At 42.0% G+C, this 105,142-nt stretch overlaps 1 protein-coding gene across 1 annotated transcript; it reads left to right on the top strand.

The window, feature by feature from the left end:
• The first annotated feature begins 43,051 nt into the window (after nucleotides 1-43,051).
• LOC148509093 (sialic acid-binding Ig-like lectin 13) lies at nucleotides 43,052-103,595 on the top strand. Its single transcript, XM_088443626.1, has 10 exons — nucleotides 43,052-43,106; nucleotides 54,779-55,141; nucleotides 69,170-69,526; nucleotides 71,021-71,314; nucleotides 86,064-86,327; nucleotides 86,661-86,766; nucleotides 91,129-91,162; nucleotides 95,667-95,741; nucleotides 98,672-98,746; nucleotides 103,524-103,595. The coding sequence occupies exons 1-10, from the start codon at nucleotides 43,052-43,054 to the stop codon at nucleotides 103,584-103,586; spliced, it is 1,686 nt and encodes a 561-aa protein (XP_088299752.1). The 3' UTR covers nucleotides 103,587-103,595.
• The last annotated feature ends 1,547 nt before the right edge of the window (nucleotides 103,596-105,142 follow it).

Consider the following 105,142-nt stretch of genomic DNA (forward strand, 5'->3'; position numbering starts at 1 on the left):
TCCTAGATTGTCAGATCTGCCCTACTGCACGGCAGATCTGAAGATGCGATGTGCGACCAGCGGGGACGCGCATCGCATCGTGATCGTGAGTGGGGACTCACGATTTCCTCACGATTTGGCCATAATTTACATGATCTGTCTTTCCAATGCGTCGGAATTGGCCAGATCGTGTAAAATATCGCTATGTGTGTGGGCACCTTAAGACACTGAAGCATCATAAGTTGAAAATGCCTCCATCTAGTGGCACAATTTAGGAACTACTGGACTCCTCTTCAGTGTGTGAAGCACCTCAGCTTTCACATCTACAGCAGAACAGACGTAAAAAAATATAAAATTAATGAGACCTAGGAATTAATGTAGACCATGAGGAGCTAAAGAATCCACACGGAAAATCCATCTGGAATCCAGTTGCAACAGTTTCCTTGCCATGTTGCCACCTTGTGTAGATAATGGTACATGGTCTACAATTTAATATTTTAAAGTGGCCATATTGTGTTGGAATTGGGCAAAATGTTGAGATATTGGCTGCTCGCTTGTGTCAGACTGTAATGCCACATGTTGTGTCATCCTGATTTTAAATTGCCATTCTGTTTTCCCTATTTAATATAAGCCACAAGGGAAAAGAATAACATAAATTACATAACTCAAACTGCATGTTAGAGGCCATCTTATCTGAAATCTTTTACCAGAATGTGGGTGCTAGATAGTATCCCCAATGCTCATATAAGAGCATGTAGTGCACCCTAAACACTTGAATCAACCATTTTTACAGCTCGGTGATATCTGTTTTTACTACCAGATCCTTAATGATTTTGGCCCTCATTCAGAGCCGTACGCTCTGAGCAGAGCGCACGCTCTGAATGAGGGCCGGGCTCCATTTTCATGGAGCGTCCTCCTGGACGCTCGTATAGCTGTGGGTCACCACCCACAGGCTATACGAGCGTGCATTGTGATGGTCGCGATGGTCGAGACCATCGCGACCATCGAATTTGCGAGCCGGAGCCTGCGGTTGAGGTTTTCAACCGCAAGCTCCGGAGTGATTTTGGCTCTATCAGAGCCAAAATCACTCCCACTGACATCACTAGTGATGTCAGTGGGCCGGCTTCTGACGGGAGGCGTTCCCTTAGGAACGCCCCCGTCAGGGAGGCACGCCCCCGGCACGCCCACCAAAGGGGGCGTGCTGTCAATCAACATTGACAGCACGCCCCCTTTGATCGGACACAACGAGCGATGGACTTTCCTTCGCTCGTCGCGTCTGGCGCATGCGCACGACGGAGCTCCCTCCGTCGTGCGCATGCTCAGTCCATAACATCGACCCACTTGCGAGCGGACAGCCGCTCGCGAGTGGGTCTGAATCAGGCCCTTTGTCTCTTGTATAAATGGGCATAAGTCTGGTATCATGAAATTATTTTAAATCTGGATCAGACGAGATAATTTGCCAACGGATTTTATTTTTTTTCTTACCATATTTACTCTTTGAGTTATATTCATTAACCCAAGGCAACATTTTTTTCAGGTTCACAGACTGTTTACTAACCAGCAAACTTGCCATGTCCATTGAAAGTGCCTTTTTTAGGTTACACAGATGATAACATCATTGAACAAATTTATAGAAATGTATAATTGCATATAACAGCATAAATCCAGCACTTACCATTCAGATGCAGCAGAACAGGGTGCATAATCAGGCATATCAACATAAATAGTTAGAGAGAGGGGGCACTCCTGGATTTGTATAATCATTTTAAAGCACTTGATTCCTTCAATGGTAATGAATATCCCCCAGTGCAGAAAAGGAGTTTTTTAGGGGGAAGTTACAAGCCCAGTCTTTTGAAAATACTTTTTGCCCTGTAGTTTTCAGAAAAAGAGGAAAGAGAGGGAGAAAAGTTTATTACAAAAACAGAGCACTGTTTTAGGGCCAGAGTAAATGGATAATAGAAAATGAATAATGGATAAAAAAGGAATTTTCAACTTTTCTAAAATCCCTCTATCAGCTTGGCTAACAAAAAGGGAGGAAATAGAGAAAATGTATTGGTCAAATGGGAAACTTTTTGGATTATCACTTTAACACGTTGCACTCCAATGGGTTAAATGAGGGATTTGATAATACCCCTTGATTAAAGTATTAAAAAATATATTTTTTACATTGCAACAGATTGTTTATTGTGTGGTACAATATATATTCAAATCTATTTTTATCCAATTTGGATAAAGTTTTTAATACAAGATAATGTGAGTATGATAAATGGAATTACTGCTCTTTTAGCAAAAGCAAATGGAACCAACTACCAGCAACGGAGTATGGGATGCTTCGTATTTGATTAACTGTAAATGTTCATCTTTTTTATGTATATCTAGTTTTCATTATATAGTTGTGATAGAGGAATTTATACAGTAGCATGGCTAAACTGAGATTTGATGTGTTAAAAGTTTTGAAGTGTTATTATATGTATAACTATATCTATTTATGCAGGATGTATAAACACCATTCATGCATGATTTATACATACTGTTATGGTTTAATGATAAAATTGCAGCTATATTACTGTAGTTTGCAACAATATTTTTCATTTAATTTTTCATAAAGTAGTCATGTGTGTGAACGACGCTGTTGAATGATTTACTGACTGATTAGTCATAAGATGCAGCAGTTGTTATAACTTAGGAACTAATGCCACGTATCCACTAAACGATTCACTCCATGAGCGATATCGTTTAGTGTGTCCCCGGCAGTGGTGTGTTCAATGTTGTTAATGACATTGAGCACATACACTGAATGATATAGTTGACAATAGTGTTCAGTGATAGCACCCTCCCTCATTCCTGTACCTGCACAACCTGATGATATCGTCAGGTTGGATAGCAGGTTCCGGCGATGAATGATGTTGTCAACGACCAGCAGGAGCACGCTTCGCAGGTTGTAGACCGCATATCCACTGGATGATAGAGTGAACGACTGAATGATAATGATATCGTTATCGTTCAATCTTTCATTATATCGGTTAGTGGATATGCGACATTAGTACCAGGTTGGTTCATTGTGACTATTTAAAAGCCTCCAGATGAAGTCCGATGATGAAACGCATTATGGCGTGGCTTGGCGTTACAACCATTTGATGATCCAGCTACCGAGAAGAAACCTGAAGATGTTTGGGTGATTAACGGGTTGATGTGTTCATACCTGTAGTGGTCTTAACTGTTTGTCTTAGTATGCACATTGATCCAGAGTGTTTTTAAGTTTGCAATACATTTTTATATTTTGATGCATGACTGGCGCCCCCTTTCTATGTTTTCATTTTATTATAAGTGTACAGTCCTGCCCTTATATTATGGCTGAATTGAAAAAATTGGAATTCTCCATAGAGAATTCTGGAGGGGGGGCATGGTGTTCAAGGGGCTACATCTCAAAAGTTATAGAAAGTACCAAGCTGAAATTTGGCACGGACAGGTAGAACTGTCGCTCGGTGCTGCATACCAATTTTCAGGGCAAAAAAAATTAGGATTTGGAAACAATCTAAAATTCCAACTGTCAGTTTTTTCTGACACTCTCAGGACCACTTTTCTGCTGTTCTCTATGGGGGATTTTTGAGAAACCATAACTCAGGGTAAGGGGTGAATTTAGACTTGGGGTTTGTTTTATAAGTTAACTCTTGTTCCAGGGTAGGTGCTTTTGGGGTTCAGGTAATTGAGAAAGTTACAGTTTTTAAACTATTACCTCAGAATTGCACCATTATAGAGATAGGAAGCTTCAATTCGTTGCGCAGCCTCAGTAGGAGCCTCCAGCAGGTGTACTTATTGTGGTGGCAGTGGCAGTGGAGCGGGTGGCGGCATCGATGTGGGCTACAGCAATGGTTGTGTTAAATACAGGGGACCTGCACGACCTGGCAGTGGCGATGGCGGGACCCGGTGCCTGTGTATGTGTTGGTGGTGGGCCTGGATCTGAGAGGATCCAGACCCTGCCAGCAATTCTGCCGCATTTGGCAGTGGAGCCCATTTCAAAAACGGTACTTCAGCACCATTTTGGAAATTCAAAGATGACCACCGTGAGCCAATCATGGCTCTCGATGTCATTGCCATGCCCCCTCGGCTATAAGCCAGTGCAAGGTGGCAACATGGCAGTCCAAAGTAGGAGAGTGAGCTGTCAAGATCTCCCAAAGAAAGAGAATGCCGGAAGTCCTAGTGGGCTGTGGCCATGCAAAAAAGTAGACACAGGCTGCCACCCTATAGGTGAAGACAACGTAAGTCCTAGTGGGTGGTGGCCATGCAAGAAAGCTTACAAAGGCTGCCACTCACTAGGTGAAGAGGACACCAGAAGCCCTAGTGAGGTGGCAGCTACACAAAAGAGCTAATTGGCTGCCATCCCCTAGGCGAAGACACCAAAGCCCTGGTGGGTTGGAGGCCGCCAGGCAAAGACGCCGAAGCCCTGGTGGATTTGCACCCACCAGGTGAAGACACCAAAGCCCTGTCAAGTAGGCACATGCCAGGCGAAGACACTGGAATACCTGGTGGGTTGGTGCCCACCAGGCAAAGGTGCGAAATCCCTGGCAGGTTGGTGCCTGCCTGGCGAAGACAGCAAAGTCTCGGGGTGGCAGCAGCCATGAAAAAGAGCTTAAAGGCCGCCGCCCCCCAGGTGAATGTGCAGACTAAATAGATTATTAAAAAGAAATTGATGTAGTCTGTTCACTTTAATATTTATTTTACAAGTGTACTACAGGTACCAGTGGGCTATAAATGCCCTGCTTGCTGGTACTTGTGGTTCACCAAATATCAGCATGAGGAGGAAGCTTGTTGGGACCTATAGTTTACCCGTAAAAGACAATATTCTTTCAAATGCACCACACTACACAATCAACCTGGCACCCACTGACCAGGGGTGCCGGGAATAGCCCTGGGCTGGAGTGCCTTGGAGAGGGGAACCCCTTTATTGTGGGGAGTCCACAGCTCTTCAGGGATCCCTGGCCTGGCTAACAAATGGTCAGGGTTGATACTTTGTCTGGGGGACCCGAAGAAAGGGATCTTCTGGCTTTGGCATTAGCCCCCACTAGAAAAAGTCTGGTGCTGGTTCTGGAAAATACAAGGGGACCCTATGCATTTTTCCCCCTGTATTTTTAGAACCAGGACTGTTTCAGAGCCCAGTGCTGGTTGTGCAGAATACGGGGGACCCCTCATTATTATTTGCCCCCTGTATTTTGGCAACCAGTTCTGGTTCTAATTAGTTTGGTGCTGGTTGTGTTAAATACAGGGGACCCCTATGTCATTTTTCCTCTGTATTTTCAAATCCAGGACCAGCAGTGAAGAGCCTAGAGCTGGTTGGGCTTTATAGTGAGGGGGCCACTATACACAATCAACCTGGCACCCACCACCCAGGGGTGCCAGGAAAGGCCCTGGCTATCAGCCCAGGCCTGGGGTACCATGGATGGGGGAACCCTTTTATTAGGGGGTCCCCAGCTCCCTTGGGAACCCCACCTGCTCTGACTAGCTGTCAAGGTTGATGCTTTGTCTGGGAGACCTGGTGAAATGGTTCCCCTGGCTGTGGTATTAGCCCCCAGCTATAAAAAGTTGAGCTCTGAGCCGGTCCTGGTTCTGGAAATTATGGGGGGAAAAATGTGTATGGTCCCCCTGTATTATACAGAATCAGCACCATCTCAAAGCCCAGTGCTGGTTGTGGAGAATACGGGGACCCTTACATTGTTTGTCCCCTGTATTTTGGCAACTAGGACTGGTTCTGATTAGCCTGGTGCTGGGTGTGTTAAATACAGGGGACCCCTATGTCATTTTCCCCAGTATTTTTGTAACCAGGACCAGCAGTGAAGAGCTCAGGGCTTGTTGTGCTTTAGGGAGAGGAGCAACTTTACACACACTGGCACCTACCACCCAGGGGTGTCGGGGATAGCCCCGGGCTATCAGTCCAGGCCTGGGGGGATGAGGATAGGGGGACCCATTTTTGGGGGGTCCTCTGCTTCTGCCAGGGGAACCAGTGGACTTGTTAACCTGGCTGTGGCATTATCCCCCTGCTAAACAGAGCTTGGTGCTAGTTATGGATAATAGAGGGGACCCCCTATGCTTTTTGTCCCCTGTTTTTCCAAAACCGAGACTGGCTCAGGTAAGCCCAGTGCTGGTTGTGCTAAACAAAGGAGGCCCCTATGTCTTTTTTCTCTTATATTTTGACAACCAGGACTGGCAGTGAAAAGCCTGGGCCTGGTTGGCTTTTTTTCATGCTCTTTTTATTTTGATTTTACACATATTAAATTTTTAACATAGACACGTAGATAGATCTCACTGATACATCCATGCATCTGTGTCTTAGTAATTTTATTTTCCCAGATGCATGCCCAGCGCCAGTGAGCCCATCTGTCACCCGCTGATGCCCCTGTGCATTTCCCCCGCTGCTACCACTGCCTCACACTTCTGCAGCCCACCCTCACAGCCATCTTTCTCTGTGAACCCCTAAAACACCTCCTGTGTGCCGGCCTTCCTCCACCTGTGCTAATGTACCATTTTGTTGCCCTTCTCCTCTTCATGTGGCCTGGTTTGCTCCTCCAGTCCCTGATAGTTAATACATTTTAAAAAAGCAACGAAATTCCATAGGCAAAAACCTTACAGTTTCACATGTCCTATTAATGCTTCTCAGACATGATCTGAAATTTCACTAAACCTACTGAATTTGTGCCACTCAAACTCAAAAAGCAATGAAATTCCGATCATTAATTCTTCAACAATAATGGAAGTGTTCCTTGCACAATACAGATATGGTATGCCATCACCCAGTGAGTTAACAGCAGATTCAGCACTCACACAGAGTGAGATTGCTGTCACTTTCAAAATGTTGGAGCTGCTAATTCACAGAATTGTGTGCTCATTGGAATTCACACATGCACTCTATGCAACTGAGGTCTGAGCAGAAGATAGAGCTGCACAGATGGGATAAGAGTGGTGTGGATGGGGGGAGGAGACAGAGTAGCATGGATGGGTGAGACAGAAAGGCACAGGGTCGGACTGGCCCACAGGGGTACAGGGAAAACCCCCGGTGGGCCCACCTCGTCCTCTAGGGATCAAGTTCCAGACTGTGCACTTGCATTATATTGCACAGGACTTTGGAGTATTTTCTACAATGTATTGATGTTATTAATCTGGTACATTATTATGCATTCACTATCAATATTTACCATATCTATATATTTTAATGGGCCCAGACCCAATTTGGAGGCTGGCCACACCCCTAAGTATGGGCCCCAATCATGGCATTCCCCTTGTGGGCCCTTCACGCCCCAGTCCGACACTGGAAAGTCATGTAGTGGGAGGGAAGATTAAGCAGTACAGAGGGGGTGGACCAAAATGATGCAGATGGGTGAAAAACAGTGATGTGGATAGGGGGGAAAAGAGTGGCATAGTTTGGGGGGACAGAGCAATGTGGATGGGGGGTACAGAGTGGCATGAACATGGGAAGACAGAGCAGTGAAGATGGGTAAAGACAGATTGGTGCGGATGAAAGAATACACACTAGCACAAATGGGAGAACTCACAACAGTAGAGATTAGGGGAGACAGATTGGTGCGGATGGGGCGGAGGACAGAGTGGGGGGACAGAGTTGCACAGTTGGGAGAACAGAGTGATGCAGATGAAGGAAGAAATAGTGCCACAGATGAGAGGAAGACAGAGCAGCATGGCTGTGGGGAATGCAGTGGTGTAGAAGGAAACAGTGGCACGGATGCAAGGCAGTACGGCTGGGAAAGACAGATTGGTGCGGATGAGGGAACACAGACTAGCAGAGTTGGGAGACCACACAGCAGTATAGATTGCGCAAGATATAGCAACATGGAGGTGTATAGGGGAAGAAAGTGTACATGCATAGACAGAGTATGACAGTTTTAGCAGTTAGGGAGCTGAATGTGTATTCTGAATAAGATGGATGTATGGAGTGAGAATGATGCTGGAACCAGGGCTAGATTAACAATGGGGCGGATGGAGCTGCAGCTGCAGGCCTCCCCATTAAAATAGTCTTCCCCCCCCAATTGCCAGCCACAACCACCCCAGGGATGAAATACTGGCATAAATTGAACACATAGCGGTGCAGAGGAAGGCTTCACTATCTCTCCCTGCACTGCATACTCATAAAGTCCCAGCACCATGTGACGTCGACACATGCAATGTCACATAATTACCACTCTGTCTCCGGTCCGTGTCCATAACCAGAATGAAGCAGTCCAGCTGAGTACTATTGATTATCTCCATGATGACTGCTCAGCCAGGAACTGTAACCATGAAGTGTCAGACTTTGTCAGTCCAGGGCAGGCTCCTGTCACATTCTGTCAGAGCAGCCGCACAAGTGCGCCGTGTCCAGCTGAAGAAAATCCCCCACCTCCACCCACCTTCAGCAGGTATTATTTTATGGTCAGAGGGAGGATGCAGGGAAGGAGTGGGTGGAGAGGAATCACAGAATGGCGCTGGATGCAGAGACACCTAGCACCGGCCCTGCATCAGTCAGTCCTGCTGGCAATTGGGGACACAGAACAGAAGCCTCATAAGTCTTGCTGGCTCCAGAACATAGAGAATCACCGGAGAGCAGTCCTGCCATGAACAGCGCTAATGGGTCCTTGCAGATCAGCAAATGCACCAGGCTTGTCCCATGCTGTTTGTTTAAAACTTTGAATGTACATAACTGATTGGTTTTATATAATAAAGGTTTTATACACTTTACATTTGAAAAAAATAATTAAATATATATTTATATATTAGCAATGGTACAAGCAACAGGAGGGTGAGAATGGCACTCTGAACACATCCAAAATGAATCAAACACTAGCCTAACAAGTTGAACTTTTCAGAGAACTTTTACTTCTCTTTCGTCTGGATAATTTTTGAACATCCTTTATGTATCCAGAGTGCCGCTTTCACCCCACATCATTAGTCATAATCCTGTGGAGCTAGTCACAACCCCATGTGGCCACACATAGTAGGACCATCATATCTTTCATCTCCAGGCCCATGTGGACCTTAGACTGGCACTGGTTGGAACCCAGTGAGATTGTTGTTGTGATCCAATGGGAAGATTGTGGGCAATGAGTGGGATGTGAGAGCCACATAACTGCTCAGACCTCAGTTGCATAGACTGCATGTGTGTATTCCAATGAGCATACAATTCTGTGAATTAGCAGCTCCACCATTTTGTCAGTGAAAGCAATCTCACTCTGTAAGAGTGCTGAATCTGCAGTTAACAACAAGATGTGATAGCATATAATATCTGTATTGTGCAAAAAACACGTCCATTAAGGCATCAGTGCCATATTCACTATCCCCAATGTCCTCCTAATGTTGCAGCATAACTCTCACAACCAACGCATTTCGAGACCTTGACAAAGATTTTATATAGAAATGCGTTGGTTATGAGAGGCATGCTGCACCATTAGGAGGACATTAGTGATAGTGAATATCGCACTTCCAGTAAGGTACTTGGGTATAATTTTTGGAGGCTGATCCGGATGGTCTTTTTGGGATTATATCCTTTATAACAACTGTACCTGGAAATTGTGATTTTCTCCCCACTCTGGACTGTGGACCTCATTCAGACCCGGACGCAAGTGGCCGTTCGTTCGGCGTACGACCGAAAAAATGTAAATTCAAGCGCTCGCTCGTATGTTCGCTCGCAGCTAATCTTCTGCCCCATAGTCTCCCAACCCCTCCTCTAGCTAGCGAACGTTCAAAATAGCGACCGTCTCCTCTTTGGTTGCAGGGAACGCTCGCACAAGTCAAATCCGGAAGTGTGTCTGTCAGTTTTCGATTGCCTGCTATTTCATTCTGCAAACATACTTGAATCGATTAATAGCAATCAGTATATTCATTAGCTTAATTGGTATTCACATCTTTGCAATCCATTTTTTTTTTCAATGTCAATAAACTTTATTATTGTTCGTGTGTGTCATTCCTTCCGCAGAATACGTACGTTTGTACCAATGGGATGGTTTTTCAAATTTTAAAGTTTGTTTGAATGCTACTATTGTTTTGCGTTTGTTTATATGCAAATTTTTCATCTTTATTAATAATATTTAAATTAGCTTACGCATGTCACTGCATCAAGTTTATCATAACTCACATTATATTTGTGAGGGTGTAGGTCACATGACTCATACAATAACCAATAGAATGCTTTCTGTTAATTTTCAAAGTACATTAGCCAATCAAATTTTTTCTGGGACCTTTATTAAAACTGTTTTGTGTTGAAAAAATCATTGCCATCATGAGAGCCGCAGCATTTTGTCGCTGCGAACTCCTGGTCCTCACAGATGTGATGGACCGGAGAATAACTGAGCATCCAGCCCCCATCACTAACCTCCGCAAGTGGCAAGCCTATGCGGAGGTGCGGCGCCAGCTGTATACGTTGGGCTACTGCCGCAATATCGGCCAGCTCGAAAGACGATGGTCAGATCTATGCCGCAGATCCCCACGCCTTTTGGCCAATTTGCGTCAGCAAATTCTGGAAAGTAAGTGTATTTTTTTTTGACATTTTAAATGTAAGCATACCTGCGTGTGCATGTTTTCCGTCTAGCCCTGTTTCTTTATTTAGGACATACCTGCGTATGCATATTTTCCGTCTAGACCTGTTTCTTTATTTTGGACATACCTGCGTGTGCATGTTTTCCGTCTAGCCCTGTTTCTTTATTTAGGACATACCTGCATGTGCATGTTTTCCGTCTAGCCCTATTTCTTTATTTTGGACATACCTGCATGTGCATGTTTCCCGTATAGTGTTTTTGTTTTTTTGGTGTGTACATTTTTTAATAAAAAGATTAAATATTTAATAATATACATTGTTATCCATCATTTAGGGGCTGAGCGCAGACTACGATGTCAACGACGTTGGGCTCGTCCCCTATCCCCCACTCCCACGCAAACCTCCTCTCCCCAACCTTCCCCAAATTCCCCTTCCACCCCAGACCTGGCAGACCGTGATGCCCCTCCCTCTCATCACATTCCCATCCCTCAAAATTCACCCTCCCCTCCACCCCCCCTCTCTTTTCATCTCCCTCCCCTCCACCCACCCCTCTCTTTTCCTCACCCTCAACTTCCAGCCAAATCACCCCTCCTCCATCCGACCAGCACTGGCCCACCTCTGAGGAGGACGATGTCGGGGCTCCAGGCCCAGTCATCATTATGACCGGTATGTTTCCCTTTTGAACTATGGTTGCTTTTGCATTATTTTGTTTTTGGTTGATGTTGTTCTTTTGCCTGTGCATTTCAAATTTGTTAAGTATTTTTAATGTTTTGGATATATATCTTTGTTAAACAATGTCTAGGATGTTATCCCCTTACACATATGACACATGTCCAAACACTCATACTTGTGTCTTTTTTGTTTACGGTACCAACAAATGTAGTATTTTTGCGTAGTTCTCCCTATTTTCTGTGGTATTTTTATGTTATTTTTTTTTATACAATCTTTGCGTTTGGCATTACTTTGGTGTTGTTGTTTTTTTTCTCTTTTTTTTTAAGTATAGTCTGATTTTTAAGTTGTTTGGTAACATATAAATTAAGGTGTCATTTTAGTAATCCACACATTTTTTTAAGCCACAGAGGACCAGAGGCGGAACCATGAACTGTTTTCCGGCTTTCAGAGCTTGAGGGGCCATGTAGTAGGCATGCTAGTGGTCCTGGATCATTTGTTGGTGCACCAGCGCCACTATTTTTTTTTTTTGCCAAAAATTAAAAAAATATATATATATATATTTTGATTTATTAAAGTCTCAATCCTTGTCTGTAAATATTAGATTGTTGAACCTTATATAAGTCGACTATTGTAGCATTATTTTTTAAGTAATGTAAATTAGATTGTAGAAAGCTCAAGTAAGTATGTAAGCTGGAACATTAAACACCTAACAATACCAATAGGTTTGTAGAATTAACAGCAATTTTTTTTTTATAATTTTTGTGGGTAATGTAAAAATTAAATCAAACCTGCTTAGGCCTAGATTAGAAAACATACTGATTTACCATAATACCTTTGGTGTTTGTTTTTAGCCACAAAGCAGGGTAAAATACTTTACAATTTAACACATTACAGGATTAGCCATTAAGCAAGTTTTCCTTTTTTGGACCAGGTTACACTTGTTTGTAATTTACCAAGGAAATGTTTGTTTAACGTTAAACAAAAAATTAATGCACACCAATAATAAACACAAAGTGAATTGTCACAATCAATTCACACAGTGAAACACACACTCAAAAATACAACCAATACCAAAAAGAACAAAATAACAACAACAATCAAGAACTGTTTGAAGAAGTAGCATGCCAACATGAATCCACAAATGAGGTGAAGAAATCATTGTTCCAGAAGTTATGTCCAATGTGGCCACATGAAGTAAATTTTTTGGTTCAGGTAGTAGGCATCGTTTTTTAGGTTAATTTTATGGAATAAAAGACAAAAAAATATAAAACACAAATTAAAATTGGACATTAAAATCTTACATGTCTACATTGTGTCAATTAACTTAATTTTTGAAAATAATTACCTAAAAAATCTGGCCACCACTTCATCACGTATGGCCCCCCCACATACTGACCTCCGACCAACCTCGGGGAGGCCATCCTCAGGCAAGGCATCCTCTGGCTGCATTGGGACACCACTCCTTATGGCGATGTTGTGAAATATCCCACACAGGACCACAATTTTTGAAACCATAGCTGGAAAATACATGAGCTCGCCACCAGAGCAGTGGAGGCATCTGAATCGGCCTTTTAAAAGGCTGATACAGCACTCCACCACCTGCCTGGTGGCTGTAAGTGCGGAATCGTACTCACTTTGTGGCCCTGGTGTGGGAACCAAATATGGAGTGAGCAGCCAGGGCGTGCAAGGGTAACCACTGTCTCCTGTGAATATAAACACAAACATCAGAACCATTGTGTAACAAGCTTTGCATTGGTTTCAAAAGAAGGTTTCAACTTACCCAGAAGCCACGCATCACCAGCTTGTAGGTTGTTTAATTTGTGCCAAATCCCTTATTGCGGATGATGAAGGAATGTGCACTGCCGGGGAATTTGGCATTCAGGGACAGGATCTCGAGGGAGGCATCACATACCACCATTACATTCAGTGAATTAAAGTGCTTTCGGTTCCTAAAAATAGCCTCCATCCTTGCTGGAGGCTAAAGAGGTATGTGAGTGCCATCCACAACCCCTATGATGTGTGGGAAGCCAGCTATTTGGTAAAAATTCGCCTTTGCCACATTAAGGGTACCCATATCCAATGGTATTTTAATAAAATGATGGAGGTGTTTAAAAAGGACCTCCATCACTGCCCTCAGGATCCTTGAAAAGGAGTATTGGGATATTCCCGCAACTATTCCCACAGTGGTTTGAGAGGATCCTGAGGCACAAAAATGTAACACTGACATTAATTGAGTAAGTGGTGGTATTGCTGTAGGACTGTCAATTTGCCGTTCAAGATCACTCTCTATTAATGAGAGAGTGTCTATGATGATTTGTGGCGGCAGACGGTATCACCTTAACACCTCATCATCTGGCATTCCAAAAAGGGTGACACATGTTCTATATATCTGGGGCCTTGCACGCCTACGAGGCCTACGCCTGGGACAAAGTTGAGGTTGGTTGGGTTCTGGAACCATGGCCAATATTATACGACCAACATCAACCTGAAATGGTAAGCCAGGTAGTTATTGTTTTTGAAAAATGTGTAAAGAGAAATATACTTATCTTTTCTAAGAAATCCAAAGATCCTTACAGGCCTGGGACGTGTCATGTGCTGAACTACCTACATTTCAAAATTAGAAAATATATTTAAGATTAATTTAAAAAACTATGATTGCATACAAATTTTTTGGTGGAAAAATAGAGAAGGGAGGACACATTAGTTTTGAAAACATTATGCAACATGTACAGACAAAAAGTAGGCACTGGACTAAATCCACCTCAGTGGACCAGGATATATATATGGAGTGTGTTGAGGACCAGGGGATTAATTAGTATAAAGCAGCCGTCATAGAGGTGGAGGAATCTGGACCCTCCCAACAATTGCCAAGAAATCGAAAATACAAATAGACAGGCGCTAAAAATACTAATATTTAATGATATAAGAAGACCACAGTAAAATAGTTAAATTAAACACACAGAAAGGATAAAAATAAAATTTGGGCAGGAGATGCTAAAATGACATTATAAATGGATAATGGAAATAAAAAAATAAAAAAATATATAAATTAGAGAAATAATTCAACTAAGACAATAAAAAAATCAATAGGAAAATATGAGCAATACTTGATATAATTGCATACAATCTGCACCAAGCAGAGAATAACAGACCTGCAAGATAAATTGTAAAAATGTAGCAACAGTGTCAGTGTATAGTGGCTTGCATATATACAATCACAAATCACATTAAAGGTATTGATGTTTACGTAGCTCTTAGATGGTCCGTGTAGACATAGATATATATTAATGTCTCTCACACATATGAGACTGTAGGAGAATGTTAATTAGTACACCATAATAAAGGTGTTCCAGCTTATGTGGCACAATGGATTTTAGGGGGACTGTTGATGTCCAGTGATATTCTGTAAAAAGTTAGAATATATAATATAGATTGAGCCCTTAGGAGCTGGGCTTATAGATTGTTCATCTTGGAGCGTATGGCTGTTTCTAACATTTGAAGCCACTCCTAATACGTGTAGACCGCACAGCCGCAGACAGCTCTGTTTATTATATCAGAGAATAAAATGTAAAAAAAGTTAAAAATTGTGCACATTCAAGCATGCATGCTTTATAGAGTTTGTCACTCACGATCCAGTTGTGACCATAGATCACGCCGTAATCCCCACTTAGCTCTCACATGCAGTGGCCTCACAGCAATCCACGGAGGAGAGGGATCGGCTCCGATGCAATCACCCGTCGGTGAGCAGCGTGCAGCGTTATTGTTCGTCCTCCGTGTAAAGTGGTCAGTGACTCACTTGCCCGGCTTGCGGTCTCAAGTCCCGTCCTTCTCTCTACGTGTTTCTCTGCCTTAGAAACATCGGCGGCTTCTTCAGGAGACAGAATACTATGGTACTGATGTAGTTCTGTTTATATCAGCATAGCTCTAATTTGCTCAGCTGATTGTTAATTAGAGACATTATTCAGATGCCAGGTGTGTAAGCTACTGCTGCATTGCAAGCCAGATTTTTCTGACATAGATTTCAATCTTTTCTATGTCTGACATTTTTAGCAGAGATATATTCGGAACAAATAGCCATTAGCCATTTTCATACATTGTATTAAATATATAGTTACAACAGTTTGACACTTTTTACATGTATCTTTTGGAACACAAGATATCAGGTGGTTTAGATTCTATATATACTGGATATTTGTAACGATGATTATCAACATACTTAATTCATCGTATCCAGCCCATATATATTTCTATTTAAAGACCAATTCACAACCTGATATCAATATATATCCCACTAATATTTACAATCATCAACCCATTTTAGATATATATATATAATTCAAATAACAGGTATTTAACACTCCTTAAAATATCAATCAAAAATATATCACACAGTTATTTTACTATTCCTTACTATTTTCCCCTCTTCCCCTACTATAATAATTTTAGATCATTATTTTCCCTATAACTAATACATAGAGCTTGAGTTACTACGAAATGACCGCCTATCTAGTCTGCTTTATCTAGATCCTCTGCAGACTTCAACCACAATATATAGTGCTCCACCTAACAGAACAGCATAATAGAAATCTGTTCTATTTCAACATATGTAATATAACGATGACACTAACAATACTAAATGATAAATATACATGAATTACAATAACAAAAAAAGAAGAGATGAAGCAGAGAAAAGAAGATGCCCATATCAAAATATACGTTTCAGAGACACGAAGAGGGACATCATTCTAACCCTAGTCATATAACTCATTAATACAGCCTAAAATCCAAAATGCTGTTGGATATACAATCTGACCATACAGCAAGCATAACACCACAGACTGTAAGTAACTTGACCAGCCTGACCTATATAGATTCCCAACCAGTGGGGACAAATAGCCTCTTCTACCTCACTAGGAGAGGGGGCTATTGAAAATACTCATTCTAGAGTTGATCTATCTATATTCTACTATTATACATCACTCGGACATTTATTGGATATTATTTAGTTCAACTGTATCGTTTAGTCCCTGAGGGTATAGAGTTTGTAATCGGAAAATCCAATATGCTTCCCGTTTACATAAAACATTAAATCTATCTCCTCCTCTTTTGGTCGGTTTTATAAAATCTATAGCTATCACTGTAATCCCCTGCATACCCCCCGTTGGCAGTGTCCCACGTGTCTAGATAGAGTGTGTATTTTTAATTGGTTACTTATGTTCCTTTTATGCTCCATAAAACGAACATGCAGGGTTCTTGTGGTGCGGCCCACATATTGCAAGCCGCATCTACACTCAATCACATAGATCAAAAATGTCGATCTACAATTAAAAAAATCTCTAATTTGAAATGTTTCCCCTGAGGTGATGGACTTGAATTCTACTGTTTTCCTCTCTGTATATTTACATGTGATACATGCATCTTTGCCACATCTGTGGAAACCCAATGGTTTGGGGGGGAGCCAGGTATTACATATTTCTGTATATTTTTTGTCCCTTTTAAAATGACTAGGTGCTAAATTTAATTTTAAATTGGCTGCTTTTCTAAAAACTATTGATTTGTGAGGTACAATGAGTGGACCGATATGATTATCTAATTTAAGAATAGGTAAGTTCTTTTTAAGTACTTTTTTTATTTCATATGAATATGAATTAAACTGTGTGACAAAAACACAGGATCTATCCTCATTTTCTTTTTCTCTCTTTTTACCATGCATCAATTGCTTCCTATCTAAATTAGCTACTCCATTATAGGCATCATCTAATACCTGTTGGGGATATCCCTGTTCCAAGAAAGAGCCAAAAAGGGCCAATGCTTGTTTCTCATAGGTCTTACCCTCTGAGCAATTCCTTTTTAACCTAAGTAGCTGCCCTTTTGGAATATTTTCTTTCCATCTACGTAGATGGCTACTTCCATAGTTTAGATATCTATTTTGGTCAACCTCTTTCATATAGGTTTGTGTGTGAATCTTAAGGTCATCACCTATTGTTAACGCAATGTCTAAGAAATTTATCGAGAGCGGATTGGTGATACTAGTGAACTTTAACCCAAAATTATTGTGATTAAAACTCTCCAAAAAAGTGTTAAGTGATAGTACGTCCCCATCCCAAAATCTGTTAAATTTATTCTTGAACACAATTATTTCACTTTTGAGTCAAATTTTTTTTTACAGACACTTGGTACTGCCATGGGAACCAGGTTCGCCAAAAGCTTTGCCAACCTCTACATGGGTAGGTTCGAGGAGGAGTATGTGTGGGGTCGGGGGCTTGGGGCGGACCTGGTTCTCTATTACAGATACATAGATGACTTGTTTTTTATTTGGGATGGGGACGTACTATCACTTAACACTTTTTTGGAGAGTTTTAATCACAATAATTTTGGGTTAAAGTTAAAATTACCTTCAGGTTGTGTGTATAAGGTGTATATGAAACTTACATGAATTTCATGTATGTACACAGACTTTGTTTGAGCCACAAAATTATTGAAAATATTGTATAAAATGACCTGCAGGCTGTGTGTATAAGGTGTATATAACACATAAATGCTTTCTGTGTTTAGATTTGGGTCCCATTCCCAAGTTATTTCATTATGGCGTGCAAATATTCCAAAATACGGAATATTCTGACATCCAAAACACCCCTGGTCCCAAGCATTTTGGATATGGGAGATTCAACCTGTATAATATATATATATCCATCCATTTGATCAATACAGCCTATTTAATATGAAATATTAAAGACTATGAAGATGTGCTGATATTTTTGTTCACTTCTGCTTAACTTTGTTTATTTCTATTACTTTATGTGATATTATATTTTTATACAAGAGATGTGTGCTGACCCCCGTGTTTTGGTTTTGGTTTTAATTCATCATTGTGTTTTGGTAAAACCAACCTTCAATAATTTTGGTTCAGATTCTGTTTTGGTTTGGTTTTGGATCCCTTAAAAATCTATAAAAAATCTATAAAAAATCTATAAAAACAGCTAAAATCATGTAATTTGGACCTGACAGTAGATACGAGCCAGGATGCGGTTCTTCTCACAACCTCAAAGTACAGGTGTATTCATATTTCAGGAAAACCAAACCGCACATCTCTATTTTATATTATAACTTGAAACCTTCCAATTTTGGGAGAACAATTAAATTGCCAGAATGAACTAAAGAATTGAAAAATGCTAAGTTTCTTTGACAAATGTTGAAGTAGGAAATGTGGAACCATATGTTGGTAACTTCCTGTACATGCTTATAACTTCTAACCTATGAAAAATTTTAAAAAAAAAGTTAAATGGTGTTCATTTGGCTATTTTAGCATTATATCAGATGACTTGAAATAAATAAATCTAAAATGGGAGAGAAAGTACGTGTCTAATAACGTTATATTTAAGAGTGTAAAAGTGATAACAGTAAGTATATGATATTACTCCTACCAAAATGTAAAAAAAATAGTGATGTTTGTCTATCAAGGGATTCCTGGGTTAGTAAATACCCATCAATGGTCTGTCTGGCATGTGTCTCATTTGGACATTGATGATGTTACCACGGATCTGTTATAGCAATACATGTGAAAGAAAAAACTCACAATAGTGTAATAAGATCAAATATAGTGGGACAAGAGTGGGATAAAGTGACAAAAATAAAGTACTTGGTGTAATTATGGAAGACAAGTCTGGTAATTCTTTAAGGCTTTTCTGTGTAGTCTTTCATATACATTATAGCTGTCACCTCACTGTCAACACTTTCAAACCCATGTAGATGATATCATCACAATCTCAGGACCCCGATATTGCAGCATACAAGAAAAAAAACAAAAAAAATAATGTGATATTGCACAGCAATGGGTTAAGGGGTGGGGATAGAGTGCCACAGTAATACATAAAGTGCTGGGGGCCTGATTCAGAGCCGGACGCTCTGAATCAGGGCGGCTTTTTTTTTTTTTGAGCCGGCCTCCTGGTTGCTCACTAAGCTGTGGGTGACCACCCACAGCTTTTGCGAGCGGCCAGGTGATGGTTGCAATGGTCGCGACCATTGCGTCCATCGGGCTTGCGACGAGACCCTGGTGGTAGGGTCTTGTCCGTGGCAAGCCCCAGTGAGCTTCCGGCTCTAATAGAGCTGGAAGTTCACTACCGACATCACTTGTGATGTCAGTAGGGCCGCCCCCAAATGGCAGGCATTCCTACGTTTGGCCAGCCACCCCCCGACCCACCTACTAAATGGGGCAAGCTGTTGATCAACATCAACAGCCACCCCTTTTGGATGCGAGCGCTGGAGTGAGTGATTTCTTGCTCGCTCCGGGGCTCATGCATGTGCAGTGCGCAGTGCCCGGCCATCAACCCACTTGCGAGCGCTAAGTGCTCACGAGCGGGTCTGAATCAGGCCCACTGTTAGCAGTAAAATCTGTGTACCAGATAGTAAAACATTAAGGCTTACCTGTGTTATGCTTTGTAAATGACTTCTATCTTTACAGGGACATGTATAGGCTTTCAAATGGCAAGCAAAGATAAATGAAATTCTCCATATTGCAATTTATTTTTTATAAAAATATATTTATTGTAATAACACAGCAAATACAAAATACATTAAAATGTACATAGAATAAAAGACACTGTACGTACCTATAAGTCTCAGTGAAGTCCTTGCAGTGTAGTGTCCTTTAGTCAGGAATCACATGACCGCACTGTTAGCAATGTAAATAGTCCAAGCTAACAAATGTGGCTGTACATGAGAAGGTAGGTATGTAGGGAAGTCTGAATCTACGCGTTTCACTTTTTGTGTTTACTGATTATAAAAGCAGCTCTATTTTGGGGACAGAACAGAAAACATTTGACAAATTAGCCAATTAAATCTCTGCATATGTTGAAAGATTTAGACTACAAATTTGACATTAAGAAGACAGAAAGTTCATTGACAGATGTTACTTATGGAACAAGTTTAATGTTAGCCTGCCTGTCTAACTAAATACATGCTCAGTTTGTTATATATACAACGTGGGCACATAAGGCAACCTAAGCACCCCCCTAGGGCCTGTCAGGTTCCAAGGAGCCTGTTGCCGGGCACCTTCATCCACCCCTCAAAATCCAGCCCTGGAGTGATCCTGTTGTGTTGTGTTTGAAATTGAACTGCTGCTGGTGCTGGCAATAAGCATAAGAGGGGACACACAAAGCAGCAGCAGGAGCATGGTCTGGGGCCCAGGTCCGACTATGTGTGGGGAGGAAGAGGTAGAGTTGCAGTGCATCAGCTTGGAGCCTGAAGAGCTTCTCATCTCCAATAAGCTCCAAAAGTCAGTCAGTGTGAACTGCTGCATTCACACCTCTCCTCTGTGGTCTCCTCCATGCCTCCCACCCCCCATGGAATAGTGTAGCCAGCACCCCCTTCTCACAGCATCTAGCCAGCACCTTCCAATCCAATCCCCAAGAAGCTAGAAAAACAGCTACAATCACAAAATGTGGGCCTATATTTGTTCCTACAGTACTATTAAGCTCAACAACATTCATTTCCACTCGTTAGCAAACAATTTTGACCACCTCACAGCTCACAATATTGTTATCATCCAGTTTAGGCCCATAATTAGAACCAAGCTACAATAGCTGGCTGACTAAGCTAGGTGACAGCAGTGGGCGGCACAAACACATGGCAGTTCAACTTCAAACATGGCACATAAGGAAACATATGTTTTCTTTAATCAAGATGTCTAAGGGAGATGGAGTATGTATGTAGTTAAAGGCAACGAAATGAAGGGTTGATTCATAGTAAATTTAATTTAAGTTTTTGATTCCAATGCAAATTAATGGGGAGTAATTTTCAAAGAATATTTGACTCATTCACATCAGTCCTTGCCCCAATTGGGCTCTTGTGGTAGTCCAGTATTTTTTGTAAAAAATGAAAGGGGCATGCAGGAGATGCTTTCTGTGGCAGCACACAAAACGAAAGCTCTGAACAGGAAGGGGGCAGAGGGATTTTAAAGTCTGGTACTAAACATCTGTTCTGGGATTATGGATGGGAAGGCTGAGGAGAGAGAACATCTCCAGATATCATCACAAAATAGCCTTTCCATTTGGTGTTTGAATTGCATCTGACCAAAATTGGCTGTTATGATCAAAAAATACCAATCCCACCAGGTTGGTATCTACAAATCAAGGTTGGAAAATGGCATAAAAGTATTTTGCAAGTATACCTATTTGTGATTTTAGTTGAAATACAGTACAAAACTTTTAAGAAAAAGTAAATGTCAGAGCAACAGCACAAAAGCATGGCAGTCTAACAAAATATAGGAATCTATTAAACCTTTACAACACAGCAGTGGCAGACAGTATGGCAGTTTCATAAACTATAAAATTAAAAATGTCAGGCAGCAATGCCCCAAACAGCACATAATGCACAGAAATGAGGTGCAAGATGGAATTGTCCATGGGCCCTTCCACCAACCCTTATGTTGTATATAGGACATGCACAGTTTAACAAACCTATCACTTCAACAACAGGGACTGCCAATTGTGGCTGAAGCGATTGGTTTGTTTTAGCCCCCACCTGCCATCTCACAGGCTGTGTTTGAAAAATGACAGTTGAGAGCTGATTGGCTGGCACCTTATCACTTCCTTATCACTTTTTACTCTGTCTCCTAACACTGCTTAGTAAATAGACCCCTTAATCTCTCAAAAGAACATCTGCATCAGAAAAATTTTAACACAGAGAACTCATCATGTTTCTAAAAAACCCAACCTAGGTAGAAGTAGAGATGAGCAAAATTGTTGAGACTTTTAGCAACCTGTTAATCAATTAATATTTGTGGGATACAACAGTTTTTGAGTGGTACCTGCAAATATTAAGTATCACCCTAAAGGGGCTGCTTATTTGCTGAAATTACCATGGTATCTGATCAGATACAGGAATTTTTTTTAAATTATAAATAGTTTTTAAAATAGCTAAAATCATGTAATTTTTGCAATCCAAAACTCGTAATTAGTTGATTTTCGATTTCTGAACCATGTGAACATTAGAACCATGACTCTGATCTGTCCGGATCTCCTCAGAAGAATGGAACCACGACTCAGATCTGTATTGATTCGCAAAATTTTTGTGAATACAGATTTCAAGAGAAACAAACCACAAATCTCTAATCATAATGACAATCCAGCTCCTACAGTACTTCAGCTACAGTATTATCGCTGTGAACAACAATTTTATACCGTAGTGGGTGAGACAGTGGCTAGAAAAGTGGAAACACTTAGCTCTACAGGTATCTCCACAGACAGACAAAATAATGCATTTTTACAAGCAACATTTGTAGCATACTGTTCCAAGTTTCACTCAATTCCCACACATGGAATAAAGCTTTCAAGACTGGTGATAATGAAACTGACAGCCAGGAGAAAAGTTATCTTAGATTGCTGTTTTTTTTATAATAGCTGACACTCACATCACTACAATATTAGCCTATGTCAGTCCTGATATTATACTGTTATAGTCACCTGTGCTTAGAGTAGTAGGCTTTTCCCACTGTTGTCCTGTTTCATACATATTGTGAAATGATATATACGGTACTCATACCTCCCATCTGTCCTGCTTCTGACAGGACAGTCCCACTATTCAGGCACTGTTCCACCACTCCACCCCCTGGCCGCAGTGTACCACAGTGGGGGGAAGTTGGGAGGAATCAATTTCACTGCTGCTCTCCATGGCAGTGGATGAATAGATTGCCATGCACATCTCTGTGCAGGGAGGGCCAGGGGGCAAGCCCAACATCTCTGGGGTTGCTTGGCATGCCCCAGAGTGATGTAACGGGGGCGTGCTATTAAACCATGCCCCCTTTACTGATAGGTCACCCCTTTTTGGATACACCTTTGGCGCGCAGATGTCCCGACCACTGAATCACTAATATTCAGAGGTATGTGTATGTTTATTAACACTGTCTTTATCATTTCTGGTACATATCTCTACTAAATACATCTGCCACTACATATCTTTCAGATACCAAAAGAGGTAGTAGTGATAGTCTAAAGTATGTCTTAAGGTGCTCTTCCCACCAATATACAGGTTAGGCTGATTTTACCTTGCTTGGGACTGCAGCACTGATCGTACAGGTGGACTTCTTGTGTGTCATTGGAAGGTGAGTTTGGATAAATTAAGTTGTTGGTGTTGGACTAGCAGTTGGCCCCCATTTGAGCATTAAGTTGATTGGTGATGGGATGGCAGTTGGCCCCATCTAGATATTGATTTGATGATGATGGGATAGCAATTGGCTCCCATAAAAGTTTTGAGTTGAGAGTGATGGGATGGCAGTTGGCCCCATCTAGGTTTTGATTTGATGATGATGGGATAGCAATTGGTCCCTATCTAGGTATTGATTATCAATGTCATAGGCTGACCGTTGACTCCCATCATGTTAGAGTGAGTGTAATCATTTATACTGCAATGGCCATACTTTCTTCACCACCATACATTCGCTCTTTTTTTATATAAATAAATTACTCAAAGATGCCAATACATCTTTGAGCCATTAGTCTTAAATAATTTATTGCTTATTTGTCTATACATGTGTGCTGACATAAGCCAATAGATAATTTTAGATTTGCAGAATGCATTTTTAAAGAGATTTTTGTCTTTAGTTTTGTGTTTTGGTCCTCGCCTATCAGGACCTTGCGGGTGTGTTGTGGGCATGTTAGTGTTTTATATTACTGTTCCTGTTGGTTGGAGGTCTCCTGCATCTGTAATAGTTCCCACCTTCCCGTCCTGGTATTTTTTAGTTGTCAGCTTTCTTGTGGGAAAGAATAATAGTAGTGGCAGTCTTAGGGGCATATTCAATTGTGTGCGAGAATAGCAAAAAACCCGCACCTGCGAGTTTTTTCCTGCAGGTGCGGGTTTTTTGCTATTCTATTAGGTGCGTGATTTTTTTAAAAACATGCGCCGGGAGGCTTTTTTTCACGCACCTCCTGAGCAAGTGTGATTTTTCCTAAAATCTGTGATTTTAGGAACAATCACCGAGACTTTCTCTGACACCCCCGTGGCGCCCCCCCCCCCACCCCCCGAGGACTGATTAAGCAATTGGATGTATCCAATTAGCTTAATTAGTCCTTAATTACTTACCTCCTGCAGCACTGTCTTCTGCATCTTCTTCTGCATCCAGTGTCAGGAGCCGGCTCTTCTGCAGCAGGGTGAGCATGTCAGTGTGTGTGGTGTGTGTATGAGTGACTTTGTGCATGTGTGTGTGCATGAGTGTGTGTGTGATCCCGGGTGCGGTGTGGCCCCCCCGGAATGGGCGCTGGGAGAACTACATCTCCCAGCAGCCCTTGCTCCTCCCATCAGACCCTGGGACTCCCAGCAGCCCCCTCTCCAGTAAGAAGAGAGAGGGGAGGCCACTGGGAGCCGCAGAGACCCCCTGCCAGGTAGGTTTTTCTTTTCTTTTTTTACAGTTTATGCAGCGCAGGGTTTTCATAGCTGAAAACCCGCAACCACTATTTCTTAAATTGAATACTGCAGGTAATGGGAGTGCGCATGCCCGTGGTAATCCAGAATTGGGTGTGAGGTGCGCAAGGTTTTTAACTCGCTAAACCTCATGCTCAATTGTATAAGCCCCTTAATGTATGTCTTGGGGTGCTCTCCCTGCCAATACACTGGTTAGGCTGATTCTACCCTACTGGGGTCAGTGGCACCACCAGTCCAGGTGGGTTTCTTGTTTGTCATTTGGAGATGAGTTTGGATACCTTAAGTTGCTGGTGATGGGCTAGCAGTTGGACCCCATCTGAGCATTAAGTTGTTTGGTGATGAGATGGCAGTGGGCTCCCATTTAGGTTTTCAGTTGATGGCAATGGGATAGCAGCTGGCCACCATCTAGGTTTTGATTTGATGGGGATGGGATAGCAGTTGGCCCCATCTAGGTATTGATTATTGATATCATGGGATGGCAGTTAGCCCTCATCTAGATTTTGAGTTGATGCAATGGTATGACCATTGGCCCCATCTAGGTATTATTATTGATGTGATGGGATGGCAGTTGGCCCCCATGTAGGGTTTGAGTTAATTTAATTAGACAAGAGTTGGCCCCCAACTAGGTATTGATTATTGGTGTCATGGGATGGGAGTTTGCCCCATGTACATTTTGAGCTGAGTTGATGTGATGGAATGGCAGCTGGCCTTCATCTAGGTATTGAATTGATGGTGTGAGCTGGCAGTTGGCCCCCAATCTAGGTTTTGAGATGATGGTGATGGGCTGGCATTTGAGCCATGTTAATTAGACAATAAATAAAGCAGAGGCCAGATTTCTCTGTCATGTATTATGTCTCATATTCTCTTCATCGTCAGGTAAACATCTACGTTTGTCATTACTCATGAATTCCCTATTACTGTATCACTCTGCATTGCTGCATTGTACAGAAAATACTGCAGAAGGTTGCTTGTATAAAAAGAAGTATATTTTACACATTATTTCCTCATTCTATAATCTTTCTCCAGAAATAGTACATGATGCAACTTTACTTTTCTTTTCAATCTACTTACACTTCCCCTGTATGCAGATAACAAGTTACTGTATCCCCGGTGCTGCCTAAACCCCTAATAAACTGCAACTCTTGAACCAACTCTAGAAAATCATTTTATTCACATAAAGTCCTGAGCTATGGCAAACCTAATTGGTCAATATTGCATGTAAGGGTCAAAGTGCTCTTTATTAAATGATTACTATTTAATATAATTGTCCTGAAGTGTTAATACTACAGTACAATATAATGGTCCGACAGTATTAGTAACAACTGATGTGTGTGAGAGAACATAGGGACTGATCTTATTACATGTGTAACTTTTGTGTGAAACTTGTTGTTACATTTTGTAATATATTCCGACCCCTATATCTTGGTTTTGGTTTCTGTTTTGGTCTTAAAACTTTGTGTTTTGGCTTTGTTTTAATATTTCAATAAAAATAGTCAAAACTTAGAATTATGTAATTTGGAGCTGTTTTTGTTCCTTTAATTCATTAACATTAATTACATTTATTTACAGTCGCTTTGCTAATGATCACCTCACAACTGTCAATATTTTCACCAACATTGGGCAAAGGCGACTGCAAGCAGACCAGCTAAAAATAGTGATAGGCACAACGGTACAAACACATGGAACTTCAATAAAAGATAATGCATGTAGGAGATGCAGAGGCACATCAGTGACATAGTGACATACAGAATGGTCATTTATATATATATATATATATATATATATAAATATATAATGTATGTATATATATTTATTTTATTTATTTATAAAGTTTCTTATATAGCGCAGCATATTCCATTGTGCTTTACAATTGGTAACATTTATAGAACAACACAGGGTAATAACAGACAGACATAGAGGTAAGAGGGCCCTGCTTGCAAGCTTACAATCTATAGGGAAATAGGCATTGATACACAAGGATAGGTGCTATACATTGCAATTTGGTCCGACCAGAATGCAGAGTTTCTTGCTGGGCTGCATGATCCAGTCACACAGGAATGTCGGCCACATGTCAGGATTATGTGAAAGAAGGACACTATGTGAGGTTATGTGTGGACTGTGAGAGGGGATGTAATAAGACATGGAAGCTATAAAGGTTATGTGATCAGTTCTGGAATCTGATAAGCTTGTCTGAAGAGGTGAGTTTTCAGGGAATGCTTGAAGGATTGAAGACTAGAGGTAAGTCTTATTGTGCATGGTATGCATTCCATAGAGTGGGTGCAGCCCAAAGAAAGTCCTGCAATCGTAAATGGGAGCAAGTAATGCGTGGGGATGAGAGATGCAGATCTTGTGCTGAGTGGAGAGGTCAGCTTGGGTGATATTTTGAGATGAGTGAAGAGATGTATGTTGGTGTAATTTGGTTAATGGCCTTATGTGTAAGTAACAGTATTTTTATTGAATACGGTAGAAAACTGGCAACCAATGGAGGGACTGACAGAGCGGGGCAGCAGACGATGAACGTTTGGCAAGGAAAATAAGCCTCGCAGCTGCATTCATAATGGACTGTAATGGCGATAGCCTGTTTTTGGGAAGACCAGTAAGGAGACTATTGCAATAGTCAATGCGGGAAATAATGAGTGCATGGATTAGAGTTTTTGCAGTATCTTGTGTGAGATATGGTTGAATTTTGTATGTGTTTTTTAGATGTATGTAACATGATTTTGAGACAGACTGAATGTGGGGAACAAAGGACAGTTCATAATTAAGGATGACACCAAGGCAGCGAGCTTGTGGGGCGGAGTGGATTGTTGAGTTATCAACAGTGATAAGAGATCAGATTGGTAACTGTTAATTGGCCGGTGGAAACATAAATAATTCTGTTTAGAAATATTAAGTTTCAGGTGGCGAGATGACATCCAAGATGAAATGGCAGAAATACATTCAGTGACACGGACCAATACAGATGGTGATAAATCTGGATAGGATAGGTAAATTTGAGTATCATCCGTATACAGATGGTACTGAAATCCAATAGAGCGGATTTGTTCGCCAAGAGAGGTGGTATAGATTGAGAATAGTAGAGGACCTAAGACAGAGCCTTGTGATACTCCAACAAATAGAGGTAGCGAGGAGGAGGCAGAATCAGAAAAACAAACAGAAAAAGAGTGATCAGATAGGTAGGAAGAGAACCAAGAAAGAGCTGTGTCCTTGAGATCTAGGTATTGTAATGTTTGTACGAGAAGAGAGTGGTCAACAGTGTAAAAAGTAGCAGAGAGATCTAGAAGTATTAGGAGTGAGTAATGGCCTTTAGCAGTGACCAGATCATTTACTACATTAGTCAGTGCTGTCTCTGTGGAGTGCTGGGAATCAAAGCCAGACTGAAGTGGGTCCAAAAAGTTGTGGGTGTTAAGAAAGTGTGTGAGGTGGGTGTAGACAAGTCTCTCCAGTAGCTTGGAGGGGCAAGGGAGGTGGGAGATAGGACGGTAATTTGAGAGAGTGTTAGGGTCAGAATTTTGTTTTTTCAGAATGGGAGTAATCACTGCATGCTTGAACAGTGATGGAAAGATGCCAGTAGAGAGAGATTGATTACAGATTTTAGTTAGGGTTGGGATAAACACAGGAGACAGAGCTTTACTGATTTGTGAGGGTATAGGATCTAGAGGAGAGCTAATTGAGTAGGAGGATGAGAAGAGTGAAGATACTTCATCTTCATTTGTGGGGTCAAATGAAGAGGATATATATATATATATATATATATATATATAGATATATATATATAGATATATATATATATATAGAGAGAGAGAGAGAGAGAGAGAGAGAGAGAGAGAGAAAGTGAGCGAGTTCAAGTCCCAGTTGCACACTAACAAATACAAAAAACAACTTTGTGAGAAAAGCAGCAACATTATGCAGTGCACATGAGTGATGTGTGCACCATGTCGCTATTAGAAGGCATGAAAATCAGAAAATTATACTTAGCAAAAGCCAGGGCGGTCATGTAAAAAATCAAACTGCCATCCTCAGTGCAACCACTCAGCCTCAGGTCCAACAGCTGTTTCGGCATAGCATACGCCTTCCTCATGGACACACTGGCTCAAACAATGGACACACATTTATACCCAGACCAATCAAGTACAATGTAGCTCACCTGTACTGGCTCATGTCCCCGCCACCAGCCACGGCAAAACCGGAAGTGACAGAGCGCATCTACATAGTGCAGTGTGAAACTCCTGAGAAGAAACCAGAAGTAACACAGCGGTCATCAAGCCAACCAGGACAACAGTCATGTAGGTAATGAGTCATGAGACTGGTAGTGACGCAACAGTCGTCAAGGCAACCATGACAATAATGCGTGTAATGCCAAAATCTATGTATATAAAGCGGAATAAGCAGTAAACATAATGAGTTATACTAATAGCACTGGTAGTGCATACATACGGTTCCAACATAGGCACAGAATAGGAGAGTAAGCATCACTTACCAACGTGACCAACATTGTCCCCTTTGCATAGGTATAAATGGTGACAGTGCACTACATAACAAAAGGTTATACAAACTTTAGAGAAAAAGAAGGTATGGAACCACTATACATGAGTATATCAAAAACTAATGAAGCACTGGTATAAAAAGTAGAAGTACTAAATGAAAAAATGAATCAAATAAGTAAAGTATGATGGGGATCTGTTTCACAAAAAGCAGCCAAAAAATTGTCCCTCATTAAGCCCGTTGGGCACAACAGTGTTTAACCGGTCAATCCAAAAACTTTCTTTTTGCAACAATAATCTTTTCCTATCCCCACCACGTCTCAGTGGTGAAATGTGATCTATCGGCATACATTTAAAGTCCCTCATAGGATGTTTCGCGGACGCAAAATGTCTCGCCACAGGTGGCGCATTGGCATCAACCATATTGAGGACTTTTTTAATGGAGGATTGATGGAGGGCAATTCTCTCCTTAAAGGTACGAATTGTTTTACCTACATAGAGTAGCTTGCAAGGGCATTTGATCAAATAAATGACAAAATGACTGGTGCAGTCCAAATGATGTCTTATTTCATATCTGATGTCAGTTTTGGGGTTCACAAAATAATTTCCAAGCAGTAGAAAATTACAATCGACACACCAATGGCATTTATATACTCCATTTCTGTATTTTAACCAGCTCTTGTTGTTTATCGGGCCTAAATCTGATTTTGAAATTAGATCTTTGATGTTGCTGCTCCTCTTGTAACAGGAGAAAGGTCTTTCTTTACAGAAATGCCCAATGTTCTCATCAGACTGCAAAATGTGCCAATGATGTAGTACAGTCTCACAAATGTATTTAGAGGCATTCGAATATGTTGAAGTAAAGACCTTCTTGGCCCCTTCTATTTTGGGATTTTCCACATCAAGAACACCATCACTTTCATGCCTTTGATAGCCCCTGTCAATAAATCTCTGGCCCATCTCATGTAGAGCCAAAGGTAAATCCTCCAGATTTGATGTGATGCTCACTACTCGCAATAATTGCAAAAATGGAAGCCCTTGCTTCAACCTATCCAGATGAAAACTATCGGCTAGGAGTAAGGTGTTTTTGTCAGTATCTTTTTGATTGATCTTAGTAGACAAATTGCAAGCATTGTTAATCACACTAACATCAAGATAATTGATAGTAACACTACTGTTGCCAGTGTAAATCTAATATTGGTGTCCAATAAATTGAGAGCATCAATGAACTGTGTGAGGAGTTCAGCTCCCCCAGTCCACACTACAAAGAGGTCGTCAATATAGCGGACAAAAAAGAAAATATAATTGGAAAAAAATGGATGTGACATTGGGCCTCGTTCAGAGGCGGTCGGAGGATGCAAGCGGTCGCTCCGAAACTGGGCGGCCACTTGCATCCTGACCGCCCGCCTCTGTTGCGGTCGTTAGGCTGTGGGTTAACACCCACAGCTCTAACGACCGCTCGGGTGATGGTCGCGATGGTCAGAGACCATCGCGACCATCGGGGCTTACGACGAGACCCTAGAGTAGGGTCTCTCTTGTTGTAAGCCCCAGAGAGCTTCTGGCTCTGTCTGAGCCGGAAGCTCTCCACTGACATCCATGGTGTATGCTGGACAGACATTTGACCCAGGAAGCCTGTTCTGAACCTTCCACTCGATGAATTTGGACAAAAATTACCCAGAGTGGTAACATTGGATTCCAGAAGACATACTAGGGGGTTAAGGCCCGGTTGGATGTATGCTGGGCAGAACTTTGACCGGGAACACTGGCAGAAATTTGACTGGGAAATTGAATGAAAACTTAACAGAAGGGTGGCAATTAGTCTGTGATACCTAATGGAATAGTTGGGGTCCCAGTTGGACTTCACACTGGAGTCTGGTGGACAGGAATTTGACCTAGGGAGCCTGCTTTGGATGACATCACATAATTTGGACAAAAACTTCACAGAGTGGTAACATTGGATCCCAACAGACATACTATGGGGTTGAGGCCCCAGTCGGACCTCCCGTTGGTGTACACTGGGCAGAACTTTGACCCAGGGAGCCTGTTCTAAGACTTCCACTGGATGGATTTGGATTAAAACTTCACATATTGATGGCATTGATCTGGAATGTCTAATTGAGTTGTTCTGGTCCCGGTCAGACCTTACGGTGGAGTGTGCTGAGCAGAATTTTTAGGGAGCCTGTTCTGGGCCTTTCTATGGATGGATTTTGATGACATCACATAATTTGGATGAAAATGTCACAGAGTGGTAACATTGGATCCCAGAAAACATAGGGGATTGAGGTCCCAGTTGGACCTCCCGTTGGTGTACACTGGGCAGAACTGTGAACCAGGGAGCCTATCCTGGGCCTTCCACTGGATGGATTTGGATGTAAACTTCACAATGGGTGGCAATTGGTCTAGGATGTCTAATTGAGTGGTTCGGGTTCCAATTGGACCTCGTGGCAGCATGCGCCGGGAAGAAATTTGACCTAGGGAGCCTGTTCTGGGCCTTCCACTGGATGGATTTGGGCAAAATTACATAATAAAACTTAATAACTTGAAGATTTAAATCCAGGCAATGACGGTTTATCATAATTGTGCTTTTTACAGCAATGCACTCTAATATCTTGATGGCTGCAGTTTAAATATTAAGAAAGGTCAGGAATTTAATTTGCTAACAACGTTTAAGGTCTACAAACAGCATATACATAAGGTATCCAGCAAGGGCAGATCTAGACTTATCTTTTAGGGGGGCAGTTTAAGAATTAATACTGACCCTGTTCCTCTCTCCTACATTCTCCTCCCACTTCCAGTCTTGGCTCCTCCCATTTTCAGACAGTGACCTCACCATAGCTTTTTGTCCATTAATTATTTCTTTTTACTTCTTCTATCTCTTTTATTTCCCATTTTTTTACAATTTTCCCTCTCTTCTCCCTTGTTTTTATGACCCAACCTAAGCACTCTGCCATCTGTCTCCAGCGGCTCCATGAGGCAGCTCGCCCCCTTATCTCTCCCTTGTATTTACAATGTAGAAACTATATATAGTGACTATATGACCAAATATGTATTTTATGCCCAGCACCTCCTCCCCTCATCCCCTATATGTTAAGCCCATCACCCACTCCCCTCCCCCTTTACATATTGTATTCCCATCATTCCCTCTCCCCACCCCTGTATATTTTATGCCCATCGCTCTCTCCCCTTTTATATGTTTTATGCCCATCACCCCCTCCCCTCACCCCCTATATAGGTTATGCGCATTGATCCCTCCCCACCTATATATGTTATGCCCATCACCCCCTCCCCTCATCCCTCTATATTTTATGCCCCTTGCTCCCTCCCCTCACCACTATATATGTTATGCCCATCACCCCATTTTTGGTCAGTATAGGTTTATATCATGCTTGATGAAACTCAGGCATGGTTTTCTAAAAGGGTGACTATGTACAAACATGCTACTCTAGATACTTGTAGCAGTCTTTAAATTCTGAAACTGGGACCTGATCATGTGGGAAATAACTGTGTCCTGCACTTAAAATGGCTTTTTGGAAGCCTGCCCTGCATCTGTTGATATTTTACCTCAAACAGGAGACATCCCCCACTGCTGTAATGATAGCTGGCTTATTAGCCATGCGTTTGCTCAGTCTGACTGTGTCCATCCTGCCACAATGCCTCATGGGATTTGTAGTTTCTCTTTTACTGCTCAGAGTCTGATCAGTAATAGATAAACTACAACTCCCATTCCTCTCCTCCTCCTCTGGCCAGTCGGGTGCCTCAGGCTGACAGCTGACTGAGCTGAGTGCCTGTCTGTATGTGGCTGCCGCGGTCGATTTCCAACTGGCGCCCACAGCTCATCCATTTCCCAGCCTCTACTCTGTCCACCCCAGAAAGCTGCATTGCCCCAGCTCCTGCCATCTCCCTGCTGAATCAGTAGGTGGGCAGGGCTGGGGCTGTGTGTTACGGGGGTGAATGCCCTGATTGCCCCCCCCCGGATCCGCCACTGGTATCCATTCAACTTGTTGACATTCTGAAGGTTGACACCAGAATTTTGACTGGTTTTGAAGGCCGACAGTCAAAATGTGTACATGGTCATTAGGGCGTCAATAAGTATGCAGGCATGCATTTAGTTGAATATAGTTAAAATGTCAACACATTCAAAAAGTCACATCACAAACTTACATAAATAGAGGACTTTTTATTAGCTTTTTATCGATTAATGATTCTGCCGTCAATATGTTTTGTTACACAAAGTTTTAGTAGGGCCATCTGCATCTGATTATCAATCACATAATCAGTGTCATTATGTTGAGTTACATAGAAGCCAGTTTAGTCAAAATGTCACACTTTGGTGATCAATATGCAAAACAAAATGGCTGCCGGGAAACTCAAAAGTAATAAAAAATGCATGAAAAATTGTTTCTTATAAATAAAGTTTATCAAATTGAAATAAAGATTAATCTTAATATACATAGCACATTACATTTGTACTAGAACAGGTCAGCTCATATGGTAAACCAGCACTTAATGCTTAATACAGGTCTAACTTTATTATCATTTTAAGATAAGAAGAAGGAAATGAACCAATGTGAGGAAATTGTAACCACTTCTCTAAAGTTACTAGAGATGATTCATAGGGATATTACAGTCTCTCATTTCTTTCTTCAGTCCATCACAGAAAGGTTTGACTCTTGTAGGATCTGTAAGTACATATTGGCTCTGTTATTCTGGGTTTACATATTTATGGCAGAAGCTTTGTGAATATGTATATCAGCATGGCATATTATTCTGTGTTTTCAATTTACTGAGTCAGAAAATTGTATCATTATATAATAATACAGGCAGTAAAAACTTTTTATAGCAGAAAATATCAAAAGTGTTTAGCAATGAAATCTGCAGCTTTTATGTTGAATACAATCATCACCAGTGCTCTGGAGCGCAATATCATCCATATCTACCTCAGTCCTATAATGAGCAACCCAGTTCTTCAGCCCTTTAACTCAGTCCTTAGACAATAACTCAGTCCTTTGACAATAACTCAGTCCTTAGACAATAACTCAGTCCTTTGACAATAACTCAGGACCTCATTCAGAGTCGGTCTTTGCAGCCGAACGGTCATACGGGAAAAGGAGCCGGATATGCAAATGATGCACTCACAAGTTGCGTCCCTAAGATCGGATCGGTAGCTGGCCGACCAAGGGGAGGAAGCGTCCGGAAGACAAAAAAATACGCCCCCTTCTCGTACGCATTACACGTCATCTCCGGGCATATAAGGATTAATCGAGACCATCGAGAACCATCGGAACTGGTCGTAGAGCTTAAGGTTGACCATACCCTCTCTTAAGCTCTACGATCATGTCAGTGTAAAAACCTCCCCTGTCACATGTGCCATGACGCAACTTTGTTAATTACGCACTCCCATAAAACGCCGTTCGCATAATTAGGCACGCCTGCGTTCGGATCTCCACTCCCCCGTTTTCAAGCACCTTCCCCTGTTACCACCCACAAACGCCTCATTCTGTCACTCAAACTACTGACCTGGCTGTGTTCAAGGAGAGATAAATTTCTGATCATAGCAGCTAGTTTGCGCACGCGCATTGCGAACTTTATGCATGCGCAGTATAGCGAACATCGGTGGCGTACGACCGTGCGGCCGCTACGACCTACTCTGAATGAGGTCCTCAGTCTTTATCTTTATACAATAACTCAGTCCTTTGACAATAACTCAGTCCTTTGACAATATTTCAAGCTACAAATGCTTTGTTGGTATGAAAGGGCTAAACACTCTACCTATAAAAATATATAATACAGACATAAACTCCTTATGCTGGCCATACTCTAGTGCGATTTTGGGCCTTTTGCCTGATTTTCGATGCATCGTACAATGAATTGTGTGGAAATCATGTTGTTTTTAGGTAGGATATGATCCGATGCGCGCTCCCGCTGCTCCTAAAACGTATCATATGATCAGATGTGCAGCCCATATTATCTATCGTATTGTGTGCGGATTATCCGTTTATTTGCGCATGTGATGCATCGTGTGTGCCGACTGTTGTCATTTCAATTACATTTTTCTGATGATCAGTGAGGCACACGATCGATTGTATTGTGAGATCGTATGTACATCGTGTATCAATCATGTGGCCGGGACTGCCAGGGAGCTTCCGAGGAGTTCAAAGGAAATCGTAAGATGAATCTTATCTAATGCTGGTCGTACTAGTGTATGGCCAGCATTTCACTGGTAAAACAAACAAGAATGTACACGCCTACAGGGTGAGATGTATCAGTCCTTGGCAATAGATAAAATGGAAAAGTTGCACAAAGCAACCAATCAGCATCTGCCATGTACCTAGCACAGTCTATGAAATGACAGTTAGAAGCAAATACTCCACTTTATCTCTCTCCGAGGATTGATACATCTCCCCTATGGTGAGAGGAGAGATATCAGCAAAATAATAGAAAATATTGACATTAGAGTAGTTATTCGTTGATGATAGAAGAGGGATCATGTATGTATATATATATATATATATATATATATATATATATATATATATATTGAGGGTTAAATGTAATAGAAGAGGATTTTGCAGCAGCTTATAATTTGCCACAAATTTAAGTGATTTTCTATCAATTTTGCCACCCATATCACTGGATGTAAAACCCGGAGATTTAAAGGATGAACCCAAACTGTGGGAAATGTTTATCAAGTTTAAAAGCCGCAAATCACCGGCAGTGGCTTGTTGAGGAAAAAATAATAATAATTTAAAATTAAATATTGGTTCTCCACCTCCACCTCCAGTAACCAGCAGCACTACACACAGCCTAGTAGCAGTCAAATCATGGGGACTAATAACATGGTTCCTTCTCCACCCCAAAAAAGCTGGTACTAGAATTAGGGTTGACAGGCTGCGCAGGGGAAACTACATGGGGAACATGAAGCATGTAAAACAGTCCCAGCTATACATGCCAATATTTTGGATGCCCCTTCCGTGACAGGACAGCCAGCTGGGAGGTACTGGGGCGTAGAGCCGTCAGGTGGATACTGAGAGGTATGGCACCATTATTGCATCATCACAGTCCCACCCTCCTCTCTACAGTGGCACTATTCTGGGTATTTTTAGACAGGGGGCGGGTCCATGATGACATGCTTCAGCGTGAATTGTGTCATCAAGACATCTGGATCTACCTTTTCCCAAGTGAAGTTGGCATCAATGGGCAGACTCCGGGAGACGTGCTTACTTTCCCAGGCATTCAGGAGAGCCACCTGAGATTTCAAGGTCTCCCAAACTATCCAGGAGAGTAGGTAAGTATGGTCCCAGCCTGGTCAAACAAAACAAATATGGGCCCCCAAAACAATACTCTGTGCTACAGCACTAAGGCTCTACCTACACCCATGTAGTGGTGGATGTGGGGTCACAGAAAGTATATGTTTTGTTGCAAATACAGTTCACAGCAAGTCCAGTCATGCCTAAAATGTATGGGATTGTTAACTCTAGAACTACAGATGCTAACATACACATGACAGCCATTCTGGCAAGTAAAGAACTGCAAGTACCAGCATGCCCTGGCATCCAGGACCTGCGGAGACGTCTGTTCAACCTGTAAAAATACACAATTAAAAAATCACACACCTACACCAGTGGTTACAGGCAAATATACCCATGTGGGTCCTAACCAATCAATTTTTCTACACTTTCACCAATCAGTGCGAAGCCACTCTGTTTAGATTAAAGGCTTAGAGAATGCCGTACCGTGATTGGGCTTCTTCACAGAGCAATTCAGCATCATTTATGTGTAAGCATCTTGTACAGAATGTGATTTTTTATTTGCCAAGTGGGTCTTGACCAGGAATAAAGCAGTGGAACCTCTTTCCACCCCGTTCCCACACACAGACACACACACACAGACACACACATACACACATACACACCTGGAGGGATAAAGTGGGTAGTGGTGTAAGTGTGTAGGGGTGTAAGTGGGGTAGAGGTGTAAGTGGATAAGGGTGTTTTTTTTTTTAAATGTTTATTTTTCAGTGTGATTTTTTTTTTTTTTAGACTACAGATCCCAGTTTGTCCTGCAATTGCAACCATGCTCTGTCAGTTATTGGTATGCTGGTACTTGTATTTATATAAGCTCCAACTCACCAAAAAACACTTTAAGCATTTGAGGTCTTTCTGGGACCTGTATTTCTCCAGCAAAAAAACTCCCTTTTCTCTTTATTACACTTCTTTTTTAACCCACACCCATCACTGTAGCAAGAACCACAGTACTGACAGGGGATGTAGTTATGAGACGGCTGGAGGATATTATAAATAGAGTCACCACACGCTGCAAGTTCCCCTGCTATGGCTTCAGCAGCCTGACCTGTGAAAGCCTAGGGCTGCTATTGGCTTTTCAAAGGATCTCTAGACTAGTTGTCTCCCAATTATGCAGCTACCATCCTAGGATGTGAGTGCTAATGCTGTGTACACTTCAGAGGGGGGGGGGGGACCCAATCCTCCATTTTTTTTCATCATCAGCAAAAATGAATGTCTTATCAAAGCATGATGCGACCACATCTGCATCAGCCTCGTATATCTCACTGGCAAGAGACATCTAGTACATTTTGTTCTGCCATGTTCTTGACAATCTTGCTTCTCTCAGCCCACAATATCAGGGAAGCTGTTTTGTGAATATGTGAAAAATCGGTAGAGTCGTTTGATTTTCTTTCCCATTTCAAGGAAGTCTACGCTATTACATATGGCAATTTGCAAAATTTTTACAAAATTGGAGAATTTTACATTCTTGCCGAGGAGTTAAATATTTTGGTGCATTGGTTATTAATTTAAAGACATTAATTAGAGAATATAACACATTGTTACCCACAATGGTCTCCTTCCAAAATTTTGCCACAGGCCACATTAGAGGCCACCATTGAAACTTGCAACAGTCCCATGCTAGTTACAGATTCTCCTCCAGAGTACAATATGACCTCCATTGTAAGCAATGAAATGAGTTTGCAAACAGTTATAGAATGTACACGTGACACTCCCATACCATGCCATAGGGCAGTGCATCTCCAGGCGTCTAAGCAGCCAGCTCACAGTCCCCTCAATCCCCTCACAGTCACCTCCCAGCCACCTAACAGTCCCCTCACAGTCACCTCCAAGGAATGTCCAATGCATTTATAATAGATTATACAGACCATGCTGCTCACTCGCTACTGTGATTTTCTCCATTCACACAGTGTAACAAATGCACCTTATGAGTGCTAAGGGATTTTCGCAGACACCGGCATTGCATGCGACTTAGAATCAGGCCATAGTGTTATGCCAGGTACACACTTGGAGAAGCCGGCAGCGACGAAGCGATGGCGGCGGCCATGCTGCTAATGATGACACCCATCAGACCTGTATGCAGGTCCAAAGGAGGATGTCGCTGACGCCGCATGGGAGCACTCATCGTCGTTGACATTATGTTGATGTGCCTGATATGGTGTTCCTATACGCCAGATCGGACGACATATCCACCATTATGTACCCAGCCTTACTCTGTAATTGTAATCATTTCAGTCATTTCTAGTTTTATACCTGGAGTATATGGCATATATTTACTGAATTACATATTTAGATTTTAAGTATTTCTATCGCTTGTTTTTGTGTTTTGAGTGTAATATGGCATCTCCGGGTTTATAGTTGTAATTTTATACACCTATGTTTTGCTACTAATGTTACCAGTTGGCTAATATGAAGCATTTTGAATGTTACATGATCGTTGTTCATTATACTGATTGTTGTTTCCAATATTGATTACTCTGCTTGTGCTTTATCACATCTGTATCTATTTTCTAATTGTTTATTGTTGTTTTATGCATTTCTGGATTCTGCATTTCAACCTACAATTTGCGTCCCCTCTGGGATGGTGCTGTTTATCTTCCTTTCATTTATTAGTTTGGTTTTCTGGCTATAACATTACGATTTCAATTATATTGCTGGATGCTTTTCCATTTTTTATTGGTGTATTTTTCAAAATAGTTTATTCTATTTGGCTACATTTCCAGTTTCTGTGATGCAACTTAAAATACATTGGATGTTGATCAGAGGTGCGCCCAATCCACGCGCAATCCTGTTGTTCACGTAGCTGAGTAACTATTTGAACTGCACATGCACGAAAAGTTTTTGAGACCCTTATGATGTTGCGTTACGCAGAGTGTACACACTAAGGTGCTGTTGCAATTGGGACAGGTGGTCTCAGAGATGGGGTAAAAAAGTGATGGGCGTTCCTGGCTTGTGAGGGTGAGTGCTGTTGGTCTCTCCATCTTCCTATTCCTTTGTGTGTAGCAGACCACACACAGGCATGGTAACGCGGTGACCTCCTTACTGTAATAGACTTCCGGGTATTCCTGCCGAGCAGGCTGTTTCCCGGTTTTCTTATATATATATTTTCTCCATTTTTTATATATTTTTTTCTCATCTGCATCTTTATTAATTCTTTATTTATGATACCCCCTTACATTATTATATCGTTGTATTATCTATATATGTTTATTTGTCTAGATATGTATATAATTTTTGATATGATTAGTGTTTAGAATAATTATTTTTACTTCAGTGATTTTTTGCTGGTCAATATATTTAAATATATATATATACTTTCTTATTATAATAATAGTTTATGAGTGCTTAACATGCAATTATCACCTCATGTCCCTTTAAAAAGAACGATTACTTTGATTTGATTAATTCCCACACCTGCTACTATTCAGTGGAATCTATATATAGGAAGCATCTAAGGTTTGAAGCCACACCTTTTGAGAAAGTCACGTGAGCGTGACGAAATGCGTTAAGGGCTTCTTGGACTTATGACCTTTAGAGACACCGGAGTGTCTGGCCGCTCCAGCTACCTCTGCCGGCTTTTATTCATTGCACCTGTACAGTGGAGAAAAGCGGATAACCTTGGTCCCTTATCGGAGACCAATTTGTCTACATTCAGGGAGACCGGAGTGTCCGGCTATTCCAGCTACTATTGCCGGCTTTCCTGTCCTACACCTGTGCTGTGGAGATTAGCGGGAGACCTCTGGTCCCGCGAGCGGAGACCGCATCTGTTCACTTGGAACAACGTCATCTATCTGTCCCTTCTGGACCTACACCGGACTCCAGCACGGTTGATCCAACCTTCACTGATCTCCGAGGACGCTCGGATAGATCTAGTGCATCATTCTACAGTCGTTTGCAACTACACGCGCTTCATCTACAGTGCAGAATTTACAAGTCCGTGCTGTATACCGGGGATACACAGCTATACCTACACTCCAGGACTTATTCATCTAATTGTGAGTTGTTTCCTGTCCATTATCTACGGGACCATATACATTGAAGTTTGTGCCTGATGTAGGTACTATTTAAGTTCCATCTTTCTCACTGTGAGTATATACTCACCATTTTTACATTAAGGTGAACATTCTGTGTACCAATTGAGGAACTGTGCCCAATTAAAGGGAATATATTCTAACTTTCAACTGACTATGTTGTGCTATTGGGCCTATTACCTTCTAAAATATCCTCCATTATTTGCTTTTTTGTACTCATATACAGAGGTAAACTTACAGTGTGCATATTGAGGATTTGCACCCTTATTTAGGGATTATCTTCATATCCTAATAGACTCTGTTGTGCCAAGGAGGCCCACTTCTTAATTATAAGGAACTTCCATCATTTTTTTTTATTTTTTTTTTATTTTTTAGTCACCAGCTGGTTTTTTCTTTTTTAAAGAAACAATACATTGTTTCATGTCATGGTTTCATTTTGAATCTGTATATCTGTTTATTTGGATTCATTCTCAGTACGTGTTCCTACTTATTTATTTTTATAGATCTTCTCTTACTTTATAACTAATTTTGACCACATATAATTTATTGTGCATTTTATACTTTGATATTCCACTTTGGAATCTATTAATAAACAGTGATCTATTATACATCAGCAGCGCAAGTCTTCTTTGTATTAATTTTTTGTTTCACGGTGTAGTGAAGCAGATGGCTGTCTGTATTGGCAGTGCAGCGTGCTACTGCTCAGTGTTCAAATAAAGTAGTTGATCTGTCTCCAACGCGTATCGGCGATTAGCCTTCTTCAGGGATTATAGTTGAATATTCTGGACCTCTGGCCTTTATTGCTGTGTTCTGGTGACATCACTGCGATTGAGAACCCAGTTCCCATGGATTTGTGATGCTGACTGAATGCTTCTTCCATTCAGATACAAAGTAGCAGTCATTAACTCTCTCTCTGCTGGTGCCATTTTACTAAATATATCAAACTAATCAAAAATATGCCTGGGAATTTTTTTCTTTATTTTTATTATTATATGTTTTATTTTTTCTTTCTTATGGTAACAAGACCATCTGCAATTCAATACCAGGCTTGATATAGCAAGAGACTATAACTATTTACATTAGGTACGATGGGCATGTGCATAATATATAAAAAAAAAATTGAATAAAATTCATAACTATTAACTAGAGTAAAGTAATTAATTATTGAATATAAACAACCTGTGTCCTTCATCTTTCTCTTATTATGCATGCATGACATATTTGGGCTAAGCACAGTAACTATCCTCTTCTATATGTAAGTACCTCGAGATAGGATCTTCTCGGTTGTTACCGCAGCTAGCCACTATATTTCGGAATTTCGACGCCTGTCATTAGTACCTTGACGGAATTAGACAGTTGGGAAGCCGGCGGTCGGGATTTTGTCCGTCGACTTCCCAACTGCTTCCCCATTGTGTCCATTCCAGTTCCTGGATTGAATTGTTCTATACCAGTCCAGTCATTTACTAGGGGCAGTTTTCTACTACAACATTATGATTTTAATTATATTAATTATATAATTACTGTATAAAATGTATCATTGTTGTTCTAACATTGTTGTTTAGTTTGTTTTCACAATTTTTTTTTTATATTGTATGTCCAGTTTGCGTTCCATAATGGAACAGGAAAGTCCTTTTTTCATCTGTTGGCAGGATTTTTGGCATTTTTAAAAAATTATTTTCTCCTTTGTCTACTGCATCTGCTGATAAACCTGCTATTACTGTTATACAGTACAAGTCTGGAATAGGTACAATGACTATATACAGTAGAGTGACAGTCATTATGTCAGCACCACAATGTGTAATGGCACCATGAAGAGATGGTTAAAGTTTCTGCATGTTACATGTCGACACCTTCACCATATCGACATACTTAAAATGTCGATATATGACAGGTCTACATAGTCACTATGATGACAATGGAAATGTTAGGGTTAGCATTAGGGATAGGGTGAGTTGTCAACATTTCAACATGTTGACCTTATGGCAAGGTCAACATGTTCCAAGTCAACACTGTGCATGTTGCTATTATGAACATGTCGACAGGTACTATGAGGAATATTATATTTTTATTAAAAGTAAATTCTGACTTCCAGTACTTATATTTTATTTTTCATATGTCATATTAAGTGACTTTATTATATAATTTGACATGTGATTTTAATAATGATGTCACCAGAAAATCTTTTATGAATTAGGAAGTTAAACAGAACAGCAAATTTGCCAGTATTTTATTTATTGTAATTTTCCACTTAAATAATAACTGCATTTCACCAACATTTTGTTTAATTATAGCAAATTATACAAAGTATAATGCAAATATAAAATTGTCCAAAAAGTTTCCTTTTGTAACCATCTATGAGCTGAGCTCATCAAGGAAGACAATCTATTGTACATACCAAATCTATCAAACACAAATTAGATCACAACTGGCTATTAGGTGTCCTCCCTTCTACAAGGTTCAACAAATCTGTCAGTATGTAAAAATGTCCACAATGTGTTGTTTAGAGTCGGACTGGCTCACCGGGGATCCGCTGCCATGTGGGAACAATGTTGCGGGGTCTGTAACTTTTTGTGTTCTTCTATAGGAACTCTTAAAAACCTCATCATAAAAAAATACAGCAATAAAAGAAAAAAAGAAAGGACCTGACCACTACTTGGGATAATGAGCCAGTGCTCTTTCTGCCTGAAAGAGGCTTTTTTCCTTTTTGCTCTTCAAGGTAAGATGACCAAATTAGCAATCTTCGATATATTTAGGGGTCAAAGCTTGGAGAGAGATAAAGTACCAAACAACCAGCTCCTAACTGTCATTTTACAGGCCGTTTGGTTGGTACTTTATCCTTCTCCCTTCTATCTCACTCTAAGCTTTGATAAATCTACCCCTATGTTTATTATTAAAAAAATATTTTTTCCGCCACAATTCAGACTATGCCTAATATCTATCTATCTATTATTATTATTATCGTTTATTTATATGGCGCCACAAGTGTTCCGCAGCCCCTTACAAGGTACATAACCAAAAAGTGACTTACAGCAAAATACAAAACAATGAAGGACAAGGACATGGATAATATACATTGATACATAGGTGGTAGGTGGCCATAACACCCACATAAGCAACAAAGCATAGGCACCAAGTGTTAGGTGTCCTAGTGGTGAGTAAGAAGTAGATGAACATAAAGTAAGGAGAAGCACAAGAGGGTAGAGGGCCCTGCTCGCAAGAGCTTACATTCTGAAGGGGAGGGGCAGACAGATGGGCATGATACAGATGGGGAAGACAGGGAGGAGGGAGCATGTAGGAGCACGTTAGGATGAGAGCTGGAAAGCATTGATGAAGTAGTGGGTCTTGAGAGCCCGTTTGAAGGATTGAAGAGAGGTGGAGAGTCTGATGGGGAGAGGGAGAGAGTTCCAGAGGTGGGGAGCAGCACGGGCAAAGTCTTGGAGGCGGGAATGGGAGGAAGTAATGAATTGGCATGAGAGGCGGTGTGCATTTGTTGAATGAAGACGGCGGACAGGAAAGTGAAGGGAGATGAGGTCAGAGATGTAAATGGGAGAGGAGTGTGTGAGGGCTTTGTAAGCGAGTGTAAGAACCTTGAATTGGGTTCTGAAGGGGAAGGGGAGCCAGTGGAGGGCTTGTAGGAGAGGGGAGGCAGATGTAGAGCGTTTGGAGAGGAAGATAAGCCGTGCAGCAGCATTAAGGATAGACTGGAGAGGAGAGAGATGGGATTTGGGGAGGCCAGATAGGAGGAGGTTACAGTAATCCAATCTTGAGATGACCAGTGAGTGTATTAGGGTCTTAGTAGCATCCTGGGTGAGAAAGGGTCTGATCCTGGAAATATTTTTAAGATGGAAATGACAGGACTGTGAGAGGTTCTGGATATGTGGTTTAAAGGAGAGGGAGTAGTCCAGGATAACTCCAAGACAGAGCACTTTGAGGCTAGAGGAGATAGTTGTGCCATCAATTGATAAAGAAATAGTGGGAGGTGAGGTTATGTGGGAGGGTGGGAAGATGATCATCTCAGTCTTAGACATACTAAGTTTAAGAAATCGCTGGGACATCCAGTTAGATATGGCAGAGAGACAGTTGGAGATACGAGTGAGGAGAGAGGGAGAGAGGTCAGGGGAGGAAAGGTAGATCTGAGTGTCATCAGCATAGAGATGATAATGGAGGTCAAAAGAGCTGATGAGTTCAGCTAGAGAGGATGTATAGAGGGAGAAAAGAAGTGGACCAAGAACAGAACCTTGGGGAACACCTACTGTGAGAGGATGTGGGGGGGAAGATATGCCATGAGAGGAGACAGAGAAGGATCGATCAGAGAGGTAGAAGGATAGCCAGGAGAGGGCAGTGTCACGTAGACCAAGGGTGTGAAGGATTTGCAGCAGGAGGGGGTGGTCCACAGTGTCAAAAGCGGCAGAAAGGTCAAGGAGAATGAGTAGAGAGTAGTGGCCTTTGGATTTGGCAGCAAGAAGGTCGTGGCTGACTTTAGTGAGGGCAGTTTCTGTGGAGTGGAGAGAACGGAAGCCAGACTGAAAAGGGTCAAGGAGGGAGTGGGAGGAAAGAAAGCTGGTAAGGCGGTTGTAAACAATACGCTCAAGGAGTTTGGCTGCAAAAGGGAGGAGAGAGATGGGTCAGTAGTTGGCGAGAGTGTTAGGATCAAGAGTAGGTTTTTTAAGAATGGGGGAGACAAGGGCATGTTTGAATGCAGAAGGGACAGTGCCAGATGAGAGGGAGAGATTGAGGAGGTGGGCAAGATGGGAACAGGCACAGGGAGAGAGGTAGCGGAGGAGACGTGAAGGGATAGGGTCAAGGGGGGAGGTGGAAGGGGGGGAGGACTGGATAAGGGCCATGACTTCCTCTCCAGATACAGGGGAGAAGGATGTTAGTGTAGGTAAAATGGAAGGGGAGGGATGACCCAGTAAAGGAGGAGGTGTAGTGATGGGGGACTGGTGGGATATGATATCCTGACGTATGGAGTCAATTTTAGATGTGAAGTAGGAAGCAAAGTCAAGGGCAGAGAGCAGGGAGGGAAGGCGAGGAGGGGGTGGGCAGAGGAGGGAGTTCAGGGTGGTGAAGAGACGCTGCGGATTTGAGGACTGGGAGGAGATGAGGTGCTTGAAGTATGACTGTTTAGAGAGGGAAAGGGCAGCACTGTAGGATGAGAGCATAAATTTGAAATGGAGAAAATCTGCCTTAGAGCGTGATCTTCTCCACTGTCGCCCGGCGGTTCGGGAACACTTTTGCAGATATCTGGTGCATTTGGAATGCCAGGGTTGAAGTGTGGATCTGCGAGGGTAGTGATCGCCAGAGCAACAGAGTCCAGAGCAGAAGTATGGGAGGTATTGTATAGGGAAGCAGCTTGTTCAGGGCATGAGAGAGAGAGCAAAGGAGACAGAAGCGAGTCAAGTAGGGAAGAAAAAGATACGGTGTCGATAGTCTCAATGTTACGCCTAGTGATAGTGGCCTTGGGAGGTAGAGGGGGGGAAGGGGAGAGGGATAAGTTAAAAGAGAGAAGGTGATGGTCAGAGAGGGGGAATGGGGAATTGGAATAATCAGAAATATCACAACGGTGAGTAAAGACCAGATCAAGTGAATGCCCACTTACATGGGAGGGTGAGGAGGTCCATTGGGAGAGACCAGATGAGGATGTGAGGGTAAGGAGTTTGGAAGCAGAGAGTTCAGTGGGGACATCAATTGGAATATTGAAGTCACCTAAGATAATGGAGGGAAGGTCTGAGAAGTGAGGAAGCCAGGAAGCAAAGTTGTCAAGGAATTTGGAGGGAGGGCCAAGGGGACGGTAAATGATAGCTACTCGCAGGTGAACTGGTTGGAAAAGACGTATAGTATGAACCTCAACTGTAGAGAATGTAAGGGATGGTTCAGGGGGTATAATTTGGTAAGTGTAACCAGGGGATAGAAGGACGCCAACACCACCACCATGGCGACCCCCAGGCCGAGGGGTGTGAGAGAAGGTGAGCCCCCAGAGGAGAGGGCTGCAGCCGAAGTGGTGTCAGAAGGAGAAATCCAGGTTTCAGTAATGGCTAGGAGATGCAGGTTGTTGGAGATGAAAAGGTCATGGGTGGGAACCAGTTTATTACAGATTGATCTGGCATTCCAGAGTGCACAGGATAAAGGGACAGAGTTTGTGGGAGAGATGTGAATGAGATTTTCAGGATTACTGTACCGAGTATGTGAGATTGATTTTGGGGACCGAGATGGATAGAGTGGAGAGATTGTGCGGTCACCAAAGCTGGGAAGGGAACCTTTAGGTGGTGAGTAGGGAAGGGGCTTAACGAGATGTGTATGGAGGTGGGATGAGGTGGCATGGAGAGGAGGGTTGGAGGAGGGATTAGCAGTGGGGTAGTAGGACCATGGTGGGCTAGAAGAGAATGCAAGTGTAGTAGTGGGAGAGGAGAGGGAGGAAGGCAGACAGAGGAGGGGAGATAAGGGAAGGAGAAGGTGAAGGAGGCAAGGGGAAAAGGATAAAGGTGGAGGAAAGGGGCAGAGCAGAGGATTAGGAAGACACTGAGTGAGGGTGGAAGAAAACATGGTCATGGTGTAGCAGAGGTGGTTAGGGGGAGGAAAACTGGAAGAAGGAATAAAGTATGAATGTGAGTGACAGTGCAGGAGATTTGCAGAAAATCACGTGAGAATACAGTGGAGAAAAGGAGTCTGCACAATAACAAAAGTTTATTATTGAGGGGAGTAAAAGAGGAGATTTAATAGGTGGAGAAAATGAATGTGAAAGACTGTTAGAAGCTAGATTACATGTGGCAGGGCATAGGACTTAGGTAACAAGACATTATTTCTAAGAAGAAAACAGAAATTGGTGCAGAATACGGTGGGCTTTGAGGTACGTGTAATCACAGAGCTAGGACAAAGTTTAGCAAGTATAATGTTAAGTTCTTACAATGAGCAAGCAGAATCCAGTGAATAATGTCCTGGCAATGCTGACATCCGGTGTTTGTATTGAATAAGTAATATTTTGAGATCTCATTTCATGATGTTACTTTGTCCAAATGTTGTTCAGATTTCTGGTGAAGTTTGCATGTTATCCATCCGTTTTACTTCGGTTTAACAGCGGTATAACGGCACAATTATGTTTAAATTGCACTTTTAATTTCGCACTTCTATATTGAGCTACTACAGCCAGGTTTCTACAGCCATGTAAAGGCTCTTAAGTAATGAGACCTAGCATGTGTATGCAATCACTAAAACAACCCCCAATCCCCACCCACTGGATGGGTAGCAATAAATTTAATTAATCAAACAAACAAGAAATGCCACAGAGCTAAAAACTGGATCGATACAGCTACAACCTAAGACACACACACAAAAAAAAAACACATATGCTTGATAAAGTTGCAGCAATGCCTGGTATGGAATTACCCAGTAATCAATCGATTTTTGCAGACAGGAAGATAAAGTTGCAGCAATGCCTGGTATGGAATTACCCAGTAATCAATAGATTTTTGCAGACAGGAAGATAAAGTTGCAGCAATGCCTGGTATGGAATTACCCAGTAATCAATAGATTTTTGCAGACAGGAAGATAAAGTTGCAGCAATGCCTGGTATGGAATTACCTGCAGGATGGAAAAAAAACGAGGTCACTTCACAATCGATGTCAGCAGAAGAGAAAAACTAATAACGGCGGTATAACGGCACAATTATGTTTAAATTGCACTTTTAATTTCGCACTTCTATATTGAGCTACTACAGCCAGGCTTCTACAGCCATGCAAAGGCTCTTAAGTATCTATCTATCTATCTATCTATCTATCTATCTATCTATCTATCTATCTATCTATCTATCTATCTATCTATCTATCTATCTATCTATCTCTCTATCTGTGTGTGTGTATGTGTGTGGTATTATTTTTATTATTATTATTAGTACATTATTATTATTTATTTTTTCTTGTCAAAACAAACTAAATTGTCACCATTAGGGATATACTAGAATGGGTAACATTCTTGCCATGATAAAAATAATAGGGCACCTGGGGTGTTGGGTATTAATACCCCTAAATCTTTATACCCAAAATGTTGCTGTTTAAAGCTACAAGTCGCATAAGAAATAATTGCTTTCCAATCCAATTGTGGTTTCGAAGCACAAAAGTATTATTCAATGAAAAGTATAACACGCTGTGATCTATACAATTAGCGCAAAAAGCAAGTAAATACAAAATGGTACAAGCTTATAAATACTTGTGCGCACTGCTCTCTCCAGAAGCCTGTGGTCATCCAAGAAGATTGGCTGCATACCATAACCAGTGCCCAGGCTATATACCTTACAGAACAAAGAGACTAGTTAACAGATTTCCATTGGGTCTTGCTCCTGGACATTCTGGTACGATGCAGGTAATTGGACAGTTCATACACCGTCACTAGGGGTATGTCCCAGTTCCTCAGATGTTGCTTTGTGTAGTTTTCCCACCTAAGAACTGGTTTAAACTAATAAAAAACACTTCATACAGCTCTACATTCAAACCACTAATTTCCTATCATTCATATCTTGCAGACGCATGATGCGATCTCTTTGCCGATAGAACCGGAGATCTGCAAATAAACAGTGATTTAGAATGGTACCAAACATGACTTGTCTCCTAGTCTCTATAGCTTAAATATCATATACTTTACATTTCATAACATAAGTATTAGCTAATAAAATCTCTAATATTAAGCTTAATGCTTGGGAACCTTTTTATAAGAGATTGCATGTGTGAGTGTGAGAATATTGTGTATAGTCGCTAGTATGCGCTGTGCGTCTATGTGTTTTGTGCTTATCTGTGCTTTGATAAACAGCGCAACTGTGCGTTGTGCGTCTTGTATATTTTATATGTATTATTAATGTGCATATAGGTTTTGATAGGACTTTCAACAATAAGCAGTAGCTAAGCAGACGCACGACGCTAATAGTCAAATATAGCATCGTACACAATGGTTTCGTGCTGACGACACAAGATGATGTCATCAGGGGCGACACAAAATGGCGTCGCCAGATATTAATTTAAGATTTGGTCTCAGCCAATCACCCGGCTTCGACATGGGTGTGCACCTATTTCTTTAGTTTAAAATAGAATGATAATTTCCATGTCAAATTATTAATTTCCTTAAGAACTGGTGTTTTTTTAAGTAAAACTGAAGACTAACCACCGAACTGTATATATCAAAAACCAAAACCTAAACATGACAAAGAATTCCGTATACAAAACCTAAACCAAATATGAAACAAAACACTATAGGGTGAGTTTGCCAAAATGGGGTTCAGCTCACATCTCTTACATACAGTATATATATTAAAAGTGTGTGCAGAACCCCATTTTGGCAAAACCACCCTATAGCGTTTTGCTTCATATTCAGTTTTGGATTTGGATTCCATTAAAATTAGAGATGTACGCGGACCCCCGTGTTTTTGCTTTGTACCCGGAATTTTTTTTTTGTTTGTTTTGGATATATATAGTTCTGTGGTTAATATTCAGTTTTACTTAAAAAACCACCAGTCTCAAGAAATGAGATGTGCGCGGATCCCAGTTTTTTGGTTTTGTATCTGGAATTCATCTTTGTTTTTTTTTGTTTTGGTTTTGCAAAACCACCCTCATTTGGTTTTGTATCTGTATAAAAAAAGTAACAATAATTAAATAAAACAGCTAAAATCATGTAAATTGGACATGTTTGGACATGTTTGGACATGTTTGGACATGTTTACATGCAATCCAAAACCCGAGTTCTGTTCTTAAATACGAGTTCCGAACTAACTGCAGAACAGAACTGGGACTCAGTTCGACTCAGAACCCCAAAGTGATTTCGGACTCGGGGTCTCATTCAGACCCACTCGCGAGCGCAGGACGCTCGCAAGCGGGTCGATGGTACCCAAATGCGCATGCGAACGATGGAGGCTGCTCCGTAGTGCGCATGCGCGAGACCTGGCGAGCGACGAGGAAGCCGTCGCTCTGGGTCTTGCACCAAAGGAGGTGTGCTGTCGATGGTGAGTGACAGCACGCCCCCTTTGGTAGGTGTGCCGGGGGCGTGGCTGCCAGATGGAGGCGTTCCCATGGGAACGCCTTCCGTCTGAGTCCGGCCCCACTGACATCACTAGTGATGTCAGTGGGAGTAATTTTGGCTCTGACAGAGCCAAAAGCACTCCAGGGCAGCAAGACCCTACCGCAGGGTCTCGTCGCAAGCCCGATGGTCCTGATGGTCTTGACCATTTCGACCATCATCATGGACGCTCGCATAAGCTGTGGGTGGTAACCCACAGCTATGCGAGCGTCCAAGGGGCCGCTCCAACTTTAGGTAGCCCGGCCCTGATTCAGAGCGAGCGCTCTGGTCAGAGCGTCCGGCTCTGAATCAGGCCCTCGGTTCGATTCGGAACCCCTAAATTTGGCTAAAATCATGTAATTTAGATCTGTTTACATACAATCCAAAACCCAAGAATCAGTTTTTAAATCCAAGTACTAAACTACAGCAGACCCAAGTCAGGACTCAGGCCCTCATTCAGAGGCGATCGAAAGAAGCGATCGCTCTCTATGAATGAGTGCGTGTGCTGGCTTTTTCTAAGTGCAGCCTCCTGGTCGCAAGCTAAGCTGTGGGTTACCACCCACAGCTTAGCTTGCAACCAGGGTGATGGTCGCGATGGTCATCACCATCGCGATCATCGGGGCTTACGACGAGTCCCTTAGCTTGGGTCCCAGCAGTCGTAAGCCCCAGGGAGCTTCCGGCTCTGTTTGAGCAGGAAGCTCCCCACTGACATCATTGATGATGTCAGTGCGGCCATCCACAAAACGGCAGGTGTTCACATGGGAACGCCTCCGTTTTGGAAACCACCCCCCCGCCCCGCCTACAAAACGGGGGCAGCTATCGATCAACATCAACAGCCGCCCCTTTTGTAGAGAGCTCCGGAGCGAGAGATTTTCTCTCTCGCTCCGGGGCTTGCGCAGACGTTAACATTGAGTCGGTTGCAAGCGCATTGGTGCTCGCGACCGACTCTGAATGAGGTCCTCAGTTCTACTTGGAACCCCAAAGCTCGGGTATGATCAGTTTTCAAGAAATCCAAACCGCGCATCTCTAATATAAATATCCATGAATTCCAAGATATAGGATGTAAATTACGCAGTTCCTGCAATTTTCGGCCTGTCTGGCAGATTATTTCAAGATTTATGAACCTTAGGTTAATGATAGTATATAGGTTTCTGTGATTTACATTGCCATATATAATCATAATCATCTTTATTAATTATATCCTTTTGTTGTCTTAATTTAATACTAATATGAATTTATCAGCTAAACTTTCAGTAGGGATTTCAACAAGTTTAATGTAAGAAGCTCATTCGCTTATTAACCAATTGGCTTCTTTAATATAATAAGAGCAGTTCACATCCATTACCTCTCCTACTTTATCCGATGACAAAATTATTATTATTATTATTATTATTATTACTATTATTATTACTATTATTATTAGCATTTAATGTTTTAAACTCCTGGTTTGAGACATTTTTTAATAGCTTTATTATACTCAATTACACAAATGTTGGAAAAACAATGACATAAGGGTTTTTTGTAAATTGTGAGTAATTTTAATTTGTAAATATGCTATACAATATGCAATACATTTGCAAACAAGCATTCTTTTCTGTAGTCGCTCCTTTAGGTTGATTTGTACGTAAGTAGATATGATGTACGCCTGACATAAACTTACTGCATTATTACTGGTGAGAAACTAGACACATCTTACAGTGTGCCCAGCTCAATGCATGTGCATATTGTGCCTTTTTTACATGCGCTCTTTCTAAGTGTATTTTTTGCTGCACGTGCTTCCAACTCTGAATGAGCCCCGATTTATTAGTTTGGTATCATTACGAATCACCACACTGGGGAAGGTTTTAGTGTTACAAAACAAATGTTATATAAGGAGTGCATGGATCGGTACACAGGAGAAGCCACACAATCTCTCACAGTGAATGATGAATCCTCATCAGGGACCTTCACAAGGACGAGCAAGGTTTAGCTGTAAGCCACCCATAGGTTGCAGCTATCACAATATCACCACAAGTTCATACAGTAGCTGATAATGATAGTCAGAGAAACAATGGGGTGGAGACATGATCATAATTAGTGGACATAGTTGTATTAGAAAGGATGGTAGGCGCTCTCAGAGTTATAATAAGGGGGAGTGCTTATGACGTGTTTGTACGAACATATGATACACAAGAAATATATGTGTGTATATATATATATATGTATATATATATATATATATATATATATATATATATATATATGAGTATCTATACACAATTGTACACGTGTTGTGTATACCATTAGCTGCTGACCCTTAGAGGTGTCCCAACCTCCCAAAATTGAATAAGTAAACAGAATAAACGGGTAGTAAGCGCTCTATGGTGTGGGAATATTCTCTATTGTTCTGTACTGTACATATGTTTAATCATAGGTTTGTGGTTAACAAAACTATTTAGGTGTTTGTCGGTTGTATTAGTCTTCCTCTATACCATCTCACGATTACCTCGGAAGTAAATGGGTGCAGAATCAGGGTCTTGCGGACACTATGAGTGCAGATATTGGGTAGGTATAAATAACTCACCAGGCATCCTCTGCTGGTCCTCTAGCTGATCTCTGTCTGCACTCCGTCGTTGTGTATGCAGGTATGAGGGCTGATGTATTAAGTAATAGGTGTAGATGGAAATTACAACCAAAATATAATGAAAAAACTGTCTCCTTTATTAATAAGTAAAAAATGTAAACAAATGGTTCAGCGCTGCAGTTTGCGCATACCAGAGGATCAATTCTATATGATCAATAAAAGAACTCAGTCCTGTGTGAAATGACAAGTGTTCCCAACACGTTTCATCCCCAAAAAACGGGACTTTTTCAAGGGCAGGACAATAGAGTATATTCCCACACCATAGAGCGCTTACTACCCATTTTTATTCTGTTTATTTATGACCATAATTAGGAACACACCAGCGGTCAGTATATGATGTGCAGATTCACAGTCAGTGAATAAATAGAAAATCAGGGTAGCAGTAAAACAGTCAGAAATTAGGCCAGAGTTGGTGTCAGATACTCAGAAATGTACTTTGTGATATAGAGTATACTACTACAGACATAAATACTGTGTGATCTCAGCATAACCTGAAATTTATGGACAGACCAATAGGCACAAGAACTTCCTATAGCCAATGATTGGGACATTGTCACATGCGCACCTGAATGTGTGCCTATATCACAAAATGTGGCAGATTGGTGTCAGTATAATGTACATATGGAGATGATTACACTAACCAGTGAGCATGGATAGAGAGTTGACAACATTACAGCACTGTGATAGAAACTAATTGAAACCATTTGTTACCACAAGTCTGGGGAGCGAGGATAAGCTGGACACACACTGGCAGATATATTGGCCAATCAATTGATCTACTAATATATTGTGTGTCTGTCAGCCAGTGTGTACCAGTGATATGTCTGTGAATGACGTCATTCACAGACTATCGCGTCGGCTGTGCAGCAATTGTCTGCTCATCATGCTATTTGTACGGATGACCAGCCGACCACCCATACACTTGCAGCAGAGGCTGCGGGGAGGGGGGCACGACACGACCCCCGGCAAATGAGACCAGCCGCCAGATTATGTTTGTCCTGTGTATATGAACAACCATCATCTGCAGATAAGTCAGTCTGCAGATATATCTTTTAGGTGTGTACCCAGCTTTAGGGAAGGGTATTGGGTGAGCAATGGGATGCGGGTGGGCCATAAATGTAGTAAGGATTATTTAACGACTTGCCTGGAATGGTGGCATCATTTGTGACCACACCAGGCAGTGCCTTATCTGATTTGGTAGCAAATGATGAGACCTGTCAGTAATGCACAGTAGGTGGCTATAAGAAGATAATCTTCCTGCAGCCGCCACTAACAGAGGAACCTCCCAACCTCTCTGCAACCCTGCACCCTCCCCCAGTGACTGTGCTGCCAATCACTGCTGATCGGTCAACAGGACCCCCCCACCCGGCGGCTGCATAGAGGAGCACCCATTGGGAAAATGTAAATTAACCCCCCACAGCCACTAGTGCCTGGTAGCTGGATAAGTATTAAATACTGTAGATGTAATTGAGCTAATTCAATCATAAAAAAAGGGTTAGAGGTAGGGAGAGGGGGAGGGTTAGGATACATACCGACAGGTGTCGTTATTCTAACCATGTCAGCATCAGGAATTTGACCGCCGGGATCCCGAGTGCCGGCATCCCGTACCCAACCCCATTATTATTGTTATCTTATTTAAATATTAAAAAATTACTTTATACATAACTGCTGCTGACATTTTAGCGTATTGTGCATTTTTCCTTTTTTAATTTACTTGGTTTTTTTTTCAGTGTGCTTTTCAGGCTCGGAGAGAGTTAAATGGACATTCGAGTTCCCAGAAACCATTGAAGCAGTGAAGCATTCTGATGTGGTGATTCCCTGCACATACACTGCCCCGTCTGACCATGGAGCCGTCCATCTGATATGGTTTAAGTACAAACTGATTGGATACCCACAGATTTACAATGGTGAAAACCCATCTGAAGTAATACCAGAGTACAGAGGCCGCACATCACTTGTACATCGTGGCACAAACAGCTGCTCACTGAAAATCACTGATGTGAGAGAGACAGAATGGTATTATCCAGGAATAGATAATCATACAAATTCCTATGACCTGAATAATTCACAATGTGTCAAAGTGAAAGTATCAGGTAAATGTGCGTCATATATAAGAACCAGTAAAATAATGAGAAATACAGTACAATTTAGTTATAGCCAGATATTAGCGTAGTTATGGTTACCACCTTTCATTTGTAAATTTCTCATGAAGTTTTCATAATTTATAGGATTATGTGTAGAGATATGTGGCGCAGAGCCTGGCACGGCCGCTCGTATAGGAACTCTGGGCTTAATTCAGAGGCGGCCGTACAGTCTACGACCGCATGGCCGCCTCGATGTTTGTCCAGTGCACATGTGCACGAGGGAGCCGGCTCCCTCGTGCGCATGCGTGAGATCAACTACGACCGACAGCGCCGGTCGTAGCGGGTCTCTTTCCAAAGGGGGCGAGCTGTCAATGTTGATTGACAGCTCGCCCCATTTGGAAGGCGGGCCGTGGGGTGGCAGCCCAAACGGAGGCGTTCCCATGGGAACACCTGCCATTTGGGGGAGGCCCCACTGACATCACTAGTGATGTCAGTGGAGAGCTTCCGGCTCTGACAGAGCCAGAAGCTCTCCGGGGCTTACGACAAGTGAGACCCTACCCTAGGGTCTCATCGTAAGCCCCAATGGTCGCGATGGTCTACGACCATCGCGACCATCACCCGAGCGGTCGTTAGAGCTGTGGTTGTTAACCCATAGCCTAACGACCGAAACACAGGCGGGCGGTCAGGATGCAAGCGGCCGCCCAGTTTCTGAGCGACCACTTGCATCCTCCGACCACCTCTGAATGAGGCCCTCTGTCTTTTGCATTTTCTACACATAAGAGTGAGTTACATCACCCGAGCGGTCGTTAGAGCTGTGGGTGTTAACTAGGGGTGTGCACCGGCCACTTTTCGTGTTTTGTGTTTTGGTTTTGGATCTGGATCTTTCTTCGTGTTTTGGATCTGGATTGGTTTTGCCAAAACCACCCTTCCGTGTTTTGGGTTCTGGGTTTTGTGTTTTGGATCTGTATTTTTTTTTTAAAAAGCATAAAAACAGCTAAAATCACAGAATTTGTTGGTTTCTCTGCTCCTATGCTATTATTAACCTCAATAACCTTAATTTCCACTCATTTCCAGTCTATTCTGAACACCTCACAATAGTGTTTTCATGTCCAAAAGGTTGCACCGAGGTAGCTGGATGACTATGCTAAGCGACACGAGTGGGCGGCACAAACACGTGACCCATCTAGGAGTGACACTGCAGTGGCAGACAGGATGGCAGTTAGAAAAACTAGGCCCCAAACTGTACATAATGCAAAGAAAAAAAAGAAGTGCAAGATGGAATTGTCCTTGGGCCCTCCCACCCACCCTTATGTTGTATAAACAGGACATGCACACTTTAACAAATCAATCATTTCAGCGCCAGGGTCTGCCACACAACTGTGGCTGAAATGATTGGTTCGTTTGGGCCCCCACAAAACAAGCTGGCAATTAATGTGTCCCTGCACAAACTGGCTCTACGGAGGCAAGATGTCATCCTCATCCTCCTCATCCACCGATTCCTCACCCTCTTCAGTGTGTACATCCTCATCCTCACAAAGTATTAACTCGTCCCCACTTGAATCCACCACCACAGGTCCCTCTGTACCTTCTGGAGGCTGGTCTCCCTGGAAGAGCTGATAATTCATTTTGATGAACATCATCTTCTCCACATTCTGTGGAAGCAACCTCCTACGCCTTTCGCTGACAAGGTTCCCGGCTGCACTAAACACTCTTTCGGAGTACACACTGGAGGGGGGGCAACTCAGGTAAAATAGAGCCAGCTTGTACAGGGGCCTCCAAATTGCCTCTTTTTCCTGCCAGTACAGGTATGGACTGTCTGACATGCCTACTTGGATGCTGTCACCGATGTAATCCTCCACCATTCTGTCAATGGTGACAGTATCATATGCAGTGACAGTAGACATGTCAGAAATTGTTGCCAGGTCCTTCAGTCCGGACCAGATGTCCAAACTTGGTCCTGCCTGCCCTGCATCACCGCCAGCGGGTTGCTTAGGATACCTAAGTTTTTTCCTGGCAGCCCCAGTTGCGGGAGAAAATGAAGAAGGAGCCGTTGACGTGTCACGTTCCGCTTCAGCTGACAGTGTGTTCACCAGCAGGTCTTTGCACCTCTGCAGGCTTGTGTCGGCCGGAAAGAGAGACACCACATAGGCTTTAAACCTAGGATCAAGCACGGTGGCCAAAATGTAGTGGTCTGATTTCAACAGATTGACCACCCTGGAATCCTGGCAAAGCGAATGAAGGGCTTCATCCACAAGTCCCACATGCCGAGCGGAATCGCTCCGTCTTAGCTCCTCCTTCACTTTCTACAGCTGCTTCTGCAAAAGCCTGATGAGGGGAATGACCTGACTCAAGCTGGCTGTGTCTGAACTGACTTCACGTGTGGCAAGTTCGAAGGGCTGGAGAACCTTGCACAACACGGAAATCATTCTCCACTGCGCTTGAGTCAGGTGCATACCCCCTCCTTTGCCTATGTCATAGGTGGATGTATAGGCTTGTATGGCCTTTTGCTGCTCCTCCATCCTCTGAAGCATATAGAGGGTTGAGTTCCACCGCGTCACAACCTCTTGCTTCAGGTGATGGCGGGGCAGGTTCAAGAGTGTTTGCTGGCGCTCCAGTCTTCGGCACGCAGACGCTGAATGGCGAAAGTGGCCAGAAATTTTTCGGGCCACCCAAAGCGTCTCCAGCACGCCCCTGTCGCTGTTCAGAAAATTCTGCACCACCAAGTTTATTGTGTGAGCAAAACATGGGACGTGCTGGAATTTGCCCAGATGTAATGCCCGCACAATATTGGTGGCGTTGTCAGATATCACAAATCCCCAGGAGAGTCTAAGTGGGGTAAGCCACTGGGCGATGATTTCCCTCAGTTTCTCTAAGAGGTTGTCGGCGGTGTGCCTCTTACTGAAACCGGTGATACACAGCGTAGCCTGCCTTGTAACGAGCTGGCGTTTCTGAGATGCTGCTACTGGTGACGCTGCTGCTGTTGCTGCGTAAGGTGATACATCTACCCAGTGGGCTGTCACAGTCATATAGTCCTTAGTCTGCCCTGTTCCACTTGTCCACATGTCCGTGGTTAAGTGGACATTGTGTACAACGGCATTTTTCAGGACACTGAGGACACTTTTTCTGACGTTTCTGTACAGTCTCGGTATCGCCTGCCTAGTGAAGTGGAATCTAGACGGGATTTGGAACCGGGGACACACTACCTCCATCAATTGTCTAAATCCCACTGCACTAATGGCGGATACCGGACGCACGTCTAACACCAACATAGCAGTCAAGGCCTCAGTTATACGTTTTGCTTCAGGATGACTGCTGTCGTACTTCATCCTCCTCGCTAAGGACTGTTGGAGGGTCAATTGTTTAGTAAAAGTAGTGGTGTTCCTACTTCCTCTCTGGGATGATGAACGACTCCCAGCAGCAGCAACAGCAGCAGCGGCAGCAGTAGGCGTAGCAATGCAGGATCCTCCAGAGGAATCCCGGATAGGAGAGTCAGTCATGCCAGTGACATGGCCTGCAGGACTACTTCCGATCCTGACTAAGGAGGAAATTGACGAGGAGGGAGTTGACGGTGTGGTTTGCAGGCACTTGGATACAACAGGACAACGGGATTTAGGTGTCCCTGGACTGGTTACGGTCTTAGCCAAAGTTTCTGAACTTGACAGTAACTTTTTATGAACGCGCTGCAGGTGCCGTATAAGGGAGGATGTTTCTAGGTGGTTGACATCCCTACCCCTACTTATTTCACCTTTACATATGGTACATATGGCAAGACAGTTGTTGTCCGGATTTGGATAGAAATATTGCCAGACCAAAGAGGTGGAATGTTTGGTCTTCTGCCCAGGCATGACCGTGATGGGCTTTTTCATCCCACGGACAACAACTGTCTCCCCCGGAGCCTGATTTAAACAAACCACATCACCATCAGAATCCTCCTCGCCAACTTCCTCCTCAGCGCCAGCTACACCAGTATCCTCATCCTGTTGTACTTCAACAGTGACATCTTCAATTTGCATATCAGCAAGTGGACTGTGGGTGCTCCTTTCAGCACTTGCAGGGGGCGTGCAAATGGTGGAAAGAGCCACCTCTTCCCGTCCAGTGCTGGGAAGGTCAGGCATCGCAACCACCATCACACTTGGACTCTCCTTGGGGATTTGTGATATCTTCTTAGAAAGCACAGTTCTTCGCTGTGCTTTTGCCAGCTTAACTCTTTTGATTTTTTTAGTGGGAGGAGGGCTTCCATCGTCATGTGAAGCTGATCCACTAGTCATGAACATACTAGGGATCGACCTTAGCCGTTCCTTGCCACTCCGTGTCGTAAATGGCATATTGGCAAGTTTACGTTTCTCTTCAGCTGATTTAAATGTCTTTTTCAAGGTCATTTTCCTGAACTTTGCCATTTGGGATTGTATGTGCCCTCTACTATGACATTGGGCATCGGCCTTGGCAGACGACGTTGATGGCATGTTATCGTCTATGTCATGACTAGTGGCAGCAGCTTCAGCACTAGGAGGAAGTGGTTCTTGATCTTTCTCTATTTTATTTTTATCGGAGAAAGTTTGGTCCTCCATTTATGTTATATCGATTTGATATATACGTGCGGCTAAACACAGAAAATAATTTTTTTTTTGGTTTGGACTGGAGTGTACTTTGTGGGTTACAGCACCCTTTAACGGTCAAGCCAGCCGGCCCTTTACTTATGACACAGGCGCACTCTTGGCACTACTTTGTTGATGCACGTGCGGCTACTGCGCACACAATTCACAAACACAGAAAATAATTTTTTTTTGATTTGGACTGGAGTGTACTTTCGGGGGTTACAGCACCCTTAACGGTCAAGCCAGCCGGCCCTTTACTTATGACACAGGCGCACGCTTGGCACTACTTTGTTGATGCACGTGCGGCTACTGCGCACACAATTCACAAACACAGAAAATATTTTTTTTTTGGTTTGGACTGGAGTGTACTTTCGGGGGTTACAGCACCCTTTAACAGTCAAGCCAGCCGGCCCTTTACTTATGACACAGGCGCACGCTTGGCACTACTTTGTTGATGCACGTGCGGCTACTGCGCACACAATTCACAAACAGGAAAATAATTTTTTTTTGGTTTGGACTGGAGTGTACTTTCGGGGGTTACAGCACCCTTTAACGGTCAAGCCAGCCGGCCCTTTACTTATGACACAGGCGCACGCTTGGCACTACTTTGTTGATGCACGTGCGGCTACTGCGCACACAATTCACAAACACAGAAAATAATTTTTTTTTTGGTTTGGACTGGAGTGTACTTTGGGGGTTACAGCACCCTTTAACGGTCAAGCCAGCCGGCCCTTTACTTATGACACAGGCGCACGCTTGGCACTACTTTGTTGATGCACGTGCGGCTACTGCGCACACAATTCACAAACACAGAAAATAATTTTTTTTTTGGTTTGGACTGGAGTGTACTTTGGGGGTTACAGCACCCTTTAACGGTCAAGCCAGCCGGCCCTTTACTTATGACACAGGCGCACGCTTGGCACTACTTTGTTGATGCACGTGCGGCAACTGCGCACACAATTCACAAACACAGAAAATAATTTTTTTTTGGTTTGGACTGGAGTGTACTTTCGGGGGTTACAGCACCCTTTAACGGTCAAGCCAGCCGGCCCTTTACTTATGACACAGGCGCACGCTTGGTACTACTTTGTTGATGCACGTGCGGCTACTGCGCACACAATTCACAAACACAGAAAATAATTTTTTTTTTGGTTTGGACTGGAGTGTACTTTCGGGGGTTACAGCACCCTTAACGGTCAAGCCAGCCGGCCCTTTACTTATGACACAGGTGCACGCTTGGCACTACTTTGTTGATGCACGTGCGGCTACTGCGCACACAATTCACAAACACAGAAAATAATTTTTTTTTTGGTTTGGACTGGAGTGTACTTTCGGGGGTTACAGCACCCTTAACGGTCAAGCCAGCCGGCCCTTTACTTATGACACAGGCGCACGCTTGGCACTACTTTGTTGATGCACGTGCGGCTACTGCGCACACAATTCACAAACACAGAAAATAATTTTTTTTTTGGTTTGGACTGGAGTGTACTTTCAGGGGTTACAGCACCCTTAACGGTCAAGCCAGCCGGCCCTTTACTTATGACACAGGCGCACGCTTGGCACTACTTTGTTGATGCACGTGCGGCTACTGCGCACACAATTCACAAACACAGAAAATAATTTTTTTTTGGTTTGGACTGGAGTGTACTTTCGGGGGTTACAGCACCCTTTAACGGTCAAGCCAGCCGGCCCTTTACTTATGACACAGGCGCACGCTTGGCACTACTTTGTTGATGCACGTGCGGCTACTGCGCACACAATTCACAAACACAGAAAATATATTATTTTTTTAGCACTTGGGGGGAGCACCCCTGATGGACAGAGCACCCCCTGGACAACACTACAGCACTCCTTTAGGACTGGGACACTGCACAGGACTTTGGAGTGGACACAGCCCCTATGGAGAACTGACTGCACAACACAGTCCAGCCAGCCCCTATGGACTTTGAAGTAGTGGACACAGCCCCTATTAACAACAGCAGCACAGCACAACACAGCCAGCCCCTATGGACTTTGAAGTAGTGGACAACAGCAGCACTACACTACACTACACTACACAGCCCTAACTCCCACCCTCCCTCTTCACTGTCCACAGCCGAGTGAGAAAATGGCGCCGACGCGGGTACCTTATATAGGATCCAAAACCCGCGAGACTCGGAAGGCGGGATGATGACATTTTGCCTCAATTTCAGATCCGAGTCAGGCGGGAAAAGTCGAGCCTGACTCGGATCGGACTCGGATCGGGGGGGCTCGGGGGGGTTCGGATTTCAGAAATCCGAACCCGCTCACCCCTAGTGTTAACCCATAGCCTAACGACCGAAACACAGGCGGGCGGTCAGGATGCAAGCGGCCGCCCAGTTTCTGAGCGACCACTTGCATCCTCCGACCACCTCTGAATGAGGCCCTCTGTCTTTTGCATTTTCTACACAGAAGAGTGAGTTATATGCCACAACTAGTAGTCAGTGTACCCTTCCACTTTACTTATGTCACATTAGAGATACAGAATAAAATGCATATGTTTGGAAAACAGTCTCTGGCAGGACAATTAGGGGTATATTTATTACAGTGCAGTTTCTAGCTATTATCTTCTAGAAGGTGCTAGATCAATGATAAGTAGAATCTGATTGGTTGCTATGGGCAACATCTCCACTTCTAAAAACCTGCACAACACTGTGTTTTGATGTATGATATCCATCTTGTCTCCTTTTTATGCTTACTCTGTCTTCAATACACTCAATTTTTTCTAGGCCATCAGTGTCAATCTTAGTTATTTTTATGCCACTGAGCTTTCTATTTTTTGTGTGTGATCCAACCAAATATAGCCTTCTGCGACAAACATTGCCTTGAAAGGTATTTACTATTGTTATAGCAGATCATATGGTATAGAGGTTTCTGATTTGCATAGAAATATAACCAATGCAATCATAATGTAACAGAGTTCCAATTGGATAATACATAGTATCTTCATCCATCACTGATGTGTTTTTCTGGCCTAATCACCCTGTGTCAAACAAGCATCTTCCCCCATGTGTGTGTTTCTTGAGCACCATCCTCCCTGTGTCCCTCCAGCACCAACCTTGTTGATCTTCAGCTCTGACTTAACTTCCCTGGCTGCCCGCTCCTCTTTGTTGCTATACTTCCTTCAGAGGTGTGACCTCATGTGTGTGGGTGCTGCACCAGAAAGATAAATGTAGGGAGCCTGGAGCTGAAAGTACTGTATTGTACTGTGCCCCCTTCATGCCTGCATCCCTCTAATAGAGTAGATGCACAGGTAGTGTTCCAACCAAGACTGGTCCAAGGTGGCCCAAAATGATTAGGTAGTATGATGGTGCAATGATTAGCTTGCTGCCTCACAGAATGAGGTCTTGAGTTTAATTCCCACTGAAGCCCTAACTGTGTCGTGTTTGTGTCTGCTTCCACTGGCTACTACTGTGCTCTCCCACACCACCCAAAAACATACATATACAGAAGGTTAATTTTCTTATGACAGAAATATTTAGCGTACAGTATATGTGTGTAAGCAAATTTGATAGGTAATACAGATTGTAAACTTTACTAAGGCAGGGACTAATGTGAATGACTGAAAAATTATCTGTGAAGCTCTGTGGAATATGTGGGTGCTATATAAATTAGAGATGTGCACTGACGCCCGTGTTTTGGTTATGGATCTGGATCTCTCCTGGTTTTGGATCTGAATCTGGTTTGGGATTTTTTTCCTTGGTGTTTTGTTTTTCGGTTTTGGGTTTGGATCTGGATTTTTTTTAAAAAAATGATAAAAACAGCTAAAATCACATAATTTGGGCCTTTTTTTGTCCCTACAGTATTATTAACCTCAATAACATTTATTTATAGTCAATTTTGACCACCTCACACAATATTGTTCACCAACATAGGCATAGGCCAAACCAACTGACAAGTACGTTCAATAGAAAGTAATAATGCAACACAGAAATTTACTAAAAATCAACATCGTGCATGGAATATCCTTGCTCAAAACAATTAGTCACCACCAGCACATGCCTATTCTCACTGCTCAATCTGTATTTCCCTCATGGGGGGTGTCGGCCCACCAATGACTGACCCTTGTAAAGCCCCGATCAATCAGACTTTTTCTTGAACATTACCCCAGAATCTCTCTGACCATTAAAAATAGTGCTTCGTACCTTCCGTACCTGTGAGTCAGAAACAGTGCAGGTCGGGTACAGTGTGGGTTACAGTGCGGGTCTAATATATTGCGGGATATGGTGTGGGTTGGATACAGTGCGGGTCTGATATAGTGCGGGATACAGTGTGGGTTGGATACAGTGGAAGCCAGTTGCAGTGTGGGTTGAATACAGTGTGGGATACATAGTGGGTTGGATGCAGTGCAGGTTGGATTCACCAAAAGTACACTTACTGTGACCGCAGTGTTGGCAGTGCGGAGTTGCTGATGGTGTCCTCAGTAATTGGGATGGCAGTGCTGCAGTGCTGGCAGTTTCCTCATTGAAGGGTACCGGTGGTGTAGGCAATGCGGGGGTGCCAGCGGTGTCTTCAGTACAGGTTTGCTGGCTGTGTTGGCAGTGTGGGAGTTGCTGACGGTGTCCTCAGTACATGGAATGGCAGTGCTGTGGTGCTGTCAGTGTCCTCAGTGAAGGGTACCGGCGGTGTTAGCAGAGCGGGGGTGCCAGTAGTGTCTTCAGTGCAGGTTTGCTGACTGTGTCAGCAGTGTGGGGGATGCTGATGGTGTCCTCAGTAAATGGAATTGCAGTGCTGCGGTGCTGGCAGTGTCCTCAGTGAAGGGTACTGTGGTGGGGGTTGCCAGCGGTGTCTTCAGTGCAGGTTTGCTGGCTGTGTCGGCAGTGCGTGGATTGCTGATGGTGTCCTCAGTACATGGAATGGAAGTGTAGGAGTGCTGGCAGTGTCCTCAGTGCAGGGTACCAGTGGTGTCGGCAGCGCAGGGGTGCCAGCGATGTCCCCAGTGCAGGTTTGCTGACTGTGTCAGCAGTTCGGTTGTGTTCTCAATGCAGGGTGCCGGCGTTGTCAGCAATATGTGGAAGCCAGTGGTGTCAGCAGCGGGGCTGCCGGTGGTGTCAGCAGTGGGGGTGCAGACAGCTGGTGTGTTGGCAGTGGGGGTGTCGGCAGCAGGTGTGTCGGTAGCGGGGGGGTGCCAGCCGCAGGAACCAGCGCCATCTTCTTTTAGTTGTTTTTTCTCTGCATTCAATGGCCTTAATGCTGATTGGCTGAGAGCCGTGACAGACGGCTCTGTCAGCCAATCAGCACTTTGCCCATTGAAGGCAAATGGATTTTAAAAAATGGCCGCTCCAGGCAAAACCTCGAGATCCAATAGCAGATCGCGAGGTTTTGCCTTGGGAGAGGGATCCGGGGTAGGCAGGGAGGTCCAAGCTTTGCTCGGATTGCCTCGGATCCCCTAAATAATTGATAAATATTAGACAGGCCCAGCCCACCCTGGTGGCCATGCCCTCCCACACACTTTGCCACACTCCTCTTCTGCCAGAACATGGCCTCAGACACATTTCTGTGCATCGTACCTGGAGGAGCTATCAGCCCATAAATCTAGTTCACAAGGCCCTGATTAAGATCCCATGAGGCCCTAGACAAGACACAGGAGCATACTATAGGTTGCATAATAGATAAACCAGTTTTGAGTCCCTTTTAGTTAAGTGAATACAGAATAGAATAATTAAAAAGCATTTAATTGTAAAAGGGCAATGTGTAGGAAACACTTAGGGGTATATTTACTAACGTGCAGGTTTTTAGAAGTGGAGATGTTGTCCATAGTAACCAATCAGATTCTAGATTTAATCTTCTAAAAGGTGATAGATAAATGTTAAGTAGAATTAGAGATGAGCGGTTCGGATTCTGTGGAATCCGAACCGCTCCGAACATTGGGGATCCGAGTCCACCCGAACCCTGTTCGGGTGTTCACCGCCTGACTCGGATCCCCGTTCGGGGCCGAACGGCGGCCGCCTGATGTCGGATTCTCACTAGAGAATCTGACATCAGGTCTCCTCGCGTGTAGGGAAGAGCGCAGTGATAGCGCTCTGCCCTACACAGACACAGACACACAGCCGCCAGCGGCAGCTGTGTGTTTGTTACAGCAGCCAATGAGAGTCACACAGACTCTCATTGGCTGCTGCACAGAGGGAGCCGGCTGGAGCTCACACATGAGCTCCGTCTTCCGGCTCCCTCCTCAGCGTGTGACAGAGCGGACGGCGCGGGAGCGGATACAGGTAAGTTTTTATTTTTTATTTTTTTATTTGTGCAAGGGCCGGGGGCGCTACTGGGGGTGCGGGGGGGCCATACTACTGGGGGGGTCTGCACTACTGGGGGGGTCTGCTACTGGGGGGGGCTATACTACTGGGGGGGCCATACTACAGAGGGGCCTGCTACTGGGGGGGACTATACTACTGGGGGGGGTCTGCTACTGGGGGGGCCATACTACTGAGGGGCCTGCTACTGGGGGGCCATACTACTGGGGGGGCTTACTACTACTGGGGGGGGCTGCTACTGGGGCAGCCTACTACAGGGGGGGGCCATACTACTGGGGGTGCTACTACTGGGGCAGCCTACTACTGGGGGGGGCCTGCTACTGGGGCAGCCTACTACTGGGGGGGCCATACTACTGGGGGGGGCCATACTACTGGGGGGGCATACTACTGGGTGGCATGCTAATGGTGGGCATACTACTGGGGGGGCCTGCTAATGGGGGGCATACTACTGGGTGGCATGCTAATGGGGGGCATACTACTGGGGGGGCCTGCTAATGGGGGGCATACTACTGGGGGGCATTCTACTGGGGGCACTGCATAGTGGACCCTACTACTAAGGGGACTGCGTAGGGGGCACCACTGCTGGGGGACATTGTGTAAGGGACACCGCTACTGTGGGCATTGTGTAAAAGGGTCACTACTGTGGGCATTGTGTAAAAGGGGCACTACTGTGTGTCGTAACATAAATAAGAGACACTACTTTATGGTGTAATGTGAATCAGGCCCTATGTGCGGTGTAATGTGAATAAGATTGTGCACTGTGACTCCGAGGGCCGTAGCCCACTTTGTAAACAAGTACTGTGACTCTGCTGGCCGTACCCCACTGGGTGGGTGCACTACTTTTCATTTCTGCCACTGCTGTGTGGCAATGTGTCATAGATGTGCTTTATACTGTGGTGTATGTGTCGTTGTGCCGCTGCTTTGTCGCTTAGTAACCAGTCAGCTCACTGCAACCTTTGGCCAATAATGTTGAAAACAATATTATAAGCTGTGATATGGTCTAAATTGACTGGAAATTAATGTTATTGAGGTTAATAATACTCTTGGAAGAAAAAAAAGACCAATTTATGTGATTTTAGCTTTTTTTGTCAATTTTTGTAAAAAAATCCAAATCCAAATCCAAATCCAAAGCCAGTCACCGCAGTTTGGCAAATCCAAATCCAAAGCCGGACGACAAATTAGAACCAAATCCAAATCCGGCAAAAATGGTCCGGCGCACATCCCTAAGTAGAATATGATTGGTTGCTATGGCCAACATCTCCACTTCTAAAAACTCTCACTTTAGTAAATATACCCCCTTTTATTTCCAATTTACTGATCATGCAGAATGTTTTACATTTAGTGCAGAATTATCCATTGAATTACATTTTTCTTTTGCACAACCATTGTATTATCGTATCTTATTTGGGGAGCAGCATAATTCCACCTGTCTGATGCCTACTGACATCATGATCATCATCATCTCAATTTGAGAAGGAAGAACATTTCATCTCAGGCAACTAATTTCATATTCATATAGTGTCACAACTCCAGCTGCAGCTCCGTTTTCAGCGCTTTCAGCTGGTCCCTGGTGTTTACCTTTCTGCTGCATGCGACGGCTCTGGCAGAGTTCCCAGGTCCTTGTCTCCTTTCCTGCTGGTGCTTGCTGGTCCTCTTGCTGCTCCTCCTGCAGTACTGGTGACTCTGGCGTCTCCTCGTGCTTGGTTTCTGCCGGTTCTGTTTCATTGGCGCTACCATCTTCTTCCTGACCACATGATTCACTGTCCACGAATGGTGTCCCAGCTTTAGCTCACAACTCTAGGCACTAATATGGAGATACCAAGCCCTATAAAAGTGACTCAGGGTTGCACTGACTGATTGCCAGTGCAATGACTTGGATACCCAGCATTCCTTAACTCCTGTAAATCGGGATGTAGTTATGAGAGGGGCGGCCGCATGGCAGTAGAATCCCGGCAAAGGAGTTAACATAGGCATTGAAATACCAACGCTTATGTTAATACCGATGCCGGAATGCAGAAGATGTCAGCTCAACTAAGGTAAATCCAGGGCACCATTAGCGTTAGCTGCAGGGGGAGGGTTAGGATTAGGGCCCTTAGCGGGGTTAGGGTTAGGTTTGTACGGGAAAGATTAGGGATAGGCAACCCTAGGAGGGAGGGTTAGGGTTAGGCACCACCGGGGCGGGAGGTTAGGGTTAGGCATCCCACTGGGAGGGTTAGGTCTAGGGTGCGGGGAGGGGGGTTAGGTTTAGGCACCCCCCAGGGGAGGATATGGTTAGGCACTAGAGGGGGAGGTTAGGGTTAGGCACCACTAAGGGAGGATAGGGGGGGACAGAGGAGGGCTAGGATACTTCACTGCCAGATCTCCTCCTGTCAGGCATTTCAATCCCATTCCCTGTAAATCAGTCCCAGCTTTCTGTGCCTACAGTATTGCTGCCTATATCCAGTTCTTCTGCAGAATCCTGCAATCTGGAATCCTGCTTAACTGGTCCTAATCTGGTAATTTGTCCAGCCTGTCCTAATCCTGAATCCTGCTCAGTCGGTCACAATCCAGTAATTTCTCCAGATAGTTCCAATCTGGAATCCTGCTCAGCCATCCTGATTTGATCTTTTGCCAAATCGGTCCCAATCTGGAATACTAAACAGCCAGTCCCAGTCCTGTGACTTTCTCCAGCCGATAACAGTCTGTAATTTTATCCAGCTGTTTCCAGTCCCAACCCGATAATTTACCAGCCGGTCTCAACTTGCAACACTCTTCAATTATCTTAAATCCTGTTCAAAGAGCATCTAGCTCAGCTTCAAGTTACTAAAGACCTTATCCAGTTCCTATCTAGCTGCTTTTGTCCTCACCTTATCGTGCACCTCATCCCACATGCCGGTATTATAACTATATCCCCTGAACCCTACCTATCTGTGCCTGGTCCTGACTTTACGCAATTCATAGTTACTTCATCAGACCACCCAATTTCTTGCACTCAGCGACCTCACTGACTCTTCAACAAAGATCCAATCCAGGAACACAAATCCCTGTTAACCTGACAGCTAGCTTGTAAATTTGCTTTTGAAAAATAATATAATTACATTTAACACATGTAACTATGGTTCAAGTAGGTCCTGGATAACATACTGTATATACTGCATGTATTGATCCATATCTACCTTTTTATCATATTTCAGGTTGCAATGAAGACTCATCGTGCAAGGATTGGAGTTTTACCATCCTTTACTCTATAGATGCAGTGATAGGTTCCTGTGTGGAGATCCCCTGCACATTCACCCATCCCACACATGTTAAGGATTATAACTTCTTTTGGTACATGAGAAGACGCCCAGGCCAAATCTTTAATAACAGAACCCCTGATGATATTATACAGGAGTACAAAGGACGGACATTTCTTGTAGGAAACACAAACCAGAGCTGCTCACTGATGATCAATAATGTGCAGACACAAGAAGAATATTTTCCTGGTATAAATAAAGATATAAACTCCTATGAACTCAATAATGGAATGGTCACCAGAGTGTTCATCACAGGTGAGATACCCAATCTCTGTAATGTGTAGAACATGGGATAAATCTCAAACATTTATTATAGAAAGTATAGAATTTAATTTTGCAAACAAGTTACAATTAATACTGTATTTAATAATAATAAATAAACCCTCACCTGCTTCATGACATTACATTGCCTTACTGCTTATGTGTATATGTCCATGTTACAATTATGTAACACCCAGGTGTGATGGACATTGCTGAGGTAAAATCACAACATATCTGAAGAATTAAACCCATTATCTGCTACATTAGGTGGAGAGTTAAATTCCTATAGGACCTGATCTTGCTGGAATATCAGGAATTGCGCACTTCGAGGAAATATTAAGGACAGATATATACATTTATGAATAAATTAATATACTGTACATTGTGTTGTCAATTCAATGCCACCTCCCAGATACTGAACATCTGGCTTCCCTGATAGATGATAAGTCATGAATGGAAGAAATCTGCAGAGAAAAGCTCAGACTCAGAGGGGGAGATGTGTACAGTCTTGGAGAGTGATAAGTGGAGACGTTGTTCAGTTGGCTTCTAACTGTCATTTCAAAGACTAATGGGGAGATGTATCAAACCTTGGACAGAGATAAGGTGGAAAGAGATAATGTACCAACCAATCAGCTTCTAACGGTCTTTTTCAAACACTGTAAAAATGACAGTTAGAAGCTGATTAGTTGGTACTTTATCTCTCTCCACTGTATCATATGTGCTAGATAAATGTCAGTTAGAAGCTGGTTAGTTGCTTTGGATAACTTCTACACTCTATTACTCTGAAGGTGTACATCGACTGGACGATTAAATTGAGCGATTGAACGATAACGATATCATTATCGTTCAATCGTTCAATAACTGTTAGCAAATCGTTTGCACATAGTCTAAAACATCATGAAAACATGCTGGACAACCTGATGATAATATCAGGTCAGCATGTTTGCAGATGATTGATGAGCCTGCACTGAACGACTGCTCGTTCAGTGCAGACTCATCACAGACTGACAAATGCTTGAACGATATCAATGTCGTAATCCTACAGTCATTTTCATGTCTTTAATTGGTGGGCACCTTAAGTCTTGATACATCTCCCCCAGAGAGGGACAAGTAATATAATTCTGAGATTTTGTATTTACATATTTGCAAGACTCCCAAAACGGGAAGCCCTTGTTGTCTACACCAACAGACAACAAGAAAGAGGTGTGCACATCCCCAAAAGATAGTAACAGCAGAATTATGGTTATGTGGCACTAGGTTGGGTTAATAGTAATAAAATGTATATTAATAACCAATATTCTTAATTTAGTTATAGTATTAATATAATTTATTTAATAAATTAAGACTATTAGATACACCGGTCATTAATATACATTATGTTAAAATTCATGTACAGTATACACATTGGCACAGTATTATATCTGAAATATTTTTAATACCAAATCATAATACGCTGAATTATTGAAATATTTAATACTCTGCTTTCAGATCACCCACCCAAACCATTAATAACAGGGACTGATGATATGGAGGACAAGAAGATAGTTAAAGTTGTCTGTTCTGTAAATCACACCTGTGCCTCCAGACCCCCCACTCTTACATGGAATAAGGTTGGACATGAGATAACAATGAGGCATAGAGATCTATCTTGGGGAAATTGGAGGATGGAAACTGAAATGAGTTATATCCCTTCCTATACAGAAGATAAATCTATGTTGGAATGTACGGCTACATTTCCCAATAATATAATATCAACCCAATCAATATCTCTGAATATTAAATGTAAGTAACGTAACCTGCTACTTATATTATACTTTAAATTTTATTGTAGGAGATGGATATCAGTAATACTTTGTGCAAGAAATAACCTAGATAAATGGATTGCAGTAAATTTTTCTATAACTTAAGCAAATTATTAGAGGATAATTACATGTTTTTATGATGTATGTGCATATACCGTGCAATTCTGGATAGGTGTGTGTGGGTGGTGGTGATGGGGTGTTTAGGAGCCATGAATATGCAAAGACATAGGGATACAAAAATTAAATCTGTTTTGGGGGAGAAAATTGGATGTTAGTGGTACTTCATTAGCCATAAGTTATTTTAACCATGTAAATACGATCAGACAGTTAAGGAGGGAAATAGGGCACTGTCAAAATTTGTCTTAGCAACCAGAAAATGACCCCTGGCATGTATAATCCCATTCTCATTCCTCCACACTATGTGCACCATCAGTACATTAATTAGAGATGAGCAGGTTTGATTCTAGCTCAAATCTTCCCGCCAATTTGGGATCTCAGAACGAGGCAAAGTGTCATCTTTCATGGACATCTTGACAAAGATATCCATCTAAGAATACGTTTTGCCAGATTCTGAGATCCCAAATTGGTGGGGAAGATTCGAGCCAAAATCAAACCACTCATCTCTTATATTATAAAGGAACAGTCGTGCCCTTATATTAAGGCTGAATCGAAAAAAAAAAAATTCTCCTATAGAGAAGAATTTAATTTTTTTCGATTCAGCCTTAACATAAGGGGCATAGGGCCTGATTCAGACCCGCTTGTGAGCGCATAGTGCTCGCAAGCGGGTCGATGGCCGGGCAGTGCGCATGCGCGGCGTGCGCGAGCCCCGCAGCGAGTGACAATTTCACTCGCCCCAGGGCTCACTACAAACGGGGCGGCTGTCGATGTTGATCGACAGCTCGCCCCATTTTGTAGGCAGGGTGTGGGGGGTGGCTGGACAAACGGAGGTGTTCCTGAAGGAATGCCTGCCATTTTTGGGCGGCCCTACTGACATAACTCATGATGTCAGTAGTGAGCTTCCAGCTCTATTAGAGCCAGAAGCTCACTGGGGCTTGCGGAAGACGAGACCCTACCACAAGGGTCTCATCGCAAGCCCGATGGTCACGACCATTGCGACCATCACCTGGCCGCTCGCAAAACCTGTGGGTGGTCACCCACAGCTTAGCAAGCGGCCAGAAGGCAGGACCCCCCCCCAAAAAAACACCCTTCAGTCCTGCAAGCTGCCTCAGGCAGCGAGCAGGTCTGAATCAGGGCCAGACAGTTTAAGGTGCTACACCTCAAAAGCTTTTGGAGATACCGAGCTGAAATTTGGCATGGTTGGGTAGAACTGTCACTCGGTGCTGCATGCTTTCAGGGCAAGAAAATTAAAAATGAGGATTTGGGAGTAATCTAAATTTCCAACTGTTTTTTTCTGACACTCTCAGTTTTATATTTGCCTGCTGTTCTCTATGGGGGATTTTGGGAAGGCATAAGTCAGGGTTCAGGGCAAATATAGACTTGGGGTTTGTTTTATTAGGTAGCTCTTTTTCCAGGGTAGGGCCTTTTTGTAATTCAGGTAATTGGGAAAGTTACAGTTTTTAAACTATTACCTCACAAATGACCCTTTATATAGATAGGGAGCTTCAACTTGTTGCACAGCCTCAGTAGGTGCCTCCAGCAGTGGGGTGTACTCACTGTGGTCATTGTTGTCTTAACAGCAGTGTGGGCCCTGGGCAATGCAATGCACTGGGGCCCCTACCCACCCATTCACGGGGAAAAAAAAATTAAAAGGTCAATAAAATTAAACCCTCCTGCATGCCCATCAGACCTCCCACACATGCAGAGAGACTCTGTCTGACTACAGATCAGAATACAGTGCACCGGCGGCCGGCTTATAATAATATCACAAATTTACCAACTGGCCATGGCTGCAGGGGGGCGGGTTGGAGGGCCCCTACATGCTTCGGGCCCTTGGACAACTGCCCAACAAGCCCAATGGTAGACTGTGGTTTTACCTGGTTGCAACAAGATGGCTGTCCTTTGTCGGCATTAGCGACACTGGGACCTGGCAATGCTAGCGGGCGGTACCAGCGGGTCCCGGCGATGGTGTGTGTTAGCCAGACGAGGACCCAGCTGCAGTGTGGGCATCAGCGGCGGTGGTGGTGCGGGCATTAGTGATGACACCAGTGCAGGCTTTAGCGGTGGCAGGAACCGGCAGCGGTTCAGGCGTTGCCAGCGAGCCTGGATCCGGGAGGATCCAGGGCCTCATTCAGAGGCAGTCGGAGGATGCAAGCGGTCGCTCAGAAACTGGGCGGCCACTTGCATCCTGACCGGCCGCCTCTGTTGCGGTCATTAGGCTGTGGGTTAACACCCACAGCTCTAATGACCACTCGGGTGATGGTTGCGATGGTCAGAGACCATCGCGACCATCGGGGCTTACGACGAGACCCTAGGGTAGGGTCTCACTTGTCGTAAAGCCCCGGAGATCTTCTGGCTCTGTCAGAGCCGGAAGCTCTCCACTGACATCAATAGTGATGTCAGTGGGGCCTCCCCCAAACGGTAAGCGTTCCCATGGGAATGCCTCCGTTTGGGCTGCCACCCCCCCCGGCCCGCCTTCCAAACGGGGCGAGCTGTCAATCAACATCGACAGCTCACCCCCTTTGGAAAGAGACCCGCTATGACCAGCGCTGTTGGTCGTAGCGGGTCTCACGCATGCGCACGAGGGAGCCAGCTCCCTCGTGCGCATGCGCACTGGCAAAATATCGAGATGGCCGTGCATTCCTAGACCGTACGGCCGCCTCTGAATAAGGTCCCCAGTCCCTACCAGCCATTTTGCAGAGTTCGGCAGTGGAGCCCTGGTGGGTTGGTGCTAGCCAGGTGAAGATTCCGAAGCCCTGGGGTGGTGGCGGCCACGCAAAAGAGGTTAAAGCCCACCGCCCCCATGGTGAGGATGCAGTAAAATTAAATATTACAATATTAAAGTGTATTGTGTATATTTTAATATTTTCTTTACAGGTGGACTACAAGTGCCAGTGGGCCCTAATGCCCTGTATGCTGGTATTTGTGGTTCTCCAAGTACCAGCATGTAGGGAAGGCTTGCTGGGACCTGTGGTTCAACTGCAAATAAAAATATATAACATCACACTTACACAATCAACCCAGCACCCACCGCTCCAGGGGTGCCGGGGATAGCCTGCATGTGTGTATTCCAATGAGCACACAATTCTGTGAATTAGCAGCTCCGCCATTTTGTGAGTGACAGCAATCTCACTCTGTGAGAGTGCTGGATCTGCAGTAAACCACATGGTGTGATGGCATTTCATATCAGTATTATGCAAGGAACACGTCCATTAAGGCGTCAGCCTTAATGATTGGAATTTCATTGCTTTTTTGAGTTTGAGTGGCAAAAATTCAGTAGGTTTTGTGTCTAAGAAGCCTTAGTGGGACATGTGAAACTGTAACGGTTTTTGTCTATTGAATCAATTCTATATTTGTAAACAATGAGCTAATTTTTGTATTTTTCATAAGGTAGTTAATATCAGAACATATGAAATGCACAGTGAATGTATAAAAAAATATAAAAACTGCATTTGTAAATGTCAATTAACTAGGACATAATTAAAATAATTAGCTGTGTGTTACAATTATTATAATTAATAATGTAATTCTAGGAAAATAACAAAAAAGCTATACTGTATTCAAAATGCAAGACAAAATATATTCTGCAAACAATAATATTTCACGATGCATAAGAATGCCCAAGATGGTGCAAGGTGTTTAAAAGGATATATTAATAAATCCAGAATCATCATTTAAATAAATGTGTGCAGAAGGGACTTATGTTCATATCACACTGCATGTACACTGGGTAGTAAAGCGAATGGTGCATAGAAGGAGTGAAACTCTGTTGTCACCTTTCCATGTGAGTGTTCATAAGGAATTGACGATGTGCTGGAATCAATGTGTTACTAGCAATATATTTATGTCACTTCAGTTTTAAATTAGTATCGTGTAGAGGTTGATATTATAACAGCAGGAGCAGGTATGAGACAACATATTACAAAAGAAGTAAAATACAAATAAAATAAACTCTGCGGCATAATGTCATACCGTAACAGAAATGTACAACACAGACAGCCTAAATGGGGGAAATAGTAAAGCTGGGAATGAGAGGGGATGGTAGGCGGTCTTATGGATAGGAAAATGGGTATAGCATGGACTCAATGCCCTATTGATGTGCCATGAAGTATTTGTTAGGCACTGGCTTGTATTTCTGCAGTTCTGTGGGTCCCCACCAGGAGCTGCTGTGTGACTCAGCTGTCTGGACTATTGGGAATTTGCCTGTAAGAAATTAACTCTGCCTAACTAGCTGCATCTGTGCTTCAGGTATTTAACGCCTCTTTCTGACACAGTGGGGGCAATTCAATTCAACGCAAATTGAGTAGCGCAGGGAGCGATAACCAGCATTCTCTGACCAAAGTGCCGGGCGCGCGGCTGTTAGCGCTGCGCTATGCAGAAAAACAGCTGTGCACCCGGCACTTTGGTCGGAATTCTCTTCTCATCCCCAGAGGGGTGCGAGAAAAAATCCTTGGCGAGCCCAAATAGTGCAGTGTATTAAATAGCTTCGGGAGCTCCCTCCCGTCTCTATTCAACATCGCGTTGAATTGAATCGACCCCCAGTGAGTTGCTGGCCATTGATGTTTCTGTGTCTGTTTCTGCCTGTGTTAGACACTTTGGGGCATATTCAATTAGGTGTGAGAATAGAAAAAAAAACTGTGGGGTTTTTCCCTGCAGGTGTGAATTTCTGCTATTCAAATAGGAGCTGGATTTTCATTTTTTGAGCTCCAGGAGTTTTTTCTTGAGCACCTCCAGAGCAGAACCAATTTTCCCTAAAGTCCATATTTTTAGGAAAAATAGTTGGGAAATGCTCTAGGATCCCAGTGGCTAACTAATTAAGCATTTGGAAGTTTTCAATTAGCTTAATTATAACCCTTTCAGACATACGACCCGGGAAATTTCCTGCTCAGACCCGGGAATTTCTCCTGTACAATATCCTGGGTATTTGGTCAAGACCCCCCTTTCACACTACAGCTTCTACCAGTGAAATTCCCGGGTAGACCCCTTTCAGATATAAGCCGGGGGTTTTCTGTTTTCTACACAGAAAATCACAGTTTTCTCATTTAAAGTGGATGCTTTCTGGCACACATTAATGAGGTCATGCAACATTAATTCAATGGTGTAACTTAAAAAAAATTATGGCACAGCATTTGTGTTTTCAAAACAAATTTTTATTTAATAAAGGCCTTTATTGCCACTCCTCTCCTGTCCCCTCTCCTCACCAATTCCAGATCGCGGTTCTGTTGCAAAATGTGCAATATGTCCAGCGTCTCTCCTGTCTCTCTCCGGCTGCTGCTGATGATGTCATCACCATGCAGCAGGTAGCCGTGGGTGGCCAATCAGGAGCTGTTTGGTGAAGCCTGGGAGTAAATTCCTGGGTAGCACCATTCAGACATGAGCAGGGTAATTTCCTGGGACTTAAGTCCTGGGAAGTTCCCTGGTCGATTGGAGGGTCGGCTACCCGGAAACATGTTCCTGGGTAGGTACCTTGCAGACATAATTTGCAACATGTATATAAGGCGCAAAACAGAGATACCAACGGTGTGTCTTATCAATCACTTAAAAAACGTAATTGCCAATAAATATATAAAGAATTTATTTATAGTTCAAAATCAATAATATCACACTTTATACTTGCTGCCGTAAACCAGAGTAGTCTCTCTGGGAAAGAACCACAAACCAATATATAGAGATACTACGGCGCACGTGTGATCAATGTTTACAATATAAATTAAAATTAATAAATAGCTGAATATAATAATTTATAAACATAGAGTCGTGTGAGAATCCTCATAAATAGCACAATTTAATAGGCATATGCAAAAATAAACATTAAAATATTACAATATAAAATAATGGTATATATGCAGATATATAACAATATAATTGTTTGTCTGGAGTGTAGTATAAAATCCTTAATCAGAGGTGTATCTCCCACATAGGTAAATCAAACATGTGCTGATGGTGTAAAGTCCCATATAGTTACCAGTACCACTCTCTAGTGCAAATCCTGCGGGTTAGGTCCAAGCGGATCAGTATTTCTGCAACCTATGCAGTCCTGATGTCCAGTGGCCCGATGTATAAAGTGGATAGGGATAACACAGTGTCACTTTTAAGTGCAGACAGCGTGGATGTATCCAAGGAGGGTGTTAATATCCTGCAGCCTGTGCAGTCCCTTTTATCTCAGTCTAGAGTATCCCATAAGGAAAAGAGATGTCTATAGCACTGACCGTGATCTGTGATGATTCGTATCCCGTAGTCGTAAATGGCACAAATAATGAGTGTGGTTTTCCTTTATAGTCCAATATGGTACCGGATAATCAGCAAAAAACGAAATCCAATGGATCCAATGTGGGGCAACCTCTGCTCTCAGTCTGACGCGTTTCTCTGTACCAGACAGCTTTATCAAAGGCAATGAATGGTCTACACTCAGCTTGTGCCTATTGTATTGAGGCAACATCACGTGAGGGAGTGACGATTGGGATCTCCGCTCACGTGACCTCTGGTAGGAAAATAGTTATATTTGAAAATAAATTTAAATAAATGGAATAACATCGTGAGAGTTTAATACTGGTGCATGTACGTTTGTCTCCGTTTAAGGTAGGATACATTAGAGTCGTGTGGATCTTCTTTTATGTTACCCTCTTGGTTTGTACATTTTCGTATTGAATTACATCTTCAGGTGGACAGAATTCCATCTAATTGAAAAGGGTATTTATAGGCACAAGCTGAGTGTAGACCATTCATTGCCTTTGATAAAGCTGTCTGGTACAGAGAAAAGCGTCAGGCTGAGAGCAGAGGTTGCCCTACATTGGATCCATTGGATTTCTTTTTTTACTGATTATCCGGTACCATATTGGACTATAAAGGAAAACCACACTCATTATTTGTGCCATTTACGACTACGGGATACGAATCTACACAGATCAAGGTCAGTGCTATAGACATCTCTTTTCCTTATGGGATACTGGAGACCGCGATAAAAGGGACTGCACAGGCTGCAGGATATTAACACCCTCCTTGGATACATCCATGCTGTCTGCACTTAAAAGTGACACTGTGTTATCCCTATCCACTTTATACATCGGGCCACTGGACATCAGGACTGCATAGGTTGCAGAAATACTGATCCACTTGGACCTAACCCGCAGGATTTGCACTAGAGAGTGGTACTGGTAACTATATGGGACTTTACACCATCAGCACATGTTTGATTTACCTATGTGGGAGATACACCTCTGATTAAGGATTTTATACTACACTCCAGACATACAATTATAGTGTTATATATCTGCATATATACCATTATTTTATATTGTAATATTTTAATGTTTATTTTTGCATATGCCTATTAAATTGTGCTATTTATGAGGATTCTCACACGACTCTATGTTTATAAATTTTTATATTCAGCTATTTCTTAATTTTAATTTATATTTTAAACATTGATCACACGTGCGCCGTAGTATCTCTATATATTGGTTTGTGGACCTTTCAGACATACGCAACATCCCGGGAATTTGGCCGAGGCAGGCCAAATTCCCGGGAATCTCGGTATGTCTGAAAGGGGTATTAGTCATTATATACTCACTTTCCGAAGCAGGGTCTTCTCTCTCCAGCATTGGGATCTGGTCTCCTGCAACAGCAATGTGTGTAAGTATGTTGTGTGAGTGTGTGTAAGTATGTTGTGTGAGTGTGCGTAGTAATGTGTGAGTGTGTGTAATAATGTCTGAGTATAAGTATGTGTGAGTGTGTGTAGGTATGTTGTGTGAGTGTGTGTAGTAATGTGTGAGTGTGTGTATGTATGTGTGAGTGTGTGTAAGTATGTGTGAATGTGTGTAGTAATGTGTGAGTGTTTGTAAGTATGTATGAGTGTGTGTAAGTGACTGTGTGCGCATGTGAGTGTCTGTATGACCCCCAAGTGTGTGTTAGCCCTCACTGGAGGCAGCTGCAGTGATAACTACATCTCCCAACAGCCACCTCCGCTCCAAGCAGCCCCCTGGCCTCCCAGCAGCCCCCTCATCTCCCAGCAGCCCCCTCCCTAGTGCAAAGATGGAGGGGAGATGACCGGGTTCCGCAGAGACCACCAGAGACCCACAGACAGGTAAGTAGGTTTTTTCTCACAGAGTGACTCAGACACATGCGCCAAACTTCCAACATCGGCCACTGCGTGAATATGGGCATTACGTGCAGTTAGTGCGCATCTCTTAATCAGGCCCATAACAATAACTTCATATTGTCACATATCTAAATTCATCCAATTCTCACTGACACAAATGAATCCCAAGGAGCAGAGGAAATTATATTACTGTGTACTATATGCTCATTTCATATCATATGCATTAATGTATAATAATCACACTCTCTTATTACTAGGTGAGATTGAAACCTGTCTGGTGTCTGATAAGCTTCCCCATATAATAAAAAAATGAAAAAGTCATAAGGCGACATGTACCCTCATGGGATAAAGATGATGTCAGTTGATGATGATGACCGTCATTTTAATGTACTGTAGGAGAAAAATAAAATAATTTAGAAAAGAATTTGGTTCAATGTAGTAGATTAATTTATTGTATAAATATACTACATTGTATGAGCCAAAACAAACAATTGAGAAGTAATGTGCTTCAAACTGGTGCAGCAATAAACCTGGTCACCTTAAACAGCATAACCAATGCAACATATAAAAGGCAATGGTTTAGTGCAACCACTATAAGGGTATTTCAACACACCAAAGTAGTGTACAGAGTAAGTTTTAGATAGTAGTAGTAAACTATTACATCTTGCAAAAGGCTCTATTGAGCTGAAACGCATTGGTGGAGAGCAGGAGAAGGACAGCTGATCCATATCTGGACATATTTTGCACATCCATTCCCAGGAGGTACCTGGTTATTGTCTTGAGCTGTTGTTGGTGTGCTATATAGACCTTATAATCTGGTACGCTGCCTTACAGTACCTTCTGGTGGTTTTTTAGATGTTTTATTGACTTTTTTATAATAAAATGGTGTTTCACTATTGAGATTTCTTGTTTTCCCTCCATATATATTTTTTGGTGGAAAACCAATCACTATGAAGAAATAAGAGAAAACTAGAAACAAAGTGTCTGTAAGGTGAAGTGAGGAGGAATTTGTTGATACTTTGGGAGACTGACATTACATTAACTTACTATTTTATGAAGGATCCAAGAAATTTACATTCTGTCATCTTCTATACCAGAAGAAAGACCAATATGTGATAATATGATACTGCTGTGAGTAAACTGGATGCACAAGAGACTTAGGGGTAAATTTACTAAGATTTGAGTTTGGTCGAGTTAGCAATCTCTAGAGAATTTAGGCTTTTTTTTCACTTGAAAATTCACTAATGTCAAATTCGGGAGAGAAATCTCCTTTCCAACAGGAAAAGTCTGGAGAGTTTTCAAACTCTCTTCACTTCACCATCGGCAAGTCTCGAGTAACTTTTCACTAGTGAAGATAGGATTCGGGAAATTACCAAGATGAGGGTTTGAAAAACTCTCATGAGACCGAAACAAAACTCCTGTCCAAATTCGTGAAATCAATTCACCTGCCTGTGAGCTGCAAGTTCAGCAGAAACATACACAGATCAGTGTGATCCATGTATGTTTCTGCCTGTAAATAGTCAAAAATTAGTGAAATATTAAAAAAAAAATGACGTAGGGTCCCCCCAAAAAGCATAACCAGCCTCAGGCTGCTCAACCAGTCCTGGTTCCTAAAAATATGGGGGGGAATGAATAGGTTCCCCCCATATTTAGGAGCCAGCACCTGGCTGCTGAGCCTGTACTGGTTTTAAAAATAGCAAGGGGATTGCGTAGGGGTCCCCCTATATTTAAAACCAGCACCAGGCTCAAATGCGGCTGGGGTGTAATGCCACAGCCAGGGGACCCTATCACCGGACCAACCCAGCCAAAGCATTCGCACCCTAAGCCGGTAAGCACAAGCCAGGGATCTCAGGGGAGGTGGGGACCCCCAATAAAAGGGGCTTCCATCTCCCGACACCCCATGCTTAGTCTGAAGCCCGGGGCTCTTCCCCGTTCCCCTGGGCTGTGGGTCTGGTTTAATAGTGATGAAAATAGTGATAAACTATTGTATTTTACAGTGGAACTACAGGTGCCAGCATGCCTGTCCTTTGACATTTGTGGAACTACAAGTGCCAGCAGGCGGCCATCACCCGTACCCCCACTGTAAAATAAATAGTTACATAACAACAACACCCACTTTACTGTGTAAAGTATAACTTTATTACATACCCCTACCTACCCTATTCACACATACTTACATGCTGCCGGCTGTTCTGTCCCCTTCTCCAGTAAAATCCAATGGGGTTACCTGAAAAAAAGATGCTTTACTCACCTCTGTCCTTGCGCTGGTCTCCATAGAATCCTCAGACTTGGCAAAACAAAAAAGCGAGTGACCCGATCCATGCTGGACAAGTACTGGCATATGTGTTGTCACGCATACCAATACTTCGCGAATGACAGGAGACGGGCCTCTTCAGGATATCCCACAGCCCGGCAGCCAGTCAGAGGCCGCTTGACATATAGTGGCCGATCATTGGCTGGTTACACGTCGGTCACAGCCAATGAGCGGCTCGGGGAGAAATCTCGATCTGCTTTACCATCAGCCAACTCACTCTCAGCTAAACTCACTTCTTTGTAAATTTGCGAGTTTCAGAAGCCTGAAATCACCCGAGTTTCGGCGATGCTAATCGAGTTGAAAAAAATAAAACTCGATCAGGCTTGAATCTTAGTAAATGTACCCCTTACTCTGTACTCTAATGTACATTGGTGTGCTGAAACACCGTTACAGTGGTTGCGCTAAACCATTGCCTTTTATATGTTATGTTGTATGATATCTGACATGCCGCCCCTCATATCATTCACATCTCGGCCCTGTATGGGGCAAGTGTCTATTTTCCAAGCAGATTTTTGCAGTAAATATACAACACATTATACATCTTATTATTAGGCAGCTGCGATTGTTTCTGCGTCTATTGGCGGTTACTCTTCTGTGACTTTATGCAAATGCTGCTACAAATTCCTTCCCTATTGAACATCCATGTGTCCACATGTGCAAGGACTGAGACTCCCACTGTCAGTGTCCATAGATGCTGAAATACCAAAAGGCGCCTCTTTAGACGCCACCATAGGTTACACTATCAAAACTTGTCTGGTCCTATGGCAGGTGCAGTTTCTCTGCCGACATTAAGGAATGAATATATGTAAGGGAGAGGGGATGGTGGAAAAAGGGGCGCAGCACAGGTAAATTAAAGAGATATTCTCAAATGTAAAAATATGAGATATAGATAGATTAATAAAAATCTATTGATAGGTATACCATAGTGAAAAAGGTGCTCCCAAGGAGTAAATTAATTAGTTTTAAGAGAAAGAGAAAAAAGAGAAAACTCCTATGTTTGAGGCACACTTATATCACATATGGTTTAAAAATGAACTTTTAATAATATATTGAATAAAATGAAGCAAATACTTATCAAAGAAATATACTATGATTATGTAATCCTTAGAAAAAGAAGCATATAACACAATGAAACATGCTTTATATAGCCCTCATTGAATATAATGACCAAGAAGGGAAAGAAGATCTCTTCATAAGAAATAATGGCAAGGAATATTGCCCACTAGTTGCACCAAGTGAAATTGAAAAGATAATAATTTAATAAATAATACCATGTCATAAAAAATGATAATATAATAATGCAGAAAGTGCTAGTGCAATTGAAAAAATATCCATGGAATATACTATAATATAATATACCTCTTGAAAAAGCCTCCAGGGGAAACGCACGACGGGCCACGGGAGTCCTGTGTGCACAGGAACTCCACATACACGGACTGCAGTTCCAGGCATATTCAATCTCTCCCTGCTGTAATGCTGACAGGTATCTTTCCTATATCTCTTCACGAGACTCTCATCAGCTGCCGCCTATGTATTTCTCACCCTGCAATGCCGAGGTAACAGGGAGAATACACTGCCCGCACTGACAGCAGAGAAAGTACCTTTTGTTTCTTCACTGTGTCTTTGGTCAGGGACTCTCATTTCCAGTCCAATACTTATGTAAGACTGGCAACAGCAGATCCCTGGTCCATATAAGTACACAGGCACTATCTTTCAATGTCAGCAATCTCTAATGGGAAATCAACACTTGTAATCATTGCATACGGAGGGATGCCTCTAATACCATTTATATTTTATAATTATATTTATAATTGTTGAACTGTGAGGTCCGTGTAATCACTTCATTTATGGGTTTTACATGCAGTGATTTATGTAATTATCAATTGATGACATTCTTTTGTCCATATTTATTAAAATTTTTGCCTTATCACTTTTTCATGTTTTTCAAACTTATATTATGATCTAGTTTAGTATTTTAACTAACCTTGTTGCTCATCCTTGTGAACTTGTTAGCCGATAGAGGGCTTTATAGTGATCCATGTATGTTTGCATACTGCACTTTTTCCTTTCACTCTTTATTTGAGTGACACAATTGTATATATATATATATATAATTAATTAGTACAAACAATAGCACTAGCACTTTGATTTATATTGGTTGCTGTGTAGAGGGCTTGATATATTTTTTCTTATATTTAAGTGACCCATGTATGTTTGCATATTGCACTTTTTCCTCTCACTCTTTGAGTGACACGATTGTATATATAGAATTAATTAGTACAAACAATAGCATTAGCGCTTTGATTAATATTGGTCACTGCTTCATATCCATTTAATATTAGTATATTCCATGGATATTTTTCCAATTGCACTAGCACTTTCTGCATTATTATATTATCAATTTTTATGACATGGTATTATTTATTAAATTATTATCTTTTCAATTTCACTTGGTGCAACTAGTGGGCAATATTCCTTGCCATTATTTCTTATGAAGAGATCTTCTTTCCCTACTTGGTCATTATATTCAATGAGGGTTATATCTTTCCCTTCTTGGTCATTATATTCAATGAGGGCTATATAAAGCATGTTTCATTGTGTTATATGCTTCTTCTTCTAAGGATTATATAATCATTGTATTTTTCTTTCATAAGTTTTGCTTCATTTTATTCAATATATTATTAAAAGTTAATTTTTAAACCATATGTGATATAAGTGTGCCTCAAACATAGGAGTTTTCTCTTTTTTCTCTTTCTCTTAAGACATTAAGGAATGCACAGAAGAAAAAAAAAAAAAACCCACTGCGACTGTCACTGGCAATACTCATAATTGGGCCTTATAAATGTAGAACGTGTCAATACTAGTTTTATTACCGATTGCAGACTTTGTACCCTAAAGCTGGCCACACATCTAAAGATTATCTGTCCAACCAGCCAAATAGTTGATTGGTTAGAATGAAAATCTTGTAAGGTATGGGAGTAACTGATGAGTAAATGATGATCAGCAATTTGCTCCTAAATGCCAGAAAACAGATAAAAATGGTCGTTCAGTCAAGTTTGTTAAATGTTTGATCTAAACAATTTGTTGAATCAACAGTTTTTGTCCATTTTACGGTGTTTGGGAGCAAATTGCTGATTGTTATTTGCTTTCATACCTAACCAGATTTTCATTCCAACCAATCAAATAGTTGGCTGGTTGGACAGATAATCTGTAGATGTGTGGCCAGCTTTACTCTAGAACAGCTCATATGCCCATCCCAAAAAAATTGCAGAAAACTCTTTTAACTATTTATTACCCCAACACCTACCAAACCCAAGTTGAGAAGAGCTTTAGGGCTCTATGTACTAAACCTTGTAGAGAAATAAAGTGAATGGAAAAAAGTACCAACCAATCAGCTCCTAATCATCACTTTACAGGCTGTGTTTGAAAAATGGCAGGAGTTGATTGTTTAGTACTTTTTGGTTATCTTCATCCATTTTATCTCTCTCCAAGGCTTAGTCCATAGACTGTTTAGTGCCTAACTCCATACGGAACTGGTTTTCCCTGCTATAGTGTCATCAGTCCAACCTGTTATAGCTTCCCCAATTTAAGGTGCCACAAATACATTTCCAATGCTACACAAGGTCCCTAGTGCACAACATATATTTTTGTTTCTTTCTTATATTCTTACAATAATAAGAATTTTCAGTTCACTGTAGTTCACAAATGTAGAAGATTTCCATACAATGAAATTGGAATGAGCTTATCTCATACACTTTATACATATAGTTAGCAAATGTCCCAATAATTTAGAGTCATATTTAATATAATGTGCACTAGGACTTTTTTTTAATTTACATGGTCCCAAATTGAGGAGTCTTAAAAGACTCAAAAGAATACTCTCCGAAAGGTTTCAAAGTCACCTAATAAGAGGTGAGTGTCAATTGTAGAACATGGTCCATAAAATTTCCAATTAATATACAGCACACATACATTTAATCAAGTGTCTCCTGCTTGGGCATCTGCACCAGTGAATACAGCTGGAATGGATATCTTGGGAAAGAAATCAGAGACTTTCAGTTCTTCTGCATGTCAACTGAGAGCCTCTAATTGTGGTAAGTGTTCCCCAATTTAGGGCACTAATATAAAAGTTTGCTCCTTTGTGTGATGCTTGTTGTTCTAACTCATCCCAAATTTCTAACAAGGTATATCCTTTAACAGATGGTCCAAAGAACACAACTATTTCAGTAGCTATGGAGAAGGAGACAGAGGAAGGAGATAATGTGACCTTATGGTGCACCTGCCATGCTAATCCTCCTGTAACACATTACTCATGGTACAAGATTGGAAAATCCAAGATGTTATTATTACCAGAACATAATAATACAATAATTGTGCAGATCGTGACCTCTGAGACATATATCTGCTCTGCAAGCAATGCAATGGGCACAGCAGAGTCACAGGTGTTTAATTTTATTGAACAACGTGAGTACTCACAAAGCTATGTACTGAATGGCTCAATCATCTATTTTTTCTAATATTTTCAATGGTCGAAGTGAGCCATTATATAATGGAAGACTGCACCCTAGCAGCACTGTCTCTCATTCACTCACTGTAACTCACCACTTAGCAGGGACAGCCATCGAAGATCATTCTATATGGAAAACCAATATTTAGGGTCAGATCCTAGCATCATTTTTGGATCATTATCATTAACAAAATCACAACCTCATTAAAAATACAGGATGTGATGAGTATGCCCCCAAATATAATATTGTATTTATTAATGATATTTATTGTTATCTATTTTTCCCAAAGGTGCCTACGAGTTATCATCACAAATTCATCCTGCTGTTTATCTCACAATATCTGGAATTTTAAGTCATTTGATTTTACTCATCATCATCATCATCGTTTGCTGGAGGTACAGATTGTATTATATTATATTTGTACAGCTCATAGAAGTAGAGATGTGAGCGGTTCCCCGTGTTTTGGTTTTAAATTATCATAGTGTTTTGGTTTTAGCAAAACTACCATCAAGTGTTTTGGTTTGAATCTAGTTGTCCCTCAGGAGTGAAGACACCATTTTTGGGGGGCTCCTGACTTTTTGGGGGATTCCAGCCCTGGGCTTACCATTTTGGGGCTGGCTGCCTTTATGGCAGGGGGACTTCATGCTTTGTGTCTTCCTGTATATGATTAGCCCCCCGGCTGATTCTGATACTGATCTGTGCAATGCTGTCAGCCTACCCACAAAGGCGGAGTTACTTATGTACATGGAAGTATAATATATATGGGAAATTCGCATTGCAATATCTAAAATTAATGTGTCATCTGGAATTTTAAATAACAGGCTGAGGGTGGCATTATACCCAAGGGGTGGAAACGCTTATCAAACCTAATCTTTACATACCATATGTTTAAGGCATAGATTGACAATGAAAAGGTCAACAGTGTCTAGAGAGACTTCAACTGGTAGACAGGCAATAGGTCGATGAGTACAAAAGGCTAACAGGCACAAAAGATCAGCACACAAAAGGTAGTCATGGATGAAGGTTGACATGTGCAAAAGTTCTATATGGTTAAAAGGTCAACATTTGTATGATCAACAGTAGAATGGTTGACTTTTTTTTAAGGTTAAGCACTTACCGGAGGGCTAGACACTAGGAGGGAGGGTTACTACAGTTAGAGCTCTCAATTCACTTTTCCTGATGGTCATGATTAGGCACCAGGAGGGAGGGTTAGGGTTAGGCACCAAGAGGAGGGTTAGTGTTAAGGTTAAGATTAGTGTTAGAAGACAAAAAAAAATGTGTAAATTATTTTTTGTGCCAACCAATCCAATATGGAACATTTATCATGTCGACCTTCTGTACCTGTCGATCTTCATCAATGTTGACCTTTTGTGTGTGAACCTGTTGTACCTGTTGAACTATTGCCTGTCTACCAGTTGGTGTCAATCTTTTGACTGTCTTTCTAATTACTGTAAATCTTTAAATCCACACGCATATTTACATGGCATATGTTTGAGGTCATGTATGCTTTCCTGCCCTGTACAACTGACTACTGAGGTTATAATGTCATTTTCTATTAAATTATTAAGTCCTTAACTAACCTCACAATACATGTTTCTCAGAATTTCATCTTTGACCCGTTTTGTATTATTTCAATATTTATTCCTAAATCCTTTTATGTGACCTCAAATGTTAATTTTTTTTCTGGAAATTTTGAAAGTGGGAAGGCCAAGGAATTATGATCCTGTCTTCACCAAACCTAAAGGAGGTTTCCACTTTATTTAAAAAAGTTTAGTAAGCATTTTTTTCCCCAATGTTATGCCCATTTAGCTGAAAATTATATAGTGTGTTGTGCCCTTTTATTTTAGATAAATTGTGAATTCCATGAGCCTTAACAATGTAGCCTGTAACCTGTAAGCTGTTTGTGACACCCAGAGCTAGTATTACAGACAGGGAAAGAAAACCAGAGAGAGTAACCAGATGTGAAGAGATCAGTCGTACTACTGGTATAAATAGTTTGGCAGTCATGAGGCAGAGTATAAAACTCCAAGACAATTTAATGCATAATCTGTAAATCAATGTCAAATTTATATTCCATAATATAAACAAAGAGGAGAACCTCACTAGATCATAGCTCAAGTTAGGTTAAATTAAAGGTTTGCAAATAAAACAAGTGTATATCTACAGGCAGGTTACTATATATAGCCCGCTGTCAGTGACCTTATTGCAAACAAGTGTGATCAGCAAATAACTGGTCAAAATGGTAAGGGGAGCAGGCAGGAAAATAGGGTAGTATACTCTGTAGATCTAAATATACCTATAATGGCAAATTATGAGACAGTATGGAGAAAATAAGCATCACCACTCTGCAGATATTTTGACGGAACACCAACTTGGATTTGTGGGAGGCCACCATTCAGTAAAAGGCATACGAACAGCCATGTCAGCCTTCTTAGTATCTCAAAGAAATCAAACCAGTCAATTTATGCTTCTTAGCTTGGATGCACATAAGGCCTTCAACATGGTATTGTGGCCACTCATATTTGCGATATTGGATTATAGAGCCTTCCACCTAAAATGTATTCATTTAGTGAAATTTGTACACATCCCCTAAGTCCTCTTTCTTAATAAATGGATTAAAAGATGACACTATAGAGTTGGAGAGGAACACAACAAGGTTGTCCCCTCTCCCCAACACTATTTAAAATATGCCTTGGACCCCCTTTTGAGAATATTATAAAATTGGAAAATGTTTAAGGGGAATAGGTATAGGTAGGAAGGAAAAAAAATTGCCAATTTAATACATTATTTGAGTTTATAGAGAGGACTTTCTTTCCTCTTTTCCTATATAATTTTTTAGATTGTAATTTATTTATTGTGGTATTGTGATTAAAATAGGATATTTTATTATCTGAATGTGTTGAGTCGTTTAGCGCCACCTTATACATTTTGGTTGTATCTTTCTTCGTGAGAAGCTTGGCGAAGCCTCTCGTATTGGTGTGCAGCAAATTTTGACCTTTTATCCATATACACCACTGTTAGCGCCAGGCACCATTTCTCTTTAAATGTCATTGGATATTTAATTTTCCATCCTTATCGATAGAACAAATAGTCAGTCATTTCAAAACTCATGTAAACATTTACCAGCAAGTATATTTGTAGAATTATTATATATCTGTCACCAAGGAAAAGATTTGCAATGAGATTATCAGAAATCATAATTGCCCTAAATGCCTCGACATAGAAGCAGGATTATATCACTGCTTATGGGAATGTCCTCTGATTAGACAATTTTGGTTAAGAATACAAAATTATATTGAATCTGAAATGGTGAAACAAGTCCCGTTTGGCCCGGAATGGGCAGTGCTGGGAATGTTCTCTAATAATCAAGGATACACTAGGGGAGATAAGAAATAAGTGCATTTGGAAGGAAAACTGTCCTTCAAAATTGGATTTAGAAGGAACCATCCACCATCCATTACATTATTTAGAGAAAAAATGCAACATATATTTAGAATGGAATGAATTGAGGCACTGGGGATAAAGAGAAATGTACTGACTTTTTTATGGAAGTATGGGAGGAATATATAAACATACTCCCAAATAATAGCAAAGATCACTTTTTAAAGCATTTACAACATGTCCAAATGGTATAAGACCAAAACGGCAAACAAAGCCATTTGAAGTAACAATAAGATAAAAACATAAAGAGATATGACTGATAAATAATATATTACAGGTTGAGTCTTCCATATCTAAATATTCCGAAATACGGAATATTCCGAAATACGGAATATTTTTGGCATGACTGAGATAATGAAACCTTTGATTTTTGATGGTTCAATGTACACAAACTTTGTCTAAGGCACAAATTATTAAAAATAATGTATAAAATTACCTTCAGGCTGTATGTATAAGGTGTATATGAAACATAAATTAATTTCATTTCTGTACACAAACTTTGCTTGAGCCACAAAATTACTGAAAATATTGTATAAAATTACCTGCGGGCTGTGTGTATAAGGTGTATATAACACATAAATGCATTATGTGTGTATATTGGGGTCACATTCCCAAGATATTTCATTATGATATGCAAATATTCCAAAATACAGAATATTCCATTATCCAAAATACCCCTGGTCCCAAGCATTTTGGATATGGGAGACTCAACCTGTATTGTGATTGTGATAAGGACCACCCCCCCTCCCCCAGGCAAAATTTCTTTTTTTATTTAAGCATATGTTAACTTAGATACAATTTTAATGTTAATTGACTTATGATAAAGACAATAATATACACTAAGACAACCATGACAAAGAGAATTGAACAAAAATATTTTTATTAATAATTACATCTTTTATGTCTTGGCTATTTACGGTATACGAATGTTAAATATGCGAAATTGATGGAATGAAAATTGCAATAAGCTTCAATAAAAAGAAGTTAAAAAAATTTAAAATAAAAGAATGTGAAGCAACAATAAATGTTATTTATCTGAGGTATTTTGGTCTTTACTGAATGTTACATATTTTAAGAGTAATTACTGTCTGAACACAGTGGAGGCAGCCATTTTGTGTCCTTGACTCATATTCATGAGACTACAGTAGCTTGTGCCTCATGATATAATTAGTTTATGGCATTCATAGGCTGAGCTCATACAAATAATTCTTCAGCACATATATTGAATTACATGCGATGCAATGTTTATCTCTTCTTCCCCAGGTATCAACAGTGTAGGGCACTAAACTATTTTGCATTTCATTTTTTTTTCATAGAAAGAAAATGTGTCACACACATTCAAGCTGTAAGGTAAAATCAGGGCTATTTTTCTGCAGGAATAAGTAGGAACTCAGGGCCTGATTCAGACCCGCTCGCTAGGCTGTGTTCGCACGTAGCCTGCCGATGTTTGCAATGTGCGGATGCATATAAGTCACAGTGAGCATGGACAAACTAGTCCATGTGATCGGGAAGTGTTCATTCACTGCGCATAGCCACCTCGCTATAATGAGTGACAGAATGAGCCGTTTATGGGTGGTAACAGGGAATGGTCGATGGAAACAGGTGTGTGGCGGTGCGAACGCAGGCGTATCTGAGCGTCTTAACGATTAATGCTGTTTCAGAGGCATGCATAAGACGCAGCATCATGATACACGTCACATGCCTGAATTAAACACTGAAGCACTCGCAGTGGTCAGGCACAAGTGCTGCGTATGGATCCGATGCTACTCGAAGTTACTGATTGTTGCATACACTTCCTGGAGGTGATGTGAGAAAGTGGGTGTCTTAAGACAGGCTGGTGGGCATCTAAATACACACCGCGATCGCACGCCATGACATCATGGGTGTGCTAATGCCTTGCCGTGTGATCGTGGGATTTGCATAATTTGGCTGAGTGCGAACGCATCTAGCGAGTGGGTCTCAATCAGGCCCTCAGTTCCTGAACCTCTCATTAACTATAACATAATGTCCTGGGCCAAATGTTTTTTCCATAAGATAAGTTTTATTTTAAAAGGCCCTTTTGAGTGCCTCCTTTTCTAAATACTATATATATGCAAATATAATAAATATGTTAGTATATATAATATATATAATTGTTTTTCTATATCTCAACCCCAAGTAGCTCCACCCACAGTTCCTATAACCTATTTTTCGAGTAAAATAACCCTGGGTAAAAGTATGTACTATTGCAATGTACTATAGCTATTATGAGGTGATTCATACAATATGAGATCAATATTCAGCAAAGTTGGCTTATTGGCATATAAACAATATATGCATTAGACCACTATAAAGATTCAGGGTTGGACTGGCCCGCAGTAGTACAGGGGAAATCCCTGGTGGGGCCCACTGGCTGGGGGCCCACCCCTCTCCTCTAGGTGTCAGGTTCCAGACCTCAAATCATACTTTGTTACTCTGTTAGATGGTCAGTTACCTGGTGGAGTAATACCACTGATCAACATGGGTGCTTGGTTCCTTTCTATAGAAACTACACAAAGATTTCCCTATTGGTTAGCCGAGTGTCTGTGGTGGCTGGCCACACCCCCTCTGGTGGCTGGCCACACTCCTTAAGCATGTGCCCCTACCACTGTATTTTCCTGGTGGGCCCTTCCTGCCCCAGTCTGACACTGTAAACATTACAGGAGATACACCAACCATATATGCTTGAAGTATTCTCATAACAATGGGTTGTGGACAGCGTCACCAAGTTTGCAGATGCTTCTTGTGCCGCAGGTGCCTTAATGCACCAGGAGGGAAAAGGATTGTTATCCTCATGGCTAGATCTATCTCACATTGTACTGACTTGTCTCCAGCTGAGGCGTTCACACTCTTCAGGCTGTAGATCCTTGCAGGGTCCACATTCTCCCTATAATAACTAGCAGACCATACACACACCAAGGTAAGAAACACCACTTGGCAGGAAACTTCATTATTAGTGAATGATGAATAGCAAGTAGCTTAATGTCTGAAATTATAGAATGTGGAATATCGTAGTTAAAATGCGATATGATAATTAAATGTCTACAATGAGATATAAAAAAATACTTAACGAATAATATTAATATAACAATGATGTACAGACAATATGATGGTGATGTAACATCTGCAGGGCCAGTGCTACCATTAGACAGCTTTAGGCATCTAACACAGGACAAGGAAAAATAAAAGTTTGTTTGTGTGACAGTGCACCAGGGGCTTTATATGATAATTCAATAGTAGTTAAAATATATCTTTATCAATTTCAAGTTTAATAGATATACTGTATATCAGTGGACCTATGAAAATTCTAGAACAAAATATTTTTAAAAAATATAGATGTAGATGAAGTGAAAATAATAAAAACTAGGCTATTTACTTAATTACTGTAGTCAATAATTACAGAAGGAAAGCAGTAATTCCTGGACTGCTTCCTTAATCAATATATTATTGATTTCCTGTGGATATACTGTACTGTACGTTTTTTTCTCTCTAAGGGGGTCTATGTACTAATAATAACAGAACTGCTGCCATTATTAAGTTTCCTTATAGCAGGGGATAATTCACTTTTAATGAAAGTGGAACTCTCAGGGACATAGGTTGCCGTAATCGCTGTCCCTATGAATTTTATTCCTGGCAAATTGTGGAAGTTTTTCACAGAAGTAAAAGACTTCTCCGGGGGAAGCTAATATTGCGCATGCGTTACGGTGTCAGCTTCCAGAGCCGGCTGGAGGTTGCTAGAGAGAGTTTGAAGGATCTCTCTCCTGCACCCGGAGCCTCCATAGGCTCCATAGGCTTAAAGCAGCTTACACAATCTGAAGATGGTGTAAACTACCAGGACCAATCTCTGAAAAGCTTCGCTTTTTAGAGTTTCTGCATAATGTTATGTATTGTACCATTGTACTAATGGCACAAAGCAGGAGAATTCACAGAGCCTTACGTTCAGCAATCCCGTAGGTCAGGACACTCTCCACAATACTGCAATAAAAATTCCATTTACTCACACTCAAAAAAATGTGTATAACATGTGCGTTTTCCATGTAATATTGGAACTCAGGTAAATGAAAGAGGCTGATTTTGCACCATTCTGCAAACAACGGAGGAATGTACAGGAAACACACCTGGAGTAGTAGTGCTATTATAACCGTGTGTGTGTGTGTGGGGGGGGCAGGTTTTGGAGAGCACTCATGAGGATCTGACAAAAGAGTCTGTGGAAGGACATCTAAGCTAGGATGGGCAGCCTGAGGGCAGATGGGGAGAAAAACTGACAGTAGTTGAACCCTGGAGAGTCATCATACTGGCACTGGCATGGAGCAAGTAGCCTGGTGCAAGCTTTACATCCCTTTTGGCTCACGGGCTGCATGGCATCAAATGAGGTTGACAACTCCAGGGAGAAGGCATGAACCCGGGCATGGTCACAGACAGGGTACCAAGTCCCAAAACTGGTGATCATCAGGGAGGGGATGATTAGCACCCATACACTGCTAAGACAAGAGGAACATTAGTAGGCACTGTACCAGCCAGAGCCTATGCTGGCACATCAGTCATGGCTGCAGGCTCAGAAGAGGGCACAACATTTCAGGTTGAACGTTTATCTGCCCTAGGGCTAATAGAGACCTTTGTTATCTTATTATTTAAATGTAAATTATTGTTCCCTTGGACATTATTCTATTTAGATCTCCTATAGTTGTAGTTTACTCTAATTTAGGGTTGGTTGTAGCGCATGGAAGTGAGATTTTTTTTTTAACATTCCTTTTATTTAATACATTTTTATTTTATTTTTTTAAAACACGTTATTATATTTGCATAAGTACATACCCTAAGTGGGTCTGAATAGATCATGAGATCATTACAAATGTTTATTAATTGTTATAATTCCCATTTTATGTTCTAAACACACAAAGCTAAAACTGAATATTGTGGTTTTTATTTTATAATGAGAGCAACTTTAAGGTTTCTCATACACAGTAGCTCACACTCCTGTCATTAAACCACTAAGTAGCACATCGTGCATGTATGAAACTATTGCATCTCAAACTTGGGAGCTGATTCAGAGCCGCTCGCTAGATGCAATCATTTGCACGATGTGCATGCAAATTGCGTAGGCAATGAAATCGCACAGCAATGCTTTAGCACACCCAGTATTTCTTAGAGAGTGATCACATAGTGTATGCAGACACCCACCAGCCTGTGTTAAGACGCCCACTTGTGCACGTCATGTCCAGGAAGTGTATGCAACCATTGGTACATTGGGTAACATCGGATGCTATCGCAGCGCTTGAGGTTGACCATACCCTGCCGCAAGTACTGCGAGCACTTCAGTGTAAAAACAAGCCAGGTGACGTGTACTATGATGCTGTATTATAATTATACACACCTCTAAAATGCTGTTGAGACACTCAGGCACGCCTGCATTTGCACCTCCACTCCCCCGTTTTTAATGGGCCACTCCTGTTACCACCTATAAATGAATTCCCCTGTCACTCACCCTTCTGGTCTGGCTATGCGCAGCGAGCAAATGAATTGTGAACTTTCGCTAAGGCATGCGCACTGCGATGCATACAATGTTATGCAGAATCTGAATGGTTGCTATGGGCAACATCTCCACTTCTAAAGACTCTCACTTTAGTAAATTCACCCCCAAGTGTACAGATAAGTGTGTGCACACCACAAGATGTGTTCATCTCTGCATCAGGTGAATGTACACATTTATTTCTGTGCATGCAAGCTGGTCAGTTTGTTTTCAATTTGAATTTTTTTAAAATTTTTGTTCACTTATTTTTTCCCATAATTCTAAAATTTGACTCTGACATTCTTGTTTTCACATGATCTTTCCAAGACTGCCGAACACCAAGAACCCACATACACTGATCTCCAGAAAAGAGAGGCTGCAGATACATATGATACTTTAAAGGTAATAATGTGATTAGATGTGAATATATATATACATATATACATATATGTATATATATATATATATATATATATAAATATATATATGGAAGTTTGCATGTACAGTATGAATTCATACCTCCCAACATTTGTCCAAAAGCAGTGAGGACATCGGCGCGCCTCCGGCGTGTGCTCCCAAAGAGGGGGCGTGGCCTACCTGTAAAGGGGCATGGCCTAGCAACACGCCCCATTTACATCACTAAGGGGCGTGTCCAGCATCTCGGAGATGCTGGGTTGCCCCCGGGCTTCCTCCCCGTACTGTGAATAGATGCTGTGCCCTGCATACACACTGCTCTGCTATGCAGGGCAGCGGTGTATGCTTTCCTCAACTGCCCCCCCACCACGGGACACTGCGGCCCGCAGGCGGGACAGTGGGACAGTCCCTTTTTTATAGGACTAAATTCGGGACAGTTGGGAGGTATGTGAATTTCAGACCTAATGGTCCACTAAGCCTAAACTAAAAGGGATACTAATACTATTTATCTCTGCAGTCCAGACTTCATGATGATAATCCATTTGGAGAATGTAAGAGATAAAATATCACGACAGACATTCTTCTGTCAGGATACAATGAGGATAGGCTCTCTCAATCTATATATATAAAATAAAATGCCCTGACTGACTCACTGACTGATCAATGCCTAGTCCAAACCCCTGGACATAGAAACATGAAAATCAGGGAATATATTCCTCCCATGATGCAGTTGCCCAATAAGCAGGAATTTTTAAAAATTTGACTCCTAAAGGGGTGAAAAGGATTAAAATGTTTCCTCCACCGGTGTAAAGTCCTGACTGACTGACTAATTTTTGCTGCAGCATAGTTCAATATTCAGACACCAACTGTGATCCCAACTGCTGCCAGACATCACTGGCAGTTGGTTTGGCTCCCTTGTGTGAATAGTGAGGGAAGGGAATGTGTTACTACACAGAATGGGAGGGGAATGTTTTAGTACAAATGTGGGGGAAAAAATGTGTTACTAAAGAGGTAATTGAGGAAAATGTGTTAAAACAGCAGTAAGATGGGAATGTGTTACTTTAGAGGTGAGGGAAGGGAATGTGTTGCTACACAGTTAAGGGAGGGGAATGTGTTACTACACAGGTGTGGGAGGGGAATATGTTACTACACTGGTGAGGGTGGGGAATGTCAAATGTGTTAAATGTTGTGAGGGAAGGGAATATGTTACAACACAGATGAGTGAGGGGAAATTGCTACTACGGGTTTGAACAGGGGTAATGTGTTACTACAGAGGTGAGGAAGGGGAATGTGATACTACATGGGTTAAGGGAGTGAAATGTGTTACTGGACTGGTGAGATGGAAATGGAAACAGTAAATATATAAGGTCTATCCGGGTGAAACCAGTTACATCAACTAGTGCATAATATAGAAGTAGCTCCACTTTATGGTTGCTGAGATTCAACTGCTGAGTGGAGCCCCTACTGAGATGGAATGCTGTCATTACATAAGGACAAAGTATTGGGACAGTTTGGAGATAATAGCTCACACAAAGATAGTTGAACAACACAGAATATACAGGCACTAAAAGAGAAGCCAAACTTGACAATTTTTAAAATATTAAGGGGATATTTATAATAGCTTGAAGAGAGATAAAGTACCAACCAATCAGCTCTTACCTGTCATTTTTCAAACACAGCCTGTAAAATGTAAGTTAGAAGCTGATTGGTTAGTACTTTATCTCTCATAGTTTTATCTCTCTCCAGGCTTTAATAAATACCATCCTTTATTTATTTATTACCAGTTATCTATATAGCACACACATATTCAGCAGTGCTTTACAGAGAATATTTGTCCATTCACACCTGTCCCTGCCCCAGTGGAGCTTACAATCTATATTCCCTATCACATGCACACACATACACACTAGGGTTAATTTTATTGGGACCCAATTAACCTACCAGTATATTTTTGGAGTGTGGGAAAAATCTGTAGCATCTGGAGGTAACCATGCAAGCACAGGGAGAATATACAAACTCCACACAGTTAGGGCCGTAGTGGGAATCAAACCCAAAACCTATCCATTAAACCATCTGTGCTGCCCAACCTTTATACATGAATTCTAACTAAACTTGTAAATAATACAAACAGCATAATCAATCATTATTGTTGGATGATCTCCCTGTTTTTGCTATCCATGACCAACAGAGAGATTCAGTAGACTGGAAAAAACAAAAACAAAATCAACTCATGTTAGGCAGCTTACCCCAGATATCCTGTTGTGATGTAACAACCACCCAACGCAGCTGATACCGAACGAAAGTCCATTCTTATATTCTTGGGTAGTCCTGCTGAACAAGAATAGCAATCTCCTGGGTCATAGTCGCCTATGTTCCAACCAAGAAAATGCTCACCTATACTTTCATCACCAAGTGAGCTTGATAAACAAACATATCCAATTACCTGATCAGTGTTGAATATTAGCTGTGTATCTATAAAGGAATGATACAAATAACATGATCAGTGGTGGAATGTGGTAGAATAAAATAGTAAGGCTACCTTTTGATGCATATGCAAATGTGTTAGAGGAGGTACTTTCCACTTAACATAAAGAAGCATCAATAAAGCAATGGTTGGGCTCAGTCAGTGGCAAAGAATGTTACCGAATGAGCAATACCATCAATCATGACAAACAATGGGAACTGATGATCATGTCTAGTAGCAAACCATGTCTAGTAGCAAACAAAGTGAATGAAAGTGGGAGGTTGCAAAATACCATGGATCAATTTCTGCCTAAAATTGAATATGCTGATTTATTTTATTCAGTCAGAGTATATCTGGTTCATTGGTGCTCAACATTTTTTTAAAAATATGTTATAACACAAATCTTTTCCATAATTCTTACATTTAAATTTTTTTTTTACATAAACTCACAAAGACAGTAGAACTCCAAGAATCCACATACACTGACCTACTGAAAAGAGATGCTACAGATATGTATGATACTTTAAAGGTAATAATGCAATTAGATGAATAATTGACACACTGCCAGATTTGCCCCATGTGCTATGTTAATCCACAAAATATAATCCTGCCATTTATTCATAATAGGAACGTGTAGTATGGGTCAAATCTGGTGCCCATGGCCATACCTTCAGTTTGAATGTATAATTCCTCCTCAAAAAGATTTGTATTATAAACTGAATACTCTTAATTATAAACTCCATGCTTCCTTATCTAAATAAAAGTGTGTTGCTTCCTTACCCTTTATATGTTCTGTATTGGTATAGAGAGAGGTGATAACAGTGGAAACCTATGAGACCATTGTTGGTCTGTTCACTGCAAGCAGGTTGCTGTTCCAGACTCTGCATGTGAAATTCAGTGCCGTAGGGGCAGTAGTGTTTGGGATAGGTTTGGCATCTGTACAGAGGCTTGGGATATTCCAGTTGTTGGAATTTAACAGCCAGAGCTTGAGTTGCCTGCGCAGTGGAGCCAGCACAGACCCACACTAATTGGGAATTGCTTTGGCAGTGTGGGCTGCTGCAGGAAGAGAATCTTCCTGCATCTGCTGCTCTCAGAGGGACCTTCCAGTCCTTCTGCTTGCCTGCACACTCCCCCAGTGTCTGCTATGCTGCCAATCACTACTGATTGGTCAGCACAGCAGGACCTTCCACCCAGCAGCTGCAGAGATTAGCAGCAGCTGGGAAAAAGTAAATGATCCCCCTTACCCCCTAAAGTGTACCTGACACCTGAAGCCACTGTAAAAAGGAAAGTTGCAATGGTCGCTGCTTTGTCCCTTTTATATTAGATATCTGTGCTGCCAGAACCTGGAACTTGCATTTGGCATGCTTTGCCTTGCCCTTAAGCAATCTGGATCAGGTAGAGCTGGAGTAACTGAATAGCATTAATGAAAGTAAGTCCTGAAGACAATATAAATTTGGTAAATAGATAAACAGTTCTCTCAGAATCCAAATACAAGTTGGTCAGTGCAAATGTAGTTAAGCATCATAGTCAAAGGTAATAAAAGACTGGAGAGGAGCATGTACATATCTCGGTATACTATCCCATTGGCATTTGAAAGTAAGTACATTGATACTGTTGTAGTTAAAAACAGCCACAGAAATGTTCACCTCATATTTAGCCCGATATGTACAGTAAATTAATCCAATAAATAAAAAGTGAAATATCTGATCCTTTTGAATCATTTATTGCATTTAAAACATATTTAAAAAAATGTAAAAAAATGTAGTCAGTGCATATCAAGTGTAAAATCAATATTTCCCTTTATGAAGTAACAAGTTCTCCTACCAGATCTCACGTGAATATGAAGGTATAGTACAGGTCTTTTTAGGAGTCCCTGGGCACCTCTTTGTAGTTCTCATACTATTACTGATCTGGTTCAGACAATAAGTTCTCATCAACAGAGTCACCAACACATTTCAACTTGAATTAAGTCTTTATTCAAACATAATGAAAGATGGTTGCACTATCTCTTTACAAGAAACAGGCAGTAATCAGGGCCGGCACCACCATTAGACAACTGTCTAGGGGCACCGGCCACTGGATGGTGCCGCTCTATTGTGTTACTGAGTAGTGACAGACCCCCAGCCACACACTTGTAAAGCCAGGCTATGGCCACGGCACTTGTAAAGCCAGGCTATGGCCACGGCACCAGTAGTGACAGACCCACTGTCACTACTGTGTACAGTCTGAGCAGCTGACGCAGCCCATGTGTACAGTTTGAACGGCGGTTGCAGCACTTGTAAAACTAGCCATGACCACTGCTCTGTCAGTGACTGAGACAGTCTGCAGCAGCAGTGTTGTACAGTGTCTCCTCATTTCCAGGCCCCGCAGCATCTGGTGGGTTCAGGAGGCCTGCAATGCTGTGTCACTCAGTGTCAGGGTCAGAGCCTTGCCTGCCCCCCTTAGCTCTCTATACATCCCCTCTTGCTCCTCCTCTCAGCCTTTCAGAGACGAGGAGCAGGATGGATGCTGCCCGCGCTGGGAGTGGGACTGTATTTCAGTGGACTCATGTGTGATCAGCACGTTTTGTTTATATACTGTATATACAAATATATATATATATATGTTAAGAAGGAATAGCCTGCCTGACAATGGACCAGTATATGCTGTATGTTATGTAATATTATATATATATATATATGGTATAGACATGCGTGCAGCACTCCGGACGAAGAAAAACTCACAATCTCATGGCGGCATAATAGTCAACGTTTCAGTGCTTTAACCTAAAAGGTAGCACTTTCATCAGGACCAAGAAAACACAAACACTTAACTCACCTTATAATTATCACCAAGTGCACACCATACCCCGGAAACGGGACTCATTCCCCGGCCGGTGGCTTCTGAAGATGACGTCATCACGCCTAATACGCGACACATCATCCAATGTGCTCCCATCACCATGGAAATACTGCATAATAAAAAAAGGATCAAAACACTAGTAAGAATATACATAGCCAAGGAAACTCGGTACAAAGGTGCGTGAACCAATGCGAAAGATCAAGATGCGTTCGCTCGCCGGGCATAGACAGCCCAGCAGAGTGAGTGACAGGAGAGGCAGTTTGTGGGTGGAAACAGGGGCTGGCCACTAGAAGCCAGGGAGTGGAGGTGCAAATGCAGGCACGCCTGAGTGTCCCAACGCGTTTCAGAGGCATGTATAATTATAAGGAAGCGTCATTGTACATGTCACCTGGCTGTTTTTACACTCAAGTGATCACAGTGCTTGAGGTAGGGTATAGTGTACCTCAAGCGCTGCGTTCGCTTCCGATGGTACCCGATGTACCAATGGTTGCATACACTTCCAGGAGATGACGTGCATTAGTGGGCATCTTAAGAAAGGCTGGTGGGTGTCTCTGCATACACAAAGTAATTGCACGCCAAGACATAGTGGGCGTGCTTATGGCTTGCCGTGCGATCGCCTGCTGTGCCATCACATCGCCGAATTTGCATACGCTGTGAGCAAAAGAACGCATCTAGCGAGCGGGTCCGAATGAGCACCTAAGTCCATGTAAAGTACGAAAATAAAGTGATATCCCCAAATGTTCAGTGTTTTTAGGAGTTTTGTTTCGACAATCAGATAGACACAGAATTCTCAGTTAAGAGCTGGTTTATTATAATTAGTAACAACATCAGCTGGTTTGTTAAAATAAAAAACAGTTCAAGAGACAATTACAGTAAATCAGGGTAAGTTAGTAAATATTATTCTCAATAAGAGGAATAGTCATATACTTCAGCTTCTGTTACCAGGTAAGAACCTATTTACTGTGCAGCTAAGACCTGATGAAGGAGGAGTGATTCTTCTGACACAGAAGTCCAAATCTGTTCCAAGGGAGATCTAACATACGTTGGCCACAATACCTCTTATACTCTTTTTATTTCAGGTCTCACATCCAATCATTTACATGTAGCCATTAAATATAAACTACTGATAAGTGTTACATACACTATTGGGAACGGGATGTAGTTTGGAAGCCAACGGTCTAAATCCTGACCGCCGGCTTCCAGGCGTTCTAATCCCGGCATAGTACTAATGACAGGCATCTAAATCTAGACACCGGTCATTAACCAGACGCCGGAAGACCGACGCCCGGCATGCCGATCGAAGTGATGCCGGGCGTGGACAGCCGTGGGGGGCTTAGGGTTTAGGGCTCCTGGAGGGGCTTACGGTTAGGCACCCCCCCGGGAGGTTAGGGTTAGGCTAGGAGAAGGGAGGGTTAGGGTTAGGCACCCCCAGGGGGAGGTTAGGCTTGGGCACCCCCTTAGGTTTAGGTTTAGGTGGCGGGGAAGGGGGGATAGGTTTAGGCACTTAGAGGGGGGATTAGGGTTAGGCACTTGGGGGAGAGGTTGGGGTTAGGCGCCCCTAAGGGAGGGATAAGGTTAGGGGGGGATTAGGTTAGCAATACTTACGTTAGGAACGATCAATATTTTCACCCTTGCCGGGCTGCCGCTGTCGGGATTTGAACCGCCGGACATATGTCCGGCATTAATACCTACTACACCCTTGGTAACAGGCGAGTGACTATACCTTATTTACTAGTGTAAATATCAGAGGTGCAGCTCGTACATTGTCATACACAGGCTGCACTCTTGTGGGAAGCAGATGAGTTTCACAATGCAGTATCTGGTAGGAATGCTTCATAGATTATATTTCATTTAATTAATCCATTAATTCCAGAGATTGTGAGCCCACAGTTCTAGACTGCATCAAGTAAATTGTTACACTTTACAGTGTGTGACACCAGTGGCAATGAGAATAGCAATAAATTGTTCTTGTTGTATTGAAACATTGGCTTTTGTAAAATTATTAATTAGTATTAGTATAGTATTGTATAGTGTTTTATATTGTTGTACTTCTATTAAATTCAATAATCTTTAATACATTTTACTTTAATTATTTTATGACTAAAATATAAATTTGATAATTGACAAAAAAGATAAATGATCTATCTATCTATCTATCTATCTATCTATCTATCTATCTATCTATCTATCTATCTGTCTGTCTGTCTGTCTGTCTGTCTGTCTGTCTATCTATCTATCTATCTATCTATCTATCTGTCTATCTAATATCTATCTATCTCATATCTATCTCATATCTATCTATCTCTCATATCTATCTCATATCCATCTACTGTATCTCATATCTATCTATCTATCTATCTATCTATCTATCTATCTATCTATCTATCTATATGTATCTACAATGTGTACATATACAAATTTGCTTCTATGAAGCCTAATCAATTTGTCTTTGCTTCTTTTTGCAGACTAAAAGAGTAGATGATGAAGCTGCAATGTCAGACTATGTGAATATACAGGAGACAATGTGAATTTTTCCAACACAAATGTATTGACCTAAATTGTATAAAACAATTAGCCAATGTGTGCATTCATTTTCTAAATGCTTTCATAACGTTTACTAGCGTATCTGTACGTTTTATCAAATAAAATCCTATACAGTGTGCATTATTATCTCACCATTTAGCTTGTAACTTTGCAACAGGCTGAATACACTGATGTAACAATATAAATGATATATAATCACATGTTATTATCATTCTTGTCTACTATCCTGGAATATCTGGACTGAAGTGGGCATTCCAGGGGATCCAATGGCACAATTTGCACTGAATTACGTCTACATGGCTGCCTTTGCTTCATAATGCCTGTATTTATGGCATTGTTTAGTTGGGGGCAGGGCCACGGTAATGTAATCGCACCATCACGACATGACACTCCCTTTGTCGCACCTTGTCCTCCCCAGAGCTGACCAGGAAAGTATGTGTTATATAAAACTGTGCTCCAAACCATATTGCAGTGGAAGTCATATCCATATCAGAAAATGATACAGTGCACAAACATCTAAGTAAACCCTACACAATCTGCTTAGTGAGACTTTGAAGTTCTGTTCCTGCCTATTCAAAGGAGGTCTAGATCCTTTTTCCTCCTCAGGACCCCTCTATTTGCATGTGTGAACCAAGTTTACCCATGGGCAGTTACATTGCCTGTCACTGTAAACTATTGCTGCTATTAATTAGCATTGAAAGTGGCAGTGCTGAATTCCTCTGGTACATTGGTAACCGGTTTTCTGAACTCACAGTGAGGTGCATACTTAATTAACCGGGCCCATCAGCTTTTAATAATGAATAAGCCCCTAAAAGTGTGTGTTGATGTCTCCAGGCAGACAGCTGGGGAGATGGAATGTAAGTAATATTGTTACTTTTTTCTGCAACACTTAATTTTAGCATGGGAGAGTTACCGGTGATACAAGTGAAGGTGGCAGTAAGCTAAGTATAGATATAGATAGTAAGTATTGCATCCTCATTAACAACATTTTTAAATGTCATGAGTGTTGTCCATCAAAGATCAATTTGATCCCTCTAATTCCAACCAAGAAAATCCAACAACTCATATTGAGATTTAAGTCTCTTGTGGATAAAGCACACTAGTGACTACAGTGCTGACCTACCATAATTTGTTCTTCCTCATTGGTATGGCCAACTGGAGAAGTATCCACACCAGTTATTTATATGCCTAAATTGAAAACACGGGTGAAATATGAGGATTCACAAAACCTTAAGAAATATTTTTCTTGGAAGATCTCATTATGAGATATCATCTATTGCTAAAATCAATGATTTCAAGATTTTTCTTTTTATTATTTTTGGGAGAAGAATATGGGGCAGGTTTGCTTTTTGATTCTTAGGTGTAAATTTACTAAAAATTCTGTTGGTGTGTGATCCCTAATCACAGATAACATTTTACACTGCAAACTCCCGAATTTAAAATGAAGCGTGTTTGCCTGAATATTGGCAGTTGATTGTGATACTTATCATGCTATAGCATGTGCAAGTTCACTCGTATTGATCGTAAATCACACATGAAT

The sequence above is a fragment of the Taudactylus pleione genome, unplaced genomic scaffold (assembly GCF_031769625.1).
Source record: "Taudactylus pleione unplaced genomic scaffold, aTauple2 ptg000332l, whole genome shotgun sequence".
NCBI lineage: Eukaryota > Metazoa > Chordata > Amphibia > Anura > Myobatrachidae > Taudactylus > Taudactylus pleione.

Excerpts from the sequence above, each read along its gene's own strand:
- LOC148509093 (XM_088443626.1), top strand. The coding sequence starts at position 43,052 with ATGAGCCAGTGCTCTTTCTGCCTGAAAGAGGCTTTTTTCCTTTTTGCT. Across the intron at positions 91,163-95,666 it reads ACACACATTCAAGCTGTAAG|ACTGCCGAACACCAAGAACC; the intron begins GTAAAATCAGGG and ends GATCTTTCCAAG. Across the intron at positions 95,742-98,671 it reads ATACATATGATACTTTAAAG|ACAGTAGAACTCCAAGAATC; the intron begins GTAATAATGTGA and ends AAACTCACAAAG.